This window comes from Neovison vison, chromosome 7 (genome assembly GCF_020171115.1).
Source record: "Neovison vison isolate M4711 chromosome 7, ASM_NN_V1, whole genome shotgun sequence".
Classification (NCBI taxonomy): Eukaryota; Metazoa; Chordata; class Mammalia; order Carnivora; family Mustelidae; genus Neogale; species Neogale vison.
In genome coordinates, this window is record NC_058097.1 from 193,458,453 (window position 1) to 193,602,631 (window position 144,179).

At 37.6% G+C, this 144,179-nt stretch overlaps 11 protein-coding genes across 11 annotated transcripts; 2 read left to right on the plus strand and 9 right to left on the minus strand.

Annotated features, from left to right (window-relative positions):
* Positions 1-5,649: 5,649 nt before the first annotated feature.
* On the minus strand, positions 5,650-6,600 carry LOC122914455 (olfactory receptor 1030). Its single transcript, XM_044261068.1, has one exon. The coding sequence runs from the start codon at positions 6,586-6,588 to the stop codon at positions 5,650-5,652; it is 939 nt and encodes a 312-aa protein (XP_044117003.1). The 5' UTR covers positions 6,589-6,600.
* Positions 6,601-13,999: 7,399 nt separating this feature from the next.
* LOC122913661 (olfactory receptor 5M11-like) lies at positions 14,000-29,302 on the minus strand. The gene is made up of 2 exons (XM_044260311.1): positions 28,712-29,302; positions 14,000-14,971 (listed from the first exon to the last, which is right to left on the minus strand). Exons 1-2 carry the CDS (start codon positions 29,300-29,302, stop codon positions 14,000-14,002), a joined length of 1,563 nt encoding a protein of 520 aa, XP_044116246.1.
* A 10,695-nt stretch (positions 29,303-39,997) lies between these two features.
* Positions 39,998-40,933, minus strand: LOC122914456 (olfactory receptor 1030-like). The gene has a single exon (XM_044261070.1). It carries the CDS (start codon positions 40,931-40,933, stop codon positions 39,998-40,000), a length of 936 nt encoding a protein of 311 aa, XP_044117005.1.
* A 16,770-nt stretch (positions 40,934-57,703) lies between these two features.
* Positions 57,704-58,639, minus strand: LOC122914457 (olfactory receptor 1030-like). Its single transcript, XM_044261071.1, has one exon. The coding sequence runs from the start codon at positions 58,637-58,639 to the stop codon at positions 57,704-57,706; it is 936 nt and encodes a 311-aa protein (XP_044117006.1).
* A 16,862-nt stretch (positions 58,640-75,501) lies between these two features.
* On the minus strand, positions 75,502-76,458 carry LOC122914458 (olfactory receptor 1030-like). Its single transcript, XM_044261072.1, has one exon. The coding sequence runs from the start codon at positions 76,438-76,440 to the stop codon at positions 75,502-75,504; it is 939 nt and encodes a 312-aa protein (XP_044117007.1). The 5' UTR covers positions 76,441-76,458.
* Positions 76,459-88,771: 12,313 nt separating this feature from the next.
* On the plus strand, positions 88,772-89,741 carry LOC122914459 (olfactory receptor 5M11-like). The gene is given in 2 exon segments (XM_044261073.1): positions 88,772-89,682; positions 89,684-89,741. Coding segments are annotated over 2 exon segments (969 nt in total).
* Positions 89,742-93,307: 3,566 nt separating this feature from the next.
* On the minus strand, positions 93,308-94,532 carry LOC122914460 (olfactory receptor 5M1). The gene is made up of 3 exons (XM_044261074.1): positions 94,234-94,532; position 94,036; positions 93,308-93,955 (listed from the first exon to the last, which is right to left on the minus strand). The coding sequence occupies exons 1-3, from the start codon at positions 94,530-94,532 to the stop codon at positions 93,308-93,310; spliced, it is 948 nt and encodes a 315-aa protein (XP_044117009.1).
* A 6,794-nt stretch (positions 94,533-101,326) lies between these two features.
* Positions 101,327-102,274, minus strand: LOC122914461 (olfactory receptor 5M1-like). The gene has a single exon (XM_044261075.1). It carries the CDS (start codon positions 102,272-102,274, stop codon positions 101,327-101,329), a length of 948 nt encoding a protein of 315 aa, XP_044117010.1.
* Positions 102,275-111,165: 8,891 nt separating this feature from the next.
* LOC122913662 (olfactory receptor 1020-like) lies at positions 111,166-112,104 on the minus strand. The gene has a single exon (XM_044260312.1). The coding sequence runs from the start codon at positions 112,102-112,104 to the stop codon at positions 111,166-111,168; it is 939 nt and encodes a 312-aa protein (XP_044116247.1).
* Positions 112,105-119,204: 7,100 nt separating this feature from the next.
* LOC122914462 (olfactory receptor 5AP2) lies at positions 119,205-120,158 on the minus strand. The gene has a single exon (XM_044261076.1). It carries the CDS (start codon positions 120,156-120,158, stop codon positions 119,205-119,207), a length of 954 nt encoding a protein of 317 aa, XP_044117011.1.
* A 14,270-nt stretch (positions 120,159-134,428) lies between these two features.
* On the plus strand, positions 134,429-135,364 carry LOC122914463 (olfactory receptor 1019). Its single transcript, XM_044261078.1, has one exon. The coding sequence runs from the start codon at positions 134,429-134,431 to the stop codon at positions 135,362-135,364; it is 936 nt and encodes a 311-aa protein (XP_044117013.1).
* The last annotated feature ends 8,815 nt before the right edge of the window (positions 135,365-144,179 follow it).

The following is a 144,179-nucleotide window of genomic DNA, read 5'->3' on the forward strand; positions in this document are numbered from 1 at the left end:
TCAACATTGTCTTGCTTGTGTGAGAAGATTACCAATAAGGTCACTAAATGGAGCATGTCTTCTAGGAGGAAAAAAGTCAATTTTATTATAACAGATTTTCCAATCCAAGATCATCAGAATAAGTAATGATTTTAAAGGTGTTATAACCCCAGGATACCTGGGTGGCTCAGTCAATTGAGCATCCAGGTCAGCTCAAGTCATGATCTCAGGGTCCTGGGATCAAGCCCTATGCTGGGCTCCATGCTGTGCTTGGGGTCTATTTGAGATTTTTTTCTCTCTCCCTGTGCCCCTCCCCCTGCTCATGTTCTTTCTCTCTCTCACTCAAAATAAATAAATAAATAAATAAATCACTTTCCCTGAAGAAAGGCAAACAGAAAACACTTTTTTACATTACATAATAAAAATTCAACCTATACAAGCTTTTCACATTATTCATTTGGTGATTCTTCATGCTATGAAAAAAAAAAAAAAGATTTGTGTAGTAATTCAACTTTAGGTTTCCTCATATTTTCAAATATTTCATTCTTTCTCTTTATTATTTGATAGCTCAAAAGAAGGGTCACAACATATAAGAGAGATACAGTTTTAATTTTGCTACTGATTTTTTCAAGGAGGTGCCATTGCCCAGGGTATTTCTAAGATAGAATTCAAAAAGCAGAGAGGTTTCTCTGGCTTACAGTGACTGGAAAGATTGAAAATTTGCTCATAACAGTGATAACTTGAGACTCCCATATACTTCTAAGCATGTTCTGGAGTTTCCATTTGGTCTATAGTAAAATCTAATTTTTTCAGAAGCTACAAAGCAGCTGGATGTGATGATAATGTTCCATGTTGCCAGCACTTGAGAAAACAACTGTGATGTTACACAAATCTATATGAAACTGATATATAGAGAATGGCAGCCATATAAATATAGAGCACTTTGAATCTGATACTGTAAATACATGAAAAGCAAATGATCATGTGGCTGTGACTGTCAGAGATAGCATCAGAGACAAAATATTGAGTTAACAGGAAAGTGAGCATGTTATACTGTTCAAATAAATTGATCAAGGAAATGACCTTCTTAAATAAAAAGTTAACCAGAGTATGTGGGATTGGCAGATCAGTGAAGAGATAGTATGAGGATGTGATCCGCAGTGTTAGGCTCAAGATTTCCGGAAAAAAGAGAATACAGATAACTAGAAACAAGACAAAAAAGAAAAGCTGCCACACTGGATAACTGGTCCACCCCAGGAGGATAAATTCCTTCTCTCTGGTCTGATTTATCCTGAACATGCCAGATGAATTCTTCTGTTGGAGAAAATAAAAATAGATTGACTAATTATACATGAGTAAATCATACACAGTTAAGATTCCATCAGTGTGTGTCATGTTTTCTAATTGCTGTCACCTTTCACAACTGATCTAATTTCCAATTTGAAAGAATCCTCTAATTTCTATCTATCTTACAATCATCTATTATCTGTCAATCACCTTTCTAGTTTTTAAGGGGGCACAGACAATGTACCAAGCTGAACAACAGAGAAATAATTGCTTTCAAATTTTAGATAGTACCTTGTGGTATTTACAAGATGTGGAACACAGGAATTAATTAAGCAACCAAAACTATAAGGGCATTATATCTGACGAATGATAAAAGTAATAACAGAAAAATATTGAAAGCTGTGAGAGTAAACCAAGTCTCAAATAGGTGAAGAAACTTTCTAGTTAATAATAAAAAGCAGTTCACTTTTGTTAAGTGAATACTGTGTATCGAACATCGTGCTAAATAATTTATAGGTATTTCTTAAATGTTTTTACTTAAGCATAGTTGACATGCACTGTTACCTTAGTTTGAGGTGCACAACATAGGTATTAATCCATTTTTCTACCCAGCTTTTCTATGAGAAAGTACTATATATATTTATCTTACAAAAGAAAATACTGAGGCAGAGAGAGATTAATTTGATCAATAAATCTGATCCTAGAGTTTATGTTCATGACTATTGATTTAGCTGATAAATGATGGAGTCAGGATCTGTCTACAGAGCTCACTTTATTGGAAAATATGAATTTGTATAAACACTATAAAATAAGATCTTTTCTCATAGTAGATTATATTGGTCAGTGTGCATTCAGCTTTCAAATACTTGATCAACAGTATTTTTGGAATACAGAAAATGATAGTTTTACTAATTCCATGGCTTTTCCCTTCAAAAAAGTATAGTGAAAAACAGTATATCATAGTAGAAAAAAGAAACAATAAATGTCAAAGCCAGACACATTTGGGCTTCTCTTCACAGCTATGTGATTTTAGGTTAGCAATTAATTGTGAGTCTCTGCTCAACTTTAAAATGGTATGAGAATTCTATAATCATAATATTGATGGGCAGATTAAGTGAAACGACATATGTTAAAACAGTGTCTGAACTTTGCTGAACATTGTCATTCCCTTCTCTCCCCTTCATGTGTGTGTGTGTATGAGTGTGAAAGTCTTAACATTCTTCAGATATCCAGCGCTCCAAGGAAATATATGATATATGAAGAAAAATATTAGATTTACAGCATTATCATTCCCTGGGATTTTTTTTATTTTTTTAAGTACACATGGATCAGATTTCCTGAGAAAATGACCAATTGAATTCATGATCTTTTAGAATGGTCGAAAGAAAAGTATAAAACATCTTATAATTATTGTTCCTTAAGGAAGTGTGGAAAATATTCTCTGTTTTCTCATAGATTCTTCCAATATCACCTTGCTTAATTTGTTCAATAAATCTAGAATCCAGCAAAATCAACTTTAAAAGAAGAAGAGCAAGAGCTTAAGAGCTTGTTCTTAAAATTCCTCATGGGAGATGTTTTCATTAATAAGGGAATTCAACTCATTAATACACAAAGCACTGCAGAAGCACATACTTACTCAATCTCCAGCACAGCACAATATGAACTAAAAAATGGACTTTCTATGGTGTAATTCCTAACAGCCAACCAATTCATGAAGGCACTTGGTGAAATCCCTTTTTATTTTGGACGTTCATACATGTGGCCAAAACTATGGCTTCATATTGCTAATACCAGTCATAAATGTCAATGGCATCACGGTCACAGGTATTTATGAACAATATTGTTAGCTTATAGCTCATATATTTCCACAAAGTCTTTTGTTGGTTCATTCAAAGACATTCTCTGACATATGCAAACTGGAGATATTTTGTTCACGTTCAAAATGGAGGTTTGCTTAATTTTTCTCTATGCTGCAATCATTAAGAAAGCTTCATTTACTGCCAAGCTAGTCTGTAAAACTACAGACATGGACCCTGAAATTAGAATACTGGAAAAATAAGGGAGCTACTTCTGTATAATTGTATATGTGTGTGTGTGCTTAAACAGCAGTAGATCCTGGGTATTTGTTTAAGTAAAATCCAACGCAGTATTAATTGAATGTTAAAATTTACAAAAATAACAATTTGTTTAGATGTGTATTTTTACCAGCATTCACAGACAATGTGACTTTCTTTTTTTTTAAGATGTTTATTTATTTATTTATTTATTTATTTATTTATTTGAGAGAGAGAGAAAGACAGTGACAGATACAGCGAGAGAGCACAAGTAAGGAGGAGAGGTAGAAGCAGACCCCCACTAAGTAGGGAGCCTGATGCCGGGCACATCCCAGGACTCTGGGATCATGACTTGAGCTGAAGGCAGATGCTTAACCCACTAAGCCACCCAGATGCCCCAACAATTTGACTTTCAAAATAAAAAATATTTAGTTTTTTTTTTTTTTAAAGATTTTATTTATTTATTTGAGAGAGAGAGACAGTGAGAGAGAGCACGAGCGAGGAGAAGGTCAGAGAGCGAAGCAGACTCCCCATGGAGCTGGGAGCCTGATGCGGGACTCGATCCCGGGACTCCAGGATCACGCCCTGAGCCGAAGGCAGTCGTCCAACCAACTGAGCCACCCAGGCGTCCCCAAAATAAAAAATATTTAAAGAACAACATCTAGTAATGGAAAAGTTGCAATAATTATGTGGAATAACAGAGAATCAGTAAATATGAAAATGTTACCTTGTAGAAAACATTGAAGAGAAATAAGCTCTTGGGTAGAAAAGAAGCTTTGAAATACAACTGAGAAATACATGTCCAGGGGTGAGTGACTAATTACAGTTCTGTGGCTTTTCCTTTTTCATTGAAAGTAACAAGTATCTATGTGATCACGAATCACGTCTAATACTTATTTTGTTCAAACCTGCCTGTTCTGACATCACGTTGTACTAGTAGCTATGAGTATGCTGGGGCAGGTGCACAAAGGATGAACAAGTTCTCTTCTTGTACAATCATACAAGACCAATGTCAACTTAGAATACATTCTTTCTTTCCTCTGTTGCATTAGCAATTTCATTTTCTTATATTATAGCACTTAACAAATTGTATTGATTCTTCTCTTTACAGTTTCATGAACTCTACAAAACTATACAATTCTAGAGCTCCTTGGGGAATCTTGGGTACTTGGCTCATAGATACTCTGTAAACATTTCATCAATTCTGCTTATGCTTTGTAGCTGGAAAGTCACCTGAAATGTTAACATCTTAAAAATTAACTTGTCTTTTGAATTCTTTAGCATCAAAATATTTACAAATAAGTCACAATGTTGAATTCTAAAATTAGATATATAGTACCTAATTGTGGCAAAGGGCAACTTTTGTGGATAAAATTAGCATTATGCTACAAAAAAAAAAAAATCTGTCCCATCCTGAAAATAGGTTAACAGGCAAAGATGAAGGAAGGCATGAAAACTGCAGAGCCTAGGAGTCTGTGATGCCACAGATAAACTCCACAGAGTCACGATTTCTTTTGAGGCAAGCCACGTGTTTTTGTAAGAGACATCCGTTGCCTGCTTCAGGAGTTAATATCTAAAAACTAATTGGAAATTTTTGTGTACTGTTATGGCAGAAGGAAGAAAGTTTCTATTAAAAATTATTCTTATAAGCAGGGAGGAATAAACAGACATCAGGTATGGACATGGAGCTGTTATCTTGACTTTTTTCTACCACAGGTGACAGTAAGTCTCAATCAGCAGTTGTGATCACATTGCTCTAGATCATGCAGTGGAGACCACTGCATAGCAAATGCTACAGAATTACAAACGACTAAAAGTTAGCTCATAACAGTCATCGTGTGTATTGACAAGTGTGTGTGTGTGTATGCATATATAGCCATTCATTGCTTTGTAGATGCAGAGAAATTTTCCACAAACATAAGAAACTGTTAATAATAGTAACCGTAAAAGGAGACAATGGAAGATCAGGGTGGGAGAAGAAAAAGGGAAAAGTCTTTTACTTTGGACTCTTCTATAGAGATTAAATATTTTACTATAAGAACGTATAATTTTTACAGTGTGAAAGTAACAAATGATGTAAAAGTGTTTAAGAGAAATTATCCACTATACCTACATATCTGACCTCCAACCCTTTACACACTCAATACACACTCACATATCACCTGTAAAACTATAAATCTCCTGTACCTATGTCTCTAAAGTTTTGTCATTAGATTTTAGCTTTTCATTATAGATTTAAAATAATTTTACTGTAAATGCAGTTAAAGTAGGATCCAGTTCTTATGAATATAGCTTTTATTTAATTTATAAAGAAAGATACATTGTAATTTTACTTCAAAAGTACATTTTTTCTGATCAGTTTCCAAAAAGCTTGTTTCACATTCTTGTTCCTCAGACTATAAATGATGGGGTTCAACATAGGGCTTATAAAAGTGTAGAAAACAGCAATAACTTTAGACTGTTCCACTGACTTGTCTGTGGGAGGTCTAACATACATGCAGAACAGCGTCCCATAAAATACAGTCACTGCCACCAGATGGGACCCACAGGTGGAAAAAGCTTTGTGCCTGCCTTCAGCAGACTGCATCCTCAGGATGGCAATGAGTATGAAGATATAGGAGATGAGGATTATAAGGAGGGAGTTGGAGAGGTTAAATCCTGCTACCACAAACATGGATGTCTCCTTAATGAAAGTGTCAGAGCAGGAGAGCTGGATAAGAGGAGGGTCAGCACAGTAGAAGTGATTAATAATATTGGAGTCACAGAAGGTCAAGTGGTAGGTCCACATGGTTTCCATCAGGCCACTAAGGAACCCATAGACATATGGACCAACAATCAGACGAATACACACCCCTCTGGACATCTTGCTGCTGTAAAGCAAAGGATTACAGATGGCCATATATCTATCATAAGCCATTATGGCTAGCATGTAATATTCAGTAATAACCATGGCAATGAAGAAATAACACTGGACTAAACAAGCAGCATAGGAAATGGTCTTCTTCTCTGATAAGAAGTTCACCAACATCTTGGGAGTCACATTCGTGGAATAGCACAAATCCAAGCAAGACAAACTGGCAAGAAAGTAGTACATGGGGGTATGGAGGCGTGAATCTATCCTGATCAATACCAACATCCCAAGGTTCCCCCCCACAGTGATCAAATAGATCACCAGAAACAGCACAAAGAGGATGGGCTGAAGCTCTGGACGATCTGTTAATCCCAAGAGAACAAATTCAGTCACCAGGGTGGAATTTCCTTTGACCATTTTCTTAGCTGCCAGCAGTGTTCATTTAGACAAATAAAATAAAGAAGTAAGTGAGAAATCCATTATATATTTCTCTCTTTCTCTCATTCTCCATTCTCACACTCTCCATCATCCTCACACAAAACTAGTATCAGTGTCTGCAGTTGGAAGAGCTGAGAGTTTTAAGAAGGTCAGAGCCCTTATGAGCTGGGTGTGTAATGTGCAGACGATTCCCAAGACAACAGACCCTGTGACACAGCCTGTTCTGGAATGCGGGGTCTTATGACAAAAAAAAGTTTGTCTACAAAAGGATTAAATGGCCAGTTGTCACTTAGGCTTCATCATTGATCCTGGGAATGATGCCAGACAAAATGGTGACATGTGTTTGAAAACACTCAACAGTCAACAGTGTTTGCATATTTAGAAGCTCAACTCTTGAGACTTGCCCCCCCTACTGGCTGTATTAAAGAGCCCCAAATTATAGCAGTTTGAAGGAAATTCTCTGGAACCTGTTTTGCTGCTCTATCAATAAAATACAGAGAAATGTGGTATTCCTATGCAAGTAGACCAAAGATAAATATCCCAAATTTGAAAATAACAAAGCCCAATATAAATTATTAATGAAGGGATTTTCATTCAGAAGCACTTGTATGAACCAAGAAAGGGAGACACGGGTTTTGGGGGAAAGAGAAGTGGCCAAAACTTAGATTATGGTTTTGTTTGTTTATCCACTTTTAAATTTATCTCATAAAGCATTTAAGGGGTTTATAGCATAGTTGGCTGTGTGTACTATGGAGACAACGCAAATTGGACTCTAAACTTTTTAGTAGCATTATGTAAATAGTTCAACCTTTTACCACAGAATTACAATGCCCAGAAATTACAAATAAAAAATCAATTAGAAGAGATAGAATCAATCTTAGCACAGAGTTCAGGTGATACTAATTATAACAAAAGCATTACACTTTTAGATAAAATTATCAGTCCATTATAATATGAATTATAATTTAAAAATTAAATGATGAATTATTTTTCCAGGAGTCTGGAGAATGTATTTGGATCATGGATTCTCTGTGTTTTCCTGTGTTATTTTTTAAGTGATAGACTAAATAAGGGATCAGAACTCAAATGACTCTGGGAGCTATTTGGATAATAAGAATGAGTGACGTGGGCTGGGTCTAAAGGTGAGCAGAAGTGAACCAAAAAGGCAGCAGCCACTCAGGTTACTATACAGTGATGTGGGCTCCATGTTCCAAGAGCTTTAAGAGTTCCAAATTTAAACAGGTATCAGAATTCATTATGTAATGTGAAATTTACCACATGCAATGTTGGCAAATACTTCCATTTGTAAACCTATCCTTACCAGAACACCACAAAAGAAGCCTGTAAGACTGATCCACTGAGATGCAAATAGTAATATCATTCAATGCCAGTGTCACCCACTGTATTTCTATTCTAGTATCTGAGCTGTTCCTGAAGATGGAAGCAAGTACCCTCCAAAGTTAGCTACTTTGGCTCAATGATGTTTAGGCAGATGAGGTAGTGGGTAACAGTGCTTCTCAGAAGAGCACTGGTTGGTATCTTCATGGTAAAGGAGGCATATGAAGAGGAAATTAAGGTTATAATGGGCTCGATAATAAATATTTGAACATAGTAAATGTGTTCAGAAATCAGGATAGCATCAAAGATTGATAATGCTTAACCGGCACTTGCTGGATAACTAAGTTTCTAAAAAGGCAAGAGAAGAGAGGACTTTCAGAGGGTGTAAATACTACATACAGAGACAGGAGGCTTGCCAGAGAAATCAAAGATATTGCACATAGATGCAGAGATGGGTCTTCTATTGTGCCAAATAAAACATTTAAGAAGTGGTAAGCAGTCAAACTAAAGTCCTTATCCCAAGCCAAAAAGTATGATGACTCCTGAAATCTACACGGTAGCAAATCTTTGGGATATATATCTGAGGGGGCGTGTGGGTATATATCCACCACACCTAAATTACGGCGATGGGTTGGAACCAACATTCCCTGTTAATTTGAAGTGGAAGTAATTTGCAGGGCTTAAGTCTACAACTTTGGCCGTTGAGAAGAAAATCACTCTAATTTGAGAATCTGGATTTGTATAAATAGCAAAAGTGCTTTTCCTCACTCACCAGAAAGATGACTCTACTTGGAAAATACTCACTTTAACAGGTAGATCTTCCATTTTGATGGCATTATGAGATTCATCTAATCTTTACATCTGTATAGTCTGTATAACTATGCCCTAAATGCTAGCACCTGCTTGGCCATCATATTACATTTAACAACTAATAAAGACAATAAAAACATAAAGGAGAGGGGTGCCTGGGTGGCTCAGTGGGTTAACCTTCTGCCTTCAGCTCCAGTTATGATCTCAGGGTCCTGGGATTGAGCCCAGCATAAGGTTCTCTGCTCAGTGGGGAGCCTGCTTCCCCGCCTCTCTCTCTGCCTGCCTCTCTGCCTCCTTATGATCTCTCTCTCTGTGTCAAATAAATAAATAAAATCTTTAAATATATATATAAAGGGGAGATGGAATTTAGCTTGTCTGCTTCAATTCCCCTTAAGTAGTTTAGCAACCATGTTCTACAATTTAGGAAGAAAAGACTACCTTCTGATTACAGTACTTTATTCTACACATACACACTTCTGGTTTACAAAGCAATGAGGCTATTTTATTTTACCTTTAGAAAAATGCTACAACTCATATAGAGCAAGAACAGTTACAAATGAGGTCCCACAAATCTTAAATTTGCTGGCACCTGGATTTTTAGATTAGTATTTTCAAAACTATATGCAGCAGAATAACTGGATATCAGGCAACAAAATAGGTCTATGGTGAAATTAAGTTGAAAAATGCTGAGAGAAATAAGTCAAGCAGAGAGAGTCAATTATCATATGGTTTCACTTACTTGTGGAGCATAAGAAATAACATGGAGGACATACGGAGATGGAGAGGAGAAATAGTTGGGGTGAATCAGAGAGGGAGACAAACCACGAGAGACTATGGACTCTGAGCAACAAACTGAGGGTTTTGGAGGGGAGAGGGGTGGAGGGATGGGCAAGCCAGGTGACAGGTATTAAGGAGGGCATGTATTGCATGGAGCACTGGGTATGACACATTAACAATGAATCTTGGAACACTGAAAAATATAAAATTACAAAAAAAAAAAGACATACTTTATAGGAAATGACCTGGAACAGAATGAAAGATGCAAAGAGAGGAAAAACTATACTTTATTTTTCATAAGAAGATTAAGTATTTAAAGAAAAATTATTCTATCTGAATGACTGGATGAATTAATATGCTCACAATCAAACCAACCAACTAAGAAATGTTAGTGGTGCTTTGATTTTTAATAAATTGACTCTTAATTTTAAAAAAATGCTGAGTTTTGCAAAAGAAAAGGAAAATGGGTTTCTGGACTGCAGGGAATCTCAGATCTCAGAGCCTTTTATATGCCCACAATGCATTGTGAAGCTTCGGAGGGTGGGCAAGAACGTTCAGCCTTTCCCAAGCTTACTAGTTCAAAGAGCCTGAAGCATCTCTAGTGTTCTCTTAGAATCCCTAATTCCACACTGAGTACCAGAGATTGCTAGAACCCTTGCACCTCAGCAGCAAAACAAAATACAGGGATGTAAGACCTATTTTGCACTATTTGGAAAACACCTTCCTTCAGTGGTGCCCCTGGTACACTATTAAAGCACTTTTGAATTTATCATTGACTCATGGTCTCAAAAAAAAAAAAAAAAAAAAAAAAAAACCACAACTGTTTGAAGGACTACTGAGCATGGAAGAGGAACCCTGTAAATCTTGGGAATATTTGGGAGAAATGGGAAGGAATAGAAGCAAGCAGAAAAACATCTAAGCGCTCCCAGGGCAATAGAATGCAATGTGACAACAGAGCTCTGTATATCAAACACAGGTGAGCACAGGACATTTCTAATGCCAAATGCATTTTCTCTACAGCAGGACCCTAAGCATGAGCACCTATTTGCACATCATATCATATCAAACAAATTAACAATGGTTGCTTCTTGTTTACAATAAATAATATAATAATTTACATATATATGGATATAAAATAAGTTCCAAATATTTTAAATACTCTCATATATTTGCACATATTTTAAATTTTTGTGTTGAAACTACTACATGTTCTTTGAAAATCATGTTTCCCTCTCTTTTTATAACCCTATCTTGCCATCCATGACTCTAATTTCCAAAACCAATCTGAGTTTCTTGCCTGATCAAATTTTATAAAGACCAGAAGGATCTGAGAACATGAATTTCCAAACCAATCTGAGTTTCTTGCCTGATCAAATTTTATAAAGACCAGAAGGATCTGAGAACATGATTCTCAATATCTCAAAAAAAAAAAAAAAAAAAAAGACATTTGAGATCTGAAATGCGTATTTGACAAATACTGTTGGCAAATTTAAATCTCTTTGGTAGATCTCAATGGTAAATTCAAATTTGCTGCATTAGAACTAAAGCCTTTTTTCCAATAGAAATAAGTACCTGAGTGATTTTGGGATACGTGATAGAAATTCAACTGAATGTTATTTCTATTTCTATAAGCAAAATTTTGTAGAGCTTGCACTTCTAGTGGGAACTGCCTTAGATATCTTCCTATTTAAGTTTATTGGACCCTGCATGCCCCGTAGTTGGAAAAATGGTTCATTTATTTGATAATTATTCAAGGGGTAGCAAAATCTATCCTCCACGACTCTGATTTTTTAACTCTTATTTCAATGTAGAGGGCCAAGTAATTCATACTGAATTATTGGAGAGATCGCTCATGCATATTTTGCTGCCTGTATGAGAAATATCACCCAGAAAAATAATTAAATTTCAGTGAAGAAGGGAACCAGACATCCTACTAAACAGTGTCTCCTTACGACATCGGCATCCAACTGGAAACTTCTGGGTAATTAGAAGTCAATGTAAGTAGCAATGATTTTTTTTTTTAAATCTGTTTCCTTTATTTAAAAAAAATGTAATGAAAATAAAACTCAGCATAAGGTTTCACTGCCTCAATAATGTCAATTTGCTTTTCTCTGGATTGGAATGCTCATAGATAAACAAGATAATGGACTACACAGATTTTTTTCATGCCGATGAAGCTGATTCACAAGGATGTTGATATGCATACGTATTTTTATTACATAAAAATGCAAGAAAACAAAACATTACTTTGTAATTTAGTAGGGATTATTGAGCAAAAAAATCATGTCGTACGTGGTAAATTGGTAAACGTGATGAATATAGGATGAAAAAGTGGAGCTCCAAGAATTTCCTATTTTCCCACTTAAAATCAAAGTGCAAAGCTCATTTCTGTAAGTTATCACCGGTTCCTGACACCCTGCATGTTGAAATGTTCATTTGGGGAAAAGTTTGCCCTCTTCAGGGTCCAGTTAAAATGCACATGTCCGAGGGAGCAGGATAAGGTTGAGTGCCCGTTATACTTAGGAACTATTCCATGTGCATAAAGTCACCATTTTGTTGTTTTATAAGGTGGATTGAGTGTGAGACTAGGAGATAACTGAAGCCAAGGAAAGGACCACAGACAAGAGAAATAAGGATCATTGAAGTATAGGGTCAGTAATCCAGCATACAGACAACCTCAATGGGTCATATAGATAGATAAATGTTCAGGAATATCTGGAAAAATAGTAATATTTTCAGGTCGGAAATGAAGAAACAGGCAAACAAGTCAGTTAGTTGGTGGAGCCGTCAATCATCTTGTGTGAATATTAATTTCCCAGAAGGAGCATCTTCCTTGTCTCCTCCACCATAATGAACCCCAGCATCTTCCTCTCTCAGTTTCCATTCCAAAGTCTCACAAATTTAAGAGCAAGGTACATTACCTGATTACAATGAATGAACCTAAATTTTGGATCTGTTACACAGGATGGCTTCATACCAACGAATACTATCAGTAAAAACTCATTTGAGTCTTCATTTAGAAAACATTTTTTTTTACCTCAAGAAATTAAAAATAGAGCTTCTCTATGACCCTGCCATTGCACTACTGGGTATTTACCCCAAAGATACAGATGTAGTGAAAAGAAGGGCCATCTGTACCCCAATGTTTATAGCAGCAATGGCCACGGTTGCCAAACTGTGGAAAGAACCAAGATGCCCTTCAACGGATGAATGGATAAGGAAGATGTGGTCCATATACACTATGGAGTATTATGCCTCCATCAGAAAGGATGAATACCCAACTTTTGTAGCAACATGGACGGGACTGGAAGAGATTATGCTGAGTGAAATAAGTCAAGCAGAGAAAGTCAATTATCATATGGTTTCACTTATTTGTGGAGCATAACAAATACCATGGAGGACAAGGGGAGTTAGAGAGGAGAAGGGAGTTGAGGGAAATTGGAGTGGGAGATGAAACATGAGAGACTATGGACTCTGAAAAACAATCTGAGGGGTTGGAAGTGGCAGGGTGGTGGGAGGTTCGGGTACCAGGTGGTGGGTATTATAGAGGGCACAGATTGCATGGCGCACTGGGTGTGGTAAAAAATGATGAATATTGTTTTTCTGAAAATAATTAATTTTAAAAGGTAAATAATAAATAAATAAAAATAAATTTAAAAATTTAAAAAAATAAAATTTAAAAATTTAAAAATCTGGAAAAGAAGAGAAATGATAATGCCAAGAAATTCTCAATTTTTAAAATTCAAGTGACACAAAAGTATTCTTTCTTTTCCTAGACCTGAGTATGTAAGGTCTTGGAGGCTTGCAGGTCAGAAGGAAAAAGTCAGTCTCTATAGTTCAGAGGTCACAGACAGGATCCACAACCTCTGAAGCAGGAAAAAAAAAAAAAAAATCGCTGTATTCCTCTCTTCCCATTCCCTTACTGACCTTTTCTAAAAGCACTATCACAAGAAACAGGAATCACTCTCATGACTTATGGTTTTTAGCTTTACTTAGTAGGTCAGAGAAGACTAGGAAGATGTTTCATAAAGACTCCTAGTCCCGAAAGATAGATGGTAATAGGAATAAAATAAATCCAAGGAACTGAGCTAAGAGCATCTTTATCCTGTTTATCGTTGTAATAAGAACACAGGAAAGTCCTATGACATATTAAGTAGGAATTTTCTCTTAGAGCAGTGCTTCTCAAATTTAATATGCTTACAAATCACCTATGATATGATTAAAACCCATATTTGGATGTAGTGGATCTAAGTGCAGAATGTGGTGCTAAATTTCTAATAAACCCCAAGGTGATGTTGTTGCTGCTGCTCTGTGGAGCACATGTTGAGGGACAAGAGCCTAGATTAATAAGTGAAACTCATTTTTTCCCAGACTTGAGATTTTTAGCTGAGACATTTGAGGCATATGCATAGAAAATATCAAAATACATCATCAAGATGCAAAGATATTTGAGCCAAAGGTTCACTTATGATTTACTGTAAACTGGAGGCAGTTCCATCTTAGTGACCATATTTCTTCTGAGGACATTCTTCAAGGCTCGCTTTACATCTTTGTTCCGTAGACTGTATATCAGTGGATTAAGCAGCGGACTTACAAAGGTGTAGAAGACAGCTATGATTTTGGATTCCTCGACAGTCTTATCTGTTGATGGTCTTACATACATGCAGAAGAGTGTCCCATAAAACAGGGTCACAGCCATCATGTGGGAACCACAGGTGGAGAATGCCTTGTGCCTTCCCTCTGCTGATTTGATCCGGAGGATGGCAGCAATAATGAAGGTGTAGGACACCAGGATGATGCTGAGGGAGTTGGAGAGGTTGAAGCCAGCTGATATGAGCATGGCATGCTCTTTGACATAAGTATCGGAGCAAGAAAGCTTAATGAGTGGTGGGTCAGCACAGTAGAAGTGGTTGATGACATTGGATCTACAGAAGCTCAAGCGGAAGGTTAGGATGGCCTGCAAAAGCCCATCTGAGAAGCCGTAGACATAAGGAAATGTGGCCAAGCAGATGCAAACGCGCCTGGACATTTTCATACTATAGTGCAAAGGGTTACATATGGCCACATAGCGGTCATAGGCCATTGCTGCCAACATGTAAAGCTCAGTGAGGAGAAGTGCAATGAAAATGTAACACTGTGTAAAGCAGCCAGCAAAGGTGATAGTCTTCTTCTCTGACAAGAAATTACTCAACATCTGTGGGGTGGCATTTGAGGTGTAGCACAAGTCTACAAAGGCCAAATTAGTGAGGAAGAAGTACATGGGCGTGTGAAGGTGAGAGTCCAGCCTGATCAATAATATCAGGCCCAGGTTGCCTACGAGGGTGGCGAGGTACACACCCAGAAACAGCACAAAGAGGACGGGCTGAAGCTCTGGATGATCTGTTAATCCCAAGAGAACAAATTCAGTCACTAGGGTGGAATTTCCTCTGACCATTTTCTTAGCTGCCAGCAGTGTTCACTTAGATGAATAAAATAAAGTGAGAAGTGAGTGAGAAATCCATTATGTATTTCTCTCTCTCATTCTCCATTCTCACACTCTCCATCATCCTTACACAACTATTACCAGTGTCAGCAGTTGGAATAGCTGAGACTTTTAAGAACACCGGGGCCCTGGGGCGCCTGGGTGGCTCAGTTGGTTAAGTGGCTGCCTTCGGCTCAGGTCGTGATTCCAGGGTCCTGGGATCGAGCCCCACATCGGGCGCCCTACTCAGCAGAAAGCCTGCTTCTCTCTCTCACCCTCTCCCTCCTGCTCTGCTTACTTGTGTTCTCTCTCTAGCTCTCTGTCAAATAAACAAAAACAAAAAACAACAACAACAAAAAAGAACATTGGAGCCCTTATGAGCTTGGTGTGTAATGTGCAGATGATTCCCAAGACAACAGACACTGTGACACAGCCTGTTCTGGAATGGGGGTAAGGGGCTTATAACAAAAAAAGTTTGTCTACGAATGGACTGAATGACCAGTTGTCACTTACGGTTCACTATAAAATCATAGGCTTCATCATTGATCCTGGGAATGGTGCCAGGCAAAATGGTGACATGTGTTTGAAAACACTCAACAGTCAACAGTGTTTGCATATTTCGAAACTCAACTTTTGAGACTTGCACCCCCTTACTGGCTGTATGAAAGAGCCCCAAATTATAGTGGTTTGAAGAAAAATCTCTGGAACCTGTTTTGCTGCTCTATCAATAAAATACAGGGAAATGTGGTATTCCTATGCAAGCAGACCAAAGATAAAGATCCCAAATTTGAAAATAACAAAGCCCAATATAAATTACTAACGTAGGGACATTCATTCTGAAGCACTTGTATGAATCAAGAAAGGGAGACATGGGTATTGGGGGGAAGAGAAGTGGCCAAAACTTAAGATTATAGAATTGTTTGCTTATCCATTTTTTAAAATTTATCATAGAAAGCATTTAAGTTTACAGCATAGTTGCATGTGTATGCTACTGAAACAACACAAATTGAACTCTAAATTTTTTAGCAGCATTATGTAAATAGTTCAGTTTTCTTCACTACAGAATTACAATGCCCAATTAGGAGAGATAGAATCATTCTTGGCACAGAGTTCAGGTGATACTAATTATAACAAAAGCATTACGCTTTTAGATAAAATTACCAGTTCATTATAATATGAATTATAATTTAAAAATTAAATGATGAATAATTTTTCCAGGAGTCGGGAGAATGTATTTGGGTCATGGATTCTTTGTGTTTTCCTGTGTTAATTTTAAATTGATAGACTAAGTAAGATAAGTGATTAGAACTCAAATGACTCTGAGAGCCATTTGGATAATAAGAATGAGTGACATGGGCTGGGTCTGAAGAGCCAGCAGCCACTCAGGTTACTATACAGTGATGTGGGCTCCATGTTCCAAGAGCTTAAGAGTTCCAAATTTAAACAGGTATCAGAATTCATTATGTAATGTGAAACTTACCACATGCAATGTTGGCAAATACTTCCATTTGTAAACCTATCTTTACCAGAATACCACAAAGGAAGCCTATAAGACTGATCCACTGAGATGCAAATAGTAATATCATTCAATGCCAGTGTCACCCGCTGTATTTCTATTCTAGTATCTGAGCTGTTCCTGAAGATGGAAGCAAGTACCCTCCAAAGTTAGCTACTTTGGCTCAATGATGTTTAGGCAGATGAGGTTAGGCCGATGCGGTAGTGGATAACAGTGCTTCTCAGGAGAGCACTGGTTGGTATCTTCATGGTAAAGGAGGCATATGAAGAGGAAATTAAGGTTATAATGGGCTCGATAATAAATATTTGACACAGTAAATGTGTTCAGAAATCAGGATAGCATCAAAGATTGATAACGCTTAACTGGCACTTGCTGGATAACTAAGTCTCTAGAAAGGCAAGAGAAGAGAGGACTTTCAGAGGGTGTAAATACTACATACAGAGACAGGAGGCTTGCCAGAGAAATCAAAGATATTGCACATAGATGCAGAGATAGGTCTTCTATTGTGCCAAATAAAACATTTAAGAAGTGGTAAGCAGTCAAACTAAAGTCCTTATCCCAAGCCAAAAAGTATGATGACTCCTGAAATCTACACGGTAGCAAATCTTTGGGATATATATCTGAGGGGGCGTGTGGGTCTATATCCACCACACCTATATTATGGTGATGGGTTGGAATCAACATTCCCTGTTAATTTGAAGTGGAAGTAATTTGCAGGGCTTAAGTCTACAACTTTGGCCATTGAGAAGAAAATCACTCTAATTTGAGAATCTGGATTTGTATAAATAGCAAAAGTGCTTTTCCTCACTCACCAGAAAGATGACTCTACTTGGAAAACATTCACTTTCACAGGTAAATCTTCCATTCTGAGGGCATTATGAGATTCATCTAATCTTTACATCTGTATAGTCTGTATAACTATGCCCTAAATGCTAGCACCTGCTTGGCCATCATATTACATTTAACAACTAATAAAGACAATAAAAACATAAAGGAGAGGGGTACCTGGGTGGCTCAGTGGGTTAACCTTCTGCCTTCAGCTCCAGTTATGATCTCAGGGTCCTGGGATTGAGCCCAGCATAAGGTTCTCTGCTCAGTGGGGAGCCTGCTTCCCCGCCTCTCTCTCTGCCTGCCTCTCTGCCTCCTTATGATCTCTCTCTCTGTGTCAAATAAATAAATAAAATCTTTAAATATATATATAAAGGGGAGATGGAATTTAGCTTGTCTGCTTCAATTCCCCTTAAGTAGTTTAGCAACCATGTTCTACAATTTAGGAAGAAAAGACTACATTCTGATTACAGTACTTTTTTCTACACATACACACTTCTGGTTTACAAAGTAATGAGGCTATTTTATTTTACCTTGAGAAGAATGCTACAACTCGTATAGAGCAAGAACAGTTACAAATGAGGTCCCCACAAATCTTAAATTTGCTGGCACCTGGATTTTTAGATTAGTATTTTCAAAACTATGTGCAGCAGAATAACTGGATATCAGGCAACAAAATAGGTCTATGGTGAAATTAAATTGAAAAATGCTGAGAGAAATAAGTCAAGCAGAGAGAGTCAATTATCATATGGTTTCACTTACTTGTGGAGCATAAGAAATAACATGGAGGACATACGGAGATGGAGAGGAGAAATAGTTGGGGTAAATCAGAGAGGGAGACAAACCACGAGAGACTATGGACTCTGAGCAACAAACTGAGGGTTTTGGAGGGGAGAGGGGTGGAGGGATGGGCAAGCCAGGTGACAGGTATTAAGGAGGGCATGTATTGCATGGAGCACTGGGTGTGACACATTAACAATGAATCTTGGAACACTGAAAAATATAAAATTACAAAAAAAAAAAAGATATACTTTATAGGAAATGACCTGGAACAGAATGAAAGATGCAAAGAGAGGAAAAACTATACTTTATTTTTCATAAGAAGATTAAGTATTTAAAGAAAAATTATTCTATCTGAATGACTGGATGAATTAATATGCTCACAATCAAACCAACCAACTAAGAAATGTTAGTGGTGCTTTGATTTTTAATAAATTGACTCTTAATTTTAAAAAAATGCTGAGTTTTGCAAAAGAAAAGGAAAATGGGTTTCTGGACTGCAGGGAATCTCAGATCTCAGAGCCTTTTATATGCCCACAATGCATTGTGAAGCTTCGGAGGGTGGGCAAGAACGTTCAGCCTTTCCCAAGCTTACTAGTTCAAAGAGCCTGAAGCATCTCTAGTGTTCTCTTAGAATCCCTAATTCCACACTGAGTACCAGAGATTGCTAGAACCCTTGCACCTCAGCAGCAAAACAAAATACAGGGATGTAAGACCTATTTTGCACTATTTGGAAAACACCTTCCTTCAGTGGTGCCCCTGGTACACTATTAAAGCACTTTTGAATTTATCATTGACTCATGGTCTCAAAAAAAAAAAAAAAAAAAACCACAACTGTTTGAAGGACTACTGAGCATGGAAGAGGAACCCTGTAAATCTTGGGAATATTTGGGAGAAATGGGAAGGAATAGAAGCAAGCAGAAAAACATCTAAGCGCTCCCAGGGCAAGAGAATGCAATGTGACAACAGAGCTCTGTATATCAAACACAGGTGAGCACAGGACATTTCTAATGCCAAATGCATTTTCTCTACAGCAGGACCCTAAGCATGAGCACCTATTTGCACATCATATCATATCAAACAAATTAACAATGGTTGCTTATTAAGTGTTTGGGATAAGTATATAATAATTTACATATATATGGATATAAAATAAGTTCCAAATATTTTAAATACTCTCATATAATTTGCACATATTTTAACATTTTTGTGTTGAAACTACTACATGTTCTTTGAAAATCATGTTTCCCTCTCTTTTTATAACCCTATCTTGCCATCCATGACTCTAATTTCCAAAACCAATCTGAGTTTCTTGCCTGATCAAATTTTATAAAGACCAGAAGGATCTGAGAACATGATTCTCAATATCTCAAAAAAAAAAAAAAAAAAGACATTTGAGATCTGAAATGCGTATTTGACAAATACTGTTGGCAAATTTAAATCTCTTTGGTAGATCTCAATGGTAAATTCAAATTTGCTGCATTAGAACTAAAGCCTTTTTTCCAATAGAAATAAGTACCTGAGTGATTTTGGGATACGTGATAGAAATTCAACTGAATGTTATTTCTATTTCTATAAGCAAAATTTTGTAGAGCTTGCACTTCTAGTGGGAACTGCCTTAGATATCTTCCTATTTAAGTTTATTGGACCCTGCATGCCCCGTAGTTGGAAAGATGGTTCATTTATTTGATAATTATTCAAGGGGTAGCAAAATCTATCCTCCACGACTCTGATTTTTTAACTCTTATTTCAATGTAGAGTGCCAAGTAATTCATACTGAATTATTGGAGAGATCGCTCATGCATATTTTGCTGCCTGTATGAGAAATATCACCCAGAAAAATAATTAAATTTCAGTGAAGAAGGGAACCAGACATCCTACTAAACAGTGTCTCCTTACGACATCGGCATCCAACTGGAAACTTCTGGGTAATTAGAATTCAATGTAAGTAGCAATGATTTTTTTTTTAAATCTGTTTCCTTTATTTAAAAAAAAATGTAATGAAAATAAAACTCAGCATAAGGTTTCACTGCCTCAATAATGTCAATTTGCTTTTCTCTGGATTGGAATGCTCATAGATAAACAAGATAATGGACTACACAGATTTTTTTCATGCCGATGAAGCTGATTCACAAGGATGTTGATATGCATACGTATTTTTATTACATAAAAATGCAAGAAAACAAAACATTACTTTGTAATTTAGTAGGGATTATTGAGCAAAAAAATCATGTCGTACGTGGTAAATTGGTAAACGTGATGAATATAGGATGAAAAAGTGGAGCTCCAAGAATTTCCTATTTTCCCACTTAAAATCATAGTGCAAAGCTCATTTCTGTAAGTTATCACCGGTTCCTGACACCCTGCATGTTGAAATGTTCATTTGGGGAAAAGTTTGCCCTCTTCAGGGTCCAGTTAAAATGCACATGTCCGAGGGAGCAGGATAAGGTTGAGTGCCCGTTATACTTAGGAACTATTCCATGTGCATAAAGTCACCATTTTGTTGTTTTATAAGGTGGATTGAGTGTGAGACTAGGAGATAACTGAAGCCAAGGAAAGGACCACAGACAAGAGAAATAAGGATTATTGAAGTATAGGGTCAGTAATCCAGCATACAGACAACCTCAATGGGTCATATAGATAGATAAATGTTCAGGAATATCTGGAAAAATAGTAATATTTTCAGGTCGGAAATGAAGAAACAGGCAAACAAGTCAGTTAGTTGGTGGAGCCGTCAATCATCTTGTGTGAATATTAATTTCCCAGAAGGAGCATCTTCCTTGTCTCCTCCACCATAATGAACCCCAGCATCTTCCTCTCTCAGTTTCCATTCCAAAGTCTCACAAATTTAAGAGCAAGGTACATTACCTGATTACAATGAATGAACCTAAATTTTGGATCTGTTACACAGGATGGCTTCATACCAACGAATACTATCAGTAAAAACTCATTTGAGTCTTCATTTAGAAAACATTTTTTTTTACCTTGTTATAGTGAGTTTCCTTATATGGACGTCAGTCCCCAGTTATTCAATATCAGGACTTTGACTAAATAAATTCTAAAATGTCCATCATTGATAACATTCTGACTCAGCATTTATGTAGTTACAAATCCTACACTCATTACTAACCATGTGTCTCCTAGTTAATATAAACTTTCCCTAAAAGTTTCTCTCTCAAATAATTTTTTAAAAGATTTATAACGTTCTATAAGAGCTTTATTTTTTCTAGAATGAGTATATCGATTCCTGCTTCTGTCTCTTTTCAATGATTTGATTAAGTTTTGGGGGGGTATTCATTCAACAGATATTATTCTTAAAATTTATGAGATTATCAGGTGCTTCATCTTATATGCTTATTCAGTGTGTGTTAAATTATTGAATGACTGGGGAGAACAATATTTTTAAAGTAAAATGATCAGTGTAAACACATAATTCCAATGAGACTTTCATGTTTTCTAATGAATAATTTAAAAAAAAATACACACCCACTCATTCTAACTAGCCAAGAAATTAAAGTTGCTTTTGTTGTCACCTAACTCTTCCTGATTAAAATCCAAAACTGAAACAAGAAGAGAAAGTGCAGGTATAGAAGTCAGAGCTGTCATTCCTACCTGACCCCAGGAAAGACTCAGAGACATTAGTGGTCCAAGGGATGAGTTCCTGGGAGTGATTTATACCCAAACTGTAATGTGAAGCTCTTATTCCTAAAATATTTTTACCTACCCTGAAGAATTTCAGTATTACTAAAAGAGAAAACTCCAGGGAAATAGTTATTTATATAGATACACTAATTAGAGTCTTGGGATTTTCACAATGTGTTTGCATCAGATAGTAGTAATTTTTTTAAAGATTTATTTAGTTTTTGAGAGAGGGAGAGAGAGCATGTGGTGGGGAAAGGGCAGAAATAAAGGGGGGGAGTGACAGAAAATCTGCAGCAGACTCCCTGCTGAGCACAGGTCCCATGGTGGGGCTGGATCTCATAATCCTGGGATCATGACCCTGAGATCATGATCTGAGCCAAAATCAAGAGCTGGATGTTTAAACAACTGAGTCTCCCAGGCACCCTCAGTTTGTGATCATTTTGAGCTGATTGCTTTAAGTGATCAGAAGTTTATTCTCATGGAATCTTTGCGTTATTCTAGTCAGGTAAATAGGACAATTAATAAAGACATAAAATAATAATATAATCCATGGGATTTATGTTTTTGTGATTTTCCCTAGTCTGAATTTCGTTTTATCCACATAGTTGCTATTGAATGAACGTTTGCTGAAAGGACTTTGATATCTAGATGAAAGCGGTAAGGTTATTAAACCCAGTGAGTAAAACCATTTGGATAAGATATCATAATGAGCCACAGCAGATTTCATTCAAGAAGTTAAGTCCCGGTGTTAGAAGATAATATTTCATGAAAAACTTGGTGAACATATCATTTAACAACAAGTTGTTCATCTGCCCACAAGTGAAAACAAACACGCTAAATGTGAAAATAGTATGTCTATCTTTTCTTACCATTTACCAAGTGTCCAATTATCCACTCATCCAAGAGATACAAAGATAAAATGATACGGTCCATGTGCTCACAGTCCTTAGTCCAACTGTGAAGTCTTCAGTTGTGGCACATTCTGCAAATGGTGTATTGAAATCAAAGTTCCGAATATCATCTTCCTCTATGTTCTCTGTCAATCTCTCCCTCCTTCACTGGTCTAGCCGTGCTGATCTCATGACCACCTTTTTTGCAAATTCAGAAATTTCTGGTAAGCCGTGTCCCTGCTTTGAATACCACTTCTCCCAAACGTCCCAGGGTTCATGCCTGTTCATACTTTAGACGGAGCTTCAATGTCAATTTCTGAGAGAGGAATTCCTCCACCTAATGAAGCCTCCTCACCACAGTAACTGTTCTCACTTATGTGACCTCGTTCAGTTCCTTTATGACATTCATTACAATGCTAATTGTAAATGGAATGTCTGTTGGCTCAAGATTTGTCTTTCCTTCCAGGCCATGAATTCCGAGAGGATCAGAGACTGACATTTTATATTCACTCAATATACAACACTCAGCACAGGGACTCAAACATCCTAAGTGCTCCATACATAAATTTTGAGTGAATTTACTGAAGAAATAGAGCCGTATTTCACCTACCAATGCCTTTGGGTTGATGTAGCATTTTTAAATTGACACATTTTGCACTAAATACAAAATCATGAAATACTTCTAAAGATCAGTATAATCCGACTCTGCATGGCTTGCATTCTAGCATGGAAGCACATGAGAGCTGAGGAGAAGCTTCCTACATTACAGGGCAAGTGCTCTGTGGTTTGCTGAAGATCCCTAAACTTATTATTATCTTCTAATTACCCATTCCAATGTCACAACCTAATTTAATTTTTTGGCCCTATTATTGAATATAGCAGAAATGTACCCAAAATTTTAGTTACAAAGTAGAATAGGAACATTCATATGGAAAATGATCAGTTCTGCCTACAAAAGTCTAGCAAGGTAACTCAGAGGTGATGACTTGATATCCGTGGTGACTTGATCAGTTGAGGAAGAAAGAAAAAGCAGTTTTTACATAAGAAGATAGAAAGTCATGGTTTTTAATTGAATCACCTCTGTTCCATGTGAATTTATATCAGGTTGGTGGGAGAATCTTAGTTTGCACTTGAAATCACTCTTTTGTTAAGACCGACACTTAAGACAAGGCTGATACTTAATGAAACGACTCAGATTCCAATAATGGATGGGTGGATAAACACATTGAGGTAAATTTTAAAAATGCAATCCTATTCATTAATAGAAAATATATCAGATTATGGATTCATAGAACAACTAGATGATTCTCAAAAATATTTTGCTAAGTCCAAGAATATACACACAAATACTGTATATAGTTTCATTCTATTTATACGAAATATAAATTTAAATATTTATATATAATAAATAATATTTAATAAATAATAAATAAAAATAAAGTTAGGAAAGTACATTGTGATTATCAAAAGCTAGGTATGTGAGAACATAACTGTCAGCAAAGGGATAAAAAATGTATTGTAAGTGATGAAATGTTCTATGTATCAATTGTGGGGGCAGTTATAGATATATACACATTTGTCAAAACACATTGAGTTGTGCTTAAAATGGACACATTTTATTGCATGTAAATTACACAATAATAAAGTAATATTTTTAAAAACCTAAAATATTTTATTATTATTACCAAACAAAAGTAAGCTAAGGATAAAAGAAGTTAAATCCCTTGTTCAAATTACACATATCAAACTTTAAAAGCAAAATTCAAATTCATTTGTACCCATTATCTATTATATAGTACACTTTGTATATAGGGATTTGTTATTTGTGAAGAAAAGATGTATCCATTAATAGAATAAAATATTAAAATTATATGATCATCTCAATAAATGCATAAAACATATTTTACAATACTCATGTCCTATCATTAAAACTCTAAACAAATTGGGTATAGAAAAAGCCTACATGAATATAATAGAAGCTATATTTGACAAGCCCGCAACTAATATCATACTTCATGGTGAAAACTTGAAAGTTCTCCTCTATGGTCAGAAATTAGACAAAGGTGACCACTATCGCCACTCTTATTCAACATAATACTGGAAGTCCAAGCTAGAACAATTAGGCAAGAAAAAAAGCATCCAAAATCAGAAAGAAAAAAGTAAAATTGTCTCTACAGATGATATGATCTTATACACAGAAAACCCTAAAAACACTATCAAACAACTGTTAGAATAAATGAATTCAGTAAGTTTATGCAGAATGAAAAATTACAAAGCAAAAATAAGTTACATCTTTTTTTTTTAAGATTTTATTTATTTCTTTGAGAGAGAGAGAGAGAATGAGAGAGAGTATGGGAGAGAAGCAAACTCCCTGCTGAGCAGGGAGCCTGATGTGGGACTTGATCCCAGGACTCCAGGATCATGACCTGAGCCAAAGGCAGTTGCTTAAACAACCGAGCCATCCAGGCACCCAAGCTACACCTTTATATAGTAATAAAATGGTATATGAGGAAGAAATAAAGAAAAAAATCCCTTTTTAAAATAACATGAAGAAAAATAAAATACTTAGGAACAAATTTAACCAAAACATAAAGATCTTGGGGCGCCTGGGTGGCTCAGTGGGTTAAGCCTTTGCTTTCAGTTCAGGTCATGATCTCAGGGTCCTGCAATCGAGCCCACATTGGGCTCTCTGCTTGGCAGGAAGCCAACTTCCCCCCTCTCTCTCTGCCTGCCTCTCTGCCTAGTTGTGATCTCTCTGTCAAATAAATAAATAAAATCTTTTAAAAAACATAAAGATCTGTAAATTAAAAACAAGTCTTTGATTAAAGAAATTGAAAAAAAAAAACATAAATAAAAAAAAAAAATACCAAGGGTTTATGAAGTCAAAGAAAGTTAAAATTGTTAAAATGTCCATACTCCCAAAACCCATCTGTGAGTTCAATACCAGTCCAAAAAAAAAAAAAAAGTCCTAAAATTCATATGGAACCACAAAAGACCTCAAATAGCCAAGACAAACATGAGAAAGGACAAAGCCAGATGTATCACACTTCCTAGTTTCAAATTATTTTACAAAGCTATAATAATGAAAACAGTATGGTACTGGCATAAAATAAAACAAAACCAAACAAAGCAGGGGAGGGGGACAGACACATAGACCAATGAAACAGAATTGTGAGCCTAGAAATAAACCCATGCATGTAAGGTCAACTGATATTTGACAAGGGAGTCAAAAATACTCAATGTGGAAAGGATAGTTTCTTCAGTGACTGGCGATGGGAAACTGGATAACCACATGACAAACAATTACATTGGGTCTCTATCTTATACCACACACAGACAAATTAACTTGAAATGAATTAAGGACTTAAATCTAAGACCTGCCATAGGAAATAGGTTATTTGACATTGATCTTGGCAATGGTTCTCTGTAAATTACACCGAAAGCACAAGCAACAAAAGGAAAATTAGACCATATTGAATTTAAAAGCTTCTGCACAGCAAAAGAAACAATCAACAAAATGAAAACACAACCTATGGATTGGGAGACAATATTTGCAAACAATATATGCAAGAAGAGGTTAAGGTCCGAAATATATAAAGAACTTATACAACTCAATACAAAAAACAAAGAACTAATTAAGAAGTGGACAAGGGATCTGAATAAATTTTTCCCAAGAAAACATGCAAATAACTGACAGGTAATGAAAAAGTGCTTCAGGAAAATGTAAATGAAAGCCACAGTGAGCTATAATTTTACAGCTATTAATATGGCTATTATCAAAAAGACGAAAGATAACAAGTTCTGGAGAAGACATGGAGAAAAAGCAAGCCATGTGCATTTGCTGATGGAAATGTAAATCAGTACAGTCAATATGGAAACAGTAGGGAACTTGCTCAAAAAATCTAAAATAGAACTATGATGCGATCCAGTAAGCCCTCTTTCTGGGGCTATATCCAGAGGAAATGAAATCATGATCTTGTAGAGATGTCTGCACCCTCACATGCACTGCAGCATTAATCACAGTAGTCAAGACATGGAAACAAGAGTCCATTTGCAGATGAAGGAACACAGATGATATACAATGGAAGATTATCCCATCATTAAAAAGTGGAAATTGCCATTGGTGTCAGCACGGATGAGCCTTGAGGGTATTAGTTTAAGTGAAATAAGTCAGAGAGACTAAGACTATATGATCTAACGTTTATGTGGAATCTAAAAATGTCAGACTCACAGAAACAGTACAATGCTGGGTGGCAGGGCTGGGGACGTGAGAAATGGGGAGATGTTGGTCAAAGGCAACAAGTCTTCAGGTATAAGATGAATAAGCTCTGGGGAATCTAATGTATTACATGGTGACTACAGTTAACAATACTGTCCTGTATCCTGGAAAGTGCTAAGAGAATAGATCTTCAATGTTTCCACCACTACCACCACTACACACAAACAAATCATGCTTATATGACACAATTCATGTGTTAACTCATAGTCTTTTGATAATCATTTCACAACATATACGTGTATTAAATCATCAAATTGTACACCTTAAGCCGCTACAATGTTATATATCAATTATATCTCAATAGAGCTAGAAAAAAGCACTAGATTTAGTAAATTTTCAAGATTAAAATCATAAGGCATATGCTCTCAGACAACAAAATTAAATTACAAATTACAATGAAATATCTTCTGAAATTCCAAATACATGGTAATTAAGCATGAACTTCTGAATGGCCTATAGGCTAAAGAAGGCCGCATCGGGAAAAATAAGAATATTTTGCAAACTGAATGTAAAAAGTACTGAATATAGTGGTTTTCAACTAAAGTCATGTTTGGGTAAACTGTATAAACATTTATATGAGAAAAGAAGTGAAACTCAAATCAATAATCTAAACCTTCACTTAAAAATCTTCTGGAAAAGAAGATAAATGATAATGCCAAGAAATTTTCAATTTTTAAAATTCAAGTGACACAGAAAGTGTTCTTTCTTTTCTTAGACATGAGTGCGTAAATTCAGGCTTGCAGGTCAGAAGGAAGAAGTCAGTCCCTATAGTTCAGAGGCCACAGACAAAATCCACAAACTCTGAAGCAGGAAAAAAAAAAAAAAAATCGCTGTATTCCTCTCTTCCCATTCCCTTACTGACCTTTTCTAAAAGCACATTCACAAGAAACAGGAATCACTCTCGTGACTCATGGTTTTAGCTTTACTTAGTAGGTCAGAGAAGTACAGAAAGATGCTTCATAAAGACTCCTAGTCCCAAAAGATAGATGGTAATAGGAATAAAATAAATCCAAGGAACTGAGCTAAGAGCATCTTTATCCTGTTTATTGTTGTAAACAATAAGAACACAGGAAAGTCCTATGACATATTAAGTAGGAATTTTCTCTTAGAGCAGTGCTTCTCAAATTTAATATGCTTACAAATCACCTATGATGTAATTAAAACCCAGATTTGGACGTGGTGGATCTAAGTGCAGAATGTGATGCTAAATTTCAAATAAACCCCAAGATGATGTTGTTGCTGCTGATCTGTGGAGCACATGTTGAGGGACAAGAGCCTAGATTAATAAGTGAAACTCATTTCTTCCCAGACTTGAGATTTTTAGCTGAGACATTTGAGGCATATGCATAGAAAATATCAAAATACATCATCAAGATGCAAAGATATTTGAGCCAAAGGTTCACTTATGATTTACTGTAAACTGGAGGCAATTCCATTTTAGTGACTGTATTTCTTCTGAGAACATTCTTCAAGGCTCGCTTTACATCTTTGTTCCGTAGACTGTATATCAGTGGATTAAGCAGCGGACTTACAAAGGTGTAGAAGACAGCTATGATTTTGGATTCCTCGACAGTCTTGTCTGTAGGTGGTCTTACATACATGCAGAAGAGTGTCCCATAAAACAGGGTCACAGCCATCATGTGGGAACCACAGGTGGAGAATGCCTTGTGCCTTCCCTCTGCTGATTTGATCCGGAGGATGGCAGCAATAATGAAGGTGTAGGACACCAGGATGATGCTGAGGGAGTTGGAGAGGTTGAAGCCAGCTGATATGAGCATGGCATGCTCTTTGACATAAGTATCGGAGCAAGAAAGCTTAATGAGTGGTGGGTCAGCACAGTAGAAGTGGTTGATGACATTGGATCTACAGAAGCTCAAGCGGAAGGTTAGGATGGCCTGCAAAAGCCCGTCTGAGAAGCCATAGACATAAGGAAATGTGGCCAAGCAGATGCAAACACGCCTGGACATTTTCATACTATAGTGCAAAGGGTTACATATGGCCACATAGCGGTCATAGGCCATTGCTGCCAGCATGTAAAACTCAGTGAGGAGAAGTGCAATGAAAATGTAACACTGTGTAAAGCAGCCAGCAAAGGTGATGGTCTTCTTCTCTGACAAGAAATTACTCAACATCTGTGGGGTGGCATTTGAGGTGTAGCACAAGTCTACAAAGGCCAAATTAGTGAGGAAGAAGTACATGGGCGTGTGAAGGTGAGAGTCCAGCCTGATCAATAATATCAGGCCCAGGTTGCCTACGAGGGTGGTGAGGTACACACCCAGAAACAGCACAAAGAGGAGAGGCTGGAGTTCGGGACTATCTGTAAGGCCCAGGAGAATGAATTCTGTTACTACACTCTCATTTGTGATAAACATTTTCTCAGAGTCTGGACCTGTGCTAGAAACAATAGAAATGAAGGAGACAGGAAGGTACAAATCATATTACTGACTATTGAAATGATTTTTCTCAGTATCTACATGTATCATTCATATTATACTACCCTAAACAGATTCTGTACTTCTACTAATCCATTATTTCATTTGTCTTTGTATTGAATTACTATTATATTTCTCTATATAGACACCTACATTTATACCTATAGCTATACCTAAGGATAACAATATTTATTTCTATTCCTATATCCATGTATACAACTGAGCTACATATCCTCTTTTTCTCTGCAGTATTTTTAGCTTCTCAAACGCTACTTATCCTACAAGGCTTGGTATGTTTTATGCTTCCAGCACAAGCTGCCTACTTCTCTTTCATTCTGTAGCACATTACATCACCATAATGTGTCTACTTTCTACTCCTCATATACTCCTTTCTCAGGGGCAGGGACCAAGTCTAGCTCATTATTGCACTGTGACTTCTTTTTCTTTCTTTTTTTCTTTCTTTCTTTTTTTCTTTCTTTCTTTCTTTCTTTCTTTCTTTCTTTTTTGATTTTATTTGTTTATTTAGAGAGAATGTGTGTGAGTGGGGGGATGAATGGGGGAGGGGCAGAAGGAGATAAAGAATCTCTGTCAGACTCTGTTCTGAGCTCAGAGCTGGATAGAGGGCTTAATCCCACAACACTGAGACATGACCTGAACCGAAATCAAGAGTTGGATGCTCCACCAACAGAGCCGCCCAGATGCCCTGCGTACTCTGACTTCTAAGTACTTTTAATGTACTGAATTTTAAAAATAAAAGAAAAAATAGAGTAAGCATGAAAAATGAATTACTTATAAGTGTTTTACTCATCTCCGTATCCCCACGGAACTTGACATGACAGCATGTCCTTAGGAGAAATAAGAGCTTTTGAATTTTAATGTACAAAGATATTTCTTAGAAAGCTTCTTAATCAAGAAAAGTCACAGAAAGTTTGTTTAAGAACCTCTTATGTGGGATATGGGTATCTTCATATGTAACAATTACCCAGGAGATTATGAAGCAGATGTTCCCAGATTCACAATTTTAAAAGGCACAGTCATAGAGTTCTCATAAACTTACGGCAAATTAATGAACAAAGAATCATCAAGTCACATTAATTCTCACTCAGTATTTTGCAAACAGTCTACAGTAATGATATAATGTGCCAATAAAAAACAAGTTTTGCATAGTCAGTATTTATGTTGTTAATCACAACTTCTTTCTGTCTATAGGTATGACAATCCCCATGGCTTTTTTAGCTCCCCTTTACATCACTACTGGTGTTGAATTTCCTCTTCCTTCCTCTCAAATGCCTTTTTTTTTTTTTTTTTGCCTTCTCCCTTCTCTTATATTCAATTTAAAAAAAAAAAAAAACTTGCCTGATTCTTATCTCATTTCAAAATGAGTCACGGAAACTTAGTTTAGTCTAAGTTTTAGAAAGCCAATGACAGTGTTTTTGTGCTTTATCTCCTTTACCCAGAAGGGTAAGTACTTAACATTTGTTGAATGCACTAGTAAAAGCTACTGATAATGACCAAGGATCTTTAAGCATGAGTTTTCATTTCCTCATTTGTAAATGGGAATGAGAACATCTGTTTTGCCTGCCCCTAAAGTCATTGTGGACATCAAACTAGATGTTCATAAAGTAAGTGTTTATTGATACTCCACACATCATGTGGATAAGACCCTACAGATGTCAAAATGAACAGAGCCTTCAAAAATCCCTGCCCTTCTAGCATTCGCATCTAGTAGACAGAGACAAAGAGGAATGCAACTAAGTAAATGGTGATTCAAATGGCAGTGTTAGAGAGAAAAATTAAGAAAATGGAGTTTTGGAGGGGAGGAGAGTGGCGGGGGGTGAGCCTGGTGGTGGGTATTAAGGAGGGCACATATTGCATGGAGCACCGGGTGTGGTGCATAAACAGTAAATCTTGGAACACTGAAGAAACAAAATAAAATTTTTAAAAAAGAAAAAAAAAAAACAAATAGAGTTTTGTGGAGAGGGTGTTCAACTTTTAAATAGTAACATCACTGAAGTACTCGTGAAAAGGTGACTTTTTTTAGCAACAAACTGAAGGAGGATGAGCACAAGCAGTGAACTTATTTTAAGAAGGTATTCTAGGAAGAATAAAGAACGGAGACAAAGGCACCATATGTGATCTTTCTTTGGAACTGCTAAGGATGTGTGTATGTGTACAGGTTTCATGCAGAGGAGTGCAAAAGTCCCAGCTTAGATGTTCCCTAAAATGTAAATGATTCACTTCTTTGGAAGCCTGATTCATCTCCACTTGTGAGTTTTCTACCAAGAATAAAAATGACCTTCACTGCAGAACAAAAGTCAGTAGAGAGTTGCAGCTACACTTCCAGAAGTGTCTAGCAGGAAATTACCCATTAAACAGCATATTTCTTTAAATGACATCAAAAGGGTGGCAAAGGAGATAATTCCATATTCTTTTCCACCCAGGAAACCCTAGAAAGAGTATAGACAGTGTTCCCAGGACAGAGAAAAAAGGAAAGAAAAACATCAGGATTTCATACAAAATTTCGGATTTATAAAACGCATGGCAGTAAATTGGACTTGAAAGTCTCAGTTGCAGAAAAACTCATTTATTGCATATCACTTAATGACTGCCTGTGGGATATGAAATAGTCTGGACCCATGAACTCAGTGACTTGTTGCGATCCAGAAATATCCACTCAAAAGTAGCACAGAAGTCCTTATTAGACAGGCACAAAAAAGACAATGAATAACATGTGTTTGCAGAGAAAGAAGATCACAGACGACCCAGCAGCCTGTGTCAAACTAGAGTGAAAGGTGAGTATCTTCTGAACAAGTTGTGGCTTTAGTCGTTTACAACCAAGCAAAGTCCCTAACTAATGAAGAAAGAACCAACAAAGGAGTTGCAAAAGGACAGTACAAAGCTCCAAGTGGTAAAACCTGGAACTAGGATTAGCTAATAAACAGGCTCCAGTACAAAATAAGAAAGTTAGTTATCTATGTTCAAAAATTATCAAGCATTTCAGGATGGCGACAGCTGGGCATGAAACCTAGCTTAACATGCTTCTGAGATCAGGTGAGTTCAACTGCACAAGATGCTTGCCCATGAAGCCAGGTGTTTCTGGAACACAGAGACTAACAGAGCTGATAATGGATACAGAAGGAAGGTAGCACCCCGGTGAAAAGAAGAAGTGAAGAGAAGAAAAAGGAGAAAAGGAAAAAATAGAAAAAGTCAGTCAAAGATTCAGCCCTGGTGAGAATGTGCTAGAGGGCAACACGACTCAATGGGTTGCTGACTAGATAAATTTGGAGCCTGTTCAGTTACAAGAGAATGAGAAAACATATCGTTTCTGAAAATTAAAAAAAAAAAAAAAGAAAAAGGAAGTAAGTTAAGGAAGAACCCTCAGCAAGAATTCAGTGGAGGAATGGTCCTTGGACTTCCTCCTTTTTTTTTCTAATACAAATTTCATAAAAATCTAATGAAACCAATAGAAACCAATGTAACTATGCATCCACAAAGAGGATAAATGCACACACTCAAAATCTTGCCAACAAGTAAAGAAATAGATAGGTGATAGATGATTAGATAGACAGATGATAGATAGATAGATAGATAGATAGATAGATGGTAGATAGATAGTAGATAGGTGATTCTGGATAAATAGATACATAGATAAATAGATAATAGATGATGATCATAAATAAATGGAAGATAGGTAGATGATAGTTGATAGATAGAGGATAGATGATGATAGATAGATAGATGGATGGATGGATGATAGGTGATAGATAAAAGTAAAGGGCTTTTAGATCCCCTGGCTCCAGGTCTAAGAACTTTATGATAGGGTAAACACTCACACATGCCTGAAATTGTCCTCATGTTTTTCTACAGCAAGGAGAACTTCTGCCTTTTTTTTTTTTTTTGATTCTTTTGTACCTGTGACAGATCTGTAAAATATTATCAAGGGCGATCTATAGAAATTTCAAAAGCCTGTTTTTTAAGGAAATTAGTTGAGGTTCAAACTCAGGAACTGAGAACAGAAGGCTTTGCTTGGGCATATTTCACGCAAACAAGGTGCAAATTACCGTGCCTCAATTTGAGACATTTTGCAATCTCCTCTTGGCTAAAAATAAAGAACATGAAAACACAAACACTTACTTCTGATTCTGAAATGCACTATTTTCTCACTTCTCATTAAGGAACTTCACTGAAGCCTTTCTAGGCTATGAAATGCAGCCACCTTTATACTAGGATATGGGAGGTACAGACAGGTCATCAAGCAAGTCTCAGAAGATCTTCAGAATATCATCAATGAGTGTTACATGGGGAATCAGGCCTCTGTGGAATAATTAGGACACTCTGGGGTCAGAAAGCTAATCAAATGCCTTGATCTTGTTTTCCATCATTTTAAATTTCCTATTTGCTCTAAGATCTCTGGGGAAGGCACACCAGAAAATCTCCATCTCAAAATTTTGATGATCATCTGAGTTTTTCATTTTTTTTCTTTCACACTAAGACTGTTTTCTCCCCTAAACCCCAGAGCTCTCAGAATGGCCCTGAGAGGAACATCAAAGTCTTGGAGATGGTTAGTCATAAGTAACACTGTGAAAAACACAGGGTATTGGCAAATGGCTTGGTGAGCACTTCCTATGTGTGGACAACTTTTATGTAGGTAATTGAATGTCCTCAAAATAACCCTAAGAGGCAAGGACTCCATCCTGAATGTTCAACTGAAGAGACAGAGTCTCCACTAAAGCAGCAGTGAGGGACTAACTCCCCCAGTGCCACAGAACCATCACGTGGAAGGGTAGAAGTCCACGCCCTTCTGCACATGCCCAGTGGACTCTCTTTTCAATGGTAGGTAGCTGCCGTGCCTCAACCTCCAGTCAAACTTTGTCCTGTTCAAATCTGGCTTTCAATATTCCCTGAGCTTCCCCTCTACTCAGCATCTTCCTCATTCCCATCAGATTCAAGCTGCTCCTAGAAATAGGAAAGGCTTAAATAGATGTCTCTCAAAAGATGCTTTCTCTGCCTTCACAGAACCAAGAACTTAGCGCTTTGCCATGTGCTTTAAGGGCTCTGCCCCCATCCCTGTCTAACACACTCTGTTTCATTACCTGCCAATATCTCTCTTGCTGCCATGACACTGCAAACCCTTACAAGCAAGGACTGTGATCTCAGCATCTACTCCAGTCCCTGCACGATGGTAGCTTATCAACAGATACTTGCTGGATAATATAAGGAGCGTGAAATGTTTGCTTAATTCTGTGAACACACAACAAATCTTGGTTATCCAACCCCCTCCCAAGTAACTTTGTGTCTTATGAAGCATGGTTCTTTCTTCCTCACACATGAAATCTGTAGGGAGATGAAATAGAATCAGTGACTAATTAGTTTAAGAATCCACAGGTAACACATCAGAATGGGGGTGATTAATCATAGGTGACAGGCATTGGACACTCATGTGTGGGCCCGGCATTAGGCTTAGCACCTTGCAAGCAGTAGTTCAATAATTCCTCACACCACTCCATGGGGCATTGGTACTCTCCTCTTCACTTAAGAGATGGGAAACTGAGGCTAAGAGAGATTAAGAAACTTTCCCTTGTTGAAGAAAATTATAAATTGTGAGCCTGGGATTCAAACAGGCCAATGGATAGTCCTTGATACCACATTGTTGACCATTAAGCAAAGAAATGTGACAAGCTCTTACCATGATAAACATTCTGTGGGTTTACTGACATTCATTCATTCATCCACAAGGTTAAAAACATTCAGGGAGCATGGAGCACTGGGTGTGGTGAAAAAATAATGAATACTGTTTTTCTGAAAATAAATAAATTGGAAAAAAATAAATTAATTAAAAAAAAAGAGAGAGAGAAAAAAAAACATTCAGGGAAAGCCTCGTATTTACCACTGTACTGTCAACATAGAGAGTATAAGAGAAAGTGAAAAGCTTTGTGTCCTTCAACAGTTTCTGTTCTGAAGCAAGGATATGTAAAGTTTAGTTTCACAGGAGGGTTTCAATTCATTAGATTCATAAAGACCATGGTGGAAAGTAGTACAGAGTAGTGTTTTCCATCAAATAATTATAATGCCAAGGGCATAATGATAGTTTATTAACTCAATATCTATCTATTGAGAATCACCTATATTCTAGGTTTGGGGAAAATACTGGCTTTAAAATAGCAAGCAAAACCAGATATGGACCTTGCCCTCTGGAGCTGGCAATCTGGGGATGACACAATCATGAATAAATCATACAAATATCATACAAATGTAAACTTACAGTTGTCAAAAGTACTGTACATTAAAGTTCCATTATACCATGAAAACATAAACTCGGAGGAGAGAGCTAACTTGGAGAAATCAGCCAAGGAGCCACCAAAGGTGGAGTAGGATAAATATAGCTAATACCAACAAAGACAAAAACTGAAACTAAAAATACGCCAAATTTAAAATGAGAAGAAAATTTACCTATGGAAAAAGATAATCTAGTAATATGTTCCTCTCTAAAACAAATTAATACAGGCCAGTAAATGAAATATTTTATGTGTATTGAAAGGAAATACCATTCTATCTAGATCCATATCTGAATGAATTCCTCTTGGAGAGTTAAAGTTAAAATGAGACAGTTTCAAATATCATACAGTTTCACTTATTTGTGGAGCATAACAAATAGCATGGAGGAAAAGGGGTGTTAGAGAGGAGAAGGGAGTTAGGGCAAATTGGAAGGGGAGGTGAACCATGAGAGACTATGGACTCTGAAAATCAATCTGAGGGGTTTGAAGTGGCAGGGGGGGGAGGTTGGGGTATCACGTGGTGGGTATTATAGAGGGCACGGATTGCATGGAGCACTGGGTGTGGTGAAAAAATAATGAATACTGTTATGCTGAAAACAAATTAATTTAAAAATAAATAAAAAATAAAAACAAAATAAAATAAAATAAATAAAAAATAAAATAAAATAAAATAAAATGAGACAGTTTCAGACAAATAAAAAACAGACTTTCTCTCACAGAAACTGTCATTGAGAACTTATAATTTGGGGTATAAGTCATGTACAAGAAAACTAGACCCAGTATGAAAAGTGGTTGCAAAAGGAATAGTGAGAGAGTCATTGACAAAAATGGCTAATATTAAAGGATCATTAATAACAAATAAATAGTCACTAAGTTATAATTGCAGTCATGTATAATAATATTTAAACAGTTTATTATTAAATGATAATTTATTACCAAACATATATTATATACTTCTTTATGATACTATATGATATAGAAGCAGGAGTACTCAGAATTAAAATATTCCATAACCCTATTTAAAAAATACAATAAAATAATAAAATAAAATATTCCATAATCATTTTATCATTCCAAGCAAATATGACTAATGAAGACTTAGTTAAGGGGCACCTGGGTGGCTCAGTAGGTTAAGTCTCTGCCTTTGGCTCAGGTTATGATCCCAGGGTCCTGGAATCAAGCCCCACATCAGGCTCTCTGCTCAACAGGGAGTCTGCTTCCCCCCACCCTGCCGCCTGCCTCTCTGCCTACTTGTGATCTCTCTCTCCATAAAATAAATAAATAAAATCTTAAAAAAATAAATAAATAAAAAATAAAACACCAAAGGTGAGTAGCAGGGTATCATGATACGGAGGAGTGTGCAAATTGTCCAGCAAGAAATGAACCACCTGTAATACCTGAAGAGATAAAAACAATAATGCCCCACTATTCTTGCCATGTTCTTTCTGAACACTTACACCTAGATGTGGCAGAGAGAGGTTTGGGAAAACCTGGTTTACAAAAGAGAGAAAAGCTGAGCATGGCACGCAGAACTGATGACAGATTGCAACATATGCTAACATTAAGGTCAGGAACACTTGCAATCTCAAGTCCCAAACAAAAGGGTGGGCACAGACCTCAGCTTACACTATAAATAGCTTTTTCTCTTGCTCGTTCTCACAGCCACTGCCATTGGTTCATTGAAGTAGGTATCACCTGCCTTCTGGGAAAATAACAGACATGACCTCTGCGGAATAAAGTATTTCTATGCATCTTAATTGTATCTTCTGTCACAGACCCTTCAGGAAAATTCTCCAATGTTCAAACTTTGAGAAGAAGGGTGGTAAAATTATTTTTATAAAAATAGTCAGCATTGATGACTATTAATTGACTATTAATTGACTATTAATTGGTCCCACGATAGAGAACCGGACTGATACAAATCCAAAACTTGATTCATGACAGAATTTTCCCTCAAACCTTAATGAGAAACATATGCAGTATTGAAGATACAGACAATGTACTACTTTCATTAAAAATCAGGATGAAAGATTATTTTGCAACATTTAGGATATCAACAAAAATAAAGACTTAAATATGCAAAACTGTAAAGCCATTGAAAGAAAATATAAGAGAACATCTTTATATTAAGAAAGAATTGTTTAGACAAGACATACAAAGCACAAGCACAAAGAGAAGATTAAAGTTTGAACTATGTTAGAATGAAAAATTTCCATCCCACCAAGTCTATCAGGCACAAAAGTGAAGTACTAGCTAAAATCAGGTTGAAATATAGACATTGCAGAAATCATTAAAAGGCTAGTACCTAGTATAGAATTTATAAAGAGCTACTACAAATGTACAAAATAAAGATAAAATAACCCAGCTGAACAATGAACAAAGAATACAGACATACAACCAAATGAAAGAAAACTCTGCAGGTAGCATCAAAGCACTTAAAACACTTCTTTCCACTTAAAATGACAATGCAAAAGCCTAAACAAGAAAGGAGAATCCCTTAAACCCATCAGACCTGAAAGCATTTTGGAAATCTGATAATATATAGTAATGATAAGAAGATGGAGTAAAGACCAATCTTGCACACTGTTTGCAGGAGAACAGATGAATAGAGTAATTTGGCCATTTTCTCTGAATTTAAAGATGTTCTTTTCTTATAACACAGAAATTACTCTCCAGGGAGTGTACCTGAGAGGATCTCTTGAACTGGTATACACTCGGAATTCCAGAGGAAAAAGCATTGCTAGATTTTCATATTATCCAGAACAGGAAAATAGATTCATTTATCAATAATGGAATGGATAGAGGAGCACCTGGGTGGCTCAGTGGGTTAAAGCCTTTGCCTTCAGCTCAGGTCATAGTCTCAGGGTCCTGGGATCGAGCCCCGCATGGGCTCTCAGCTCAGTGGGGACCCTGCTTCCTCCTCTCTCTCTGCCTGCTTCTCTGCTTACTTGTGATCTCCTTCTGTCGAATAAATAAATCAAATTTTAGGGACGCCTGGGTGGCTCAGTTGGTTAAGCAGCTGCCTTTGGCTCAGGTCATGATCCCAGTGTCCTGGGATCGAGTCCCACATTGGGCTCCTTGCTTGGCAGGGAGCCTGCTTCTCCCTCTGCCTCTGCCTGCCATTCTGTCTGCCTGTGCTCGCTCTCTCTCCCTCTCTCTCTCTTTGATAAATAAATAAAATCTTTAAAAAAAATAAAGAAATCAAATTTTAAAAATAATAATAGAATGGATAGATAGTGTGTGGTATGTGTATACACTCATGTAGACTATCTCAGTGAAAACTGATGCTACATGAACCAGCAGGGAAGAATCTAACCATATTTACTGAAAATAGAATAATTTGCAGAAGGAGAGCATAATTCGTTATTATCAAATTTTAAATCTTGCTAAATAACATTATTTAATTCTATGAATACATAAACACCAGCAACTGTTAGAACTCTCCATGGGGATAAAAACATTAAATTCAATGACAGTTGAATGCAGGCAATGGAGAGAGGAACAGAATCAGGCAGGGAGGGCTCAATTTGAGAAGATCTGAGTATGTGAAACGTCTGAAGCAAAGTGGCAAAGATGAAGACTTAATGATGATCACTCACGCTTGTACAGGCGGCCTTTACACTATCTTCTATTTTTGTATATGTGTTGAAAATGGTCCATAATAAAAAATTAACAAGTGAAACCACAAAGCTACTTTTATCATGAGGCTGACTTTGGATTCTTTAAAAAAACTTCTACGTAAACTGTGTTGTTCCATCAAAACCTTTATGAATGAGTATTCCATCAAGCCAGGATTATCACTGTAAAGATATTTCTTATGGTACCCATGGATCTGCATCACTATATGATCTGTACAAAGTGAAACCCACAGATCTGCATCACTATATGATCTCTATAAAGACAAAAAGAAACAAGAAAAAATGCTTATAGTTTAGAAGTCCGTATATTAAAATATTAATAAATAAATTTTTTTTTAAAAAAAGGTTTCCGTATATTAGTTTCAAATTACTAATCACTATGAAAATCGAACAGTTGATCGTTGACATAGAATTCATTTGGAAATTCTGTCTTTTATAACTTTGTACCAATACAAGTATATTGATAGACTCTTTTGTAGTTTGTTGATATATAGAGCAATAGCAAAGACCTCAGTCTTGCCTTTCAATTTCTATGTAATGCTTATTATTATTATTATTATTATTCACTGAGGTGGCACTTTAAATGTCAGCCAATATTTTGCTAACTTCTTCTAAGTCTCATAGGCAAATTATGAAAGACAAAAAAAATAATGACAGAAAGTGACTTGCTAACTTTAAATGCACATTAGTTGGTCAGTTAATAAGATATACTAAGTGTCTACTTAATATAACAACTTCTTTTGGAAAACTTTCCTGATTGCACTTTTAACATCTTTGTTCCGCAGGCTATAGATCAAAGGGTTTAACATAGGACTCACAAAGATATAAAACACTGCGACAATTTTCCCCTGTTCTACAGATGTCTCAGAAGGGGGTCTCAGGTACATGCAGAACAGTGTCCCATAAAAGATGGTGACAGCCGTCAAATGGGACCCGCAGGTGGAGAAGGCTTTCCGCCTCCCCTCAGCAGAGCGGATACGCAGAATGGCTGAGAAAATGAAAATGTAGGAGATCAGAATGATGGTGAGTGAACAAGTAAGGTTGGAGCCAGCCACCACGAACATGGCAGTTTCTTTAACATAAGTATCTGAGCATGCAAGGACTAAGAGAGGTGGGTCTGCACAGTAAAAGTGGTTGATTTCATTGGGTCCACAGAAGGAGAGGCGAAGCATTAGAATGGTCTGTGCCAGACCGTTTGCAAAGCCATAAACATAAGGGGTAGCCACGAGAGAGAAGCAGACACATCGGGACATCTTGCTGCTATACAACAAGGGTTTGCAGATGGCCATGTAGCGGTCATAGGCCATCACTGTGAGCATATAATAATCAGTGATCACCAGGGCAATGAAAAAGTGGAATTGTATCATGCAACCCAGAAATGAAATGGATTTTCTCTTGGATAAGAAATGAACCAGCATCTGCGGACTGACGTTGGTGGTATAACAGAGATCCACAAAGGAGAGGTGACTGAGGAAGAAATACATTGGAGTGTGAAGTTTTGAGTCACTTCTGATCAGCAAAATCATGCTCACGTTGCCGATTACCGTGATAAGGTAGATGACTAGGAAGACTACAAAAAGGACAGGCTGCAACTCAGCTCGATCTGTCAGTCCCAGGAGAATAAACTCAGTCACCACTGTGTCATTTTTCTTTAACATTGTGTGTCTTTGGCTTCAAATGAGGGCTAAAAGAAAGGAAATAAAAAACGTATGTCTTTTGCCACGTGTCCCTTACCCCCATCATATCATCTGATCAGTCTTCTCTAAAACTTGTAAGAACACTTGTGACACAAAGAAATAGCTGAGGAAATACGCAATTGATATTTTAAGCCTCTAAAATAGTATAGCGCTCCTTTTAGGGGGGCAGTCATATTTTAAATGTTTTTCTGCAAGTCCCCTCATGTTGAAAAGACTTTATATTCTCTGCAAGATTTATTACATTAGTTCACTTACAATTTCTTTAAATGCTATTGTGTTTCGAACATTGCAGTCCTTTGTTTCACCGTATATTTTTGACGTTGTATATAAATCCTGATCTATTTTGCGCAACTGAATAGAAGGACACACATCCCTGCAGAACCGGTCCTCCTGCCCCTCTGAACTCAAGACCAAGTCAAGCCGTTTGTTCCCTCACTCTGCAGCGCATGTCCTTTCTCTTTTTGTCTCCTCTCCTCAGAAGGCCCTCCTATCACCAAATCCTACTTAACTTTTAAGACTCAGCCTAGGATCTCCTTTGCTTTGTGTATTAATGCCAAATATCAAGGCCAAAAATTGGTTCATGAGACACAAAACTCAATCATATTCTTGGTATAAAAAAGATACATGTAGAGTACATACTATACACACACACACACACACACACACACACACAGAATTTATACATACATATGTGTAAAATATTCACATACATATATATCTGGGATATCAAGTATTCATTAGAAGAGAGATAAGGGAAACAATGTATTAAAAGTCTCCCTAATGATGAGGAGGAGACAATAATAAAGAAAAGATTGGGGGTGCCTGGGTGGCTCAGTGGGTTAAAGCCTCTGCCTTCGACTCAGTTCATGATCCCAGGGTCCTGGGATAGAGCCCTGCATCGGGCTCTCTGCTTGGCAGGCAGCCTGCTTCCCCCCTCTCTCTGCCTGCTGCTCTGCCTACTTGTGAACTCTGTCTGTCAAATAAATAAATAAATAAATCTTTAAAAAAATAAAAATAAAAAAAAGATTGACAAACATATCCATACTTTATAATAATTTTATTGTAACTCTGCCTCCTTTTCCATCTTGTAAAAATTAAGAAAAATTATATAATATAAAGTTAATTTAAGTTTTTCAATAGATGTAAATGATCTTACTGAAATAATAATCATTGATCATACCACTGAGTTAAGACATAAAATACCCTCAAATGCATCTCCCCATATTTCTGCAGGATAAATGTAACATAAAGACCATCAAGGGAAACATACACCTTCCTTCAATAACACACACTGCCTCCTACTCTTGGCTGTCAGGCCAAGGAGACAAGGATCATTTTGTAAGGCACTTACTTCATAGATGTCTCCGACATTCTTGTCCATTGTGTTGTCCATGCATTGTCCCATGTGCATTACTGTACACTTGTGCATTTTGGACTTACTGACCAGGATAATAAAATGCAAGACTAATCACCTAAATCAATATAATCATACTTATTTAGTATATTTCAAATAATCTTTGGTTCTGGGGTAATATTTTTTTTTAATGTTTTATTTATTTGACAGAGAGAAATCATAACTAGGCAGAGAGGCGGGCTGAGAGAGAGGAGGAAGCAGGCTCCCTGCGGAGCGGAGAGCCCAGTGTAGGGCTCGATCCCAGGACCCTGGAATCACGACCTGAGCTGGACGCAGAGGCTTTATCTGGGGTAGTATTTTTAATAAATATCTACTGATTGACCCATAAATCATGTGTCAAGATAATTAATGTCTCTATTTTTTACTGTGGGTTAATGATGCAACACAAGCTTGAACATTTCAGATAATTTAACTGAGTACTTTATGACAATACCTTCCCTTTAAGAAACAAACACAGGCAGCCCCTCTTTCTACCCACAGGTCTTGTTCCCGTGCTTTAATAAACTACCATTTTACAACAAAGATGTCTCAAGAATTCTTTCTTGGTCGTCGACTCCGGACCTCAGCCCACCGAACCTCATCTCGGTTCTAGAACTTCATCATATGGCGCCCGAACGTGGGGCTGTGAGTTTTACATTTGGACTCTGAGCTTCGGAGCAAAATTGTGTTTTTCTACTTGGTGCCGAGACTCCATTGCTGCAATGACTTCACGACTACAGATAATCCTTACCACGCGCAAAGACACTTCTTCACTGTCAAGAGTTGGATTCAGCTGCCTCCGCCTTTGTAACTCCCCTATACGTTCTTCAACTGATCAGTGTTGACCCAAGTGGGTAGGGACAGCTCTACGCCCCTATTCAGCAGGAAGAAGTTACAGAAGATGAGATCTTCCACCTTCAACTACCTTAAAGATTTAAGGGTCAAAATTGTTCAGGGGGAATAATGAGGGAGCAGGAGGCTGGCTGAAGACAAAGCAAGAGCTGGCACCTTGCACCCCCTCTCCACCCGCTCCCCTCAGTAATGTGTGTGACATTCCTCAGGCACCCCTGACTGCCATAAACAAATAGTTAACTTGCAGAAATCACAATCCTATGAGACAGGAGTCTCCCTCTGTTTACAAAAGTCCTAGAGATCTACAAACAAAGAAGCTACCTTATCAATAGCACAATTTCCAGAGGCAAATAACTCAGTTCCTCAAACCCTAATGTCACCCTCCCCTCCATAAACAAAACTGAAGGAGGCTGAGGTAGAAGGAAATGTAAATATGGTTACATCTCTTCTGAACCTAAATCTCACTAACAAAGATGCTTGATAGCAGGATTGTGACATCCCACCAAGAATGTCCCAACTATCTTGATGTTAATGGCTAGCCAAAAGACAACATTGATCTAGCTGCAAGGCCCCTGGTATCTCGGCACCTTGTAGGCCCTCTTTAATATATGAAAGCTCCATTGAAACCTCCCTTCCCCTCACCTTCTTCCAACAGCAAGGTACATAACCTGCCATCTCTCACAACCCGGGGCAGCCCCTCTTTCTACCCACTGGTCCTGTTCCTATGCTTTAATAAACTACCATTTTGCAACAACAACAACAACAACAACAAAGAAAAAAAAAAGAAACAAAACACAACATCCTATGTAATTTGAACAAAGAAAACTCAGAAAGAGGCATTTGTAGGAAGACAGAAGTGACTCTGGGGACAACTGAGGCTCTGCACTCTTGGTCTTCTCCCTAACTCTGAGATTTTCTCAAGTAGATGCTTGCTGGCCCTATGCAAACACCCAACAAATATAGAAGATTGGTCTTTATTTTAAGAAGGCTGATGTCTTCTGATAGGTGGTCATCATTCAGTTTGAAGTAGAAAAAGATTTAGTGAAGGCATCTGCATGAAATGCATTTTTAATTAACGTTAAATAACTAATGTATGTCATAAACCTAAGAGTGGCTGATTCTCTATGAAGGGACATAGAGCATTATACAATAGGATGCTCGTAATTATGAAGAGTAGCATTGTTAACTTGGAAGGAACCAGAACGATATTCAACATCACTCACTAATTTTCTTCATGAAGTAAGAGACAGTATACATGGTTAGGTCTTAAGAATCGTCAATGTGAGGGGCACCTGGGTGGCTCAGTGGGTTAAAGCCTCTGCCTTCAGCTCAGGTCGTGATCTCAGGGTCCTGGGATACAGCCCCACATCGGGCTCTCTGCTCAGCAGGGAGCCTGCTTCCCCCTCTCTCTCTCTCTGCCTGTTTCTCTGCCTGCTTGTGATCTCTGTCAAATAAATAAATAAAATCTTAAAAAAAAAAACAAAAGAATCATCAATGTGAAAAAGTACTGGGAGTCTGCAGAGAGACCTCCTGGCCAGAAAGCCCACATCCTCCAATTCCTAGCTATGGGGCTTGACCAAGTTTCTTTATTTCTCTGTGTCTAATTTTCCTCATGCATAAAATTTGGTTCTCATACCAACTCCCTCATATGAAGGATTTAATTCAGGTAAAAACTTTAAAATGTGCCTGACATAGAGAAAGCACTTAATAAGTCATAGCTATTATTATATTGGGTGGAAAATCCCAGTCTATTCTAAAATAATACTCAACATCAGTGTGCCTGGGTGTCTTAACCATTTAAGTGTCTACATTTGGCTCAGGTCATGATCTCGGGATTCTGGGATCGAGCCCCAATTCGGGATTCCTGCTCAGTGGGGAATCTGCTTCTCCTTCTCCCTCTGTCCTACTACCTCACTGCTCCTGCTTGTTCTTTCTCAAATAAATAAACAAAATATTTAAAATAATAATAATAATAATAATAAAATGACACTCAACAACTACATGTGAGTCTCAAGGACCAGAGTTTATCTCATTAGTTACAGCCTCAGTGGCACCTAGAACAATGCTTTCCCAAAATGGAGACAATCAGTCATTATATGTGGAATGAGTGTTCTTTCTAGTCTAGTTCTGTTTCCATTTGAACTTTTGCTCTATTGAACATTTATAAATACTTTTATTTTTAGAAGATCATTAGAATTTAAATCAAGATATTTGCTAATTCTTCAGTCCATAATTTTACTTTTATTCACTAAAGTATTTATTTCTACATTTCAAAATATATTTTCACAATATCAAATCCTACCTGTGAAAGAAGCATAATTTCCCAATGATAGAATGGATAGAAGAACCTGAAAAGTTTATAATAGAAATGTCATACAGGGACCAAATCCCTATGGTTTAATTATTTCTAGCAACAAATCATTCAGACTACGAATAGCCCCTCTCTTATCCTCTGGTAAATCCTAACTAAGCTCATTGAGGATATGATTTTGGCCCATTCCCCAATGTCAACAGGAAATCAAATCTCCCAGGAATCATGAAGGATTGGGATTCATCATTTATTTTAAATTATGCTTGAATATCTTAGTATTTTTCCACTGGGGGCATAATAGGTTCTTCTGTTTACAACATGTAAGGTAGAATGGTGGCTGGTAAACAGAGAAAATTTTGCAGTCAGTCACGCGTACCATTGGAAGATCAATTGACTTCTGTTGAACTTGGGCTAGTTATCTACTAATTCTGAGCCTTGTGCTTTATCTTTATTTTTTGTTTTTAATTTTTTTTTAATAAAGAGAGACAGAGACAGAGAGCATAGGGGTACAGGCAGAAGGAGAGGAAGAGAGAGAATCTCAAACAGGCTCCACACTCAGCAGTGAGCCCAAATGGGGCTCCGTTACAGGACCTTGAGATCACAACCTGAACTGCAATCAAGAGTCAGATGCTTAACAAACTGAGCCTTCCAGGTACCACATGCTTTATTTTTTTTAATAAGAATTATAATGCACACAGCTATGCATGTACTGTGGAAACTTGACAGATATACAGGCACTACAGATGTGCTGGTGATTCTCCCTTTGTCACCGCACCCCACCAAGAATTTTGCCTGTTCTTCTCTACCTTCCTTTGGCTCCCTGAAGCTTAACCCTTATGGATCACATCAACAGAGTTCCTTTGGTGTCCAGTTTCAGCAGAGTTTGGCCAATGGGAGAAACCAACAGGATATCAGAAGTGGGAGAAAGAGAAAAGTAGCTCCATTTATTTCTCATTTTCTTCCAGATTCACAGTGAAGGTGCTAGAGTGGCTGCATCTTTCCAAGCAAAACTCCTGCTGAGCTGTGTGTTGGGGAAAGATGGCAGTCACAGACACACTTCCTGCTTCTAGCTCTCCTTGGATCTGGGGATTATAGTCACTGCCTGGTCACTTCAGAACAAAGGGTAGCCACTACTTCTTGCTGCTAGCTTCCAGATGCTTCAACTTCTCTGATTGATTTCTATAATTTTGCCTATAATCTGTATATCCTTTCACTAAACTCTCCTCATGTAAATAGTCTGAGTGAAATGTCATTTTGTGCCATGTCCCTAGAGAAACATAGGCCAGAGCAACACACAGTAGCTATTCAATAATGCTGCACTGGGAGTAGGAGCAACAAGAACAATTGTGGTAAGAATGATCAATCCTTTTGTTAAAGTTTTGGGATATATCTGGGTTTTGAAGGTTCTGGCCTGGAGCTCAAAAGGACCATTGAGTACTCTGCTTCTGGATCCTGAATCAACTGAGGGCCACACATATGAGTCAGATATTGTCATTACTAGAAGTACCACAGGCAGACTTGGATTTGACAAAGTGGCTGAGTCATACTTATGTGTTCCTTTCCACTGAATTGAAGTCACCCAGCATAACTCTTGGTCCTTCCTTCCCTTTCCAGAGCCATGGCCCATCAACACACCTGATGGAGACAATACATGTTCATTAATCACATAGAGAATTGGATGACTTGTATTTTGGACAGACAGCACACAGCAAGGATCCTTTGCATGATCTCACCAATCTCCACTCACCCTAATTGGATAAGCATGTGGTGTCCTTCAGAACTTTTTCCCCAAAGTCACCTAGAAACTAGGCATCATCCTTGTTACCATAGTGGCACCCCCTTTCATCTGTTTATGCATTCCAGAAACTTCCGGTTACCCTTGACTACCTGCTCTTATTCTCAATCTTGTCCAGAGCCTAATACCATTTTCATGACTTAAAAAAATTTCTGCTTTTAATTTTTGCTATTTTAAAAATCCATTTATTTCATAGAACATATTGAATGAATACTACATGAAAGACTCTATGTGCTAAAATCCATATCCCACCAATCACAAAGTATTCAATATGGAAGTTATTTTAAAGATTAACTAAGTCAAGGCACACCTGGGTGGTTGAGTCAGTTGAGTGTCCAACTCTTGGTTTGAGCTCAGGTCATGAGATCACTTCAGCAGGGAGTCTGCTTAAAGATTCTCTCCCTCTGCCCTCTCTCTCTTTCTCTCTCAAATAAATAAATATTTTAAAAAGATTAAGTCAAATGTTTCAACTTGCATAGGGGTAAACTAAGGCTGAGAGGGGAAAGTTAATTGTTCAAAGTCACACAGTGAATTAAAGGATGCTTTCATATCCATATGGCTAGGTGTCTCTAGTTGCTAGTTTTCAGAAACCACTAAAGACAGCATTTCAATTATCTCTAGCTAGTGCAAAATTAAATTTGTTTTTCACATTGGTATTTTCTCTTTTTTAATAATTTTTTATATTGTTATGTTAGTCACCAAACTATATCATTCATTTCTTTTTCACATCTTAATTTAATTTTTTTTCAGTGTTCTGAGATTCATCATTTATGCACCACACCCATTGCTCCATGCCATATGTGTCCTCCTTAATACTCACCACCAGGCTCACCCATCCTACCACTGCCTCCTCTCCAAAACCTTCAGTTTGTTTCTCAGAGTCCACAGTCTCTCATGGTGCATTGCCCCCTCCGATTTACACCAATTCACTTTTCCTTTCCTTCTCCTAATGTCCTCCATGTCATTCCTTATGCTCCATAAGTAAGTGAATATCATTTTTTTTATGTAGTGTAGTGTCCCATGATTCACTGTTTGCATATAACACCCTGTGCTCTCTGCAATACATGACTTCCTTAATATCCATCACTGTACTTTCATATTTTGTTATTCCTTCTTAAATTGTTACTCATATTTAGTGCAAGTAAAATAACTTATATTCATTAATACTGCTCTACTATTTTATATTGCATATATAATATGTGAGTATATATGTGTGTATTATGTATATATATGTATATATACATGTGCCTATATGATTGACACATATAATGTAATGAACATATAATATGATACAATGTTACATTAGTTTCATGTATACAACATACTGATTTGACAGCTTTTCTACATTATGCTATACTCACCCTAAGTGTAGCCATTTCTTGTCACCATAAAACACTACTATAGTATAATTGACTATGTTCCCTATGATGCACCTCTTTTCCCCATGATTCATTCATTCCATAACTGGAAGCCTATATCTCCAATTTGCTTTTCCCCATTTGGTTCCTCTCCCACCACCTTCCCCACTGGCAACCACTAATTTGTTCTTTGTTTTTAAGGGACCATCTCTGTTTTTTGTGTATTTATTCATTTCTTTTGGGTTTTTTTAGATCCATGTAGTGAAATCATATGGTATTTGTCTCTTTTTTCTGACTTGTTTTGCTAGCATATTATCCTCTAGGTCCAGTCATGTTGTCACAAATGACAAGATCTCATCCTTTTTAGTGGCCAAGTAATATTCTATAATATACATTTATGCTTCTTCTTTACCATTCATCTATGAACACTTGAGTTGCTTCCATATTTTGGTTATTTTAAACAATGCTACAATGAACATAGGTATCCATATGTGTTTTTGAATTAGTGTTTTTCTTTTCCTTGGGTAAACACCAAGTAGTGAAATTACTAGATTATACAGTATTTTTAATCTTTAATTTTTTGAGGAAACTTCATACTGTTTTCTACAGTGGTGGCACCAATTACTTACCCACCAACAATGAATAAGTGTTGGCACATCCTTGCCAACACTGTTTTCTAGCTTTGGGATTCCAGCCATTCTGACAGGTATAAGGGGACATCTCTTTGTAGCTTTGATTTGCATTTCCCTGATGGTTAGTGATGTTGAGCATCTTCATATGCCTATTGGTCATCTAGGGATATAGGAGATGGAAAACATCCAACCCCTACAAAATGAGGGTGGAAAAAAGAGAATGAGAAGGAGAAAGAAACACAATGCAATGCTTACACTCCAGTAAGAATGTGCTAGAGGGTAAAATAGCTCAAAAGACTAGCTGTCTGGAAAATTCTATTGTCCATTCAATTATAAACAAATGACAAAAGACTTTGTTTCCAAAATAAAGGAAGAAAAATTAACAAAAATAGCAGGGGAGGTGAACCATGAGAGACTACAAACTCTGAAAAACAATTTGAGGGTTTTGAAGGGACGGGGGTTGGGAGGTTGGGGGAACCAGGTGGTGGGTATCAGAGAGGGCATGGATTGCATGGAGCACTGGGTATGGTGCAAAAACAATGAATACTGTTCCGCTAAAAAGAAATAAAAAGTTAAAAAAAAAAAACTTCTAGCAAGTATTCATTGTAAGCATGGTCTTTCAGCTTCTTTATTTTTTATATGTATTCTGTACATATAAAAGAAACCAAGAATTCTAAACCACGTTGAATGAATACACTCACAATCCTACCAAAATAACTGTAAGGGGCTCATAGATCTCCCGGCTCTCACTATAAGGACTTTTCTGTTAGGGTAAGCTCAATCCCATGCTTAAAAATGTCCTTGCATCTGGGAAGCAAAGGCAAAAATGAACTGTTGGGATTTCATCAAGATCAAAAGCTTTTGCACAGCAAAGGAAACAGTTAACAAAATCAAAAGACAACTGACAGAATGGGAGAAGATATTTGCAAACGACATATCAGATAAAGGACTAGTGTCCAAAATCTATAAAGAACTTAACAAACTCAACACCCAAAGAACAAATAATCCAATCAAGAAATGGGCAGAGGACATGAACAGACGTTTCTGCAAAGAAGACATCCAGATGGCCAACAGACACATGAAAAAGTGCTCCATATCTCTCGGCATCAGGGAAATACAAATCAAAACCACAATGAGATATCACCTCACACCAGTCAGAATGGCTAAAATCAACAAGTCAGGAAATGACAGATGCTGGCGAGAATGCGGAGAAAGGGGAACCCTCCTACACTGTTGGTGGGAATGCAAGCTGGTGCAACCACTCTGGAAAACAGCATGGAGGTTCCTCAAAATGTTGAAAATAGAACTGCCCCATGACCCAGCAATTGCACTACTGGGTATTTACCCTAAAGATACAAACGTAGTGATCCAAAGGGACACGTGCACCCGAATGTTTATAGCAGCAATGTCCACAATAGCCAAACTATGGAAAGAACCTAGATGTCCATCAACAGATGAATGGATAAAGAAGATGTGGTATTTATACACAATGGAATACTATGCAGCCATCAAAAGAAACGAAATCTTGCCATTTGCGACAACATGGATGGAACTAGAGCGTATCATGCTTAGCGAAATAAGTCAAGCGGAGAAAGACAACTATCATATGATCTCCCTGATATGAGGAAGTAGTGATGCAACATGGGGGCTTAAGTGGGTAGGAGAAGAATCCATGAAACAAGATGGGATAGGGAGGGAGACAAACCCTAAGTGACTCTTAATCTCACGAAACAAACTGTGGGTTGCTGGGGGGAGGGGGGTTGGGAGAAGGGGGGTAGGGTTATGGACATTGGGGAGGGTATGTGCTTTTGGGTAAATTGGAGGGGGTGGTGAACCATGAGAGACTATGGACTCTGAAAAACAATCTGAGGGGTTTGAAGTGGCAGAGGGGTGGGAGGTTGGGGTACCAGGTGGTGGGTATTGTAGAGGGCACGGCTTGCATTGAGCACTGGGTGTGGTGAGAAAATAATGAATACTGTATTTCTGAAAATAAATAAATTGGGAAAAAAAATTTTTAAAAAATGTCCTTGCATCTTTCTATGGTAGTAGAATTATTGTTTGCCTTTTTTTTAAGGGCTTTAAGAGTATTTTATTGATCACTTTATTGTCCCATTAACCCAGTGTGCCATATATTTTTTTAATTTATTTTTTATGTATTTTCAGCATAACAGTATTATTTGCCTTTCTTAGTTCTTTTGCACCCACATGCTCCAGGGAGATCAATGGAAATTTCAAAAGCCTGTTTTTAGGAGAATTAGTTGAGGTTCAAACTCAAGAACTGAGAACAGAAAACATTGTTTGGGCATATTTCACACAAATAAGGTGCAAATTACTGTGTCTCAGTTTGAGACATTTTGTAATCTCCTCTTGTTTTATGTTCTAAAAGTAAAGAACATAAAAACACAAACACATACTTCTGGTTCTGAAATGCACCTATTTTCTCATCTCTGATTAAAGATATTCACTGAGTCCTTTCTAAGCTATGAAATGTAGCTGCATTTATACCAAGATGTGGAAGGTACAGAAAGGTCGTCAAGCAAGTCTCAGAAGATCTTTTTTTTTTTTTTTTTTTTAAGATTTTATTTATTTATTTGAGAGAAAGAGAGAGAGCACAAGAAGGGGGAGGGTCAGAGGGAGAAGCAGATTCTCCACTGAGCAGGGAGCCCAACATAGGACTCGATCCCGGGACTCCAAGATCATGACCCCAGCCGGAGGCAATCGCTTAGCTAACTGAGCCACCCAGGTGTCCCAGAAGATCTTGAAAATAACATCAATGAGTGTTACATGGGAATTAGGCCTCTGCAGATTCATTAGGACACTCTGGGATCAGAAAGCTAATCAAATGTCTAGATCTTATTTTCCATCATTTCAAATTTCCTGTTTGCCCTAAGATCTCTGGGGAAGGCAAACCAAAAATGTCCATCTCAAAATTTTTTTTATTTGATTTTATGTTTTCAGTGCTCCAAGATTCATTCTTTATGCTCCACACCCAGTGCTCCACATCTCAAAATTTTGATGATCATCTGAGTTTTTCATTTCTTTCTTTCACACTAAGACTGTTTTCTCCCCTAAACTCCAGAGCTCTCAGAATGTGGCCAAGAGAACCATCAGAGTCTTGGAGACGGTTAATCATACGTAACACTGTGAATAACACAGGGTATTGGCAAATGGCTTGGTGAGCACTTCCTATGTGTGGACAACTTTTATGTAGGTAATTGAATGTCCTCAAACCCTAAGAGGCAAGGACTCCATCCTGAATGTCCAGCTGAAGAGACAGAGTCTCCACTAAAGCAGCAGTGAGGGACTAACTCCCCCAGTGCCACAGAACCATCACGTGGAAGGGTAGAAGTCGACGCCCCTCTGCACATGCCCAGTGGACTCCCTTTTCAGTGGTAGGCAGCTGCCATGCCTCAACCTGCAGTCACACTTTGTTCTGTGCATCTCTGGCTTTCAATATTCCCTGAGCTTCCCCTCTACTCAGCACCTTCCTCATTCCCATCAGATTCAAGCTGCTCCTAGAAATAGGAAAGGCTCAAATAGATCTCTCTCAAAAGATGCTTTCTCTGCCTTCACAGAATCAAGAACTTAGTGCTTTGCCATGTGCTTTAAGGGCTCTGCCCCCATCCCTGTCTAACACACTCTGTTTCATTACCTGCCAATATCTCTCTTGCTGCCATGACACTGCAAACCCTTACAAGCAAGGACTGTGATCTCAGCATCTAGTCCAGTCCCTGCACGATGGTAGCTTATCAACAGATACTTGCTGGATAATATAAGGAGTATGAAATGTTTGCTTAATTCAGTGAACACACAACAAATCTTGGTTATCCAACCCCCTCCCAAGTAACTTTGCATTTTATGAAACATACTTCTTTCTTCCTCACACATGAAATCTGTAGGGAGATGAAATGGAAACAGTGACTAATTAGTTTAAGAATCCACAGGTAACACATCAGAATGGGGGTGATTAATCATAGGTGACAGGCATTGGACACTCATGTGTTGGCCAGGTATTAGGCTTAGCACCTTGCAAACATTAGTTCAGTAATTTCTCACGTCACTCCATGGGGCATTGGTACTCTCATCTTCACTTAAGAGATGGGAAACTGAGGCTAAGAGAGATAAAGTAACTTGCCCTGGTTGAGGCAAGTTATAAATTGTGAGCCTGGGATTCAAACAGGCCAGTGGATAGTCCTTGATACCACACTGTTGACAGTTAAGCAAAGAAATGTGACAAGCTCACACCATGCTAAACTTCTGCAGGTTTACTGACATTCATTCTTTTATTCATTCATTCATCCAAAGGGTTAAAAACATTCAGGGAAAGTCTTGTATTTATCACTGCACTGTCAACATAGAGAGTATAAAAGAAAGTGAAAAGACTTGTCCTTAAACAGTTTCTGCTTCATGGTGGGAGGGATGAAGCAAGGATATGTGAAGTGTCACAGTAGGGTTTTCAATTGGTAAGAATTCATGCAGATCATGGTGGAAAGTAGCGCAGAGTTTTCCATCAAATAATTATAATGCAAAAGGCATAATGACAGTTTATTAGTCAATACAGACTTATTGAGAACCACCTATATTCTACATTTGGGGAATATGCTGGTTTTAAAATAATAAACAATAATAGCTCAGTCAGTTAAGCATCCATCTCTTGGTTTCGGCTCAGGTCATGATCTGAACGTCCTGGGATTAAGCACATAGGGCTCCATGCCTTGTGGGGAGTCTGCTTGAGGATTATTTCCTTCTCCCTCTTCCCCTCTCTCTGCTCACACACACACACTCTGTCTCTAAAATAAATAATCTTGAAAAAATATGATAAAAAATAAACTGATGAACAAAAACAGACATGTACCTTGCTTTCTGGAGCTGACAATCTGGGAATAATAAAATCATGAATCAAAGTTGTTTGGAAAACATAATTTAATTCATGTTAGGGAATGGGGGAAAAGATAGACAAATTTTTTTAAAATACAAAATAAGTTGTTAGGAAATATTTCTAAGTATATATATTCACAGTAAACTAAGAAACCCAGTAATTAAAAGACTCAGAACCTGCAGCAAAAAGGTACAAATATATATAATGTGCATCAACTAACAAAAACAATGAAAAATACTGCTGGTGGCATATGACTATCAGTAAAAGCATTTCCAATTTTAATCATCCAAGATGAGATAGAAAATACAAAAGGATGAAAAGAATAATACTAGTTCATTACTGGACATGAGAAAATAAAGCAGAAAAAATTACAAAGAGAAATAAATTCATCTCTCTCAGTTTTTATATATGAAGCAATAAAACATTTGTAGGGTTACTGAAGATACTAAAAAAAAAAAAAAAAGAAAAGAAAAGAAAAGAAATTAGCTAGATTTACCTGGACTTCATAGAACTGTGCTCCGCTCACCCAATCTCTTCTGAGAGGATTTTTTCAACATTATTGACTTCAGAACTTGTAATCTCAGTAGAAGAAGCCAAAAATGAGAAGTAGGTACCATGACCTGGATATGTGTGCCAGCTCTGTATCAGGAGTGGCCACCGGTAATGCCTGAAGAGGAAAAAACCCAATACCCCACTTTGGTGGTGGTTTTCTCTGTGAAATGTGGCAGATTTAAGTTTGGGAGTTGAACCAGTTTACAAAAGAAGAAAACAAAAAGGAAAAGAAACAAAAGAAAGGGAGGAGAAGGGAAAAACGAAGGAGGGAAGAGAGAAAGGGGAAGGAAAGAAGGAAGGAAAAAAGGGAAGGAGGGAAGAAAGAAAAGTTGAGCATGGCACGAAAACTGATGACAGATTGCAACATATGCTAACACCAAGGTCAGGAACACTTGCAATCCCAAGTCCCAAACAAAAGGGTGGGCACAGACCTCAGCTTACACTATAAATAGCTTTTTCTCCTGCTAGTTCTCACAGCCACTGCCACTGGTTCATCGAAGTGGGTATCACCTGCCTTCTGGGAAAATAACAGACATGACCTCTGCGGAATAAAGTATTTCTATGCATCTTAATCGTATCTTCTGTCACAGACCCTTCAGGAAAATTCTCCAATGTTCAAACTTTGAGAAGAAGGGTGGTAAAATTATTTTTATAAAAATAGTCAGCATTGATGACTATTAATTGACTATTAATTGACTATTAATTGGTCCCACGATAGAGAACCGGACTGATACAAATCCAAAACTTGATTCATGACAGAATTTTCCCTCAAACCTTAATGAGAAACATATGCAGTATTGAAGATACAGACAATGTACTACTTTCATTAAAAATCAGGATGAAAGATTATTTTGCAACATTTAGGATATCAACAAAAATAAAGACTTAAATATGCAAAACTGTAAAGCCATTGAAAGAAAATATAAGAGAACATCTTTATATTAAGAAAGAATTGTTTAGACAAGACATACAAAGCACAAGCACAAAGAGAAGATTAAAGTTTGAACTATGTTAGAATGAAAAATTTCCATCCCACCAAGTCTATCAGGCACAAAAGTGAAGTACTAGCTAAAATCAGGTTGAAATATAGACATTGCAGAAATCATTAAAAGGCTAGTACCTAGTATAGAATTTATAAAGAGCTACTACAAATGTACAAAATAAAGATAAAATAACCCAGCTGAACAATGAACAAAGAATACAGACATACAACCAAATGAAAGAAAACTCTGCAGGTAGCATCAAAGCACTTAAAACACTTCTTTCCACTTAAAATGACAATGCAAAAGCCTAAACAAGAAAGGAGAATCCCTTAAACCCATCAGACCTGAAAGCATTTTGGAAGTCTGATAATATATAGTAATGATAAGAAGATGGAGTAAAGACCAATCTTGCACATTGTTTGCAGGAGAGCAGATGGATAGAGTAATTTGGCCCTTTTCTCTGAATTTAAAGATGTTCTTTTCTTATAACACAGAAATTACTCTCCAGGGAGTGTACCTGAGAGGATCTCTTGAACTGGTATACACTCGGAATTCCAGAGGAAAAAGCATTGCTAGATTTTCATATTATCCAGAACAGGAAAATAGATTCATTTATCAATAATGGAATGGATAGAGGAGCACCTGGGTGGCTCAATAGGTTAAAGCCTTTGCCTTCAGCTCAGGTCATAGTCTCAGGGTCCTGGGATCGAGCCCCACATGGGCTCTCAGCTCAGTGGGGACCCTGCTTCCTCCTCTCTCTCTGCCTGCTTCTCTGCTTACTTGTGATCTCCTTCTGTCAAATAAATAAATCAAATTTTAAAAATAATAATAGAATGGATAGATAGTGTGTGGTATGTGTATACACTCATGTAGACTATCTCAGTGAAAACTGATGCTACATGAACCAGCAGGGAAGAATCTAACCATATTTACTGAAAATAGAATAATTTGCAGAAGGAGAGCATAATTCGTTATTATCAAATTTTAAATCTTGCTAAATAACATTATTTAATTCTATGAATACATAAACACCAGCAACTGTTAGAACTCTCCATGGGGATAAAAACATTAAATTCAATGACAGTTGAATGCAGGCAATGGAGAGAGGAACAGAATCAGGCAGGGAGGGCTCAATTTGAGAAGATCTGAGTATGTGAAACGTCTGAAGCAAAGTGGCAAAGATGAAGACTTAATGATGATCACTCACGCTTGTACGGGCGGCCTTTACACTATCTTCTATTTTTGTATATGTGTTGAAAATGGTCCATAATAAAAAATTAACAAGTGAAACCACAAAGCTACTTTTATCATGAGGCTGACTTTGGATTCTTTAAAAAAACTTCTACGTAAACTGTGTTGTTCCATCAAAACCTTTATGAATGAGTATTCCATCAAGCCAGGATTATCACTGTAAAGATATTTCTTATGGTACCCATGGATCTGCATCACTATATGATCTGTACAAAGTGAAACCCACAGATCTGCATCACTATATGATCTCTATAAAGACAAAAAGAAACAAGAAAAAATGCTTACAGTTTAGAAGTTTCCTTATATTAAAAAATTAATAAATAAATAATTTTTTTAAAAAAAAAGGTTTCCGTATATTAGTTTCAAATTACTAATCACTATGAAAATCGAACAGTTGATCGTTGACATAGAATTCATTTGGAAATTCTGTCTTTTATAACTTTGTACCAATACAAGTATATTGATAGACTCTTTTGTAGTTTGTTGATATATAGAGCAATAGCAAAGACCTCAGTCTTGCCTTTCAATTTCTATGTAATGCTTATTATTATTATTATTATTATTATTCACTGAGGTGGCACTTTAAATGTCAGCCAATATTTTGCTAACTTCTTCTAAGTCTCATAGGCAAATTATGAAAGACAAAAAAAATAATGACAGAAAGTGACTTGCTAACTTTAAATGCACATTAGTTGGTCAGTTAATAAGATATACTAAGTGTCTACTTAATATAACAACTTCTTTTGGAAAACTTTCCTGATTGCACTTTTAACATCTTTGTTCCGCAGGCTATAGATCAAAGGGTTTAACATAGGACTCACAAAGATATAAAACACTGCGACAATTTTCCCCTGTTCTACAGATGTCTCAGAAGGGGGTCTCAGGTACATGCAGAACAGTGTCCCATAAAAGATGGTGACAGCTGTCAAATGGGACCCGCAGGTGGAGAAGGCTTTCCGCCTCCCCTCAGCAGAGCGGATATGCAGAATGGCTGAGAAAATGAAAATGTAGGAGATCAGAATGATGGTGAGTGAACAAGTAAGGTTGGAGCCAGCCACCACGAACATGGCAGTTTCTTTAACATAAGTATCTGAGCATGCAAGGACTAAGAGAGGTGGGTCTGCACAGTAAAAGTGGTTGATTTCATTGGGTCCACAGAAGGAGAGGCGAAGCATCAGAATGGTCTGTGCCAGACCGTTTGCAAAGCCATAAACATAAGGGGTAGCCACGAGAGAGAAGCAGACACATCGGGACATCTTGCTGCTATACAACAAGGGTTTGCAGATGGCCATGTAGCGGTCATAGGCCATCACTGTGAGCATATAATAATCAGTGATCACCAGGGCAATGAAAAAGTGGAATTGTATCATGCAACCCAGAAATGAAATGGATTTTCTCTTGGATAAGAAATGAACCAGCATCTGCGGACTGACGTTGGTGGTATAACAGAGATCCACAAAGGAGAGGTGACTGAGGAAGAAATACATTGGAGTGTGAAGTTTTGAGTCACTTCTGATCAGCAAAATCATGCTCACGTTGCCGATTACCGTGATAAGGTAGATGACTAGGAAGACTACAAAAAGGACAGGCTGCAACTCAGCTCGATCTGTCAGTCCCAGGAGAATAAACTCAGTCACCACTGTGTCATTTTTCTTTAACATTGTGTGTCTTTGGCTTCAAATGAGGGCTAAAAGAAAGGAAATAAAAAACGTATGTCTTTTGCCACGTGTCCCTTACCCCCATCATATCATCTGATCAGTCTTCTCTAAAACTTGTAAGAACACTTGTGACACAAAGAAATAGCTGAGGAAATACGCAATTGATATTTTAAGCCTCTAAAATAGTATAGCGCTCCTTTTAGGGGGGCAGTCATATTTTAAATGTTTTTCTGCAAGTCCCCTCATTTTGAAAAGACTTTATATTCTCTGCAAGATTTATTACATTAGTTTACTTACAATTTCTTTAAATGCTATTGTGTTTCGAACATTGCAGTCCTTTGTTTCTCCGTATATTTTTGACGTTGTATATAAATCCTCATCTATTTTGCGCAACTGAATAGAAGGACACACATCCCTGCAGAACCGGTCCTCCTGCCCCTCTGAACTCAAGACCAAGTCAAGCCGTTTGTTCCCTCACTCTGCAGCGCATGTCCTTTCTCTTTTTGTCTCCTCTCCTCAGAAGGCCCTCCTATCACCAAATCCTACTTAACTTTTAAGACTCAGCCTAGGATCTCCTTTGCTTTGTGTATTAATGCCAAATATCAAGGCCAAAAATTGGTTCATGAGACACAAAACTCAATCATATTCTTGGTATAAAAAAGATACATGTAGAGTACATACTATACACACACACACACACACAGAATTTATACATACATATGTGTAAAATATTCACATACATATATATCTGGGATATCAAGTATTCATTAGAAGAGAGATAAGGGAAACAATGTATTAAAAGTCTCCCTAATGATGAGGAGGAGACAATAATAAAGAAAAGATTGGGGGTGCCTGGGTGGCTCAGTGGGCTAAAGCCTCTGCCTTCGACTCAGGTCATGATCCCAGGGTCCTGGGATAGAGCCCTGCATCGGGCTCTCTGCTTGGCAGGCAGCCTGCTTCCCCCCTCTCTCTGCCTGCTGCTCTGCCTACTTGTGAACTCTGTCTGTCAAATAAATAAATAAATAAATCTTTAAAAAAATAAAAATAAAAAAAAGATTGACAAACATATCCATACTTTATAATAATTTTATTGTAACTCTGCCTCCTTTTCCATCTTGTAAAAATTAAGAAAAATTATATAATATAAAATTAATTTAAGTTTTTCAATAGATGTAAATGATCTTACTGAAATAATAATCATTGATCATACCACTGAGTTAAGACATAAAATACCCTCAAATGCATCTTCCCATATTTCTGCAGGATAAATGTAACATAAAGACCATCAAGGGAAACATACACCTTCCTTCAATAACACACACTGCCTCCTACTGATGGCTGTCAGGCCAAGGAGACAAGGATCATTTTGTAAGGCACTTACTTCATAGATGTCTCCGACATTCTTGTCCATTGTGTTGTCCATGCATTGTCCCATGTGCATTACTGTACACTTGTGCATTTTGGACTTACTGACCAGGATAATAAAATGCAAGACTAATCACCTAAATCAATATAATCATACTTATTTAGTATATTTCAAATAATCTTTGGTTCTGGGGTAATATTTTTTTTTAATGTTTTATTTATTTGACAGAGAGAAATCATAACTAGGCAGAGAGGCGGGCTGAGAGAGAGGAGGAAGCAGGCTCCCTGCGGAGCGGAGAGCCCAGTGTAGGGCTCGATCCCAGGACCCTGGAATCATGACCTGAGCTGGACGCAGAGGCTTTATCTGGGGTAGTATTTTTAATAAATATCTACTGATTGACCCATAAATCATGTGTCAAGATAATTAATGTCTCTATTTTTTACTGTGGGTTAATGATGCAACACAAGCTTGAACATTTCAGATAATTTAACTGAGTACTTTATGACAATACCTTCCCTTTAAGAAACAAACACAGGCAGCCCCTCTTTCTACCCACAGGTCTTGTTCCCGTCCTTTAATAAACTACCATTTTGCAACAAAGATGTCTCAAGAATTCTTTCTTGGTCGTCGACTCCGGACCTCAGCCCACCGAACCTCATCTCGGTTCTAGAACTTCATCATATGGCGCCCGAACGTGGGGCTGTGAGTTTTACATTTGGACTCTGAGCTTCGGAGCAAAATTGTGTTTTTCTACTTGGTGCTGAGACTCCATTGCTGCAATGACTTCACGACTACAGATAATCCTTACCACGCGCAAAGACACTTCTTCACTGTCAAGAGTTGGATTCAGCTGCCTCCGCCTTTGTAACTCTCCTATCCGTTCTTCAACTGATCAGTGTTGACCCAAGTGGGTAGGGACAGCTCTACGCCCCTATTCAGCAGGAAGAAGTTACAGAAGATGAGATCTTCCACCTTCAACTACCTTAAAGATTTAAGGGTCAAAATTGTTCAGGGGGAATAATGAGGGAGCAGGAGGCTGGCTGAAGACAAAGCAAGAGCTGGCTCCTTGCACCCCCTCTCCACCCGCTCCCCTCAGTAATGTGTGTGACATTCCTCAGGCACCCCTGACTGCCATAAACAAATAGTTAACTTGCAGAAATCACAATCCTATGAGACAGGAGTCTCCCTCTGTTTACAAAAGTCCTAGAGATCTACAAACAAAGAAGCTACCTTATCAATAGCACAATTTCCAGAGGCAAATAACTCAGTTCCTCAAACCCTAATGTCACCCTCCCCTCCATAAACAAAACTGAAGGAGGCTGAGGTAGAAGGAAATGTAAATATGGTTACATCTCTTCTGAACCTAAATCTCACTAACAAAGACGCTTGATAGCAGGATTGTGACATCCCACCAAGAATGTCCCAACTATCTTGATGTTAATGGCTAGCCAAAAGACAACATTGATCTAGCTGCAAGGCCCCTGGTATCTCGGCACCTTGTAGGCCCTCTTTAATATATGAAAGCTCCATTGAAACCTCCCTTCCCCTCACCTTCTTCCAACAGCAAGGTACATAACCTGCCATCTCTCACAACCCGGGGCAGCCCCTCTTTCTACCCACTGGTCCTGTTCCTATGCTTTAATAAACTACCATTTTGCAACAACAACAACAACAACAACAAAGAAAAAAAAAAAAAAGAAACAAAACACAACATCCTATGTAATTTGAACAAAGAAAACTCAGAAAGAGGCATTTGTAGGAAGACAGAAGTGACTCTGGGGACAACTGAGGCTCTGCACTCTTGGTCTTCTCCCTAACTCTGAGATTTTCTCAAGTAGATGCTTGCTGGCCCTATGCAAACACCCAACAAATATAGAAGATTGGTCTTTATTTTAAGAAGGCTGATGTCTTCTGATAGGTGGTCATCATTCAGTTTGAAGTAGAAAAAGATTTAGTGAAGGCATCTGCATGAAATGCATTTTTAATTAACGTTAAATAACTAATGTATGTCATAAACCTAAGAGTGGCTGATTCTCTATGAAGGGACATAGAGCATTATACAATAGGATGCTCGTAATTATGAAGAGTAGCATTGTTAACTTGGAAGGAACCAGAACGATATTCAACATCACTCACTAATTTTCTTCATGAAGTAAGAGACAGTATACATGGTTAGGTCTTAAGAATCGTCAATGTGAGGGGCACCTGGGTGGCTCAGTGGGTTAAAGCCTCTGCCTTCAGCTCAGGTCGTGATCTCAGGGTCCTGGGATATAGCCCCACATCGGGCTCTCTGCTCAGCAGGGAGCCTGCTTCCCCCTCTCTCTCTCTGCCTGTTTCTCTGCCTGCTTGTGATCTCTGTCAAATAAATAAATAAAATCTTAAAAAAAAAAAAAAAAAGAATCATCAATGTGAAAAAGTACTGGGAGTCTGCAGAGAGACCTCCTGGCCAGAAAGCCCACATCCTCCAATTCCTAGCTATGGGGCTTGACCAAGTTTCTTTATTTCTCTGTGTCTAATTTTCCTCATGCATAAAATTTGGTTCTCATACCAACTCCCTCATATGAAGGATTTAATTCAGGTAAAAACTTTAAAATGTGCCTGACATAGAGAAAGCACTTAATAAGTCATAGCTATTATTATATTGGGTGGAAAATCCCGGTCTATTCTAAAATAATACTCAACATCAGTGTGCCTGGGTGTCTTAACCATTTAAGTGTCTACATTTGGCTCAGGTCATGATCTCGGGATTCTGGGATCGAGCCCCAATTCGGCATTCCTGCTCAGTGGGGAATCTGCTTCTCCTTCTCCCTCTGTCCTACTACCTCACTGCTCCTGCTTGTTCTTTCTCAAATAAATAAACAAAATATTTAAAATAATAATAATAATAATAATAAAATGACACTCAACAACTACATGTGAGTCTCAAGGACCAGAGTTTATCTCATTAGTTACAGCCTCAGTGGCACCTAGAACAATGCTTTCCCAAAATGGAGACAATCAGTCATTATATGTGGAATGAGTGTTCTTTCTAGTCTAGTTCTGTTTCCATTTGAACTTTTGCTCTATTGAACATTTATAAATACTTTTATTTTTAGAAGATCATTAGAATTTAAATCAAGATATTTGCTAATTCTTCAGTCCATAATTTTACTTTTATTCACTAAAGTATTTATTTCTACATTTCAAAATATATTTTCACAATATCAAATCCTACCTGTGAAAGAAGCATAATTTCCCAATGATAGAATGGATAGAAGAACCTGAAAAGTTTATAATAGAAATGTCATACAGGGACCAAATCCCTATGGTTTAATTATTTCTAGCAACAAATCATTCAGACTACGAATAGCCCCTCTCTTATCCTCTGGTAAATCCTAACTAAGCTCATTGAGGATATGATTTTGGCCCATTCCCCAATGTCAACAGGAAATCAAATCTCCCAGGAATCATGAAGGATTGGGATTCATCATTTATTTTAAATTATGCTTGAATATCTTAGTATTTTTCCACTGGGGGCATAATAGGTTCTTCTGTTTACAACATGTAAGGTAGAATGGTGGCTGGTAAACAGAGAAAATTTTGCAGTCAGTCACGCGTACCATTGGAAGATCAATTGACTTCTGTTGAACTTGGGCTAGTTATCTACTAATTCTGAGCCTTGTGCTTTATCTTTATTTTTTGTTTTTAATTTTTTTTTAATAAAGAGAGACAGAGACAGAGAGCATAGGGGTACAGGCAGAAGAAGAGGAAGAGAGAGAATCTCAAACAGGCTCCACACTCAGCAGTGAGCCCAAATGGGGCTCCGTTACAGGACCTTGAGATCACAACCTGAACTGCAATCAAGAGTCAGATGCTTAACAAACTGAGCCTTCCAGGTACCACATGCTTTATTTTTTTTAGTAAGAATTATAATGCATACAGCTATGCATGTACTGTGGAAACTTGACAGATATACAGGCACTACAGATGTGCTGGTGATTCTCCCTTTGTCACCGCACCCCACCAAGAATTTTGCCTGTTCTTCTCTACCTTCCTTTGACTCCCTGAAGCTTAACCCTTATGGATCACATCAACAGAATTCCTTTGGTGTCCAGTTTCAGCAGAGTTTGGCCAATGGGAGAAACCAACAGGATATCAGAAGTGGGAGAAAGAGAAAAGTAGCTCCATTTATTTCTCACTTTCTTCCAGATTCACAGTGAAGGTGCTAGAGTGGCTGCATCTTTCCAAGCAAAACTCCTGCTGAGCTGTGTGTTGGGGAAAGATGGCAGTCACAGACACACTTCCTGCTTCTAGCTCTCCTTGGATCTGGGGATTATAGTCACTGCCTGGTCACTTCAGAACAAAGGGTAGCCACTACTTCTTGCTGCTAGCTTCCAGATGCTTCAACTTCTCTGATTGATTTCTATAATTTTGCCTATAATCTGTATATCCTTTCACTAAACTCTCCTCATGTAAATAGTCTGAGTGAAATGTCATTTTGTGCCATGTCCCTAGAGAAACATAGGCCAGAGCAACACACAGTAGCTATTCAATAATGCTGCACTGGGAGTAGGAGCAACAAGAACAATTGTGGTAAGAATGATCAATCCTTTTGTTAAAGTTTTGGGATATATCTGGGTTTTGAAGGTTCTGGCCTGGAGCTCAAAAGGACCATTGAGTACTCTGCTTCTGGATCCTGAATCAACTGAGGGCCACACATATGAGTCAGATATTGTCATTACTAGAAGTACCACAGGCAGACTTGGATTTGACAAAGTGGCTGAGTCATACTTATGTGTTCCTTTCCACTGAATTGAAGTCACCCAGCATAACTCTTGGTCCTTCCTTCCCTTTCCAGAGCCATGGCCCATCAACACACCTGATGGAGACAATACATGTTCATTAATCACATAGAGAATTGGATGACTTGTATTTTGGACAGACAGCACACAGCAAGGATCCTTTGCATGATCTCACCAATCTCCACTCACCCTAATTGGATAAGCATGTGGTGTCCTTCAGAACTTTTTCCCCAAAGTCACCTAGAAACTAGGCATCATCCTTGTTACCATAGTGGCACCCCCTTTCATCTGTTTATGCATTCCAGAAGCTTCCGGTTACCCTTGACTACCTGCTCTTATTCTCAATCTTGTCCAGAGCCTAATACCATTTTCATGACTTAAAAAAATTTCTGCTTTTAATTTTTGCTATTTTAAAAATCCATTTATTTCATAGAACATATTGAATGAATACTACATGAAAGACTCTATGTGCTAAAATCCATATCCCACCAATCACAAAGTATTCAATATGGAAGTTATTTTAAAGATTAACTAAGTCAAGGCACACCTGGGTGGTTGAGTCAGTTGAGTGTCCAACTCTTGGTTTGAGCTCAGGTCATGAGATCACTTCAGCAGGGAGTCTGCTTAAAGATTCTCTCCCTCTGCCCTCTCTCTCTTTCTCTCTCAAATAAATAAATATTTTAAAAAGATTAAGTCAAATGTTTCAACTTGCATAGGGGTAAACTAAGGCTGAGAGGGGAAAGTTAATTGTTCAAAGTCACACAGTGAATTAAAGGATGCTTTCATATCCATATGGCTAGGTGTCTCTAGTTGCTAGTTTTCAGAAACCACTAAAGACAGCATTTCAATTATCTCTAGCTAGTGCAAAATTAAATTTGTTTTTCACATTGGTATTTTCTCTTTTTTAATAATTTTTTATATTGTTATGTTAGTCACCAAACTATATCATTCATTTCTTTTTCACATCTTAATTTAATTTTTTTTCAGTGTTCTGAGATTCATCATTTATGCACCACACCCATTGCTCCATGCCATATGTGTCCTCCTTAATACTCACCACCAGGCTCACCCATCCTACCACTGCCTCCTCTCCAAAACCCTCAGTTTGTTTCTCAGAGTCCACAGTCTCTCATGGTGCATTGTCCCCTCCGATTTACACCAATTCACTTTTCCTTTCCTTCTCCTAATGTCCTCCATGTCATTCCTTATGCTCCATAAGTAAGTGAATATCATTTTTTTTATGTAGTGTAGTGTCCCATGATTCACTGTTTGCATATAACACCCTGTGCTCTCTGCAATACATGACTTCCTTAATATCCATCACTGTACTTTCATATTTTGTTATTCCTTCTTAAATTGTTACTCATATTTAGTGCAAGTAAAATAACTTATATTCATTAATACTGCTCTACTATTTTATATTGCATATATAATATGTGAGTATATATGTGTGTATTATGTATATATATGTATATATACATATGCCTATATGATTGACACATATAATGTAATGAACATATAATATGATACAATGTTACATTAGTTTCATGTATACAACATACTGATTTGACAGCTTTTCTACATTATGCTATACTCACCCTAAGTGTAGCCATTTCTTGTCACCATAAAACACTACTATAGTATAATTGACTATGTTCCCTATGATGCACCTCTTTTCCCCATGATTCATTCATTCCATAACTGGAAGCCTATATCTCCAATTTGCTTTTCCCCATTTGGTTCCTCTCCCACCACCTTCCCCACTGGCAACCACTAATTTGTTCTTTGTTTTTAAGGGACCATCTCTGTTTTTTGTGTATTTATTCATTTCTTTTGGGTTTTTTTAGATCCATGTAGTGAAATCATATGGTATTTGTCTCTTTTTTTCTGACTTGTTTTGCTAGCATATTATCCTCTAGGTCCAGTCATGTTGTCACAAATGACAAGATCTCATCCTTTTTAGTGGCCAAGTAATATTCTATAATATACATTTATGCTTCTTCTTTACCATTCATCTATGAACACTTGAGTTGCTTCCATATTTTGGTTATTTTAAACAATGCTACAATGAACATAGGTATCCATATGTGTTTTTGAATTAGTGCTTTTGTTTTCCTTGGGTAAACACCAAGTAGTGAATTTAATTTTTTGAGGAAACTTCATACTGTTTTCTACAGTGGTGGCACCAATTACTTACCCACCAACAATGAATAAGTGTTGGCACATCCTTGCCAACACTGTTTTCTAGCTTTGGGATTCCAGCCATTCTGACAGGTATAAGGGGACATCTCTTTGTAGCTTTGATTTGCATTTCCCTGATGGTTAGTGATGTTGAGCATCTTCATATGCCTATTGGTCATCTAGGGATATAGGAGATGGAAAACATCCAACCCCCTACAAAATGAGGGTGGAAAAAAGAGAATGAGAAGGAGAAAGAAACACAATGCAATGCTTACACTCCAGTAAGAATGTGCTAGAGGGTAAAATAGCTCAAAAGACTAGCTGTCTGGATGAATTCTATTGTCCATTCAATTATAACCAAATGACAAAAGACTTTGTTTCCAAAATAAAGGAAGAAAAATTAACAAAAATAGCAGGGGAGGTGAACCATGAGAGACTACAAACTCTGAAAAACAATCTGAGGGTTTTGAAGGGGCGGGGGTTGGGAGGTTGGGGGAACCAGGTGGTGGGTATCAGAGAGGGCATGGATTGCATGGAGCACTGGGTATGGTGCAAAAACAATGAATACTGTTCCGCTAAAAAGAAATAAAAAGTTAAAAAAAAAAAAAACTTCTAGCAAGTATTCATTGTAAGCATGGTCTTTCAGCTTCTTTATTTTTTATATGTATTCTGTACATATAAAAGAAACCAAGAATTCTAAACCACGTTGAATGAATACACTCACAATCCTACCAAAATAAGTGTAAGGGGCTCATAGATCTCCCGGCTCTCACTATAAGGACTTTTCTGTTAGGGTAAGCTCAATCCCATGCTTAAAAATGTCCTTGCATCTGGGAAGCAAAGGCAAAAATGAACTGTTGGGATTTCATCAAGATCAAAAGCTTTTGCACAGCAAAGGAAACAGTTAACAAAATCAAAAGACAACTGACAGAATGGGAGAAGATATTTGCAAACGACATATCAGATAAAGGACTAGTGTCCAAAATCTATAAAGAACTTAACAAACTCAACACCCAAAGAACAAATAATCCAATCAAGAAATGGGCAGAGGACATGAACAGACATTTCTGCAAAGAATACATCCAGATGGCCAACAGACACATGAAAAAGTGCTCCATATCTCTCGGCATCAGGGAAATACAAATCAAAACCACAATGAGATATCACCTCACACCAGTCAGAATGGCTAAAATCAACAAGTCAGGAAATGACAGATGCTGGCGAGAATGCGGAGAAAGGGGAACCCTCCTACACTGTTGGTGGGAATGCAAGCTGGTGCAACCACTCTGGAAAACAGCATGGAGGTTCCTCAAAATGTTGAAAATAGAACTGCCCTATGACCCAGCAATTGCACTACTGGGTATTTACCCTAAAGATACAAACGTAGTGATCCAAAGGGGCACGTGCACCCGAATGTTTATAGCAGCAATGTCCACAATAGCCAAACTATGGAAAGAACCTAGATGTCCATCAACAGATGAATGGATAAAGAAGATGTGGTATTTATACACAATGGAATACTATGCAGCCATCAAAAGAAACAAAATCTTGCCATTTGCGACAACATGGATGGAACTAGAGCGTATCATGCTTAGCGAAATAAGTCAAGCGGAGAAAGACAACTATCATATGATCTCCCTGATATGAGGAAGTAGTGATGCAACATGGGGGCTTAAGTGGGTAGGAGAAGAATCCATGAAACAAGATGGGATAGGGAGGGAGACAAACCCTAAGTGACTCTTAATCTCACGAAACAAACTGTGGGTTGCTGGGGGGAGGGGGGTTGGGAGAAGGGGGGTAGGGTTATGGACATTGGGGAGGGTATGTGCTTTTGGGTAAATTGGAGGGGGTGGTGAACCATGAGAGACTATGGACTCTGAAAAACAATCTGAGGGGTTTGAAGTGGCAGAGGGGTGGGAGGTTGGGGTACCAGGTGGTGGGTATTGTAGAGGGCACGGCTTGCATTGAGCACTGGGTGTGGTGAGAAAATAATGAATACTGTATTTCTGAAAATAAATAAATTGGGAAAAAAAATTTTTAAAAAATGTCCTTGCATCTTTCTATGGTAGTAGAATTATTGTTTGCCTTTTTTTTAAGGGCTTTAAGAGTATTTTATTGATCACTTTATTGTCCCATTAACCCAGTGTGCCATATATTTTTTTAATTTATTTTTTATTTATTTTCAGCATAACAGTATTATTTGCCTTTCTTAGTTCTTTTGCACCCACATGCTCCAGGGAGATCAATGGAAATTTCAAAAGCCTGTTTTTAGGAGAATTAGTTGAGGTTCAAACTCAGGAACTGAGAACAGAAAACATTGTTTGGGCATATTTCACACAAATAAGGTGCAAATTACTGTGTCTCAGTTTGAGACATTTTGTAATCTCCTCTTGTTTTATGTTCTAAAAGTAAAGAACATAAAAACACAAACACATACTTCTGGTTCTGAAATGCACCTATTTTCTCATCTCTGATTAAAGATATTCACTGAGTCCTTTCTAAGCTATGAAATGTAGCTGCATTTATACCAAGATGTGGAAGGTACAGACAGGTCGTCAAGCAAGTCTCAGAAGATCTTTTTTTTTTTTTTTTTTAAGATTTTATTTATTTATTTGAGAGAGAGAGAGAGCACAAGAAGGGGGAGGGTCAGAGGGAGAAGCAGATTCTCCACTGAGCAGGGAGCCCAACATAGGACTCGATCCCGGGACTCCAAGATCATGACCCCAGCCGGAGGCAATCGCTTAGCTAACTGAGCCACCCACGTGTCCCAGAAGATCTTGAAAATAACATCAATGAGTGTTACATGGGAATTAGGCCTCTGCAGATTCATTAGGACACTCTGGGATCAGAAAGCTAATCAAATGTCTAGATCTTATTTTCCATCATTTCAAATTTCCTGTTTGCCCTAAGATCTCTGGGGAAGGCAAACCAAAAATGTCCATCTCAAATTTTTTTTTATTTGATTTTATGTTTTCAGTGCTCCAAGATTCATTCTTTATGCTCCACACCCAGTGCTCCACATCTCAAAATTTTGATGATCATCTGAGTTTTTCATTTCTTTCTTTCACACTAAGACTGTTTTCTCCCCTAAACTCCAGAGCTCTCAGAATGTGGCCAAGAGAACCATCAGAGTCTTGGAGACGGTTAATCATACGTAACACTGTGAATAACACAGGGTATTGGCAAATGGCTTGGTGAGCACTTCCTATGTGTGGACAACTTTTATGTAGGTAATTGAATGTCCTCAAACCCTAAGAGGTAAGGACTCCATCCTGAATGTCCAGCTGAAGAGACAGAGTCTCCACTAAAGCAGCAGTGAGGGACTAACTCCCCTAGTGCCACAGAACCATCACGTGGAAGGGTAGAAGTCGACGCCCCTCTGCACATGCCCAGTGGACTCCCTTTTCAGTGGTAGGCAGCTGCCATGCCTCAACCTGCAGTCACACTTTGTTCTGTGCATCTCTGGCTTTCAATATTCCCTGAGCTTCCCCTCTACTCAGCACCTTTCTCATTCCCATCAGATTCAAGCTGCTCCTAGAAATAGGAAAGGCTCAAATAGATCTCTCTCAAAAGATGCTTTCTCTGCCTTCACAGAATCAAGAACTTAGTGCTTTGCCATGTGCTTTAAGGGCTCTGCCCCCATCCCTGTCTAACACACTCTGTTTCATTACCTGCCAATATCTCTCTTGCTGCCATGACACTGCAAACCCTTACAAGCAAGGACTGTGATCTCAGCATCTAGTCCAGTCCCTGCACGATGGTAGCTTATCAACAGATACTTGCTGGATAATATAAGGAGTATGAAATGTTTGCTTAATTCAGTGAACACACAACAAATCTTGGTTATCCAACCCCCTCCCAAGTAACTTTGCATTTTATGAAACATACTTCTTTCTTCCTCACACATGAAATCTGTAGGGAGATGAAATGGAAACAGTGACTAATTAGTTTAAGAATCCACAGGTAACACATCAGAATGGGGGTGATTAATCATAGGTGACAGGCATTGGACACTCATGTGTTGGCCAGGTATTAGGCTTAGCACCTTGCAAACATTAGTTCAGTAATTTCTCACGTCACTCCATGGGGCATTGGTACTCTCATCTTCACTTAAGAGATGGGAAACTGAGGCTAAGAGAGATAAAGTAACTTGCCCTGGTTGAGGCAAGTTATAAATTGTGAGCCTGGGATTCAAACAGGCCAGTGGATAGTCCTTGATACCACACTGTTGACAGTTAAGCAAAGAAATGTGACAAGCTCACACCATGCTAAACTTCTGCAGGTTTACTGACATTCATTCTTTTATTCATTCATTCATCCAAAGGGTTAAAAACATTCAGGGAAAGTCTTGTATTTATCACTGCACTGTCAACATAGAGAGTATAAAAGAAAGTGAAAAGACTTGTCCTTAAACAGTTTCTACTTCATGGTGGGAGGGATGAAGCAAGGATATGTGAAGTGTCACAGTAGGGTTTTCAATTGGTAAGAATTCATGCAGATCATGGTGGAAAGTAGAGCAGAGTTTTCCATCAAATAATAATCAAATAATTATAATGCAAAAGGCATAATGACAGTTTATTAGTCAATACAGACTTATTGAGAACCACCTATATTCTACATTTGGGGAATATGCTGGTTTTAAAATAATAAACAATAATAGCTCAGTCAGTTAAGCATCCATCTCTTGGTTTCGGCTCAGGTCATGATCTGAACGTCCTGGGATTAAGCACATAGGGCTCCATGCCTTGTGGGGAGTCTGCTTGAGGATTATTTCCTTCTCCCTCTTCCCCTCTCTCTGCTCACACACACACACTCTGTCTCTAAAATAAATAATCTTGAAAAAATATGATAAAAAATAAACTGATGAACAAAAACAGACATGTACCTTGCTTTCTGGAGCTGACAATCTGGGAATAATAAAATCATGAATCAAAGTTGTTTGGAAAACATAATTTAATTCATGTTAGGGAATGGGGGAAAAGATAGACAAATTTTTTTAAAATACAAAATAAGTTGTTAGGAAATATTTCTAAGTATATATATTCACAGTAAACTAAGAAACCCAGTAATTAAAAGACTCAGAACCTGCAGCAAAAAGGTACAAATATATATAATGTGCATCAACTAACAAAAACAATGAAAAATACTGCTGGTGGCATATGACTATCAGTAAAAGCATTTCAAATTTTAATCATCCAAGATGAGATAGAAAATACAAAAGGATGAAAAGAATAATACTAGTTCATTACTGGACATGAGAAAATAAAGCAGAAAAAATTACAAAGAGAAATAAATTCATCTCAGTTTTTATATATGAAGCAATAAAACATTTGTAGGGTTACTGAAGATACTAAAAAAAAAAAAAAAAAAGAAAAGAAATTAGCTAGATTTACCTGGACTTCATAGAACTGTGCTCCGCTCACCCAATCTCTTCTGAGAGGATTTTTTCAACATTATTGACTTCAGAACTTGTAATCTCAGTAGAAGAAGCCAAAAATGAGAAGTAGGTACCATGACCTGGATATGTGTGCCAGCTCTGTATCAGGAGTGGCCACCGGTAATGCCTGAAGAGGAAAAAACCCAATACCCCACTTTGGTGGTGGTTTTCTCTGTGAAATGTGGCAGATTTAAGTTTGGGAGTTGAACCAGTTTACAAAAGAAGAAAACAAAAAGGAAAAGAAACAAAAGAAAGGGAGGAGAAGGGAAAAACGAAGGAGGGAAGAGAGAAAGGGGAAGGAAAGAAGGAAGGAAAAAAGGGAAGGAGGGAAGAAAGAAAAGTTGAGCATGGCACGAAAAATGATGACAGATTGCAACATATGCTAACACCAAGGTCAGGAACACTTGCAATCCCAAGTCCCAAACAAAAGGGTGGGCACAGACCTCAGCTTACACTATAAATAGCTTTTTCTCCTGCTAGTTCTCACAGTCACTGCCACTGGTTCATCGAAGTGGGTATCACCTGCCTTCTGGGAAAATAACAGACATGACCTCTGCGGAATAAAGTATTTCTATGCATCTTAATCGTATCTTCTGTCACAGACCCTTCAGGAAAATTCTCCAATGTTCAAACTTTGAGAAGAAGGGTGGTAAAATTATTTTTATAAAAATAGTCAGCATTGATGACTATTAATTGACTATTAATTGACTATTAATTGGTCCCACGATAGAGAACCGGACTGATACAAATCCAAAACTTGATTCATGACAGAATTTTCCCTCAAACCTTAATGAGAAACATATGCAGTATTGAAGATACAGACAATGTACTACTTTCATTAAAAATCAGGATGAAAGATTATTTTGCAACATTTAGGATATCAACAAAAATAAAGACTTAAATATGCAAAACTGTAAAGCCATTGAAAGAAAATATAAGAGAACATCTTTATATTAAGAAAGAATTGTTTAGACAAGACATACAAAGCACAAGCACAAAGAGAAGATTAAAGTTTGAACTATGTTAGAATGAAAAATTTCCATCCCACCAAGTCTATCAGGCACAAAAGCGAAGTACTAGCTAAAATCAGGTTGAAATATAGACATTGCAGAAATCAGTAAAAGGCTAGTACCTAGTATAGAATTTATAAAGAGCTACTACAAATGTACAAAATAAAGATAAAATAACCCAGCTGAACAATGAACAAAGAATACAGACATACAACCAAATGAAAGAAAACTCTGCAGGTAGCATCAAAGCACTTAAAACACTTCTTTCCACTTAAAATGACAATGCAAAAGCCTAAACAAGAAAGGAGAATCCCTTAAACCCATCAGACCTGAAAGCATTTTGGAAATCTGATAATATATAGTAATGATAAGAAGATGGAGTAAAGACCAATCTTGCACACTGTTTGCAGGAGAACAGATGAATAGAGTAATTTGGCCATTTTCTCTGAATTTAAAGATGTTCTTTTCTTATAACACAGAAATTACTCTCCAGGGAGTGTACCTGAGAGGATCTCTTGAACTGGTATACACTCGGAATTCCAGAGGAAAAAGCATTGCTAGATTTTCATATTATCCAGAACAGGAAAATAGATTCATTTATCAATAATGGAATGGATAGAGGCACCTGGGTGGCTCAGTGGGTTAAAGCCTTTGCCTTCAGCTCAGGTCATAGTCTCAGGGTCCTGGGATCGAGCCCCGCATGGGCTCTCAGCTCAGTGGGGACCCTGCTTCCTCCTCTCTCTCTGCCTGCTTCTCTGCTTACTTGTGATCTCCTTCTGTCGAATAAATAAATCAAATTTTAGGGACGCCTGGGTGGCTCAGTTGGTTAAGCAGCTGCCTTTGGCTCAGGTCATGATCCCAGTGTCCTGGGATCGAGTCCCACATTGGGCTCCTTGCTTGGCAGGGAGCCTGCTTCTCCCTCTGCCTCTGCCTGCCATTCTGTCTGCCTGTGCTCGCTCTCTCTCCCTCTCTCTCTCTTTGATAAATAAATAAAATCTTTAAAAAAAAATAAAGAAATCAAATTTTAAAAATAATAATAGAATGGATAGATAGTGTGTGGTATGTGTATACACTCATGTAGACTATCTCAGTGAAAACTGATGCTACATGAACCAGCAGGGAAGAATCTAACCATATTTACTGAAAATAGAATAATTTGCAGAAGGAGAGCATAATTCGTTATTATCAAATTTTAAATCTTGCTAAATAACATTATTTAATTCTATGAATACATAAACACCAGCAACTGTTAGAACTCTCCATGGGGATAAAAACATTAAATTCAATGACAGTTGAATGCAGGCAATGGAGAGAGGAACAGAATCAGGCAGGGAGGGCTCAATTTGAGAAGATCTGAGTATGTGAAACGTCTGAAGCAAAGTGGCAAAAATGAAGACTTAATGATGATCACTCACGCTTGTACAGGTGGTCTTTACAGTATTTTCTATTTTTGCATATGTGTTGGAAATGGTCTATAATAAAAAATTAACAATTGAAACTGCTAAATTAATTTTATTATGGGAATGATGGATATAAAGTCAACCTACTTAAGGAAAGTTGCCATTCCACCTGAATCCTTATGAATGAGGATACCATTGAACCAGTAGCATAATTCTACATATTGCTTAGAGTAATAATCTGAGATTCAGAAAGATAATCATTGATATATGATTTCTATAAAAAGAAATAGGGAAAATTTTCTTACAGATGATGGTAGAGATGTTTCCAGAAATTAGTTTGGAAATTATTAAAAACTATAAAAGCAAAGAGACAGTCATTGACATAACATCATTTGATAATTATTTTATAACTTAGTACCAATATGAGTGCATATATGGAATCTTCTTTCTTGAATTCATGGAGCAATAAGAATGCCATCTGTTTTTTTCTTTCAATTTCTGAGTTATTTTTAATTTATTGAGCTGAAACTATCAATATTAGCAAATAATTTGACACTTTTTTCTCAACTTTCATATGTGAATAAGTAAGACAAAAAACACATAATGACAGAAGGTGATTTGCTAATTATAAATGTTCATTAATTGGTCAGATAATAAAATATCCTATATATATACTTGTGACCAAAGTGTCTATTTAAGAAATAACTTCTTTTCGACAACTTTCCTGATTGCACTTTTAACATCTTTGTTCCGCAGGCTATAGATCAAAGGGTTTAACATAGGACTCACAAAGATATAAAACACTGCAACAATTTTACCCTGTTCTACAGATGTCTCAGAAGGGGGTCTCAAGTGCATGCAGAACAGTGTCCCATAAAAGATGGTGACAGCCGTCAAATGGGACCCGCAGGTGGAGAAGGCTTTCCGCCTCCCCTCAGCAGAGCGGATATGCAGAATGGCTGAGAAAATGAAAATGTAGGAGATGAGAATGATGGCCAGAGAACAGGTGAGATTAAAACCAGCCACCACGAACATGGCGGTTTCTTTGACATAAGTATCTGAGCATGCAAGGACTATGAGAGGTGGGTCTGCACAGTAAAAGTGGTTGATTTCATTGGGTCCACAGAAGGAGAGGCGAAGCATCAGGATGGTCTGTGCCAGACCGTTTGCAAAGCCATAAACATAAGGGGTAGCCACGAGAGAGAAGCAGACACATCGGGACATCTTGCTGCTATACAACAAGGGTTTGCAGATGGCCATGTAGCGGTCATAGGCCATCACTGTGAGCATATAATAATCAGTGATCACCAGGGCAATGAAAAAGTGGAATTGTGTAAGGCAACCCAGAAATGAAATGGATTTTCTCTTGGATAAGAAATGAACCAGCATCTGAGGAGCAACACTGGTGGCGTAACAGAGATCCACAAAGGAGAGGTGACTGAGGAAGAAATACATTGGAGTGTGAAGTTTTGAGTCACTTCTGATCAGCAAAATCATGCTCACGTTGCCGATTACCGTGATAAGGTAGATGACTAGGAAGACTACAAAAAGGACAGGCTGCAACTCAGCTCGATCTGTCAGTCCCAGGAGAATAAACTCAGTCACCACTGTGTCATTTTTCTTTAACATTGTGTGTCTTTGGCTTCAAATGAGGGCTAAAAGAAAGGAAATAAAAAACGTATGTCTTTTGCCACGTGTCCCTTACCCCCATCATATCATCTGATCAGTCTTCTCTAAAACTTGTAAGAACACTTGTGACACAAAGAAATAGCTGAGGAAATACGCAATTGATATTTTAAACCTCTAAAATAGTATAGCGTTCTTTTTAGGAGGGCATTCATATTTTCAAAATGTTTTTCTGCAAGTCCCCTCATGTTGAAAAGACTTTATATTCTCTGCAAGATTTATTACCTTAGTTCACTTACAATTTCCTTAAATGCTATTGTGTTTCGAACATTGCAGTCCTTTGTTTCTCCGTATATTTTTTTTCCCAATTTATTTATTTTCAGAAAAACAGTATTCATTATTTTTTCACCGTATATTTTTGACGTTGTATATAAATCCTCATCTATTTTGCGCAACTGAATGGAAGGACACACATCCCTGCAGAACCGGTCCTCCTGCCCCTCTGAACTCAAGACCAAGTCAAGCCGTTTGTTCCCTCACTCTGCAACGCATGTCCTTTCTCTTTTTGTCTTCTCTCCTCAGAAGGCCCTCCTATCACCAAATCCTACTTAACTTTTAAGACTCAGCCTAGTGGGTTGCTGGGGGGAGGGGGGTTGGGAGAAGCGGGGTAGGGTTATGGACATTGGGGAGGGTATGTGCCTTTGGGTAAATTGGAAGGGGAGGTGAACCATGAGAGACTATGGACTCTGAAAAACAGTCTGAGGGGTTTGAAGTGGCCGGGGGGTGGGAGGTTGGGGTACAAGGTGGTGGGTATTATAGAGGGCACGGCTTGCATGGAGCACTGGGTGTGGTGAAAAAATAATGAATACTGTTTTTCTGAAAATAAATAAATTGGAAAAAAAAAGACTCAGCCTAGGATCTCCTTTGATTTGTGTATTAATGCCATATATAAGGGCCAAAAATTGGTTCATGGTACATAAAAATCAATTATATATTTGGTATAAGATACATGTACAGTACATAAACTATATATATCATGTATATAAGATATACACATACATATATATTAGTGACACCCAGTATTCATTGGAGGAGTGATTAGGGAAAACATATTAAAATGTTCCCTGGTGTAGGGAAGGAGACAGTAAAGAAAAGATTAACAAAGATATTCTCACTTTATAATAACCTTATTGTAACTCTGCCACCTTTTAACGCTTGTAAAAATTAAGAAAAATTCTATAACAAATTCTATTTAAGTTTTACAAGACATGGAAATGATCTTACTGGTATAATATTCATACTAATTATACAACTGAACCAGATATAAGATACCCTCACGTGCCTCCCCTCCCATTTTGCAGGATAAAAGTACCACAAAGACCATAATGGGAAACCTACACTGTCCTTTAATAACACACACTGCTTCTTACTAATAGCTACAAGGCCAAGGACAGACAAAGGGATTACTTTGTAAGGCACTTTGTACATGTCTCTGACATTTTTGTCCTTTGCACTATACCATTGCACATGTGGACTTAGAACTTATTGATCGGGATAAAAAGATGCAGGACAAATCACCTAAATCAACGTAACCATAATTATTTTGTATGTTTCTAAGTTCTTAAAATTAGAGTAATTATCATAATAGAAAAGTACTCTTTGATGTTGGGATGGTATTTTTTTTTAAAGATTTTATTTATTTATTTGACAGAGATCACAAGTAGGCAGAGAGGCAGGCAGGGAGAGAGGGGAGGAAGCAAGCTCCCCATGGAGCAGAGAGCCCGACGTGGGGCTTGATCCCAGGACCTTGGGACCACGACCTGAGCCGAAGGCAGAGGCTTTAACCCACTGAGTCACCCAGGTGCCCCGGGATGGTATTTTTTAATAAATATCTACTTATTGACACATAAATCATGTGTCGAGATAATTAATGTCTCTGTTACTGTGGGTTAACGATGTTTGTAATGCAAGCTTGAACATTTCAGATAATTTAACTGAATACTTTATGAGAATAACTTTTCTTTAGAGAAACAAAACACAACATGCTATATGATTCGAACAAAGAAAACTCAGAGAGAGGCATTTGTAGGAAACAGAAGTGACTCTGAGGACACTTGAGTCTCTGCACTCTTGAGAGGGGACACCTGAGACTCTCTCAAGTAGATGCTTGCTGGCCCTATGCAAGCACCCAAAGAATTGAGAAGGTTGGTCTTTATGTTAAGAAGGCTGCTGTCTCCTGATAGGTGGTCATCATTCAGTCTGAAGTGGAAACGCGTTTAGTGAAGGAATCTGCATGAAATGCATTTTTAATTAACTTTATTTTTATTTAAATTCAATTTAAATAATTAATGTAGATCATAACCCTAAGAGTGGCTGATTTTCTATGAAGGGGTAGAGAGCATTATACAATAGGATGCTTGTAGTCAGAAAGAGTAGTATCATTAACTTGGAAGGAACTAGAAAGATTATTTAACACCACTCCCTAATTTTCTTCATGAATTAAGAGACAGTATACATGGCTAGGTTTTGAGTGTCCTCAACATGAACAGATACTTGGAGTCTTCAGTGAGACCTCCTTGCCAGAAAACCCCATATCTAATTCCTAGCTATGAAGTTTGCCCAAGTTACTCCTCTCTCTGTGACTAATTTTTCTCATGCATAGAGTTTGGTTCTCATAGCAACTCCTTCATATGAGGGATTTAATTCAGGCAAAACCTCAAATATATCTGACATGTAGCAAGCATTCAATAAGTTGTAGCCTGTATTATATTGGGCGAAAAATCCAGGTCTAGTATAAAATAACACTCAACATCAAAGTGTTAATCTCAAGGACTAGAGTTCATCTAATCATTAGTTACAGACTCACTGCCACCTAGAACAGTGCTTTCCCAAATGGGGACAGTCAATCATTATATATGGAATGAATGTTCTTTCTGGTCTATTGAACATTTATAAATACTTCTACTTTTAGATCATTAGAATTTAAATCAAGATATTTACTAATTCATCAGTCTGTAATTTTATTTTTATTCATTAAAGGATTTATTTCTACAACCCAAAATGTATTTTTACAATATCAAATCCTACCTTTGAAAGTAGTGTGATTTCCTAATAACAGTATGGATAGAAAAACCTGAAGAGTTTATAACAGAATTATCATATAGGGAGCAAATCCCTATGGTTTAATTATTTCTAGCATCAAAACATTCAGACTATGTACAGCTACTATCTTATTCTCTTGCAAATCCTAACTAAGCTCATCAAAGACATAATTTTAACCCATTCCCCAATGCCAACAGGGAATCAAATCTCCCAAGAATCATGAAGGAATGGGATTCATCATTTATTTTAAATTATGCTTGAGTATTTTTCTTAGTATTTTAATATTTCATCTTAATATTTTTTCACTGGGGCATAATAGGTTCTTCTGTTTACAACATGTAAGGTAGCATGGTGTCTGGTATACAGAGAAAGTTTTGGAGTCTGGGATGCATGCCATTGGAAGATCAACTAACTTCTGTTGAAGGTTGGTCCTGGGATGGAACCCTTCATTGGGCTCCTTGCTCAGCACAGTCTGCTTCTCCCTCTCATCTGCCCCTCCTCACTCCCCACTTGTGTTCTCTTTCTCTCTCTATCAAATAAATAAAATCTTTAAAAAAAAACAAAAAAAATAATTTCTTTTTACTAACATATTTCATGAAGGATTTGATGGTAGCATGGATTTAAGACTAAGTGTTATAAAATATAAGGGATAATTATAATATTATACTAGAGCTTCTACCCATCTCAACAAACCAACTAGAGAAAAAAGCATTTTCAGAATGACAAAAAGTCTATATAGGGGTTTTGTTTGTTTGTTTATTTGTTTAACTAGGGATTTTTGCCCATCTGACAAGATTTTTTATTTACTCTTTGCGAGTTCATGGCAAATGATATATAAATATTCTGCATATTTCTCTTATATTTTCAGAAGAAAATTTAATGACAAGGTATCTTTAATTGTCATATTATTTGAGACTTGTGTTGAGACATAATTACATATCACATAGACTTGTGAAGTATGACTTTCTTTTGAAGAACAGCTTTGGACTTAGAGCCATCAGAATTTAAATAAACCCTTTGATCTTTCTCTTTAGGTAAAAGCCCGGTCCTTCATATTTTAATCGTTTTTTTCTTTTTTCTTTTTTTTTTTTTTAAGATTTTATTTATTTATTTGACAGACAGAGATCACAAGCAGGAAGAGAGGCAGGCAGGGAGAGAGAGAGGAGGAAGCAGGCTTCCTGCCAAGCAGAGAGCCCAATGTGGGACTGGATCCCAGGACCCTGAGATCATGACCTGAGCTGAAGGCAGAGGCTTAGCCCACTGAGCCACCCAGGCATCCCTTTTTTTTTTTTTTTTTCTTTTGTGACTTACAAGGCCCCTTATCACTGGGGAAGAGAGGCTTTGATCTGCATCCATTTCGCTTCTGCTTCTCTTCGGCCTTTTTTGACCTCATATCTGCATGGTTCTTCTGCTGTCCCACACCAGGAAAACTGCATCTTGCAGTCATTAATCCCTCTCAGCCTAACACAGCCTGCTGAGCCTTCCCTGCTGACCCAGCTGCACCTTGGCTCTTGGGCAAATGATAGGCCCTCCCCTACCTTAGATTCTTTCAGACATGGCCCAGGAATCCCTCTGTGTAGTACTCAGCTTTACTGATGCAACACATTTCAGGTTCACATCTTAGATACTTTCATATTCCCCTAATAGAGGATGCAGAAATTTTTGAAATTTGGTTGCTGCCCCTGCCCCATGGAAATCAAAGAAACTGTGGAAACATTAAGTCAAATCCAAGGAGCAAGTGTTTAAGTAAGCTGAACCCAAAGTTTTCTTTGTTTTGGCAACCTGACATGTTGATTCAGGGACAAAGCCCACGGTAAGGAGACAAGGAAAGCCAGTCTCTGAGTGATCCCTGAAGGCCTTAAATCTTCTTTTCTTTTTCTTTTCTGTTTTTTTTTTTTTTTTTTAAATCCACTCATTAATATGCCCATGTCAAAGGGCCAGGCTTTGGTTCTTTATTTTCTCTTTGTGATAATCTACATTTTTCTATGTCAAGCATTAATGGTAGACCAGAGGAGGAAAATCAGCTCAAAGAAAGATACAATACTATTTTTTTGCTACTCATAGTCATAATGGTATTATTATGAACCTGGTCCAGAACTACTAGGACTTTACTCTTATTTCAAATTCTAATGTAGATAAGATCCAAAGAGGAAATATTATATGAGTTAATGTGTATCAGGATCATGAACTAAATATATGGTATAAGCAAGCAGTCCATGCTAACAAGCTTACCTGAACCAGTTTCATTCAAACTAACCTTTCAATGAGATCTGAGAATCTAAAAACTTACTCATTGCAACTTGCAATCTAATTCACAAGGAGAAATGACCTTAGGTTACGAAGGAAAATGAGATAAGGTGCTGCTGACACGGAAGACCACCAAATCACAACCCTCTGTTTAGCATCACTGTTTGGGTACTCATTAGTAACTCTTGATTACACATCAGCTATGCACCCAAAATGTAGTATAGATCTCCTCAGGAGATGTCAAATGAAATGGCATTAATTCTGTCCTCAGAGCACTGACTGTTCTGTAAAAGAAATGGGAACAAAGGAAGCAAGTACCACAATAGAAACAGAGAAAAACCCCAGGACTATTCACAAGGGGAAAACTATTCCAGCTGAAGACATGATGAGCAGAGTCCTAGCAAAGACTTCTTCATTGTAAAGAACACAATACTTTTTTTGTACCCTAGAATGAGTCTCAATATCAAAACTGGTACTCCGTGGTTATGCATTTAATAAGACACTGCATGCATCTAAAGATTAACCCATAAATTAGGATCCCATTCATTAAGAAATGACTTTCATCTTTTGTAAACATCACCAGAGGGAGTCCTAAAGATGCCCCATAGGTGATTTCCCGGTGAATGTTTCAGGGATGATTCATCCAGAACTAATCATTCAGGTATAAAACCTTCTACTTTGGGGACCTTCCAGGAGCCTAGGAAATCACAGGTAAGTCTGACAATTCTGAAATTCAAGAACTTCTAATTAATGTTGTTTGCTTTCCTACTATCTTCTCTGTTGTACATAAAATGGAATTAGTAGAGATTATAATTATCACATTAAGACAAAACCATAGACAGGTAGACAAAGACAGCAGATTACTGGTAATGCATTAGAAGATCAATCCTTGCAACCATCCCGAACTTAGTTACAGATCCATTTCACAACTAAGCTAAGATTTAGAATAAGCTTAAATGTTAGCTTTAGCCAGTCCTTGGATTTCAAAAAGTCCATACATCTAACTTCTCTTTAATTCTTCCACCTCCAAGCCAAAAGCCTTAGAATTTGGCACAGAAAATATACTCCCATTCCATACACCTTATTGATTTCATACACTTTTTATTAAGAGAAAAACTTATCTTTTTGTGTCTTCTTCAATTTCTTTCCTAAGTGTTCTGTAGTTTCTAGAGTATATATCCTTTAACTCTTTGGTTTATTCCAAAATATTTTATGGTTTTTGGTGCTATTGTAAATGGAACTGATTCCCTAATTTCTCTTTCTACAGTTACATTGTTAGTATATATGAAAACAACTGATTTCTGGCCATTGGCTTTGTATCCTGCCACATTACTGAATTGCTGTATGAGTTCTAGTCATTTGAGGGTGTAGTCTTTTGAGTTTTTCACATAAAGTATCAAGTCATCTACGAAGAGAGTTTGACTTCTTCTTTGCCAATTTGAATACATTTTATTTCCTTTTGTTGTCTGATTGATGTTGTTAGGACTTCTAGGACTATGCTAAACAATAGTGGTAAGAGTGGACATCCTTGTCGTGTTCCTGATCTTAAGGGAAATGCTCTTAGCCTTTCCCCATTGAGAATGATGTTCACTGTGGGCTTTTCATAGATGGTTTTACGAAATTGAGGAATGCACCCTCTATCCCTACACTGTGAAGAGTTTTAATCAGGAAACAATGCTATATTTTGTCAGATGTTTTTTCTTCATCAATTGCGAGGACCATATGGTTCTTTTCTCTTTTCTTATTAATGTGTTCTATTACACTGATTTGTGAATGTTGAACTACTCTTGCATCCCAGGGATAAATCCCACCTGGTCATGATGGATAATCCTTTTAATATACTGCTGGATCCTATTAGCTAGGATCCTGTTGAAAATTTTGACATTCCTATTCATCAGGGATATTGGTATGTAATTCTCCTTTTTGATGGGATCTTTGTCTGGTTTTGGTATCAAGGTAATGGTGGTCTCGTAGAATGAATTTGAAAATTTTCCTTCCGTTTCTATTTTTTGAAACAGCTTTAGGAGAATAGTTATTATTTCTTCTTTGAATGTTTGGTAGAATTACCTAGGGAATCCATCAGACCTTGGATTCTTATTTTGGGGGATATTTTTGATCACTGCTTCAATCCTGTTATGGGTTATTGGTCTATTCAAATTGTCAGTTTCTTCCTGATTCATTTTAATCTCATAGATCTGAAGAATAGGCATTGTTAAAATGTCGATACTTCCCAAAGAAATATACACTTTTAATGCCATCCCAATCAAAACACCATGGCATTTTTCAAAGTGCTGGAACAAACAATCCTAAAACTTGTATGGAACCAAAAGAGGCCCTGAATCACCAAGGGAATGTTGAAAAAGAAAAACAAAGTTGGGGCATCACATTGCCTGATATCAAGCTATATTACAAAGCTGTGATCACCAAGACATCATGGTACTGGCACAAAAACAGACACATAGATCAATGGAACAGAACAGAGAGCCCAGATATAAACCTTCAACTCTAAGGTCAACTAATCTTCAACAAAGCAGGAAAAGTTACCAAGTGGAAAAAAAGACAGTCTCCCAATAAATTGTGGTGGGAAAACTGGACAGCAATATACAGAAAAATGAAACTCAACCTTTCTCTTACACCATACACAAAGATAAACTCTGAATGGATGAAAGGCCTCAGTGTGAGACAGAAATCCATCAAAATCCTAGAGGAGTACATAGGCAGTAACCTCTTCGACATCGGCCACACCAACTTCTTTTAAGACACATCTCCAAAGGCAAAGGAAACAAAAGTAAAAATGAACTTTTGGGATTTCATCAAGATAAAAAGCAAAGGAAATAGACATCAAAGCAAAGATGCAACCCATGGAATGGGAGAAGATACTTGCAAATAACACTACAGATAAAGAACTGGTACCCAAGATCCATAAATAAATTATCAAATTCAGTACCCAAAAAACATATATTCCAGTCAAAAAATGGGCAGAAGACATGAAAAATATGGAGATACTTCTTTGGAGATACTTCTCCAAAGAAGACATATGAATAGTTAACAGACACATGAGAAAATGTTCAACACCATTAGCCATCAGGGAAATTCAAATCAAAACCACATTGAGATACCACTTTACACCTGTTAGAATGGCAATAATTGACAAGGCAAGAAACAACAAATGTTGGAGAGGTTGTGGAGAAAGGGGAACCCTCTTACACTGTTGGTGGGAATGCAAATTGGTACAGCCACTTCAGAAAACAATGTGAAACTTCCTCAAAAAGTTAAAAATAGAACTACCCTATGACCCAGCAATTGAACTACTGGGTATTTACCCCAAAGATACAGATATAGTGAAAAGAAGAGCAACATGCACCCCAACGTTCATAGCAGCGATGTCCACAATAGCCAAACTGTGTAAAGAGCTGAGATGCCCTTTAACAGAAGAATGAATAAAGAAAATGTGGTCCATATATACAATGGAATATTACTTAGCCATCAGAAAGGATGAATACCCAATACCATTTGCATCAACATGGATGGAACTAAAGGAGATTATGCTAGGTGAAATAAGCCAGGCAGAGAAAGACAATTATCATATGGTTTCACTTATTTGTGGAACATAAGGAATAGCATGGAGGACATTAAGAGAAGGAAAGGAAAATGAAGGAGGGAGAATCAGAGGGGGAGATGAACCATGAGAGACGGTGACTGCAAGAAACAAATGAGGGTTTTAGAGGAGAGGGGTTTGGGGGGACTAGCAGGGTAATGGGTATTAAGGAGGGCATGAATTGTATGGAGCTCTGGGTGTTATAACAAACAATGAATTATGGAACACTCCATCAAAAACTAATGATGTCCTGTATGGTGTCTAACGTAACATAATAATAATAAAAAATATTTAAAGGGATTTTGGTAAATAAGTGTAAGGTTAAAGGTGAGAAAGAAAAAAAATGTGAATTTCTCCCTTTCCTCATTTGAAGGAGATTCTCATAGACTTTTCCAATTCAAGTTTGCACTAAATATGATGGCATTGCTATAACCAGGAATGATCAAAACAGGTTTACATTGTTTATTAAAGGGGAATACACTTTTCTTTACTGTTTCTTTTTTTATATACATATATATGTTTTTACATATATATATACATATTTTTTTTTAAATAAAGTAAACTCTACACCCAATGTGGGGCTGGAACTCACAACCCCAACATCAAGAGTTATATGTTCTACCCACTGAGCCAGCCAAATGTTCCTTCTTTACTGTGTCCCTTCCCAACATTGCAATAGACTTTATTGACTTTTCAGCTGAAGCATCCCATTTAGATAAAATTCTCAGAAAGGATTCTCTTGGGTTTAATTTTTTTTGTTTGTTTTCTTCCCCCTGCATTGTTCATGGACCTTTGATTTCTACCTACTAAGCATAATTGTGATTCTTTTCAGTAATTCTGTTATTTGAACTGTAATGATTTTATACATTTAATCATTATCTTCTTTGGGATTATCCTCATTCCTCTCATTTTCTCACTAATCTTTCTCTTGGCATAAGAAAAACAGTGAGTGACAAGGTTTGGGGGTCTCCTAACAACTCGGAATGCATCTAGCTGGTGGAGGTCCCATGGCATGGCAGGCTCTGAAGTGTGATGTATCACTGAAAAAAAATTTGATGCCATTCAAAATGACCTGTACCAGCATTTTTGAAACACGAAACACTTTAGTGAGAATAAGAACACATGAGTTCTTCTCTCCCACTCCTTCACTTCAGCTTGTAATTTGAAATACAATGATAACAAATTTACTTCTGCAAGAGACGTTTCTCCATGTGTACCCCAGAAAGGAAACCCTGGGTTATGTGTAGTAAATAATATAATGGTGTAATCATTAATAAGAAAGTTTACTTCTTTTTCCTTCTATTTCTGAATGTAAGAAAACCTAAGTTAGGGTCTTGGAAAGATTCTCTTTTCTTAAGCTTCCAAAAATCAACAGAATGTTGTCAAGGTTACAGTCCGAGGATGGAGTACTTCCTTCTTCATGCTAATGGGGAAATATGTTGTGTGCATTGATGGTGGCAAGTTTTATATATAAGTAAATTCTCTGGTAATATCTCAAGATCCTCTGCAAGGGGAAGGTGTAAACTCTCAGAGCATAAAACCATGTGATAAGCCTCTTTTATTTAGTTTAAACTGTCTCTTTCAGTGCTTCAACCCTGACTGTGCAGTAAAATCATATGAAAAGTTTGTTCAAAAATATGCCAATATGTGTACCCCACCTGAGTACTGCTGTGACCCAAATACTGGTGCTCTCAATATTTCAACATTGGAACCCAGTTTGAAGCCAGAGTTGATAGATAACCATTTATCTAAGTGTGATATTTGTGAATATATTATTTTAATAAACAGTAGAGTTATTCTTTAAAAGGTATGGACTTTTCATATCCTCCTGGCCTTATAAAATTAAAGGTAACTCATTTTTTTCAGTCCTGAGTCAACTTCCATCTGTTTCCAACAGTCCACCCTCTAAATTTTCATTGCCATTTTCCAAGGTGTTAGGTCAGTAGTACCATTATCATTAACTCACGTTATAAAAGTAAACCCGTAATTGTGCTTTGTGCTGTACGTTGTTTACATGGCAGCTATAATAATCTTTGTAGTAACTAAGTCTCCACTGGTATATCAGGGAGGTAAGACATCTACACATTATAAAAAAAATCAGTTGATGTGAGTTGGCAAAGTTAGCATTAGCTCTTTGATTCATCCATTTGCTTAACTAATGGTTATTGTGTATCCACTGATTCAGGCACTGGCCCAGGTTCTAGGGAGAGGACACACATAAAGTTCTTGCCCTCCTGTGATTAACAGTTTAATGGAGGATAAGCAAAAAATATATGTAAATAAAAACTATTTATATAAATAAATAATACTTTCAGAAGTGGTAAATGAACAAAAATAGATTATGGGCCACGACTAAGAGCTATTTGGTATGGAGCTTTAACTTGAGACATCTAAATGAAGTGATGAAGTTAAGTCAAAGTTCTGGTAGAAGAACTTTCAAAGCAAAGATCAATATATGCAAAGGTCCTGAGGTAGGATTGTGTTCAACATGTTCAAAAATGCTAGAAGGACAATGTGGCATGAGAAAAAGGACTGAAGGAAGACTTTTATCTTAGACCTAACTGGTAGCAGAGGAACTGCTGACAAGCTGTTCTAAGATTCAATGTGCAATCTTTTGAAGGTACAGCAGACAATACTTCCTGATAGTTTAGATATCAGATGTGAAGTCAAGGGCAGGAGATAAAATGAAATGTGAATATGAGATATATAATGTAAAATAAATTGGATACTGTGAGATAAAGAGACCATGAGACTGAAGATGATATTGGGTGAAAAACAATTGAGACCTTAAGTGACTGGTTTGAAGCAAAGGAAATAAAAGGGACAAATCACCAGAGCCAGGAGACTTATGTTGCTATAGGAGGTTAAGGAAGAAATTAGGGAGAAACCGAACATCAGTAAATGTAAAACAGACTCTCAAGAGTATAGGCTACTCCAATTACAAACGGTTGGCCCTTGCAGACAACAATACAATCAGTCTACAGAGCATCACCCCTTCTTCCCACTCCCTGATGAAGCATTTATGTCATGATCAGACTATGGCAGTAGTCACATTTGAGTGTCAAAGGTTCTGATCCTATAGCCTAATTACTGACGCCGATGAGCTAAGTCAAATTCCGTATGTTCAAGGCAAGGGAAAGTGAGAGCAGCAAAGCAGCCAGCACAGCAGGTGTATGGACTTCAGATATATCGTCCACTTCCCCAGCACCACCAGCCTCCTGATGGCAGCTACTGAAGCCCATCCATCTCTGGAGGAAGTAACAACCTATTTAAACCAATCCTTTCAAAACCGGTTTGTGTTAATGCGCGTTTACCTTTCTATTCTTGAAATGTTTACAATTTATTTCTGTTTTTATACCTGAAAAAAGTGTTCCTTTATCAGAGAGTATGAAGATGGCCCTACTTCCCCCGCACAATGGCACCGAGGCAACTGAGTTCATCCTGCTTGGACTGACCAGCCAACGAGAGGTGCAGCCTATCCTTTTTGTGGTGTTTCTCCTGATTTACCTCATCACCCTGATAGGGAACTTCGGCTTGATTGCATTAATCAGACTCACTTCCCGGCTGCAAACACCCATGTACTTTTTCCTCACCCACTTAGCATGTGTGGACATTTTTTATTCTACTAATGTCTCTCCTCAGATGCTTGTGAATGTCCTCTCTGAGAAGAAAATCATTACCTACACGGGGTGTCTGGCTCAGTGTTTTGTTTTTGTGACTCTGCTCCTTACTGAATATTACATGCTTGGTGCCATGGCCTATGACAGGTACATGGCTATCTGCCATCCCCTGCATTATAAGAGCAGAATGTCCAGGCCACTTTGCATCTGCCTTGTCACTTTTCCCTACCTCTGGGGTTCTCTGGTGGGCACAATGCAGGTAATATTGACCTTTCGCTTGTCCTTTTGTGGACCTAACATCATCAACCATTTCTACTGCGCAGACCCACCCCTCCTCATGCTGACATGTTCTGACACTTATATAAAGCAGACTGCCCTGTTTGTGTCTGCGGGGATTAACCTCACTGGTTCCCTACTCATCATCCTCATCTCCTATGTTTTCATTTTTATCACCATCATTAGGATCCGGTCCAGTGAAGGGCAGTGCAAAGCCTTCTCCACTTGTGGCTCTCACCTGACCGCCGTCACCATGTTCTATGGGTCCCTATTCTGCATGTATCTGAGACCGGCAAATGAGCAGTCTGTAGAACAAGGGAAAATTGTGGCCGTGGTTTGTATCTTTGTGAATCCCATGTTGAATCCATTTATCTACAGCCTGAGGAACAAAGATGTGAAACAGGTTTATGAGAAACCTTCGTACAGTGGAGAAAAGGTCTATTTTGACAGTCTCACAATGAAAAAAAATCTCAAAAACAATTGAAAAGCAACCCATGTTGGTTATATCCAAATGCAGTTCTTTGAAGTAACAGTAACTTTTTTTTTATGTACACATTACTTGGAACCAAGTGATAATCCTAATGGAAACAATTAATGTGAATATTGTATGGAGAGAATGACTGTTGGGAAACACATCACCAGAAGTCAGCTGTTTACAATTAAGCAGGGTCTGTGTTCAGTCTCACTCAAGAAATCACTTACATTTATTTGTAGGCAGAGAAGTTCTTCCTTTCAGTTTATGGGTCAATACTATTGACCATCACTGAGCTATTCTTATTAGCAAAGTGAGGTGTTTGCAGTAGGTTTTCTGAATATGAAAATGATTTACATCTATATGCTATATTACATAGTTTCCTTTAATGAAAGCTGAATATCTTCTTAAAAAAGGCTTAAGGTTCTAATTTCAGATGTTCATTCTCAATACACTTTTGGAGCATTGTAATGTTGACTGAGCCTAAATTGAAAACTGTCTGTATTTTATTATTTTCAAAAATAACCAAATTTTTTTACATTTTAATTACCCAAATGATTTGTTTTATTAGTTTCCCCTAATCAAAACAGATACCTATATGAATGGGAGATACCCATTATGGATATAGAATTTTCATTCCTTATGTAAGAGGTTTTTATTATTTTGTTCCTACAATATTGACAATCATTTACTCTGTAATTCTACATATTACCATTCAGTTTTTGTCTATCCACAAACTATTTTAAAATAACAGCTGCTCTAGGGGTGCCTGGGTGGCTCAGTCAGTTAAGTGTCTGACTCTTCATTTCGCTCATATCATGATCTCGGGGTCATGAGATCGAGTCCTGCCTTGGGCTCTGTGCTCAGCGTGGAGTCTGCTTAAGATTCTCTCTCTCCCTGTTCCCTACTCCCTCCCGCTCACATTCTCTCTCAAATAAATAAGTTAATTTAAAAAAATAAAATAAAACATATTCCTTTCCTAAGAATCTCAGTTGATACAACAAAGAAGCAAACGATCTTAAATGATATGTTTTAATATGAGTAAAGGCAGAGTGAGATGGTTACTCTCAAACAACCAGCCCTAAGTGCAAATGGCTGCCACTTCCTGGAGAGAATTTACCTCTAGAAAAAGTTAACCAAAACTTTAAAATTGTTCAGAGCATTTAATTCAGCAATTCCCCATCCTAAAGAAACAATTAGGTATGTTCATAGAAATATGACTCAATCATAACAATAATGGATATAAATAAAGATATGATGGAATAATGGTTTGCAAGACAAAGTATGTAAAAATCAAGTGCACCAAATGCATTTTTAATAAGAGGTTACAAGTAACTTTTGTTCTTATTCCAAAATTGAAACACTCTTTAGTGTATTTCAATTTGCTTTTCTACAACTAATACGTAATATTTTTGCAACTAAGTTCAAGTATGATTTAATTTTGGGTATAATACTACTTTATAAGTGATGTTCACTAAAAATAGTCTGTATGAAAATACGAATATTACACCATCAAGTGGATATCAATGTTTAAACTTATAAATGGCAAATGATCCCCATTTTGTTTCATGAGTTATAAGAATATGCATACATATCAATTCATTGAGTAAAATATAACAAAATATGAACAGCAGTTGCCCATTGGTTTAGAACATATCACCAAGGTCACTCCCTCACATCTGTTTATATTTTTATGTATGTATAGTGAACATGTTTGACAGAATCAGCCTTATTCAATTGACTGAGATATAAGAATGGAGTCTAGGAGCTTCTGGGTGGCTCAATGGGTTAAGCCTCTGTCTTGGGCTCAGGTCATGATCCCAGGGTTCTGGGATCAAGTCCCACATCAGGCTCTCTGCTCAGTAGGGAGTCTGCTTCCTTTTCTCTCTCTCTCTCTGCCTGCCTCTCTGCCTACTTGTGATCTCTGTTTGTCAAATAAATAATAAATGAAATCTTAAAAAAAAAAAATGGACCCTAACTGCAGGTCCTTTTTTTTTTTTTTTAAGATTTTATTTATTTATTTAACAGACAGAGATCTCAAGTAGGCAGAGAGGCAGGCAGAGAGAGAAGAGGAAGCAGGATCCCTGCAGAGCAGAGAGTCCAATGTGGGACTTGATCCTAGGAGCCTGGGATCATGACCTGAGCCAAAGGCCGAGGCTTTAACCCACTGAGCCACCCAGTTGCCCCAAACTAACTGTGGGTCCTTTAAGTGATGTTGTAGAAAATCATATGAATACATTATAGGGAGTATAGGAATTGATTTCATGTAAGTGTTTAGTACTGTGGTCTTAGAATAAGAGCACACATTATTAGGGGCACCTGGGTAGCTCAGTTAGTTAACCTTAAGCTTCTATCTTCAGCTCAGTTCATGACCACAGGGTCCTGGGATCAAGTTCCTGTCAGGTTCCCTGTTCAGTGGAGCGCCTGCTTCTTTCTCTTCTCCCTGCTCCTGATCTCTCTCACTATCTCTGTCTCTCTCTCTCTCCAATAAGTAAATAAAATATTTTTTTAAAAAATACACAATATTAGAATACAAAACATTTAAGGCAACTTAAACAAATTTAATATATATTTCAATACACAGCTATCTACTTGACTAATAATGCATAGATAGGTTAGTGTGGATGAATTATGCATCTCTTCATATAACCTTTTATTTATTATAATTCGCACAATAGAAATTTGTGAACTACTGTAACAGCCTTTTCTACAAAATAATGAGTCACAGACACTTTTATGAAACAAAGTAAACATTAGTTGTTTTCCTCCAGAAAAATACAGAAGCTACTCTCATTTGTGTACTGTTTCAGGGCATTCTTAGGTCTACAGAGCCAATTGATAGGCTCTATTAACTCTGAATAAATTAGATCTAAATCAGAACTAGTACTGGAAAAATATACCTAGATTGCTATTACACTAAATTTATAAGCAGGTGTTTACAGTTTATTTTTAAAATCAAAGAGCATAAATAATATTTACCATAAGACAAAAACTCTCTCAGGATGTCTGCAATACATATTAGTTGGGAAAAATTTACTGAGTGCTTAAACCTAAGAGGGATCCATATATTTAAATTTTCCTAACATGATTTAAATGATTACTCAGGCACCAGAACCATCATTCTATATTATTCATTGGAGAATAGATTATTTCATACTATTTTAAAATATAAAATTGATCACCCTATTTTGAAACTCACTGTAACTCTGTAGACCACATAATTCAGAAAAATGGATTTCCGGTGTTCTTACTGACTGAATTAATTCTAATACTTACTCCCAAGTAAGTAAAGACACAAAAGTATTTTATGAAGTTATTAGACACCACTAATTTATATTCTGATATTTCTTTTTCTTTGCTACATAAAACATTGTTTAACTTCAACGAAACAGTTTTTATTAAAACAAGTTGTCTCGGAGCTATTAATTCTGAGAGAAATTTGCTATTGTCATTATGAGTTTATGAAGAGACTATATCATGACCATAGAGTGGTGGGTTTGCCCTGTGAAGGGATTTACTATGTTATTACATTTAGTAATTACAATGAACAGATGCCTACATTACAGTTTTATAAAAGAGATTTCCCTTAATGATTTGCTGCATAGCATGGATCACATCCCTGTTCCTTAGACTATAAATCAGTGGGTTTAACATTGGGCTCAAAAAAGTATAAAAGACTGCAAATATTTTGGACTCCTCTACGGACTTCTCAGATGGACTCCTTAAGTACATGCAGAAGAGGGTTCCATAAAATAGGGTGACTGTTGTCAAGTGGGAGCCACAAGTAGAAAAGGCCTTGCGCCTGCCTTCAGCTGAACGGATCCTCAAGATGGCTACAATAATGAACAGGTAGGACAGCACAATGATGAAGAGAGAGCTTGACAGAGTCAAACCGGCAACTACCAGCATCGCCATCTTCTTGACATAGGTGTCAGAGCAGGCCAGCAGTAGAAGAGGAGGATCTGCACAGTAGAAATGATTGATTTCAAGGGAGCCACAGAAGGACAAGTGAAAAGTCAGCAGGGTCTGGGAGAGTCCGTTAAGGTAACCACAAGCATAAGAGACCGTGACTAGACAGATGCAGATGTTCTTAGACATTCTGGTACTGTAATGCAAAGGGCTACAGATGGCCACATAGCGATCCAATGCCATTGAAGCAAGGATGTAAAACTCAGTGATCACCAGGGCTATGAAGAGAAGACACTGGAGGACAAGGGGCGTTAGAGAGTAGTAGGGAATTTGGGTAAATTGGAAGGGGAGGTGAACCATGAGAGACTATGGACTCTGAAAAACAGTCTGAGGGGTTTGAAGTGGCGGGGGGGTGGGAGGTTGGGGTACCAGGTGGTGGGTATTATAGAGGGCACAGCTTGCATGGAGCACTGGGTGTGGTGAAAAAATAATGAATACTGTTTTTCTGAAAATAAATAAATTGGGAAAAAAAAAAAAAAAAAAAAAAAAAAAAAAAAAAAAAGAGAAGACACTGTGTGAAGCATCCGGCATAGGAGATGGTTTTCTGGTCTGAGAGGAAATTGTGCAGCATATTGGGAGTGATATTGGAGGAATAGCAAATGTCTACAAAGGAGAGGTGGCTCAGGAAGAAATACATGGGCGTCTGGAGGTGGGAGTTGGCCCTGATCAGCACGATCATACACAGATTCCCTGCCAGCGTGACTAGGTAGACCACCAGAAACACCACAAACAGGATCTTCTCTAATACTGGGTCATCTGTGAGTCCCAAGAGAATGAATTCTGTCACAGTAGTGCGGTTTTGAGAAGACATTTTCTTATTCCTTGAAAACTGAGAGTGGCAGAGAAATGAGGAATCCTGTCTGATTAAGATTCTGCATTTATTCCATCCATTTTATCATTTACTAATTGAAATACTCAGCCACTGGGACATATCCCTATTCAAAAAAACGTATCAGTGGGGTGCCTGGGTGGCTCAGTGGGTTAAGCCTCTGCCTTTCAGCTCAGGTCATGATCTCAGGGTCCTGGGATCGAGCCCTGCATCAGGCCCTCTGCCTGCCTTTCTGCCTACTTGTGATCTCCCTCTTCTTGTCAAATAGATAATATCTTTTTTAAAAAATCAGAATATCTACATATTTTTATTCTGTATTTGCATTCTCTTTCTTTTGTATCTCAAATGCACAAATACATAAACATACACTTTTGTGTGTGTGTGTGTGTATATATATATATCCATTTATATGTATATCTTATATTAAGTGTAATAATGTAATAATATTGCATATTTTATGTGTATACATATTCACACATCTATACCTGTCTTCTTGAGGAACTCTATATTTAATTTTTTCACCCTTAAGAAATAAAAAACAAAGGAACAAAATTCAGATATGAAAGTCACTAATAATTGGCATCATTCAAGTGGGGCATAAAAGGAATTCGGGTGTCTAGGATCCCACCAACTATGATACACTGTTGTTTCAGAAATTTTGTAATAGATAAATGTTCATCATAGATAATTCATTTCTTTTTTCTCAATTATAAAACAAAGACCACAGTGAAAAATCTTCACCCACATGTTTTATTATGCTTTGGCACATTCTTAAAATTGGAAGAGCTGATTAAAATTATACAAACATTTTTTTAAGACTCCCGAAAACATCCTGTTAAATTGATTTCCAGAAAAACTATATATTATTGTTTTCTTGACATCTGTGATGATGTGGAATGTACCAGTCTTTTGGAATTCAAATATAAATACACAAAAGTCTCAAACTACTAGAACTCATACAGCAATTCAGCAACGTGGCAGGATACAAAGTCAATGTGCAGAAATCAGTGGCTTTCTTATACACTAACAATGAAAATACAGAAAGGGAAATTAGAGAATCGATTCCATTTACTATAGCACCAAGAACCGTAAGATACCTGGGAATAAACCTAACTAAAGAGGTAAAGGATCTATACTTGAGGAACTATAGAACACTCATGAAAGAAATTGAAGAAGACACAAAAAGATGGAAGACCATTTCATGCTCTTGGATCGGAAGAATAAACATTGTTAAAATGTCTATACTGCCTAGAGCAATCTATACTTTTAATGCCATTCCGATCAAAATTCCACCGGTATTCTTCAAAGAGCTGGAGCAAATAATCCTAAAATTTGTATGGAATCAGAAGAGACCCCGAATCGCTAAGGAAATGTTGAAAAACAAAAATAAAGCTGGCGGCATCACCTTACCTGATTTCAAGCTTTATTACAAAGCTGTGATCACCAAGACAGCATGGTACTGTCATAAAAACAGACACATAGACCAGTGGAACAGAGTAGAGAGCCCTGATATGGCCCCTCAACTCTATGGTCAATTAATCTTCGACAAAACAGGAAAAAATATACAGTGGAAAAAAGACAGTCTCTTCAATAAATGGTGCTGGGAAAACTGGACAGCTATATGTAGAAGAATGAAACTCGACCATTCTCTTACACCGTACACAAAGATCAACTCAAAATGGATAAAAGACCTCAACGTGAGACAGGAATCCATCAGAATCCTAGAGGAGAACATAGGCAGTAATCTCTTCGATATCAGCCTCAGCAACTTCTTTCAAGATACGTCTCCAAAGGCAAAGGAAACAAAAGCGAAAATAAACTTTTGGGACTTCATCAAAATCAAAAGCTTCTGCACAGCAAAGGAAACAGTCAAAAAAACAAAGAGGCAACCCACGGAATGGGAGAAGATATTTGCAAATGACAGTACAGACAAAAGGTTGATATCCAGGATCTATAATGAACTCCTCAAACTCAACACACACGAAACAGGCAAACACATCAAAAAATGGGCAGAAGATATGAACAGACACTTCTCCAATCAAGACATACAAATGGCTATCAGACACATGAAAAAATGTTCATCATCATTAGCCCTCATGGAGATTCAAATTAAAACCACATTGAGATATCACCTTACACCAGTTAGAATGGCCAAAATTAACAAAACAGGAAACAACATGTGTTGGAGAGGATGTGGAGAAAGGGGAACCCTCTTACACTGTTGGTGGGAATGCAAAAAAGTTTCTTATTTTAAAGGTGTTTTTTTGTTTGTTTCTTTGTTTGTTGGTTTGAAATTATCACTATTTATTTAGGGGTGATTGGTTTTTGCCTTAGGTTTATTTATGGACATTTAGGACCAAGATCCCTTGAACTACACATTATGTAAGATTAATCTGATACTTACTGGAAGGATAAACCAGTGGTATAATAGTAAGCTGGAGGGAGCCCTGATAGGTAGCATTTGCCATTTTCATTGTTATAAGCACTTCCACACTGGCCAATTTCAAGACAATCCCTTTAACAACTGGCTTGCAAACCTGAATATTTAAGAATTGGCTCTATGAAGTCAGCTGAAATTCATCCTTAAAGAAAACCCCATCTAAACTAAACTGGTAAATTCTCTAATTCTCCATGTTATTTGAGTACTGGAGAGGGAGTTCCTATGAAAAAAATAAACCCCAGTTCCAATATCTTAACATATTGTTGCATTTCAGGTATGAAGTTGTCAAGTTGGAAAACATATTTCATATTTTTAATTATTAGTATTTTTACTCATTAATTTTAGTATATTTGTACCTTTAAATTTTTAGGTTTCATTCCCTTTCTTTAAGATTTTATTTTATTTATTTGATAAAGAGAGAGATCACAAGTAGCAGAGAGGCAGGGGGAGAGATGGGGAAGAAGGCTCCCTGCTGAGCAAAGAGCTCAATTTGGGGCTCGATCCCAGGACCCTGGGACAATGACCTGAGCTGAAGGCAGGGGCTTAACCCACTGAGCCACCCAGGTGCCCCGATGTATTTGTACTTTTACCAATCTTCTTATTGATAAAATACTTTTATCAATTTTCTACACATAGCCTTCAATATTTACGGTGTTTTAATGCTTTGAATCATATCTTTATAAGTTTACCACTTTAACTTATCTGTGACAAATACTTCCCAAAAGTTTCTTAATTTTAAATAGTTTTACGGTCATATTCAAATGACTCTTCCATTGTGAATTTCTCCATTCGAATTGACCTCAGAAATATTTCTTTCTGATTATTTAAAAGCTTAATACCTACTTTAATTCAAATCAACATAGTTTTGATATTTTTTCTTTCAGTGTTTGAAATGATGCACAATTGAGGAGTATGTGTGGGCACATCAGTCTTTCGGGGGACAGTTGCTAGCGAAAGACAACTTAGTTGGAAATAAGATTCTATATTTAGATAGCATTGCTGAATAATAATGTTACATTATGGACACTGGTGTGACACAAAAATAAATGTTTGTGTAACATGTTAATAAATATACCATTAATATGAGTTCAACGTTTTGCTCTTGATTTACAAGGCACAACATACCTTTGCTTTCCTGCCAAAAAAAAAAAAAAAACTTAATTCACCCATCTGGAAGTACGGCCATGATTCCATACATCTCCCTATCAGATGTGGGAACCAAACTATAACAATAATAAGACTAAAATATTTCTCCATATTTTTAAAATAATTTACAAGGAGTACATATTATAAGTATAGCCATATTTGATTTTCATGTGTGTGTGCATCTGCTATCCAGATTGAGCTATCACTTGCATAATTTCTTGGTTAAAAATATTAGATAGTGGGGCATCTGGGTTGCTCAGTGCGTTAAGCCTCTGCCTTCAGCTTAGGTCATGATCCTGGAATCCTGGGATCCAGGTTCGGATCCAGCCTCACACCGGCTCTCTGCTCAGCAGGGAGCCTGCTTCCCTCTCTCTCTCTCTGCCTGCCTCTCTGCCTAGTTGTGATCTGTCAAATAAATAAATTCTTTAAAAAAAAAGAAAAAGAAATCAGATGGTTAGAAGCATTCGATTTGCATTATCCTACTATACATTGAAATGTCTACCAAAAATTAACACTTTTTAAACTTTATATGAATTATGTGAATTTGGTTTAAAATATGTGTATAAATTGGTCAAAGGAATAGAATCAGCCAGAAACAGATTCACTTAGTGTACAATAAAGGTGATGTCACAGACGAATAGAAAAACAAAGGTTGCTTAATAATTAGTAAGGAAAAATGGTTTTAAAATGTGCAGAAAAGAGTTACATACAATATTACAACATATAACAGAATTGTATCTAAAATAATTCAAGACACTCCTATAATAAATGGTAATTAAAAACACAATATAGATACCTCTTTATTTAAATTTGAGTTTTAGAAAAGCTACAAACCAAAATATGAATAAGTTTTTCCAAATAAGAATGTAAATATTCATCATGAGGTAGGAATCATCAGAAATGAAAGACAATCAGTAAATTGACATATTCTCCTTACTTGTTAAATATATATTTTAAATATTCCTCTGTCATAATAAACAGACTACTTTCCTAAGAATTTCCTTTGAGATACAAAGAAACAAATAACCCTTAGAGGATATTTCCTAATCTTAATAACAATATAGTGAAATGTTTACTCTCAAACATGACTAGTTATACATGTAAATGGCTGATGCTTTCTGGAGAGAAAAAAAAATTATCCATAAAAAAATTTAGCAAGAGCTTTAAAAATGGCCAAAACATTTAATTCAACAATTGCACTTCTAAGACTGATCCTAAAGAAACAATCAAAAAAGTATGCACATAAAGATATGGGTCAATCTTAAAAATAATGGGATGCATAGATAAGATGATATAATGGTTTGCAAGATAAACCAAACGAAAGAAAATACACCAAAATGTTGAAAGCAGCTGTCTTTGGATAGGAGAACATAGGTAAATTTTGCTTTTTATTCCAAAGACATTTCAGCTTATTTATGTATTTATTTACTTATTTATTTTAGACAAAGAGAGGGAGAAAGAGCATGAGCAGGAGGCAGAGAAAGAGAGGGAGAGAAGGAATCTCAAGCAGACTCCCCATGAGCCTGGAGCCTAACACAGGGCCTAGTTTCACAACACTGAGATCATGGCCTGAGCCTAAACCAAGAGTTGGACACTTAACCAACTGTGCCACCCAGGAGCCCCAGACATTTCAGAATTTTTCAACTTGCTTTTCTATAATCAACATGTTATTTTTGTGATTAAGTTCAAGGATAATTTAATTATAAAGTATTAAGTCACATTAAAAATTGTGTTCACTAAAAGTATTTAGTCTGTATTGAATGTAAACATTACATTATCAGGTGAAAATCAATATTCATATTTGTATTTGGCATATGATTACAGTTTTGTTTTATGAATGATCATAATATACATGCATATAAAATCACTGAGAATATGGCAAAACACAAACACAAATTGTCTATTGGTTAAGACATTACTGATACAAGTTATTCCTTCACATCTGTCTGTATTTTCTAGTTGTTCTTAATGTATATGTGTGCTTTTATAATCTGGAAAACAGATTGATAAAACATAGTCTAAATATATCTATCGTATATCAAAATTGTCTGCTTTACATGAGACAGTAAGATAGTTCTACTTTACACACAAACTATCATGTTTACCTGAAATGTCAGAGGAATTACACAGTCACTATTACACCCTCATCTCAATAACCAAGATTTCATCTGGAGCAGTAACTTCATCCCTTCATTATCCCCACCATGCCCCCCAGCACTACTGCATGCTGAATTTAACCTCAGTAAATTGGAAAGAGATAATTTGGAAACAAAAGATTTGCCTTCTTGATACTTAGTTGCAGAATGACTGTAGAAAGTCATTTGATCCTTCTGTGCCTAAGGTTCCAAATGTTCTAAATAGAGATAATTTTGAGGGTCAAAATAAATAGTGATGAGGCATGTGGGGGCTCAGTCGTTAAGTGTCTGACTCTTGATTTTGGCTCAGGTCATGATCTCAGGGTTGTGGGATTTAGCCCCACATGAGGCTCCATGGTGAGTATGGAGCCTTAAGAGCCTCTCTCTCTCTCCATCTCCCTCTGCTACTCCCTCCTGTTCATGCTCTCTCTCTCTCTAGAAATAAATAAATAAATAAATAAATAAACAGTTATATAAAAGCCAGCATTCACTATAGAGTGACATGTTTATTTTTGTGCACATCGATTTTTGCTGTATCATATCTCTAAAGAATTTCTGAGGTGGCCTTCACCCAAGGAGTTGTACAATGTAAAAATTAGATCACAAATAGAAGTAAACAAATAGAATATAAAGAAAGACTACAAAGGGGTGAACGATTTGGTTTAAAAGACTTGCCAAGATTAAGTTTAAAGATTCGTTCTTGGAAGCGCCAGTGGTCTCAGAACTAAAAAATAAAAGGAAGCATATGATTATTTAGACAAAATATAAAGCACTTGTATAATGATCCTCCAATACATTTTTCAGTTAGGATTCTAAATCTGGATATTAGCACATTTTGATTGCTAAAATGGGAATGCAACTCCTTGCTTAGCAAAAAAAAAAAGAAAAAAGAAAAAAGAAAGAAATTTTATTATAAGTTAAGGAAATGAACTAAATGATAATAATCCTCAAAAAGAAATTGGAACATAAACTGTATAACAGGTAGCACCTCTCTGTTATTTATTTCTAATCACTGTATTATCATAGGCAATTAGTCATTTCAAATGAACAGAGATTCAAATTTCAATTTTATAAAAGATATTTTCCTTAATCACTTGTTGCATAGCATGGATCACATCCTTATTCCTTAGACTATAAATCAGTGGGTTCAACATTGGGCTCAAAAAAGCATAAAAGACTGCAAATATTTTGGACTCCTCTACGGACTTCTCAGATGGACTCCTTAAGTACATGCAGAAGAGGGTTCCATAAAATAGGGTGACTGTTGTCAAGTGGGAGCCACAAGTAGAAAAGGCCTTGCGCCTGCCTTCAGCTGAACGGATCCTCAAGATGGCTGCAATAATGAACAGGTAGGACAGCACAATGATGAAGAGAGAGCTTGACAGAGTCAAACCGGCAACTACCAGCATCGCCATCTTCTTGACATAGGTGTCAGAGCAGGCCAGCAGTAGAAGAGGAGGATCTGCACAGTAGAAATGATTGATTTCAAGGGAGCCACAGAAGGACAAGTGAAAAGTCAGCAGGGTCTGGGAGAGTCCGTTAAGGTAACCACAAGCATAAGAGACCATGACTAGACAGATGCAGATGTTCTTAGACATTCTGGTACTGTAATGCAAAGGGCTACAGATGGCCACATAGCGATCCAATGCCATTGAAGCAAGGATGTAAAACTCAGTGATCACCAGGGCTATGAAGAGAAGACACTGTGTGAAGCATCCGGCATAGGAGATGGTTTTCTGGTCTGAGAGGAAATCGTGCAGCATATTGGGAGTGATATTGGAGGAATAGCAAATGTCTACAAAGGAGAGGTGGCTCAGGAAGAAATACATGGGCGTCTGGAGGTGGGAGTTGGCCCTGATCAGCACGATCATACACAGATTCCCTGCCAGCGTGACTAGGTAGACCACCAGAAACACCACAAACAGGATCTTCTCTAATACTGGGTCATCTGTGAGTCCCAAGAGAATGAATTCTGTCACAGTAGTGTGGTTTTGAGAAGACATTTTCTTATTCCTTGAAAACTGAGAGTGGCAGAGAAAGTGAGGATTCTGCATTTATTCCATCCATTTTATCATTTGCTCATTGATGAATTACTAAGAAATTTCTCTTCTGTTTTATGAAATACCTCAGAATATCTATATAAGTATTTTTGTCCTGTGTCTCTCTGTTACCTCTTTCTCTTTATCGCTCTCTCCTGTTCTTGCTTTTGCTCTCACCTGTGTGTGCGCATGTGTGTATATAAAATCACATTTATACTTGCCTTCTTAGAGAACTCCATATGTGGTATTTTTTTTCAAATTTTGTAAAAAGAAAAGTATAGGAATTAAAAGCAAGTATGAAAAGCAGGAGGTTGTTGGTATCATTCAAATGGAAAGATAAAGGTAGTTAGATTTCCAGGGTCTCTTTAGATCTGATACCCTGTATTTCAGATACAAAATAGAAGAAATAGGGGCACCTGGGTGACTCAGTTGGTCAAGTGTCTGCCTTCAGCTCAGGTCATAATCTCAGGGTCCTGGTATGGAACCCCTCTTTGTGCTCCCTGCTAAATGCAGAATGTGCTTCTCCCTCTCCCTCCCCATGCCCCCTACCTTGGCTCATGCTTTCCCTCGCACTCTCTCTCTATCTCAAATAAATAACTAAAATCTTTAAAAAAAAAAAAAAAACCAACAACAAAACAAAATGAAAGAAATAATTATTACAGAATTTTCACCTGAAACCCATGGTGGTCTTTCTTAATTTTATTCAGAAGGCATTGAATTAGTAAATTTATCTCTTGATATACAACTAAGAAGGTACTGAATGAAGGATTATTCTCTGTGCTTTTTGAATCTACTCACTCATTTACATACACTTGTATGTGTACACTGAAAATATTTTTTTTCTGTTGTAAGTCTGGGTTTATGGCTTTGAACAAATTCCCCATCCTCATGAATGGTATGTTGTAGGAGAAGTAACAGACATCCCCACATAGACAAAGCTATAGAATGTGATGCCAGAAGCAAGCACTATGAAGAAAAATGAAGGTAGGATGCTTTCAGGTAAACATTCAGAGAAGACTCTTCCAAGAAAGTCTCACTTAAACCATAAACACAGAATCTCAGTATCTGGAGAAGAATGTGGAGATTTTTTCCCCATTTTTTGAGCAACTAACACATACATGAACATATTTGTTTTGAAAAGCACAGACGATGTTTAAATGTGGTCTTGCCTTTCAGCTGGAGCCACTCTCTCAATGCTTTATGAAAATAAGGTATGACTGGAAAACAACGTGCCTCAAAAGCTGTGCCTAAAGCTATTTTTGTTTGGTTTTCACATACACATCAGAAGGGCTTGCACATAATAATTGATTTTTAGAGATGCTATAAATCATAACATGTGAATAGAAAAATCAAATGCAGTTGATGAAATTAATTTTGTCCACATTGGTGGGATATTCATCTTCATACAAAAGAACAAACCTATTCTTAGTGAAGAAATATAGAAAATGACATACCTGTAAAAGTTGACTTACCATATTTTGTAAAAACATGGTGAAAACATTTATAGTGTATTTCTCAGGAACATTCTCTAGAGTATTTTAGAAAAATTTCTGAATGACTAATCAAAATAGTCTGTTCCACAAGGGTACAACCTTAATTTGGTGCCTTGAGATCCTCAATTCTCCTTTGAGGCCAAAATCTCCATCTAATATCTAAGTACATGCTTGGTACTGAATGCATGAGATCTTAAGCACAGATAGTATAATTAGCTATCACCTTTAATTACCATGGAAGAAGGAAAATATCAAGTTTTTTATATTTTGTGTAGTAAAGGTGAGAGAATTCTCATTAGAAAGGCTTCAGTGTTTCTCTGTAGATACTGAGGTTAGGTTATCTAATGAAGAAAGGTGGAGTGAGAGATTTGAGGAGCAGAGACAATGTAGAAAGTAGAAAAGCAATATAACCAATGAAAGGAAGTAGAAGCATATGTCAGGGGTGAGGACCCTTTAAAGAGCCGACACCATTATTTATGCTGGCACCAATCTGACCCACTAGTTAACTTCATCAACATGCTAAAAATCAAACATGAGAATGGAAGCCAGGATCTTTCATAAAATGGCTCATTCATAAAACTGGTGATTTAAGAGGAGGGTGGTGCAAAACTAATGAACACTGTTATGCTGAAAATAAAAAATAAATTAAAAAAAAAGAATGTTTGAACATTGGCACTGTACTTGGTAGAGAATAAAAGAATCTAGAGATATTTTCTCTGGTCTGTATCTTCTAGGGCATGGATAGTTCCAGGTCAATACAATCCCAGGAATCAAATTGTAGGCTGCCCCAGACAAGAGAGCCATCTGGTTTTGTTAGATCTCTAAATGGTGGTGTAAACCTTAAAAATGGACACTGCTAGTTATTTTGCCAGCACGTAAAACAAAGGAGTTTATTTGGGAATAAAAGAGAATTACAATCCAGGAAAAACTGGTAAAATTTTGGGCAAATCCAAGGAACAAAGGAGAAGAGCACATCTTAAGGAGATAAGGGGTACATTGGGAAGGGTGTTAGAACTACAAGTCCAAAGGGGAAAGTGGGAGTAGAGTGTGATGGCTTTTCATTGGTGGAGCTATTGCTGGGGTGGGTGTAAAAGGAGCTGCTGAAGAGGACAGTGTCTCTTCCTCAGGCTATAGTCGTAAAGTAGTGTCCATGTGCTAGGTCAAGCCCATGGTGAAGTCCATCCCTTCTTGTTGGGTCTGCAACTGACTAGAGAATTAGGACATGAGAGCTCTCCCTGTGGAAACCTCCCAACTTCATTTTAGATGAAGCAGTGGAGGATCTCAGTTCTGTTCAGAGATCAGTTGGGCAGAACCTTTGGCAGCGGCTACCTTTTTAAGTGTTCAGACATAGAGGGGTCATGTCTGAAGAGTTTGACAGTTGCTGCCAAAGTCTTCCCCTTTTTAAAGGAATTTGATTGGCTTCAGGTCTACACAGACCTCCTCTGGTTCTTCTCCTTATCAGTTCTGGGGTGTCTGCTGATGCTGGTCCCAGTGATATCTCCTAGAGCCAGTACATTTAGCTGTTTGTGTCATTGTCAGACACAGGCTTCTGCTTGACATGAGAGACTCCATTTTGCTCTCTACAACATCATGCTCCAAAACTCCAATATTAATGTGTGTGGATCACAGGAATAAATATAAACACAAAACCTACAAGTCCTCTAGGGACAAAAATAAAAGAATGTTTTCATGACTTTAAGGTAACCAAAGGTTTCCTAGAAAAGACAGAAAAATCATTCATTGTGAAACAAATACATAAATTTTATATCATCAATTTCAAAACATGTGCTTTTCAAAAATAATGTTAAGTTAATGAAAAGGTGAGCCACAGAGTAGAAAAAAATATTCATATGGAGTTATTCTGACAAAGACTTGTATTCAGAATAGATGAAGATCCTCCAAAGCTCACTAATCAAAATACAACAATAAAAGGTAACAGATACTTCATAAAGGAAGATACATGAATGGTCAAAAACCACATGAAAATAATTTCAGTATCTGTAATTGTCAAAGATGGGTAAACTATAACTACAACAGGTAACACTTCACATCCAATCTCCACAGCAAGAATTGAACCAATTATTAATAAAAAAAAAAAAGGAAGCAACTAGAACTCTCATAATGTTATAGGATTACAGGGTTCTTGTCTCATGGTTTCAAAGAATGAATCTTGGAGACACAAAAGGGTGACGTGAAATGAAAGTTTATTAAGTTAAAGTGAAAGCAGAAAGGAGAGTAAAAGCTCTCTAGAGTGAGAGGGTTCCCTGGATAGGTTGTCACTGAGGGTTTCCAGGGCAGGACCTTTATTGAAAACAAGTTGAGGAAGCTTGTGGCCTTGAGATTCTTGTGCCATCTTGGTTTGAGCAAGGACTATTGACAACAACATTAATGACTTACTTCTTTCAGGTCTGGTCATTTTCTGTGATTACACCGTGGTGTAATCCCTAACATCCGGGGCCAGGTGGTCTGGTCTATTCCCTTATCTCTTGTTCACTCTGGCTTAGTTCTTTTGCCTGCCAGGGTTTCAGAGCCTGGACCTCTCTTTGTCTATACCTTAACCCTTTCCTTACTCAATAATATACCACTTGATGGAATGTAAAATAATTTTTAACTACTTTAGAAAACTGGTTATTTCTTATAAAATTTCTTAGAAAGTTATTCCTTCTTACAAAACTATGACCCAGCAATTCCACTCTCAACTATGTATCCGAGACAAAAGAGAACACATGCCCTCTGTGTTCTCTAAGAAGCTCCAATGTGTATTGATAGATGCATAGATATGTATGTCCATATAGTGGAACACTGCACAGGAATAAAAATGAGCATACTACTCATACATGTAAATGAATCTCAGAAACATTTTAGATGGGGAGTTGGGAGGGGGCAGGATCAACTTCCTGGGTGGTAAAGTCTCCTCCATAAAAGAAAAAAGAACACTGGCAAAGGGTATCTAAGTCAACTTTTTCAGAACTCTGGGAATTAACCAAAGGATTGCAGCAATCCCAGGAAAATGTCAGGGAATCCTGCTAAGAAGGGTGAGGTTTGTGGAAGTTTCTACTTACTCTATTCCCACACACTCTCACCAGTTATATCGGAGCCTTGAAAACTGGAATTAGAACTACCTGGCTGTACACATTGGTCAGACTGCGTTGGGCTTTACATTTAAAATTTCTACATTTCATTTTTTTTTATTTATTTTTTTTCCAATTTATTTATTTTCAGAAAAACATTATTCATTATTTTTTCACCACACCCAGTGCTCCATGCAAGCTGTGCCCTCTATAATACCCACCACCTGGTACCCCAACCTCCCACCCCCCCGCCACTTCAAACCCCTCAGACTGTTTTTCAGAGTCCATAGTCTCTCATGGTTCACCTCCCCTTCCAATTTACCCAAAAGCACATACCCTCCCCAATGTCCATAACCTTCCCCCCTTCTCCCAACCCCCCTCCCCCCAGCAACCCACAGTTTGTTTCGTGAGATTAAGAGTCACTTATGGTTTGTCTCCCTCCCTATCTGACTTCTTCGGAGTCCAGCAGATCTAATTATTTACTGTTAATTCTGGGGTACAATGTTATAAGAGCTCTCTTATACTGAAATTATATGCTATAGATTAACATGCAGAGCAAAAAGTTTAAGCACTGAGAGCTAAGCGTTTCCTCAAACTCATTCTTTAATAGAAATTTTTTAAACAGTTATATCAAGCATGGAACCCAGAAAGCTATCTGGCTTATGTATTAGTTCTTCTCTTGCCTTTGTTTCTATTGTCACTGAAGCCTGGGAGGAAAAGCAATATGGGGAATGAAAAAAAGAGAAAGAAGAGAAGTAGTTAAATGAATTCTCAGTAGTGAATAGGGGTTGTCAAGGCAACTACTTCAGGGCTTTCTCTATGCAATAGGGGCCCAAAGAGTTTTTACCCAGCCTGCTGGGACCATTTACTTTTTGAAATCCCATCATCACAAATTGCATATTCTTAGAGAATCAAGTACACTGAATGTTCAGTAAAGGATGATATTTGTATGTTTATATACAATCTGACAAAAGCAGAAAAGGGGAACCACATGAAACCCTTAAATCCAGAAACTATAGAAAAACCAAAGGAGCAAAAGCTGCATTTTAAAAGTTTTGCCCTAAAGGTCTTGTGTCTGTATGCCTTGTGGCCTGTTTTTTTTGTTTGTTTGCTTTTTGTTTTTTGTTTTGTTTTTCCTGATCCTCTACCCCATAAGGAGAGCCTAGCTGCTAGTCTAATCCAAACATTCATGTGTAACTATCACAAACATACTAAGAAGCTTCTGACTTCTGGGATTTGTTTTTAAATATATTAGAATATGTAGGAATCCACAAATGGCATCACATGGGAAAACATCTGACCCATCTACTACTAAAGTTAACACTAGTTTTAACATTCCTGTTGACGTGTAAGCAGCATAAAGTGCCAATTCCTAAACTAGGAGTCTGTAAATGAGCAGTAAGTAGGCAAGGAATTTAATTATACTGAGTAAATGTACAGTGGACTGCACTAGCTATTATAAAGCAAGATTTCTTCTGATATTTCCTAACTCCACCCTCACTTCCAATGTACACACACGTACACAAATACATACATACCCAGCTTGCCTACACATGATGAGTATCTGAGCCATTTTAGGCAGTACTGTCCTTTCTAAAGAGATACAGCCTTGCCTGTAATGCCATTGTCCTGAAAGTATGTAAAACTGAGGCCACCACGTGAAAAGTCTGTGCAAGACAGTGAGTGAATTCCTAGTATGAGAGAGGAAGCAACAGACAGAAAGACAGAAGGAGAGATAGAAAAAACACAGAGACCTCATGGCACTGAGAACTCTAGGTCTGGGTTAGTTTTAATTAGCTTCGTGTTCCTCCATTGAAAAAGTCCTGAGTGCTCTATTGCTGTACTAAAATCACATTTACTTTACATAATATGAAAGATATAGGATGCTGAAACATCATGCTTATTAAAATGTTTAATTTCAAAGGAGACAAGACAATTTGTTTCAAAAAGAATGAAACGATATCCAATACTTCATCCAACCAGCTACCAGGTAACTTTTCTAACACTGACTTTCTAAAATGGTGGTTCTAGACAACTTTTGTTCCAGTGCTAGAAGACATTTTGTCTTCCATCACCCTGTGTCTTCAGTTGGAATGATCTCTTTCTTAATTTTTAAAACTTTTCCTGATGGCCTGCTTATAAAGGCATGGAGATGTGTAGCTTGATATAAAGAGGTTTTGCTTCTTAAGGACCTCTTAGTTTTTGTGTCTTTTTTTTAAGATTTATTTATTTATTTGAGAGTGAGAGTGAGCAAGAACAGGGACAAAGGGAGAGAAAGAGAGAGAGAGAGAGAATCTTTAAGCAGACTCTCCAATGAGCGTGGAGCCTGATACCGGGCTCAAACTCACATCCCAAGATCACAACTTGAGCTAAAACCGGGAGTCAACCACTTAACCTACTGAGCCACCCAGGTGCCCTTAGTCTCTATATATTACACTGTATTTTTACAATTTGTTTCTTTAACCACGAGCTTGATTAGAGCTGCAATATCTATAGAATCACAAGAATGGGCCTAGTAAGTGTCTACCTTGGGAAGGATGACAGAGGGTCAGAGCAATCATAAAGGAGGTAATATTTGTGCTGTGTCTTGAACTATGAAGAGCTCTCCTGAAAAAGAACGATGAGATAGAAAATGTGTTTTTGTTATGCAATGTCTGAAATAAAGAATAGAGGAAGATAAAAGGATAAGATTTGGATTCAGTTTCTTATCAAAAACTCTATGCTATGAGGAAGTGGAGATGCAACATGGGAGGTTAAAGGGGGTAGGAGAAGAATAAATGAAACAAGATGGGATTGGGAGGGAGACAAACCATAAGTGACTCTTAATCTCACAAAACAAACTGAGAGCTGCTGGTGGTGGGGGGAGCTTGGGAGAAGGAGGGTGGGGTTATGGACATTGGGGAGGGTATGTGCTATGGTGAGTGCTGTGAAGTGTGTAAACCTGGCGATTCACAGACCTGTACACCTGGGGATAAAAATACATTATATGTTTATAAAAAATAAAAATTAAAAAAAAACTCTATGCTATAATGAAAGCAAAAGTTATCGTTTCATCTTTCACTTTTCTATTGTGATCACAGTCTTTCCACAGCAAATTGGTACAACAGGGTCACACTTAGTATATTTTACCCAGTTCCAAGCAGTTTGAAACACTTCCTGTTTACATGTCACTCATCACTATAAAGAAAATCTAGTCCTACTGTGGAGATATCCCAATGAAGAAAACACCAGTCAAACCAAATGAAAGCTTTAAATATATCCCAATGAAATTGCTGCCAGTGTTAAAACAGGTATGTATGATTGTTTGCTAAGACACTAGGCAAAGTCTATCTATCTTGCTTAAACTATCTCTTTAAGCTTAAACTGTTTATCCATTCAAAAATCAAACATGACACTTTACCTACAGGATTTATAAGGTATACCTCTTTTCTAAGTTCAGAAACCTCTGCTATATAGATCCTGCTATATAGATTCTTGTTCTATGATCCCTGCTTATATTTCCCTTATCACTTGTTCCCTCAGGGATCCAGATAACTTGTCCAGGTTAGAAATGCTTGACATAGGGGGCACCTAGGTGGTGCAGTCAGTTAAGTGTCCCACTCTTGGTTTCAACTCAGGTCATGATTTTAGGGTCAGGAAATTGAGCCCCATGTTGGCTCTATGCTCAGCATGGAGTCTGCTTGAGATTCTCCCCTCTTCTCCCTCTGTCCGTCCTGCTCATTCTCTCTCTCTCTCTCTCTCTCTCTCTCTCTCTGTCTTTCTCAAAATAAATACATTAATCTAAATAGAAAGACAAAGAAAGAAAGAAAGGTGCTTAACTTCAGCACTTCTATCAGGATTAAGTTCTGATTTTTTTTTTCCTGGTTCACTGAGGATAAGAAGCAGTCTCTAAGCCCTATTTGGGTCCTCTGGGTCAGCCTACTCCTTATCACCTGTCCTCTAGCAGTTTACATATACTACAATTCAATTATGGAGCCATCAAATGGGGAAAAAGATGGAGTCTTTCTTCCTGTATTTTCATCCACTTTTTATACTGTGTCTTATGCCTCTGAACAGGGAGTTAAAATGTGATCTTTGATTATTTTCAGGCATGTATGTTTTGTGGAATTAGTGGGATTTACACAGAGTCACCACATTCCCCAGGATGCCAAGATGCTTGGTTCATCTCCACTACCAAAAACAACAATAACAAAACTCATGATGCAGTGAAGTAGACCCAGGGAGAATAGAGGTGGATTTGGTCATTTCTGTGTTTCCCTCAGAGTCCTAAAATCCCATTCTTTTCCTAATTCTAAGCACAGAAGTAAAAAGAGGTTGTTTTAAAAATTTTTCCTAAGGAAGTTTTGACCTCTTTGTTTCTCAGACTATAGATGAGAGGATTTAACATGGGGATAATCACTGTATAAAACACGGATACCACTTTGTCTTGGTCCATTGCATAGCTGGTGCTGGGGCGCAGATACATGAACAGAATTGTGCCGAAGAAGATAGTGACCACCATCAGGTGTGAAGCGCAGGTGGAGAAGGCTTTGTGCCTTCCTTCAGCAGAATGGATCCTCAAGATGGCAACAAGAATGTACAGATAAGAAATGAGAATAATCAGAAGGCAGCTCAGTTCATTAAAACTGGCAAAAGCAAAAATGACTACTTCATTAACATGTGTATCAGAACAAGAGAGTTTCAGGAGGGGCGGAGTGTCGCAGAAAAAGTGGTTGATGACATTTGAGTGGCAGAAAGACAACTGAAAGGTGAAGCCAGTGTGAATGGCAGCATTCAGAAAGCCTGCAAGATATGTGACCAACACCAGAAGGACATTAAGATGAGGTGACATAGTAACAGTGTAAAGAAGAGGCTTGCAGATGGCCACATAACGGTCATAGGCCATCACAGCCAACAGGAAGCCCTCAATGCCAGCAAAGGAACCAAAAAAGAAGAATTGAGTGGCACATCCACTAAAAGAAATGACTGGGTTCTCCACCCAGAAATTCACTAGCATATTAGGGGTAATGACGGAAGAATAACAGAAGTCAACAAGGGACAAGTTACTGAGAAAAAAGTACATTGGAGTGTGGAGGCGTGAGTCAATCTTGATTAATAGGATCATGCCAAGATTTCCAAACACGGTGATCATATAGATGACTAGAAACACCATAAAAAGAAGGCACTGTAGTTCTGGATGATCCCCAAATCCCACAAGAATAAATTCAGTCACTGTTGTATGGTTGTTCATATCTTTGTCTCAGAATGGATGATTCTTTTGCTAGGATAAGAAAGAAACCAAAGAAATAAATTGGACAAAGAAAAAATACCAGGAAGGTAAAATAGTTTATTCTCTGCTATAAGTAAGATTAGCTCTATGAATGCCCTGAGAATATGTGTATTAAAGCTCTTTATTTTCTTATGGTGGCAGAAAAAAATTCTTTAAGTAAACTCAGTAACCCATTTTATTTGAAATTAATATATTTGTGTGTGTGTATATGGGTGTGAAGTCTTTGATGATTGACCCTATTTGTCCATATCCTATCTGACCTCCAATTTTTCTCTCCTTCTCCCTTTGTCCTACAGCCTTCACCTTCTATGATCCAATTCCTCGCACTCGTCTTGACAATTAAACATACAATACAGTTGAATACCCTTGCTGTGTGCAGTTCTGCTCTGCCTGTTTTCTCTCAAGGCCACTCTGATCAGGCTTGCAACCTATCATTCCACAAGATGTCTCTTGTCTAAGGCGTCAGGAATCTTTACATTGCCAAATCCCATGGTCAGTTCTCATTCCTCATCTTTTTGATCTATCAATAACATTTGACAGAGTTGATTTCGTTCTCTTCCTTGAAAGATTTTCTTTTCTTAACTTCCAGGAAACCAGACTCTGAGTTTTCCTCCCACTATGTGGGTCCCTCCTTCTCAGTCTCTGCTTACTCTTCCTCTTCTCTCTGACTGTTAAGGTTAGAGTAGCTCAGTTCTTTTTTTTTTTTTTTTAAAGATTTTGTTTATTCATTTTGACAGAGAGAGATCACAAGTAGGCAGAGAGGCAGGCAGAGAGAGAGAGGGAAGCAGGCTCCCTGCTGAGCAGAGAGCCCGATGCGGGACTCGATCCCAGGACCCTGAGATCATGACCTGAGCCGAAGGCAGCGTCTTAACCCACTGAGCCACCCAGGCGCCCAGTAGCTCAGTTCTTAATCTTTCTCCTTTTCCTCTTTACACTCTACCTTGGTGATTATTTGATTTTGTAAATTGAATTACCATCTATATACCTAAAACTTCTAAATTTATATCTCCCACCCTGACCTTTTTTTACAAATTCCAGACTTAAAATTCAACCCCTTACTCACATTTTCATATTAATATCAAACAACAGTTCAGCATGACCCAAAGCTTAATTCCTCATGCACGACCCTAATTTGCACCAAACATAGCATTCCTTATCGCAAGTTAATTACAACTCCATATTTTCATTTGCCCAGATGAAATTAAATAAATAGATAAATACTGAAGAATTTGATCTCTTCTCTTTCTCACACACTATATAACCAGTCTATCAGATAATTATGTTCGCTCTACCTTCAAAATATCTGTATCAATCATGTCCTACCACCTCCATTCCTACCAAAAATCAAGCCAACATTATATTTCACCTAGATTACTGCAGTAGTCTTTTAACAGATCTATCTTCAAAATTAACTAAAACCTTACCCTGTAAAATAACCAATTTTAAAATTTTGTAGAGCTCTACTTTATGCATATATATACAAATGTACTTGTATTATATATGGCATTCTTGCTAACAAAGTTCACTAAATTTCCTTGTTTTGCACACAGAGACAAATGTGTATGTATATGTATTTGTACCTGTACATATACACATATGTGTGTATATAACACACACACATATATACACACATAGATATACATGTATACATGCATTCATGTATATATGTGTCTATATATGCTGAATATTCTATAAAATTCTCATTTGTTATAGTGATCCTAAATCCCTGTCATATAAAGACAAAAATCCAAATTAGTTTAATTGGGAACCTTATATTTAGTGTTTCAGACATATCCTAATGGAGATCTTTAATTACCTTATACTTTTTTAGTCCTCTTGGAAACTTTCTATATATGAATACTTTGAGATCAATTAAATCTTCTTACCTTTGTTCTTAATATTCACCTGTAGTGCTTATTAGTTTAGTTTTGTTTTATTGCGTTTTGGAAGAACACAAGATTTCTGTCTTACAATGCAACGAAAATGGAAGTAGAAGAGATCCAACTATGACAGAATTAAGACATGGTTAATTAATTCAACAAAGAGTAGCAAATGCTGCTTCTGAATCTCAAGCAGTCAGCCTTATTAAGTCTGTGATGCTCCTCTTGAGATTTTGTCTCTGCAAAACACTAAAAATCTAAAGCCTGAAATGTGTTAATCCAAAATTAAAACATGCATTTATTTTCCACTGAGATAATTGAACTATTTTCTCCCCAGTGAACCACTTACACCCTGGAGAGTAACAGGCATTCAGGGAAGTACAAAAACTATTTCATGGTCTTGAGACTCCATTGAACATAACATTGAATTAAATGTACTCATACATTGATGAGATCCTGCTCCCAAACTTCAGAATTCCATTAAAATGTGATCCCTATTCATTTCTGCTAGAATACGGCTCTCCTTGAGTACCAACTATCCTTGGTACTGGTAAAGTAGCCAAGACACTGATCTTGTTTATTACTTCATGCAGCTTGCATTTTGGAGTTGGGGTTGGATGGCTATTGCAGGATGACAGGGAAAAGTAAAGCCCAAAGCCTATTCATGAACTACCAGACTTCTTTGATCAGTCACTCTTTCCCAAACACCTTGATTGCAATTCCTTTCCTTCTTTCATTTGTTCACATCAACCTACATATATGTTGCCTCCTTACCATTTTTTTTCAATTTATTTATTTTCAGAAAAACATTATTCATTATTTTTTCACCACACCAGTGCTCCATGCAAGCCGTGACCTCTATAATACCTCCCACCTGCCCGCCACTTCAAACCCCTCAGATTGTTTTTCAGAGTCCATAGTCTCTCATGATTCACCTCCCCTTCCAATTTACCCAAATTCCCTTCTCCTCTCTAATGCCCCTTGTCCTCCATGCTATTTGTTATGCTCCACAAATAAGTGAAACCATATGATCATTGACTCTCTCTGCTTGACTGATTTCACTCAGCATAATCTCTTCCAGTCCTGTCCATGTTGCTACAAAAGTTGGGTATTCATCCTTTCTGATGGAGGCATAATACTCCATAGTGTATATGGACCACATCTTCCTTATTCATTCATCTGTTGAAGGACATCTTGGTTCTTTCCATAGTTTGGCGACCGTGGCCATTGCTGCTATAAACATTGGAGTACAGACGGCCCTTCTTTTCACGACATCTGTGTCTTTGGGGTAAATACCCAGGAGTACAATCGCAGGGTCGTAGGGAAGCTCTATTTTTAATTTCTTGAGGAATCTCCACACTGTTCTCCAAAGAGGCTGCACCAACTTGCATTCCCACCAACAGTGGAAGAGGGTTCCCCTTTCTCCACATCCTCTCCAACACACGTTGTTTCCTGTTTTGTTAATTTTGGCCATTCTAACTGATGTAAGGTGATATCTCAATGTGGTTTTAATTTGAATCTCCCTGAGGGCTAATGATGATGAACATTTTTTCATGTGTCTGATATCCATTTGTATGTCTTGATTGGAGAAGTGCCTGTTCATATCTTCTGCCCATTTTTTGATGTGTTTGCCTGTTTTGTGTGTGTTGAGTTTGAGGAGTTCATTATAGATCCTGGATATCAGCCTTTTGTCTGTACTGTCATTTGCAAATATCTTCTCCCATTCCGTGGGTTGCCTCTTTGTTTTTTTGACTGTTTCCTTTGCTGTGCAGAAGTCTTACCATTCTTTTAACAAACCAGGGAAGATCTTGCCTCAGGGCCTTTATATTTACTATAATTATACCTGGAATGCACTTCTATAGATATTCAGATGATATTACCCTTAGTCAGTCTTCTCGAATGTCATTTCCACAGAAAGCCTGTGTCTGATGCTACCATTCCCTATTCTATTGCCTGCTTTACTATTCTTCAAAACACCAGTCTACCCATGCCACACACACACACACACACACACACATCTAACAGCTCTATACACACACAAGCATATTTGGTATAGACAGTAAAGTCTTCACTCAAATATAAGGAGATAGGAAGAAGTTTCAGGAGATCAGAAATTTTAATTTTTTACCTGCTAAATCTCCAGTACAGGTTATATGCTGGTTTTCCCATTAGTAGTTCACCAGTTTTATTGAAGTATGTGTATGTCTGAATGCAAGAATTACAGACATTACATGTATGCAGGGTTTTATATATTTATGAATAATCTCTGAATGGATGATGGGTAAAGATATAAAGGGTGTCTATTGTCTTATTTTAAACACGAACTGGGGTATATGGCAAAAGATACAATTTATAACACAACATGAAAAGGGATATTTTAAGGTCAATAACACACAGGTGTGATGCTAAGATACAGACTGCCCTCATAGTACAAAAGGTATGATCATTCGATAGATGTTTGAGTGTGATAACTAAGTGGAGGAAGCTAATTTTGTAATCCTTTCATGTGTCCAGAGTCCCTAGATACCAGGTTGTCAATTCAATGTATGAATCTGGAACCCAAGGAAGAAGTCAGGGTTAGACATGTGGATTTTGGAATCATTGCCGACCTCTCAGATCATCTAAGAAGTGGGTACAGATGGAGAACAAAAGTACCATGAACTAATATATAGGATTAAGCCTTTGGCTCCAAGATTTGGAGAATAGCCTAAGGAGGAGGAGGAAAAGTTATCACAGTCACCTGGGAAAAAGTGGCAGCAGAAGGAGAAGGAAAAATCAGAAGACTGAAGTGACATAGAAATCTTAAAATGTGTGCTTTGGGGGGGTAGTCTAAGAAATTAATGATGGGAAACCCTCTTGAGATACCAAGTACAAGTATGATAGAAGAGCAATATTTAGAGAAAATAAAGCTAAACTCTCATGTGTCCATTCAATGGAGAAGTGGCACAGAAATACAACTGGAACATGTAATGGGATTTGAGGAAATAAGGATAAAGATCAGAGGTAGTTCTTTTGAAAGATTCATTGTAAATAGAGCAGAGAAATAGGTCAATGACTGGATGGGAATTTCAGCCAAAGAAATTATTAAGAAGGGTGATATTAGATGATGTTTATTTACAAATGAGAATACTACAGTAGAGTTTGAAAAACTGGTGCTTGGGGAAAGTAGAGATATGATTTCAGAACTAAAATTCGTGGAGAGCTCCAGAGGTGTGAAAGAAGCAAGGGACACATTATCCATATGATAAATGGGAACAAAAGTATGTGTATGAAGATTATAGATGGTAAAATGGGGATAATCTTATTTAATTGTTTTTATTTTGGAGGAAGAAGTGTGACACAAGATCAGCAATAGACAATGGCATGCTGAGAGCTTTTCTCTAATTGTACTAAGCAGATTCAGTGTAGGACAGAACAAAAAAACAATTAAGTTTCCCTAAGTTGGAATTTAATCAGATGAGCAGAATGAGAAAAAGTAGAACCATGGAATTTCAGGTGATTTAGAATGAGTCATTATTTGATGGACCACAGAATTTCAGTTGGGCAATGAGTTATGATGAATATTGATCAAGTGCCACTTTTCTTAGGTTTGTGAATAAGAAGCAGCGAAAAAACAGATAATATAGCCTATGAGTTAGAGTAAAAGGGAACATGAAGAAAGATATCAAGCATGATACAATTTTGAATGTCTTTGAGAGAAACCTTGATTAACAGTTGAAAGTGGAGCAGTGCCTGCTTGGTTCAGTTAGTTAAGCATCTGCCTTTGACTCAGGTCATGATCGCAGGGTCCTGGGATTGAGCCCCAGGTCTGGCTTTCTGCTCAGTAGAGCATTTGCTCCTCCCTCTCACACTCCTTCTCTGCTCTCCCACCACCTTTATCTCTCTCAAATAAATAAATAATATTTAAGAAAAATCTTAAAAAAAACAGTTAAAAGTGGAAGTTATAAGGTGATGGAAATATTCAGAGTGGACAATATGACTTCACACATCTTTTATGGTCTCTAACCAATTTGGTGGGGGAAAGAGGTGCTCTTATGTGGAGCATGAGAAGCACTGGTGTTCTTCCTCAAGGTCTGCAGTGGATAGAGGGATGGAAAGAAATAGGGAGTAGACATTTACCTGATTCCAAATCATCAGGCCTCCTTTGACATGCCATCTCAGTGAAGAACATGGTTTCCCCAATCCTCCCACATTGACAACCCCAGTCCCACTACAGCGAGCAATAGATAGATAATTTATTTTCAGTAAATGTTTATTGAAAATTATGTGACACTCTGAAAATTACATGAAAGATTAAAAGTTAAAGTACATTGATCACTACCCTCATAATATTTCAGTTAATTTACAAAATCAGTAGAACACACATTATTGCTGTGGTACCCATCTTATAACCCCTGATAAGACTACTTTTTGTATCTTTTTGGTATTCTTGACATCCATGTGAGTAGAGTAGTGTTATTATTTATGAGGGATGCTGTGGCATACCATCCAGATTTGCCTTTCAGGATTGAAACATTTATTTTCTCAGCTTCCGAGAAAGACCCTTCACAGTTGAGTTCCATTCTGGGAATTGCTTCTGCTGAAAGAAATTACGATGCCCAAGGGAGTGAGCCACTTCCAAAACTGGTCATTTTGAAGGTACAAACACCTTATATTTTTTCCCACAATTTGGGGTATCTCTGAAGGATCATCTTGGCCACAGAGCTCCAAGTGGAATGGGATGACTACTCGATTGCAACTTCATCACTGTTCAATATCTATCAACTCAGCCCTGCTTTCCTCATTCCCTTCTAGCCTTCTAGGTATGATTCCTGGGAACGTTCTCCACTACATTTCCTGCATGCATACAGGTATCCGTCTCAGAATCTGTTTGCTCAGATCCCGAAGACTATTTTTTTTTTCTCAAGAAAAGCTAAATATTGAAATTAGAACTTAAACCAGGTCAGCCAAAACCAAGAATTTTGATACTTTACCAACCACCAACCTCCCCATTATGTTTATTCATCAGGTGGGTCCATGGATACACATTTAAGACACCAGAAGATTTAGAAGTATACACCATTTTAAGCAATCTACTTTAACACATACACATACACACACACACAGCTTAAGCAACCAGACAATAAAATTAATATGAAAGCATATTTTCTTCTGTATAACAGGATGATATGTAACATGGCTTTACAGTATGTGTTTCTGTAAGATCTTCTTTAAGGCATCTTTCACATCCTTATTTTTCAAACTGTAGATGAGGGGATTTAGCAAAGGAATCACCACTGTATAAAAGACTGATACAATCTTGTCCTGTTCCATTGAATAGCTAGATGTAGGGCGCAAATACATGAAAAGAATCGTCCCAAAGAATATGGTGACAGCCATGAGGTGGGAGGCACAGGTGGAGAAGGCTTTGTGCCTGCCTTCTAAAGAAGGCATCCTCAAAATGGCAATGAGGATACACAGGTAGGAAATGAGAACAATCATAACACAACTGATGACATTAAAACTGGAGAAAGCCATGATCACAATGCCATTGATGCGAGTGTCAGAGCAAGAGAGTTTGAGCAGGGGTGGGGTGTCACAGTAGAAATGGTTGATCCTGTTAGAGCCACAAAAGGACAATCTGAAAGTCATTCCTGTGTGTATGGCTGCATTCCCAAAGCCTGCTAGGAAAGAGGTAGCTACTAGCAAAACACAAATTTTCTCAGACATGAGAACCGAATATAGCAGAGGGTTCCAAATGGCTGCATAGCGGTCGTATGCCATCATGGCCAACAGAAAGCATTCAGTCCCCAAGAAGGAGCCAAAGAAGTAGAACTGGGCAGCGCATCCATTAAAAGAAATGGCTTTATTCTCCACCAAAAGGTTCACCAGCATCTTAGGAGTGACGGAAGAAGAGTAAGAGGCATCAACAAAAGACAGGCTGCTGAGAAAGAAGTACATGGGGGTGTGGAGACAGGGATCAATTTTAATTAACACAATCATCCCCAAATTACCCACCATGGTCGCCATATAGATTAACAGAAACAATCCAAAGAGGACAATTTGTAGATCTGAATTGTCCGAGAGTCCTAAGAGGATAAATTCTGTCACTTCTGTTTGATTTCTGCCTCGGACCTCCTTCATATATCTTATCATTTCAGCTGCAATACAAAAGAAGGGGAAACATGGCAATTTGGTCAGATTAATACATGATAGAGTCATAAACATCTTTTATTGACATATATACATAGACATTCTACAAGTGTTTTGGACATGATGTCAAGTTAAACGATATCAAAAGACTGTGCTAAGTTCTAGGAGTACTGTCCACTAACTAATAAACTTGAGATGAGTGACTTAATATATGCATTAAGTAAGAGCACTTCTAGCATTAACATTTATTGGATAATTATAGGAACTTATCTTTAAGATGTATTTCACTTCATTAATTATGACAAATAAATTCATTGATATATATATTAGCATATTAGTTGATATATTAATGTATGCCTTCTGAGGGTGGGTAAGAGTGTGTGTGTGTGTGTGTGTGTGTGTGTGTGTGTGTGTGTGTGTGTGTATTCTGGAGAAAGATGGCAAATGAATTCAAGCTTCTGCCTGTTCCTCCACAGTATTAATGGAATAAGTAAAAAATAGCAAAAGTTAGTAAAATTAGTCAAAAGTACCAAACAGGAAGAAAAGAGTTGAATCTTCTGAGGATGGGGGGATCTTTAAAAATTGATATTCCAAGGAAAGAAACGGGAAATTCTCATGCAACTAGCACAATTACAACCTTGCTGGAATTTCCGAGTATCAGCATCTACAGGAGGAGAAAAATTGTTGGTTAAATATTGAGAACATTGAATAATTCCCTCCAGTATTTAGAGAATGTGATTGCAGGAATGAGGTAAAAAGAATAGAATAAGCCACAGCAATGAGCACCTCTACTTAACACTCAGATTCACAGGATAACATCAGACCCAGAAAATAGCAGCAGCAGCACATGGCATATCCCAGTCAAGAGGCTGAACTGGGGGAATAACGCACTGCCAGGTCATCTAAATGAAAATTAGATTCACCCCACGCAGTGTAAAAAAGCCAAATACAGGGCAAAAATAAGAAGGGAAGGCAGGGAGGGAGGGAGGGGGAGGGGAAGGAAAAAAGAAAACCCAGCATAGAGCTTCCAAGTGAACAGCTCCGGTGGAATTCTTCCCCACTTCAAACCCAATCCCCTACCCCTTCCACAACCTCAGATTATTGAACAGTAGATAATACTGTCCTAGGTTAGCTGTCCAGTCATAGCTCAAAGTGTTAAATCCTTTAACATTCACAACAAGAAGTTATTTGATACTGTCTAAAATTTAAACATGGGACCAAAGTAACCCAATGTTACTCTGTGCTAACTCTGGAGATCATGGATCTCTTCAGCCCCATAGGGGAGAAGAGTGGCAAGAAACTGATTCCATTCTCATAGACACTACCATACTCAGAAGTGCCTATCCCTGCTCTGCTCCAGCTGGTTTCCACTGGGATAGGGACTCCATATCCTCACCAGTAATCAAACCCGCCATTGTGATACAGTACTGAAATGCTTTCAAACTATCGGTGCACCCATTATCTTACCCTAGCTGCACGGAAAATCCCTGCAGGAGATAAGCAGCTATTACCCTAAAAGTGTTAATAAGATTATCTCTTTTTTTAATTTTTTATTGTTTATAAACATATATTTTTATCCCCAGGGGTACAGGTCTGTGACTCGCCAGGTTTACACACTTCACAGCACTCACCAAAGCACATACCCTCCCCAATGTCCATAACCCTACCCCCCTTCTTGCAACCCCCCTCCCCCCAGCAACCCACAGTTTGTTTCATGAGATTAAGAGTCAATTATGGTTTGTCTCCCTCCCTATCCCATCTTGTTTCATGGATTCTTCTCCTACCCACTAAAGCCCCCATGTTGCATCACCACTTTCTCATATCAGGGAAATACAAATCAAAACCACAATGAGATATCACCTCACACCAGTCAGAATGGCTAAAATCAACAAGTCAGGAAATGACAGATGTTGGCGAGGATGCGGAGAAAGGGGAACCCTCCTACACTGTTGGTGGGAATGCAAGCTGGTGCAACCACTCTGGAAAACAGCATGGAGGTTCCTCAAAATGTTGAAAATAGAACTACCCTACGACCCAGCAATTGCACTACTGGGTATTTACCCTAAAAATAAGATTATCTTTTGTTAGATGAGGTCAGTGAAGTGTAGGGCTTTCTTAGCTATTAGTCAAGAATGGTGAATTTGGGACTAGAACAATCCTGGGTTTGAGGCCAAATTATGGTGGTTCCTCAATACTGCATTGCCCCTCTCCCTGTTTCATAGGACAGATGTACAGCCCCAGTCCTCTGCCTTGGAATAATCTTGTTCTCTGAATTTCAAAGAAGACCACCTCCAGAAGGAAATAAAAAGAAGAAATGGATCGTTTTCTCTCATCTTCAATCAGAAACTTTCCCTGAGAGAGGACTATTCTATCAGCAATAGTGAAAAATAAATAAATGAAATGCAGTACACATTGCGCGTGTGTGTGTGTGTGTGTGTGTGTGTGTGTGTACACGCGGGCTAGAGACACAAAGAAAGGTAATGATGAATTAAGTACTAAAGTATGTTGCGCATTCCCTGTGCTCTACAGGCACTGTGTTAAGTACTTTTCCTGCAATATTTTATTTAAATCCTGTGAGACAGGCAGTATTATAATCCTCATTTTGCACATGAGAAATTGGAGCTACAGAAGATCTGTGACTCTTCCAGAGTTACAGAATTAGCCTAATGGAATCTAATTTATACCCAACTAATGCAATTCTCTTTCTCTTAGCATTTGAGATTATTAAGAATGGCCCCATCAATAAGAAATGTAAGCACAATTACACAGAACAATTGCTATTATAATTATTAGGGCTTCGTTAATATACTAGAATACATTTAGATACAGAAAGAAAAAAAAAACTGCATATCTCCTAGAGAGAAAATTTAGTTGCAGTAGCTGACAACTGTCTTTCTTAGAACTTGCATTCATTATTTGCATTATTAGCAAAATACCACTTGTTTTGCACCTGCTGCTACGAATTGCATGCTACCATCTCTACTCTCCCCTGGAAAATATACCCTCCCCATAACCCCCTTGCTGAGATTTTGCAGTCATCAGTCCAGAGATTCTTACAAGTTTTCAATTCCTAGGAGTTTCTGAAAACAATAGTGAGATCTGAGAATTTCTAGCATTTAAAAGGGCCTTCAAATCATATTATTTATTGCTGCTTATATTTCTCTTAATGACTTACAAATATTATCGCAAGAAAAATAGAACTTATTTAACATACCTTCTTAGCCTCTCGGTGCTCTTGGTGCTTTGGGTATGTAGGTAGTTGGAGAAAGGTGCAACTTTGTGGATTTTTCTTCAGATTAATAAGTTACTTGGGCAGAACAATTTATATTTTTTCCTGACCTTTCTTGACTGCTTTGCTCGTTTCTGTCCAATGCTTAAACTCACCAAAAACAAAACAAAACACACAAATCAAACCTTCTTCTCAGAGAAGGCATTCATCAATTCCCCCACATCAAGAAGTAGATACTGGAATGGATTTAAGGCATCACCCACTACAGAGATAAAACAACTAAAACCCTTTACACCTTCCCTGTCAAAAGAGAATTACTTTGCCTTCTTTCTTACTTCTCCTTGAAAATAAAAATCCTAATTTGTTATACCAGAGTATAATACATTTTAAAATATGGAATACATCACTGCAGTGCAGCTGTAATATTGTTTGCAATTATTTCCAATTGTAGAGTCTCTGGATCAGACTCTGGAGTAAGCATTCTGAAGTCTCTTAAATAGGATATATTGCTTGCTCTTTAGTGCCTGGGGACTGCATCCCTCATGTCATCTCATTTTAATCTACTTGTTTTTCCCCCTGAAGCTAAGGAAATCTTCTGTCCTCTTCACATTTCTCTCCTTTGCTCTAGGGACACCAGTGGAAAATGAATTTCCAGTTCCATATTTCTAGCCCTCACTATAAACATCCCTCTTATGTCTCCCCTAACAGCTGGTGGTCTGATTCCCTTAAGAGCATTGAAAGAATCCACAAAATAGCAGGTTAGCTCTACCTCCACCTTCTGGAAGGACTTTGTATACATCTAAGAAATTATGCTCCCTGGATCATGGTGGGGGGTCTGATTGGAAGAAATGCACAGAGGTAGCTATAGAGTGGGAAATCTCAACTATCTTCAAATAAGAAGAAAACTCATTTCTAATCCTAGCTTGAGTGTCATTAAAGGAAGTATCAGATGATGCTCTATCTCCCTGCCACCAAGATAGGAAACATCAGAAATTAGGGTACAATGTGATCTTCATGGAGCACTGAGAATTCACACCAGATATTGGAATATAAACTTGGTGTCATAAAAGATAACTCACTGACAGCTTGCAATGAACTTTTGTGAAGAACTATGGAACTCTAGAGGCTGCCTGGGTTGCTCAGTTGGTTAAATGTCTGCCTTTAGCTCAGGTCATGATCCCAGGGTCCTGTGATTGAGCCCTGCATTCGGCTCTCTACTCAACAGGGAGCCTGCTTCTCCCTCTCTCTGCCTGTCTCTCTGCCTACTTGTGATATCTTTTTCTCTCTCTGTCAAATAAATAAATAAAGATATCTAAAGAAATAAAAAGAACCATGGGACCATAAAGCCCAAGGAGACAGGCAACAAGCATTAAAGATTAACTAATAAATACCACACTAACTTGTAAAGATGGGACCTCCCCTTTAGAGGAGCTTGTATATTAATATGAATTACAACCAGCTGGTCATCTCCCAGGTCATAATTAGAAGAGAGTAAGGCTAAGCAATAATAGCAACTAGTAGATTAACTGAGTGTGTACTATTTGCTGTGCGTCCTCCTAAACAGATGCATTTTCAGACTGCTGTTAAGCACCTTCACCAAAGACAAGTAAACTAGGGCCTTGAGAAGTCACTTGTCTAAATAGCTAATACACTCGACCTGGGACTCGAACATGATTTTTTCTCACTCCAGAATGAGCACTGCTGACCATTTTGTGTTACCACAGCCCAAAAGTAGCAAAGAGTTTGTGAAAAACATCCTTCTGTTAAATACAAAGAACACATCAACCACAATAATGACTAATGACTTCTCTGACATCCTCTGGACAAGACTGATTAATTGGGAGGAATATCTGTGGTACTCGTGATGGGTAATTTTACATGCCAACTTGACTGAGCTAAGAGATGCCCAGAGAGCTAATAAAACACTGTTTTTGGATGTGTCTGTAAGAGTGCCCCAGGAAGACATTAGCATGTGCATCAACAAAGTAAAGAAGATCGCCCTCATCAGTGTGGGCAGGCAGGATCCACTCCTTTGAGAGCCTGTCCAGATCTGCATATCCATCTTCCATTGGGTCTGCTTCTCTGGGGGTGGTGCTGGTTGCTGAGAAAAGAATGCATCTAAATATCAGTAGAAATATTAGGGGTCTAACTTAGCAAACTATATCACTCCTTAATTGAGAACTACTATTTAATAACAGATGCCTAGCATTTCAGAAAGATCTCCATGGAGGTGGTATTTTTCCTCGGGGAGACATTATGGAAATTGATGGTTGTCACAGTGAAGGGGCTACACTATAGAATCTGGTGGGTAAGGGGCAAGGATGCTAAAAGCCTGCAGAGTGCAGTACATTCCCTAACAACAAAGAACTCTTCCTGCCCCACAGAATGCAAGTATATCTCAAGTATAAAACAAAAAAATCAATCAATCAATCAATACTAAAGTATTGTGTTATAAATTACTTTCTTTTTATTTCTCCTCTTTATGTGTGAAGGTAAATCATCTATGAATACCATTTCAGGGACATAGAGGAACAGCATAAACTATTTGCTATAAAACTGTCATTTTATTTCTGAAAGAATACATGTCCACTGTCCCAGGGGATAGCTACATACCACTCACTAGCCACCAAGAGTTCCAAACAAACAGATTTTACATAATCTGGCAAAACTGAGATGAGAATTCTCTTGTTAAGCTTTGGAGGCTCATTTCATTTTAACTAAAGATTTATTTGGACAGCAGAAGATGCAAATACATTATAACACACCATACATAAACATGCTACTTTGACTACTACTGTACTATGAATTTTAAAAAATGGAAAATTTACTGAATTAATAAAATGTAAAATTAACCTAATAACCTCACAAATCTCCAGTTAGAAAATGTATGTGGAAGATCCTGATTTTTGATTGCCAAACATAAAAGATCTAAGCGTAAACCAAATAAGAAATATTCAAAACTTCTGTGAAGAAAAAAAGATACAGAAGTAGACTTGAACAAGTATGAAGACATGCATACTATTTGACAGCAAGACCTGATAGCATAAATGTGGCAGTTCTCCCTAAGTTAATTTATAAATGTAATGTAGTCCCAATAATAATATCCTCAAATTTGTTTCCCAAATAAGTTAACTATAAAGGTTACATAAAAGATTAAAAACAATATTCCATTATAGCCATGAAAGCCCTGGAATAAAACAAACAGAATGAGTGGACATGAGACTAGATTATATCAGTGTTTAAGGGCACTTATAATTGAAAAAATTATTGATGAATGAATTGTATGAAATGGTGAAAGAACAAGGGAACAGAATAGAAAAAAACACATATAGACAATAGGAAATGAAATTAAAATCCAATTCAAAACAGTAGGGAAAAGATCATTGATAACTGGGTAAGCCCAAGGTTATTTATTGCTGCATTTTTTAAAGATTTTATTTATTTATTTGAAAGAGAGAGAGCACATAGTTGCTCCAAAGAGAGAAAGAGAGCATGAGCAGGGGAGGGGCAGAGGGAGAGGAAGAAGCAGACTCCACACTGAGCAGGGAGCCCTACAAGAGGCTGGATCCCAGGACCCTAAGATCTTGACCTGAGCTGAAGGCAGACACTTAACCAACTGAGCCACCCAGGCACCCCTGCATTTTTTTCTTTGATAGCAAAAGATTAGAACCAACTCAAATGTGTATCAACAGGATACTTGATAAACAATGGTACCTCTACACAATAGATTATTATGCAGTTGGAGAAAAGTTTGACTTGATAATAAATATTTTAAGTGAATATGTCAGTGGTATTAGGCATTAACTTTTCATCATAAAATAAGATTTAAGAATACAGATAAGAAAGTCAGACAAAAAAAAAAAAAAAGTTCCACCATCTTCTCCCTACAAGGGCTCACTTCAGGGTTAAAGGTTGAAAAGTAAAATAATAGGGAAATGTATCACAAAAGGTTGTTTTGTTTTGTTTTGTTTTGTTTAAATTAGCTTTTTAAATTTTATTCCTGAATCTCTTCTTTTAGGATGAATTATATCTCAAGTCAAATAGCATTTCCAAATTAAGCACCTTTAAAAAAAAAAAAAAAAATGCCATGTAGGCAGTGAGAATCTTACCACTGCTAACTTCCCTTTTCCTTCATGTAATGGGAAGGTAAACCGATTCATGTGTCATCTCTCATATGCATTTCATGTACTGGTATACCACTCTTATGCCAGATTCTGTCAGGGAAAAGTCTGCTTTAAACATGGCTAATCCAGGAGCACCAGGAAGGCTCAGTCATTTGAGCTTCTGCCTTCAGCACAGGTCATGATCCCAGGGTCCTGGGCTCAAGTCCCACATCAGGCTTCCTGCTCAGTCTGCTTCTCCCTCTGCCTCGGCTGTTCCCCCTGCTTATGCTCATGCTCTCTCTCTCTCTCACACACACACACACACAAATTAATTAATTAATTAATTAACCATCACCCATTTAATAAATAAATAAATGGGATTTTTAGATAGATAAATAAATAAATAAATAAAGATGGCTAATCCATAAAACATGGAAGGTATCACCCTCTGTGAAAGGACTTTCAGGCATCAACAGACCTTTCTAAATTACCATCAAAATTACACCCAGTAGGGAGTTTTAGGGGCCAGAAAAACAATGCTGTACTAAGCTCTACTGCTGCTCTTCTCAATCACCACCACTAGTGGTGGAAAAGAATTCCTTTGTTGTGCAGAAGCTTTTGATTTTGATGAAGTTCCAAAAGTTTATTTTCACTTTTGTTTCCTTTGCCTTTGGAGACATATCTTCAAAGAAGTTGCTGTGGCTGATATCGAAGAGATTACTGCCTATGTTCTCCTCTAGGATTCTGAGGGATTCCTGTCTCACGTTGAGGTCTTTTATCCATTTTGAGTTTATCTTTGTGTATGGTGTAAGAGAATGGTCGAGTTTCATTCTTCTACATATAGCTGTCCAGTTTTCCCAGCACCATTTATTGAAGAGACTGTCTTTTTTCCCCTGTATATTTTTTCCTGTTTTGTCAAAGATTAATTGACCATAGAATTGAGGGTCCATATCTGGGCTCTCTACTCTGTTCCACTGGTCTATGTGTCTGTTTTTATGTCAGTACCATGCTGTCTTGGTGATCACAGCTTTGTAATAAAGCTTGAAATCAGGTAAGGTGATGCCGCCAGCTTTATTTTTGTTTTTCAACATTTCCTTAGCGATTCGGGGTCTCTTCTGATTCCATACAAATTTTAGGATTATTTGCTCCAGCTCTTTGAAGAATACCGGTGGAATTTTGATCGGAATGGCATTAAAAGTATAGATTGCTCTAGGCAATATAGACATTTTAACAATATTTATTCTTCCAATCCAAGAGCATGGAATGGTCTTCCATCTTTTTGTGTCTTCTTCAATTTCATTCATGAGTGTTCTGTAGTTCCTTGAGTACAGGTCCTTTACCTCTTTGGTTAGGTTTATTCCCAGGTATCTTATGGTTCTTGGTGCTATAATAAATGGAATCGATTCTCTAATTTCCCTTTCTGTATTTTCATTGTTAGTGTATAAGAAAGCCACTGATTTCTGTGTATTGACTTTGTATCCTGCCACGTTGCTGAATTGCTGTATGAGTTCTAGTAGTTTGGGGGTGGAGTCTTTTGGGTTTTCCATATAAAGAATCAGGTCATCTGCAAAGAGAGAGAGTTTGACTTCTTCATTGCCAATTTGGATACCTTTTATTTCCCTTTGTTGTCTGATTGCTGTTGCTAGGACTTCTAATACTATGTTGAACAAGAGTGGTGAAAGGAAACAGTCAAAAAATCAAAGAGGCAACCCACAGAATGGGAGAAGATATTTGCAAATGACAGTACAGACAAAAGGTTGATATCCAGGATCTATAATGAACTCCTCAAACTCAACACACACAAAACAGGCAAACATATCAAAAAATGGGCAGAAGATATGAACAGACACTTCTCCCATCAAGACATACAAATGGCTATCAGACATATGAAAAAATGTTCATCATCATTAGCCCTCATGGAGATTCAAATTAAAACCACATTGAGATATCACCTCACACCAGTTAGAATGGCCAAAATTAACAAAACAGGAAACAACATGTGTTGGAGAGGATGTGGAGAAAGGGGAACCCTCTTCCACTGTTGGTGGGAATGCAAGTTGGTGCAGCCTCTTTGGAGAACAGTGTGGAGATTCCTCAAGAAATTAAAAATAGAGCTTCCCTATAACCCTGCAATTGCACTCCTGGGTATTTACCCCAAAGACACAGATGTCGTGAAAAGAAGGGCCATCTGTACCCCAATGTTTATAGCAGCAATGGCCACGGTCGCCAAACTATGGAAAGAACCAAGATGACCTTCAACGGACGAATGGATAAGGAAGATGTGGTCCATATCCACTATGGAGTATTATGCCTCCATCAGAAAGGATGAATACCCAACTTTTGTAGCAACATGGACGGGACTGGAAGAGATTATGCTGAGTGAAATCAGTCAAGCAGAGAGAGTCAATGATCATATGGTTTCACTTATTTGTGGAGCATAACAAATAGCATGGAGAACAAGGGATATTAGAGAGGAGAAGGGAGTTGGGGGAAATTGGAAGGGGAGGTGAATCATGAGAGACTATGGACTCTGAAAAACAATCTGAGGGTTTGAAGTGGCGGGGGTGTGGGAGGTTGGGGTACCAGGTGGTGGTATTATAGAGGGCACGGCTTGCATGGAGCACTGGGTGTGGTGAAAAAATAATGAATACTGTTTTTCTGAGAAGAAATAAATTGAAAAAATTAAAAAAAAATAATTCCTTTCTGTTTCCCTCTTTCACATTAAGGTTCAAGGCCCAGGGAGTGAATTCCTCAGGGGTGACCGTTCATCAGCTCTTCCAGTCTCCCCTGAGAGCAGAAATCATGTCATCTCTTTTCCTCTGGGGATAACGTAGGACTCTGAAACCTGATAAAGCTCCTGCACACAGAAGCAAAGGTGGGTGAGCAAGGAGCTCAGGCACAGCTACCTGAGTGAGACACTGTCTTCAGATCCTTCTCAGAATATGTGTTCACTGTAACTCATCAAGCGAAGAGGAGACATTCAACCTCTCACCATCAGGTAGAAAACAGGTCAGAGCACAGATCAGCACTGGAACAGAGAGAGAGATGACCTCTTAGGAGCATGACCCCGTCCCTGCTCCTCTCAGCATGGCTTTGCCTGGCTTCAGGTCCATGTAGTTCCAAAATTTCAAGAGGAGACATGGACTATGGGTTTGGCTTTCAGGTACCTCATAAGGAGTACAAACTCAGAAAAGGCTACAATTGGAAAGTTACACAGAGTTTGAATTCTTCACCCCATTCATTTCAGAGATAAGTAAGTTGCATCTAATATAGCAATTCATCAGCTCAAACACTACTTAGTGGAAAAAAAATAGGACAACAACTAGGATTCCAGTTTTTTACTCCAGAATTCTTTTCATAGAAACATGCAAAAGCAGGTGATGCATAGAAATCTAAAATATCTTTGTCCTATATTTGCTTCTATAAGACAATACTTTTGTTGGCCTTTTTTTTTTAAATATTAGAGTTTAACAAGATTGGAATATACTTATTTATTCACTAGTCTACTATTTCTTCAAGAGTCAGGTCAGTTGACGTTTAGCTACACGAAACTAAAAATCTACATATAAAGATTTTCTTTTAACTCTGATTTTGAATTTGATAGCCTCATCTCTACTTGTTTTGTCATTTAATAGGAGTGCTGTGGAATTAAAATCACACCTTCACTAAAGCCTAAAGCAGTCCATGATACATCACATGTATGGAATAAGCACGGAACTTTTTTTTTTTTTCTGGAAGCTGTGAGCACACAATCATCTACTGAGTTAAGTCTTACACAATTACAGTTGCACTGACACAACTGCGAAATGAATTAAGCATTTAGCACATGACAATCGCTGAATTTACTACCAGATGATTGATGGATTATTGATTAACTGATTGATTTATGGTAGACAGATGATAGAATATACATACATATTCTAACCAACTTTTTTGAAGAAAGTTACTAAGTAAGACATTAATCTCATCCATAGGTGAAAAGCTGAGACTCTAAGTAGATGCATAGTGTGCTAGAATTCAAAAGCAGTAAGTGGCAAAGCCTAAATTTGTCTGTCCGCTATAAGCGAGAACGGGCAGGGTGCTTTCTGACTGGTGAAATCCCTGGTCATGCACATCCTCTTTAAACTGGAACTTGAATTTATAAGGGAGGAAAGAATGACTTTCTGATCCCATTTTCCAATTGACTGAAATGAATTAGTAGGCACATGCTGCCCTGCAGATCAGCCCTGAGCCCCGAGCTGCATCCTAACCAGGAGTCTCTTACTCCTAAAACAGCTGCAGCCTGGCATCCCTTGCCCTTTCAAGCTGGATGTTTGGGTCTGTCTCCTCCTTTATAAAATTGAGATTAGACAGAATGAGTCCTCCTAATTGCTATAATAGCAATATTTTCCCTTTTTGCTAAAGGGAAAGAACAAGCTGAGAAGTGGGAAGACTGAGATAGACCCCGTATATCCTTCTCATAATGGGTTACTTTCCTATTTCTAGGTTAAGCAGCGAGAGAAAAAATGAACACAGTGCAGTGTATGAAATCGCTAGTCCCAGACTCAATTGCCAGTTCTGCTCCCAACTCACTGTGTGATTTCACAGGTCTCCTCATTAATATAGCCTGTGAAGTGACATACCAATCCATGTAGAGTGTCAATGAGAGGAACTGAAGTCGGGACAAGTACTTTGTTGCTGGTTATGTTTTGTTTTGTTTTAACAGCTTTGTTGAGCTATAGCTGAAATACACTGTTCCTCCCACACACACCTCCACCCAGGCAATCACTGATTGGCTGTCACTATCGATTAGCTTGCAGTTTCTAGATTTTTAGAAATGGCATAACATGAGGTCTAGCTTTCTCCTCTCAACCTAGTTATTTTGAGATCCGTCCATCATATTGCATGTATCAATTGTTTTTTTCGTTTAATTGTTGGGAGGTAGTCTATTTTATGGACATACTAAAATTTGTTTATCTTATCACTTATGGGTGGGCCTTTGGGCTGTTCCCAGGTTTGGTATTTTGTGGGGGAAATGGCTAGATCATACAGTAGATATGTGTGTGTTTAGATTATGTATTCCCATGATGTTTTCCAAAGTGGTTGTAGTATTTTATACTCCTAGCAACTGTGATGCAATTTCCTGTTCCTCCACTCCCGGGTCAACCCTTGGTGTGGTTCATCTTTTTAATTTTAACCATTCTAATGAATGTATAGTAATATCCCACTGTGGTTTTAATTCATGTGTCCCTAATACAAAAGATTTGAGCATTTTTCATGCATTTATTTACTATCCATATATCTTCTTTGGTGAAGTGTCTAAGTCTGGTCCATTCCTTTTGGGTTGTTTGTTTTCTCATTAATGAGTTTTAAAGTTCCTTCCATAGTATGGGTACAAATTCATTATGAGAAATGTATTTTTCAGATAATTTCTCCAAGATTTCTCTTTTTATTCTCTTTCCTAATTGACCTGATGTATGAAATGATGCATATGTTCACAATATATTAAGAATGAATCTGAAAGTATTTTATAAACTATATACACTCTCAGGCAAATATATGGTATTGATTATCCACTCTTAGACCCTTTCTTCATTGCAGTTGATTATATTCTATGCAGAAACTGAAAGATGCTAGGATTTAAGATAGCCTGTTATAAATGTCCACACCCCCCTAAAAGCACATTATACTACTCTGCTTTCCTGTCTTTCTTAGGCAGTAAACCAGATAGAGGAGATACAGCTTACTTCTCCCTCAGATTTAATAGAGAATGCTACTTATTTCTAAAGCACTGCATGTTCTGGCTTGATTTGGTTTGGTGCAGTGTGGTTTTGCCCACTTTCTTGTTAAAACTCTTCATGGACTGGATATTCATCCAACCACAAAGGAAAAAGCTAATATATGCTTCTGTCTCACCACAGAGTTGAATAATGCTTTCTCTATACCCTCTAAGTGAGGAATCCTGAATCTTAACTCTGAGCTAAGCTATGGAACAACCTGTTGGCTAAGCCATAGACGTGTCCAAAGACACAGCTGTTTTTTCATCCTGATTATGCCCCATGCCAAATCCCTGGGTGCTTCTAAGTATTAAGGAAATGAAAGAACTAATTCTATGTCCATGCCTGATAGGCAAGACAGGAAGACAAAATGCAGGTGCAAAAATAAAGAGGTAAAACCTTCATTAAACCACATATACACAGAAGACAATAAAGTGACGTGAACCCTAGAGTTCAGACAGACCCAGCTCTGCTGCTTACTGGCTCCTGACATTGTTGACATTAATTAATGTCTAGCCTTATTCTTTTCAGGTATAAGATAGAGACAAGGGTGGTACCTGTCTCTCAGAGTTGTGAGGATGAAATTATGCAACGTGTAGAAGCAGTCAAAGGTCTGGCAAAGAGTTAACACTCAGTAAATCCTGTTTTTGTTTTTGTTTTTTTTAATTATTATTACCCACTACCTTTTCCAATATTGCTCACCTTTTGCTCCAAGTATTTTACTTTCTCCATGCGTGTGTATGTTTGTGTGCATATGTGTGTGTGTCATATTCTTTAATTTGAGATTTGAGGGATTTTCAGTTTTCATTTTTGTGCCTACCTGCAAAGAGAATTAATGTTTATTCATGATTTGTGTCCATATTTGCTTTGTTTTAGAAAGAAGGAAGGGATGCTCAAAACAGCCCTTTACTAATTAACAAGGCAGATAATTGCACAGTTAACATCAAACAATTGGTAGCATATGATAAATTGCCTCAGAGTATCGAGGTCTATGGAGAAGCAGAATTTGCCGTCCCCACAATCCTAACGTCTTCTATTTTGACTGGGCACCTAGGGAGGACACTTTCATCATTTTCACTAAAGTCATTTGAGTTACCCTATGGGTCACAGAATCTGATTTCTGGGAAGATTTTTAAAAACCACTTCAGACAATAAATCAAATCCAGGCACACATAAATTGAAAAGATGGATAAAGAAAACCACTCAGTGGTGACGGAGTTCATCTTTATGGGCATCACTCAAGACTCCCAGCTACAGACCATCTTCTTCGTGGTCTTCCTCTTGGTCTACCTGATCAATGTAGTAGGGAACATTGGTATGATTATCCTGATCATAAGAGACTCTCAGCTTCACACACCCATGTACTTCTTCCTCTGCAACCTCTCTTTTGTTGACCTGGGCTACTCCTCAGCCATTGCCCCCAGGATGCTGGCTGACTTCTTAACAGAGCACAAAGTCATCTCATTCTCTAGCTGTGCCACCCAGTTTGCTTTCTTTGTAGGTTTTGTGGATGCTGAGTGCTACGTCCTGGCTGCCATGGCCTATGACCGTTTCGTGGCCATCTGCCGACCCCTCCACTATAGCACGCTCATGTCCAAGCGAGTCTGCTTGGCTCTCATGTTGGGCTCTTACCTGGCTGGCCTGGTGAGTTTAGTGGCCCACACTTCCCTCACCTTCAGTTTGAGTTACTGTGGCTCCAACATTATCAACCACTTCTTCTGTGAAATCCCACCTCTCTTAGCCCTCTCTTGCTCAGACACCTACATCAGCGAGATCTTGCTGTTCAGTCTATGTGGCTTCATTGAATTCAGCACCATCCTCATCATCTTCATCTCCTACACTTTCATCCTCATCGCCATCATCAGAATGCGCTCCACGGAAGGCCGCCTCAAGGCTTTCTCCACCTGTGGGTCTCACCTTACTGGTGTCACCCTTTTTTATGGCACAGTCATGTTTATGTACCTGAGGCCAACATCCAGCTACTCCCTGGACCAAGACAAGTGGGCCTCTGTGTTCTACACTATTATCATCCCCATGCTGAATCCCTTGATCTACAGTTTACGGAACAAGGATGTGAAAGCTGCTTTCAAAAAGCTAATTGGGAAAAAATGTCAAGAGTAACAAAATATGAAAATTTCTTATGACCACATGTAAAAATGGTAGTGGTCAAAGGACAGTGGTAAGAGATAGAAAATGCAGATAGCTTTCTAATAAACACAATTCAGCTACCATCTACTTGCAGTGTCAATCTTAAATTCTATAGGGATTTCTATAACCCTTAACAGTCTGATATGAAGGAAATATAAATTAATATTTTTGAAAAGCATGCTAAGCTAGATGCATTTGTATTTTACTTGACTTTGGCTCACCTATTGCTTAGAAACTGAAACAAAACTTGAAAGGGGAAATAAAAAGCCACTCTAAATTATAGCTTTTCAGTCATGAGGTATGACAGATCCAAATGTTGAAATTTTCTCTACTCTAAAAACAAGTCAGAGAAAATATAGTTAAATATATAGGGAATGGAACTTGTATGAGAGATGACCTAACTCAGCCCGGGAGCTGAGCTATATGTATTCCTATATTCAACAAAAACTTCTAAGTGCTAAATATGGGCCAGGTTCTGGAGGATAAAATTGTAAGACGCATTTGCCAATGAGGAGTTCGTTGTGCTTCCAGTTACTGTGCTATCTGAAACTGCTGCCACCAATGACCAAATCATGAGCTATGTAAACTCCAAGAATAAGAGCTGCAGACTGAGGCTCTACTATTTATTGTGTGTCCTCAGTTTTCCCTTCTGTCTAGCACTTGGTTTCACCTAATAATGACTGGATCTCTTTGGTCTCCCTTGCCGAATATCCAAAAGAGATGGGCATCTGGGTTTTGTTACCTTCACATATTGACATCATTTTAACCTTCAGGGAAGTCCAGGGACTCTGTGATCCTAAGAAAGATACAGTTTAGATCAATCCCTGAGGCCAATTTTAGCTGGATTGTAATGTCTGTAAGATTAGTAGAATTATTGTCCTACTCCTCACATCCTAAATCCCTCATGCCCCACCACCCTCACTTCTATACTACCTTCTTAAAGATTTTATTTATTTATTAAAGAGAGAGAGAGAGAGCACAAGCAGGAGGACTGGCTGAGAGAGAGGAAGAAGCAGACTCCCCAGTGATCAGGGAGCCTGACACAGGGCTGGATCCCAGGACCCTGAGATCATGACCTGAGCTGAAGGCAGATGCTTAACTGGCTGAACCACCCAGGTGCTCCCTCTTCCTCTCTTCTAATAAGAGTTAAACCCTAGCTTTTTCTAGGGCACCAGGACTCTTCATGCATTCCACCATTATCTCCAGACCCTTATCCAAGAATAGTTTCATTAATCCTGAGGTATCCATGACTGACAATAGAGGAGACAAACTCCTCTCTGCAATCTTGACTTAAAAATCAAGAGTGTCAGGGATCATCAACAGGTAAGGTGGGCAGACTGAGATGGAGGAATGCTAACTTTTTCTCAGATATGCTAAAATTCCATCTGATGGTGTCATCAGTTACAAATACTTCCAAGCAATAATGTTCCTATGTCTCCTTCTCCCAGTGCAATATAGTCAAAGGTCAAGGAAACACAAGAACTATCCTAAAGTGTATAGTGTCCCCATTCATTGTGAAAGGTACGAAAGAGTTTTAGGGATAAAAGACCCAGGCTTTCTAATAGATACCATTATACATGTGATGAAATTTACCTGGTACAAAATTGCACAGCCCTATCATGAATTTCTAAAAACATATTTCTGGTTTCACGTTATGAAGAAAGTACAGCAACTAATGGACAGATGTAGAGCTGATGGTCCAGAAATAGTTCAGAGATTCAGGCTTTAGTGCCATTTTTTTTTTAATAATCTAATGTGCAAATCTACATGATGTGTAAAAAAATTTAAAAATAGAGCTTTCCTATCTCATTAACTACATTAGCAACCATAATGTAAACCAAGTATACATTATAATTGAAAGAGTAGTTGATTTAGAATCAAGGAGACCTTTGTATCCCAGTTCTGCAATTCTAGTCAGTGACCATCCTTCTGGAGGACATCTTTTTTTTCTTAATCAATTGCTGTATCCAAAGTTAATGATAAAATCTAAAAACTGACCCTAGGGCTACCCTTGTCACTCTGACTAATAATGGTAAGTATTCAGGCTTTAGACTATTTAGAAAGAAGCTCTTATGTAGGTTCTGCTATTTTCTTGCTCTGTGCCCATGGGCAAGTTACTGAATCTCTATCAGACTAAGGTTCTTCATCTATTAAATGAGATAATGCTTAATTTCTAGCATTTTTCAAAGGATATGATGTCGACTCTGTAAAGAATCTGCACGTAAAAGATAATAAACATTAGTTGTTTATATTTTTCCTTCACTTATATATTAAATATTTATGACTCTGCTGTCGATGTAATGCAATATAGTGAGGAAACTCATTTTTCCCAAGTAATTGGTAATGGAGGTCTGCATATCAAATTTATAATGGCAAGAAAAAGATGGGTAGAAGTTGGGTTACCTTAGTCTTCATTCCCACTTCCATCAATAATTATATCAGATAAATCCCCTATCAATCTCTGTTCCTGAGTCTCCTCATCAATAAAGTAAACACTAGTATTTATACCTTATCAATCCTATTAGTTTTCCCAAACAAGTGAATATTATTATAGACTGCAAATATCACATTTTTTAAAATTTTATTTATTTATTTGAAGAGAGAAAAAAAATGAATGATGGGGAGGTAGGGGCAGAGGGAGAGAGAGAGAAGCAGACTCTGCTGAGCAGGAAGCCTGATGTGGAGCTTAATCCCAGAACCCAGAGATCATGACCTGAACAGAAGGCAGATGTTTGACCAACTGAGGCACCCAGGTGTCCCAAAAATGACATTTTCTATAACTAAAAAAAAAAATCCTACTCATTCTCCTGGGAGCTTTGGAAAGCAAAAATTGATGCAGAAGTGTATTAAGAGGGGAGATATCAGAATGAGATAAAGCTGAGACTAAATTCTTTCCTTTCTGGGGCACCTCCCACAGAGGGCTTCTTTTCCTGCTTCTCCTGCTTGTGTCCCTCTATCACTGTCTATTTTAAATAAATAAATAAAATTGTTTAAAAAAATAAAAAATAATAATAATAAATTCTTCTCCCTCCATTTTCAAGCTATGTGACTTCAGCTGTGATTTTTTTAAACAATCTGTGCTTAAGACTTGGAGATAGATAGATATATATATATCACATATATATCCTGACTTCATGGATTTGATATCCATAGGGAGATAAAATAAATGCCAATGTCTTGTACTACTGGGGAAAAAACTGCCAAAAAAGAATTGCAGACAATGGGCTGTGAAGACTCACAGGCAACAATCCCTCTTGGGAGATCAGGGGATTTCTATGGAGAAGGGAGCTTGTGAGTTATTTTGGGAAGCAAAGCCTAGAAATTAAAGAAGGAAGCAACTGGCAGAAGGAAAAAACATAGTGAACAAAGGCAAAGAAATTGGAAGCCAGGGCACATTTCCCTGGGCCATTTGCCTGGGTGTCCATGGAAGGATTTGGTGGTGAAGCTGGAATGTAGGTCAAGATCAGACACAAATTTAGGAAACGGGAATTTATTGCTTGGGGAGTAGGGAGTTTATCACTTGTGGATTCAAGAGAAGTTTCCTCTTTGTTCCTTGAAATTCTGTCCCTTATTCATCCCCAGAGCAACCTTTGGGGAAACCAGTATAACAACATGGACTTCAGGTTGGTAAATTCAAGTAGCTTCTGACAACTTCAGGCAGGTTTACTGACCTGAGATGGTGTGCTCTTCTTAATGGAGCTTGGATAAATCTCATATTTAGCTTTCTATCTCCTAGGGGAGGAACCCAAAATGAAGTCCTTGCCTTCATTCTCTGCCTTAGCAAGAACGCCTGGAATAACTGGGGTCTGAGATCCCTTATCTAGCCCATAGTTATCCTCTTCCTTAACTCAGGAGCTATAACATTGCCAGTGTCCTCTGTTTGGCACTCCAGGCCCTCTCCCTTAAATCACCTCTCTGGAATGAGTTCTTCCTGTTCTCTTTGTCCAAGAGATTCTCCTGCAAAACTATTTCTTGAGTGGCACTCCCATTTTTCTCCCTCTATATCCTTCTAAATGCCTTCTCTTCTCCACTCTGTGCTTCCCTAATAGTCCCAGCTCCCCATCTCAGACCATCCAAATTTCTCTCTTTTTTCAAGGACCAACTCAAATACCACTCTTTGAAATGCTCTGTCTCTGAGCTACTGGGCTGCTGATCAGCCCCACTCTTCAGAAGCTTATGAAAAGAAAGGTGGATGATGAACTCTTTGTTTGACTGCTCCTCACAGCTACTGCACTGCAAACATGTGCAACCATTTGAGGGCTCTGGGAGTTGCTGTATTGAGATCTGTGTGTTTAACTGTGATCAGGTGTTAATGAGGATAGGACACTAGAGAAGAATTCCATGATAAAATCCACACTATGAATGGCATCCACACATGAAATCTGAAATTCTACATTTTCAGCCTCATCCCAGCCATCTCCCTCCATATCCCACCTCCCAGAGGTTCAAGTCATATTGAAATGAAGGATATCATGAAATCTCTCCTTTTGTATACCTTTGTTAATGCCAGTCCTGTTCTTCAAAGGCCACTAACCCACCTAAAAAACACTGTTTTATGTCACAAATCAATCATCACTTCTGTAAATTGCTGGACTCCCCTCTTCTCATCTGCAAAATGGCGCCAAATATACCTGCTTCACGGGGTTGCAGTAAGAATAAAGAATAATCTAACTGTGGCCAGTTGTCTCTCTTGTGCAAGACTATTTTGTTTTTGCCTATTATCCTAGAGCAAGTATCAGTATGTCCACTCCTCACTCTTAAAAAATAGTCAGATATTAAAATATAGGAAAAACCTAAGTAATGCATTTAAGCACCTTGGGCCTTAATAAATGGCAGCTTTCCTCTGTGCTAAAGAAGTATTGGGCCCATACTGCTTTGATACAAAGGCTTCCTTGGTAGACTGCAAAACTTTAAGGTAGTCTCATTTTTTGTCCTCAAATCCTGGGGATATAATAAGTGAATAATAAATACTCACTGAACAAATGAATGACCATGCCTCCCTGGACTAGAGAACTACCTGAACCTAGTCCCAACTCTGGGCCTTGGGAAACCTACCAAAAATACATCTGAGATCTTGAAATTCTTAGGACAACAAGTATATCTAAAGATGATGAAACCAGAGTTATAAAAGTTTAAATGGGGGATGCCTGGGTGGCTCAGTTGGTTGGACGACTGCCTTCGGCTCAGGTCATGATACCGAAGTCCCGGGATCGAGTCTCATCGGGCTCTCAGCTCCACAGGGAGTCTGCTTCTCCCTCTGACCTTCTCCTAGCTCATGCTCTCTTTCACTGTCTCTCTCTCAAATAAATAAATAAAATCTTTAAAAAAAAATTTAAATGGCATGCTGATGTGCTCTTGGCTTTTAAGTAGTAGAGCTGGGATTGGAACAAAATTATCTGATTCTTAGTCCAGTGTTCTATAAAATAGGGAAATGTGCAGCTTTAAAGAAAATGATAGGCATAATCAGAACTGGGGAACCTGTATAAAGGTCTTCTCTATGGCTATATTCAGTCTGATGATTTGAATAGATAGATCAGTCAGGATTGTATTCTGAAGCATTTGTTAAAAGTTTCACATTTGCCTATGACCGTAGTGAGCTGAACCCTTGCAAGATCAGATGGGCTGGACAAGTCACTATATCCTAAAGAAGTGAGGGAGAGAAGCAAAATAGGAGATGTTATAAAAGAAATAGATCAGCTTTCAGATCATGTTGAAAGAATGGTATCAAGGGGAATGATAAGTTTCACCATGACTTTCTTCCCCTTCAATATTTTACAATCCTCATATTTACTGACTGGTATACTAATTAATGTTTTTCACTTTAAGGGAAAAGATACTCATTAAGAAAGTTGGTGACATGACATATGACCACAGTGTGTATTATATCCTCTATACCTATGGCAATGATGTTAAAACCTTTCAACATTGCATTATTATCCTTAAAATAAATTAACCAAATCCAAAAAGTGAAACCATAAAGACATTTCAGAAGAAATTCTCACAGGTTTATGATATATCAATCTGGTAACAAATTTATAATAAATCTATTCCAGAGAGGACAGAGATAGCTAGATACAGATAGAGACATGACTGATTGATACTTAAAGATGATCTACTCCAACAACAATCTTATTTTGCAAATGGAGGAAATGAGGTTCACAGAAATGGAATGACTTCTTCGTAGTAACATAGCTAAATTAAAACCATGAAATTACAACTTCATTATTCTCGTTCCAAATGTAGTCTTACAATACACAATAATACTGATTAGTCAAGCTCTGAGAGAATGCATTTTATGGCAACAGTCTATTCTCTAATTATTTTATTTACTCTGGTCTTTAATTTTATTTCAGTATGAACAAAATGCTAGTTAGTACTTACCCTAGCTATACTATCAATCTCATTAACATAATCCTAAACAAATGTAGGAAGGAAATAATTCAATAGGACATTTGATGTTGTGAAAGACCAATAATTGCTGAGTTCACCATTATTTGTGTTAATCTTAAAATTAATTGTCTTTTGGGGGCACCTGTGTGGCTCAGTGGGTTAAAGCCTCTGCCTTCGGCTCAGGTCATGATCCCAGGGTCCTGGGATCGAGCCCCGCATCAGGTTCTTTGCTCAGCAGGGAGCTTGCTTCCTCCTCTCTCTCTCTGCCTGCCTCTCCGCCTACTTGTGATTTCTGTCTGTCAAATAAATAAATAAAATCTTTAAAAAAAAAAAAAGACTAGAACACAGTGAATATTTAAGTATAAAAAAAAATTATTGTCTTTTGTTCTAGGAATGATCCTCACATACAGTACATAGAATTATCAGTTAAATGTCTTTAAGTGTTACATTTTCCTTTTCTGTACAAAGAAGCAAGTCTAGAAAGGACAAAAGTTTGCTTGAAAAGGTTGAGCTGGATGGGAAACAAACTGAGGGTTGCTGGAGTTACTGTCTGCTCAGTGGGGGAATGGGGTAACTGGGTGATGGGCATTAAGGAGGGCACTCGCTGTGATGAGCACTGGGTGTTGTATGCAGTTGATGAATCATTAAATTCTACTCCTGAAATTAATAATACAGTATATGTTAACTAAACTGATTTTAAATAAAAAATTTAAAAAAGAAAAGAAAAGACAGGTTCTAGCTAGGCACTAGGATAGGGCATGGGCTGCTTGAATTGCATTATTATTCTTCATTCACCCAACTCCAAGTTACTACTGATCAAAACAAACTAGTCAGAATGAATCAATTATGTCAAGCATTTGGTCTAAATAAATATTTTTAGAAAAAATACACAAAAATATTCACTTCAGTTTGTTTGCATATTCTGGTATGTGTCGCCTTCCCCCCACCATGAGAAAAGCTTTGCAATTTTTTTCTGCATTTTTAACTAAATCATTCATTTATAGAGCTGAGAGGTAAGATGGATTAGTAATTTTTGTGAGACAAAAGATAAACTTTCTATTTGTTGTACCTTCAGGCATTTCATGTCTCTTCTTCAAAACTAATTTAATGTTGTTTCTAATTAATTAATAGCCAACTAAGAATGTATTTCTTGTTTGATAGTAAATGAGAGAATTTTAAATGTTACTTTTCACTTTAAATTGTTCAGAAGAAAGTTGGTTAGAAGTATATGTTTCATCTTTATCCGTGTATTAAGCAAATATATGATATATAAAGTCATCTGTATATTAAGGCAAATAGACAAGAGAAGCACCCTGCTATGTAGTGAATTTGACTAGTTGGTTAGTGATTTTGCTTTTTTCTTTTTTAAATTTAATTTAATTTGTGCGTGTGTTCCAAAACTCATTTTACTTTTTTTTAATTTAATTTAATTTTTGTGTGTGTGTGTATTCCAAAATTCATTGTGCTCCATGCAATATGTGCCCTTCTTAATACTTTTTTTTAAAGATTTCATTTATTTATTTGACAGAGAGAGATCACAAGTAGGCAGAGAGGTAGGCAGAGAGAAAGAAGGAGAAGCAGGCTCCCTGTTGAGCAGTAAGTCCGATATGGGGCTTAATCCCAGGATCCTGAGATCATGACCTGAGAAGAAGGCAGAAGCTTAACCCACTGAGCCACACAGGAGCCACTCCATATTACTTTTTTTTTTAAGATTTTATTTATTTATTTGACAGAGAGAAAAAGATCACAAGCATGAAGACAGGCAAACAGAGAGAGAAGGAAGCAGGCTCCCCGCTGAACAGAGAGCCGGATGTGGAACTGAATCCCAGGACCCCGAGATCATGACCTGAGCTGAAGGCAGAGGCTTAACCCACTGAGCCACCCAGGCGGCCCACCTCATTACTTTTTAAGTTAATTTTAAACAAGTGGAGTCCACTTTACCTATATTCCATCAGAGGTACTTTATTTACTGATTGTGTGTGGCATTCATATTTAGGTGGGAGAAATGGTTGCATTTTAGTTGTTGAATATCTGTGAAAGTGAACAACCTTTTTTTTTTTATAAAGATTTTATTTATTTATTTGAGAGAGAGACAGTGAGAGAGAGCATGAGCGAGGAGAAGTTCAGAGGGAGAAGCAGACTCCCCGTGGAGCTGGGAGCCCGATGTGGGACTCGATCCCGGGACTCCAGGATCACGCCCTGAGCCGGAGGCAGTCGTCCAACCAACTGAGCCACCCAGGCGTCCCAACAACCTTTTTTATATTTTATTCTAAATCATAAAATAACAAGTGAGAAAATTTAGAAATAGGGTAACTAGCTTAATAACATGTTAATCAAAGTCTATCTTTAAGTTTATTAAGTACAATAACGCTAAATTATATTTTCTATTTTCTTAATT

Bases quoted from the DNA above. Each gene is read 5' to 3' on its own strand.
- LOC122914455 (XM_044261068.1), bottom strand. From the start codon at position 6,588: ATGGTCAAAGGAAATTCCACCCTGGTGACTGAATTTGTTCTCTTGGGA.
- LOC122913661 (XM_044260311.1), bottom strand. From the start codon at position 29,302: ATGTTTATCACAAATGAGAGTGTAGTAACAGAATTCATTCTCCTGGGC. The intron at 14,972-28,711 runs GCCATGCTCATA...CTGGCAGCTAAG, and splicing joins ATACTTATGTCAAAGAGCAT to AAAATGGTCAGAGGAAATTC.
- LOC122914456 (XM_044261070.1), bottom strand. From the start codon at position 40,933: ATGTTAAAGAAAAATGACACAGTGGTGACTGAGTTTATTCTCCTGGGA.
- LOC122914457 (XM_044261071.1), bottom strand. From the start codon at position 58,639: ATGTTAAAGAAAAATGACACAGTGGTGACTGAGTTTATTCTCCTGGGA.
- LOC122914458 (XM_044261072.1), bottom strand. From the start codon at position 76,440: ATGTTAAAGAAAAATGACACAGTGGTGACTGAGTTTATTCTCCTGGGA.
- LOC122914460 (XM_044261074.1), bottom strand. From the start codon at position 94,532: ATGTCTTCTCAAAACCGCACTACTGTGACAGAATTCATTCTCTTGGGA.
- LOC122914461 (XM_044261075.1), bottom strand. From the start codon at position 102,274: ATGTCTTCTCAAAACCACACTACTGTGACAGAATTCATTCTCTTGGGA.
- LOC122913662 (XM_044260312.1), bottom strand. From the start codon at position 112,104: ATGAACAACCATACAACAGTGACTGAATTTATTCTTGTGGGATTTGGG.
- LOC122914462 (XM_044261076.1), bottom strand. From the start codon at position 120,158: ATGATAAGATATATGAAGGAGGTCCGAGGCAGAAATCAAACAGAAGTG.
- LOC122914463 (XM_044261078.1), top strand. From the start codon at position 134,429: ATGGATAAAGAAAACCACTCAGTGGTGACGGAGTTCATCTTTATGGGC.